The 111604-nt window shown below is 48.6% G+C and overlaps 1 protein-coding gene across 1 annotated transcript; it reads right to left on the bottom strand.

The window, feature by feature from the left end:
- Window positions 1–12638: 12638 nt before the first annotated feature.
- Window positions 12639–78680, bottom strand: LOC139280600 (serine/threonine-protein kinase 38-like). The gene is made up of 14 exons (XM_070900143.1): window positions 78370–78680; window positions 49591–49730; window positions 40656–40707; window positions 38314–38436; window positions 36891–36974; window positions 35829–35952; window positions 32161–32315; window positions 31178–31280; window positions 31012–31073; window positions 30119–30236; window positions 28177–28300; window positions 25898–25993; window positions 15537–15628; window positions 12639–13770 (listed from the first exon to the last, which is right to left on the bottom strand). The coding sequence occupies exons 2-14, from the start codon at window positions 49722–49724 to the stop codon at window positions 13643–13645; spliced, it is 1395 nt and encodes a 464-aa protein (XP_070756244.1). The 5' UTR covers window positions 49725–49730; window positions 78370–78680; the 3' UTR covers window positions 12639–13642.
- Window positions 78681–111604: the final 32924 nt, after the last annotated feature.

A 111604-nucleotide genomic window follows, 5' to 3' on the forward strand; every position in this document is an offset into this window, starting at 1 on the left:
TCTGCTCCAAGGAGAACAACCCCAGCTTCTCCAGTCTATCCCCGTAACTGAAGTCCCTCATCCCTGGAACCATTCTCGTAAATCTTTTCTGCACCCTCTCGAAGGCCTTCGCATCCTCCCGAAAGTGCGGTGCCCAGAATTGGACACAATACTCCAGTTGAAGCCAAACCAGTGTTTTATACAGTCTCATCATAACTTCCTTGTTTTGTACTCTATGCCTCTATTTATGAAGCCTTGCATCCTGTAAGCTTTTTTTAACCGCTTTCTCAACCTGCCCTGCCACCTTCAACGATTTGTGCACATATACCTCCAGGTCTCTCCGTTCATGCACCCCCTTTAGAATTATACCCTTTAGTTTATTTTGCCTCTCCTCATTCTTCCTACCAAAATGTATCACTTCGCACTTTTCTGCGTCAAATTTCACCTGTCACGTGTCCGCCCATTTCACCAGCCTGTCTATGTCTTCTTGAAGTCTATCACTCTCCTCCTCACTGTTCACTATACTTCCAAGTTTTGTGTCATCTGCAAATTTTGAAATTGTGTCGTATACACCCACATGTTTCTATTTTTCTACATCCAAGTCATTAATATACATCAGGAAAAGCAGTAGTCCTAGTACCAACCCTTGGGGATCTCCACTGTATAACTGATTAGTTAATCTCTTGTTTGTGGTGGTGTTTGAGGAATGAATGTTGGCCTGCACATGAGGAGAAATCACCTGCGCTTCCTCAAATAACTGCCGTGTACAGGGCCTCAGTTTAATGTCTCATCCAAAAGACAGCACTTCCGACAGTGCTGCATTCGCTCAGTACTGCACTGGAGTGTCGACAAAGGTTATGTACTCAAGTTCTAGAGTGGGACTTGAACCCACAACCACAACCACTTGCATTTATATAGCACCTTCAACACAGTAAAACATCCTTCGGTGCTTCACAGAAGCGATGATCAAACAAAATTTGACACCGAGCCACATAAGGAGATAGTTGGACAGGTGATCAAAAGTTTGGCCAAAGAGGCAGGTTTGAAGGAGCGTCTTAAAAGGAGACGAGAGAGAGATAGAGAGGCAGAGAGGTTCAGGGAGGGAATTCCAGAGCTTGGGGCCCAGGCAGCTGAAGGAACGGCCGCCAATGGTGGAGCGATGGAAATCTGAAGTCTGTTGGGGAGGAGGATCCCTGACTCAGAGACAAGCCTTCACCAACCCCGACTGACTTCCAAGATGGTGAACATTTATCCAATCAAAGGGGAAAAAAAAGAAAAGTTGATCTTAAAAAGGGAGGCAGCCCATTGGTGGAGAAGACTCAGACAGCAAGGACTAGACAAAACCTACAGAATTCAATAAGGTGCCACATAAAAGGTTACTGCACAAGATAAAAGTTCACGGGATTGAGGGTACTATATTAGCATGGATAGAGAATTGGCTAACTAACAGAAAACAGAGAGTTGGGATAAATGGGTCATTTTCCGGTTGGCAAACAATAACTAGTGGGATGCCGTAGGGATCAGTGCTGGGACCCCAACTATTTACAATCTATATTAGTGACTTGGATGAAGGGACCGAGTGTAATGTAGCCAAGTTTGCTGATGATTCAAAGTTGGGTGGGAAAGCAAATTGTGTGAGGAGGACACAAAAAAATCTGCAAAGGGATATAGACAGACTAAGTGAGTGGGCAAAAATTTGGCAGATGGAGAATAATGTGGGAAAATGTGAGGTTATCCACTTTGGCAGAAAAAAATAGAAAAGAACATTATAATTTAAATGGAGAAAAATTGCAAAGTGCTGCAGTACAGAGGGACCTGGGGGTCCTTGTGCATGAAACACAAAAAGTTAGTATGCAGGTACAGCAAGTGATCAGGAAGGCAAATGGAATGTTGGCCTTTATTGCAAGGGGGATAGAGTATAAAAGCAGAGAAGTCCTGCTCCAACTGTACAGGGTATTGGTGAGGCCACACCTGGAGTACTGCGTACAGTTTTGGTCTCCATATTTAAGGAAGGATATACTTGCATTAGAGGCTGTCCAGAGAAGGTTCACTAGGTTGATTCCGGAGATGAGAAGGTTTATGAAGATAGGTTGAGCCTATACACATTGGAGTTCAGAAGAATGAGAGGTGATCTTATCGAAACATAAGATAATGAGGGGGCTCAACAAGGTGGATGCAGAGAGGATATTTCCACTCATAGGGGAAACTAAAACTAGGGGGCAGTCTTAGAATAAGGGGTTACTCATTTAAAATGGAGATGAGGAGAAATTTCTTCTCTCAGAGGGTTGTAAATCTATGGAATTCGCTGCCTCAGAGAGCTATAGCTGGGTCATTGAATAAATTTAAAGCGGAGATAGATAGATTTTTGAGCGATAAGAGAATAAAGGGTTATGGGGAGCGGGCAGGGAAGTGGAGCTAAGTCCATGATCAGATCAGCCATTGAATGGCGGAGCAGGCTCGAGGGGTCGTATGGCCTACTCCTGCTCCTATTTCTTATGTTCTAATAGCAACAGAACAGAATATTGACAGAAGATTAGGCCCCAGCTGGAGTAGTGTGTCCAATTCTGGGCACCGCACTTTAGGAAGGATGCCAAGGCCTTGGAGAGGGTGCAGAGGAGGTTTACCAGAATGGTTCCAGGGGTGAGGGATTTCAGTAAGTTGGAGAGACTGGAGAAGCTGGAGAAGGTAAGGGGAGATTCAAAATTATGAAGGATATTTATAAAGTTGATAGAGAGAGAAACTGTTTCCAGCGGCAGGAGGGATGGTAACCAGAGGACACGGATTTAAGATAATTGACATAAAAGCCAGAGGGGGAGAGGAGGAAAATGTTTTCACGCAGCGAGTTGTTGTGATCTGGAACGTGCTGCCTGAAAGGGCAGTGGTAGAAGATTCAATAGTAACTTTCAAAAGGAAATTGGATAACTACTTGAATAGGAAATAGTTCCAGGACTGTGGGGAAAGAGCCAGGGAGTGGGACTAATTGGATCGCTCTTTCACAGAGCCGGCACAGGCACGATGGGCCGAATGGCCTCCTTCTGTGCTGTGAGTTTCTACAATTTTAAGGTAGCTGAGAGAGTTTGGGCGATAGAGTGGGTTAGCACTTGGTGTCACGTCTGGGCTGAAAGTTTGAACTCAGCCCAGAGCAATCAGATGAAAGTCCCTAACATCTGCATAAATATCTGATAGTCACCAATAAATCCAATCGGTAATTCACAAGAATATTGTTTACCCAGAGCGCGGTGAGAATGTGGAGCTCACTACCACCAGGAGTGGTTGAGGTGAATAGTATCGATGCATTTAACGGGAAGAACGCAAGGACATGAGGGAGAAAGGAATAGAGGGATATTGTGATCAGGTGAGATAGAGAGAAAGCAGCAAAGGTGAAGAGAAGGAAAGATGGAGAGAAAGTAAGATGAAGAGAAAGAAAGAAAGATGGAGAGAGTAAGATGGAGAAAGATGAAGAGAAACACGGATAGATAGAGCCTTTCATGACCACCAGATGTCTCAACGCGCTTATTGTAATGTATGGGAGGAGGCATGTGCGGAGCATAAACACCAGCATGGACCTGTTGGGCTGAATGGTCTGTTTCTGTGCTGTAAATTCGATGCAAGTCTCAAGGTAGTTTCTTGTGAGAAGTAACCCTGGGGGTAGACATAGAAAGTGCTCTTTTAAACAATTCATTCTTGGGATGTGGGCATTGCTGACAAGGCTGGGCATTTATTAGCCATCCTGGAGAAGGTATGATGGGCATGTTTTAACCTCTAAGTAACATCTTTAAAGGTTTCCTTCCCTTGCTCACAATCATTAGAAGAAGAATTGAAGGACTTTATATACGATCATTGTGTCGAGTGATTTCCGTTGTTATGTAGGCGAGCACGACAGCCATTTCCCCCTCAGCAAGGTCCCACGACCAGCGCTGAAGTGAAAGACCGGGGATGGTTCTCTTGGTTGGTGTTGAATGAAGTGGAGTTGAATCTTGGCCGGGCTATCAGGAAATCACCAAGCCGCTTTGATTGGTGCCACATCAACCTACACACCAGTTGCAGGCTTGGTTTAACATCTCGAGCATGGAACGGTACTCCCCACAGGGTAGCACTTCCCTCAACGGTGCAATGAATTGTCACCCCAGGCATTATAAGAAATAGGAACAGGAGATGACCATACGGACCCTCAAGCCTGCTCCACCATTTAATAGGATCATGGCTGATCTGATCATGGACTCAGGTCCATTTCCCTGCCCGCTCCCCATAACTCCTTAATCCCTTATTGGTTAAGAAACTGTCTATCATTGCTTGCTGGCTGACCCGGGTAGGGGTTGAAACTCTCAAACTCCTGACTCAAGACCGAAGAGAGCTACCAACTGAGCCAGGCAAAGAAACACAGACACACGTGCATGAAGGAGCAGTAAATGAGCGTGTGAAAACAGCAGCCAGATGGTACAAGAGTGGCCGGAGAATAACGATCAGAGCCATTGGAAGGAGACAATTGCCAGTGGAATACAGCATCAACATATTTCATTTATATAATGCCTTAAAACGTCCCAAGGCGCTTAACGACAGCGGTATCAATAAAAACATTTTTCACACCGAGACACGGAAGGCTTGGTCAAAGAGGTAGGTTTTAAGGAGCGTCTTAAAGAAGGAAAGAGAGGTGGAGGGGCGGAGAGGTTTAGGGAGGGAGTTCCAGAGCTTGGGGCCTCGGCAGCTGAAGGCATGCTCAAAATCGAGGAAGCGCAAGAGGCCAGAATTGGAGGAGCGCAGAGATCTCGGAGGGCTGTGGCACTGGAGGAGATTACAGAGATAGGGAGGAGCGAGGTCATGGAGGGATTTGAATACAAGGATGAGGATTTTACAAATTGAGACGCTGCTGGACTGGGAGCCAGTGTAGGTCGGCGACCACAGGGGTGATGGGCGAGCGGGACTTGGTGCGAGTCAGGATACAGGCAGCCGAGTTTTGGATGAGCACAAGGTGGAAGATGGGAGGCCGGCCGGGAGGGCATTGGAATAGTCTAGTCTGGAGGTAGCAAAGACATCGATGAGGGGCGGGAGCCGGGCCATATTACAGGAGGTGGAAGTAGGCGATCTTGGTGATGGTGAGGATATGGGATCGGACTCTCGACACCCATCGATGCAGCAGAGAAAGGGTGTTAAAGCGAAGCAAAGAGAAGGGTTTGGGCTTTTGAAGGGGATGTCTGGAGGGAGAGGATGAAACAGGAAGGAGTTGTGCGGAAAAGGAAGTGGAGGAGCAGGAAGTAGCAATTAGCAATGGCATAGGTGCACAAGGAAATTTCTTTCAACTTTGACCTCGTTAATCTGCAACATGTGACCCTAAAATCAGGGCAACTTGCTGCACAACGGGCTTTCTGGCCATTTAACTTCAAAAATAACACGAAAGATGAAGTACTTGCCAATATTCATGATAGCAAAGAAGAGCTTGATAGTCCCTTAATTCATTGCTTGGTAATGATTTGCTAGTTAGATCGTGATGAATTTACTGACATTCAATCTCGTTTAGGAATTCAAATCGCAGGTCGATCGACAGCCTGAGAAACCAACTAGGGTGAGCATCAGGCTGGCCGTGCTTTAGTTACCTCAGGATTCAATGTCTCAAACATCTCCCTCAGCAACCTAGCGAGCTCCTCCCTACACAAACTCCATCTCATCCAAAAATCCGCTTGCCCCCATCCTATCCCCCATTTAGTCCCACTCACTTAAATGCGATAAAATTAAAATTTGACGGTACCTCCCAAACCCGCGACCTCTACCACCTAGAAGGACAAGAGCAGCAGGCGCATGGGAACACCACCACCTCCACGTTCCCCTCCGAGTCACACACCATCCCGACTTGGAAATATATCGGCCGTTCCTTCATCGTCGCTGGGTCACAATCCTGGAACTCCCTCCCTAACAGCACTGTGGGAGCACCTTCACCACACGGACTGCAGCGATTCAAGGCGGCTCACCACCACCTTCTCAAGGGGCAATTAGGGATAGGCAATAAATGCCGGCCTTGCCAGCGACGCCCACATTCCCAGAACGAGTTAAAAATGAATCCATCGCCGCTGATCTCCCAAAGCCCCGAATTGAAAATCATTGACTTTGCCCCACCTCTCTCCTGCCCTCCATCCCAACTTGTCCCCAGTCCCCGGACCCAGCTCGTGCACATCAGTTCCTCGCTTGCTGCCGTCGCTTTCATTCGCCTAGCTGCTCCCCTCATGATTTCCCAACCCACCACGGGAAGACTCGTAAAAACCTCTCCGATTGCTCTCGTCTTAACTCTCCCTCTCCAAACCCTCAGTCTGTTGTCTCCCGAGGGAAGCGCCTGGAGATTTTTTTTTTAATTAAGTTCTTGGTACCATGTAAATTGCAAGTTGCGATAACCTCAGAAGTGGTAAATGAAATCACGATCAGACGAGAGCACAACTTCAGGGGAATTAAGTTAAGTTCATAACAGCTAAAGTGCAGTACTGCGACTCTGGGGACACGCTTGTATTACACAAGAACTTAAGAATTAGGAGCAGGAGTCGGCCATTCGGCCCCTTGAGTTTGCTCCACCATTCAATAAGATCACGGCTTATCATCGACCCTAACTACACTTTTCCGTCCAATCCCCATATCCCTTGATTCTCCTCGACTCCAAAAATCTATCGGTCCCAGCCTTGAATACACTCAGAGACTCAGCAAGTATATCCTTGCTCAGATAAGGAGACCAAAACTGTGCACAATACTCCAGGTGTGGTCTCACCAAGGGCCTGTAGCCAAATGTCCTTGCCCTTATATTCCAACCCTTTTGCAATAAAGGGCAACATGCCATTTGCCTTCCTTATTGCTTTCTGTACCTGTTTGCTCACTTTGTGTTTCTTGCACAAGGACACCCAAATCTCTCTGAACATCAACATTTAAAAGTTTCTCACCATTTAAAAAAGTCTGTTTTTCTATTCTACCGACAAAGTGAATAACTTCACATTTCCCCACATTACACTCCATCTGCTGCCTTACCACTCACCCACCCACTTAGTCTATCTATATCCCTTTGAGTTTTAGGAGATTGAGGGGTGATCTAATCGAGGTGTTTTAACATGTAAACAGGATTCAATGAGATAGTTATGGGGAAACAATGCCCTCTGGTGGGGGGAGTCCAGAACAAGGGGGCAGAACCTTAAAATTAGAACCAGGTCGTTCAGAGGTGATGTCAGGAAGCACTTCTTCACAATGAGGGTAGTGGGAATGTGGAACTCTCTCCCCCAAAAGGCTGGGGTCAATTGGAGCTTTCAAGACTGAGATCGATAGATTTTTGTTGGGTAAGAGTATCAATAGATAGTGTTATATATGCAGACTATTCTCTGTGTAGTCACTGTATTGTCGCATAACTTGTTTACCTGATGTACTATCTATAAGGTTTACACTGTGTATATACTATGCTGGTACACACCAGGTCCTTCTGGGATCACGCTGGTTGGAATGACTCAGTAACGTTACAGTTTGAAGGAATGTTTTGCATTAGTTCTTTGTAGCAGCGTGATGTTTTTTTAAAAAGCAGGATTAGTGCTGGGACACCCTCTTGATAAGGTGTACAACACAGGAGACAGAGAAGGGGTCCTGATGGGGAGATCTGTTGCTTGAGCTGGTCCATACATACCTTCTCCGTGTGCAGCAAGGGATAGCTCAGGGATGGAAAACTCTTCAGTTTCTGAGGTATTCTCCAGATCCTTGCCAATCACAGCCAGGACAGCAGTTGTGGCATTACAGGAGGTCAGCCACATTCTTCAATTAGCAAGGAGTAAAATCTGCCAGGGTTCCTGCTCTGGATCGGGAAAGTGTGTGTGTGGGGTGAGAACGAGATTGGATTTGGCAGTGGTGCCTCTTATGATCAGTTAGGTGGCCGGTGGCCACGCTCCTACCCACCTGACAGACGGTCACTTGAGTGTCAGTGCCCGTGGGACTGTACCCCAAAGAGTTGACCCCCTTCATGAGTGAGCAGGAAGGAAAAAAAAGTGGCACACGTGTGTGTCTGTGTCCCCCTTCTCTGCTGCTTTGCACACCATGTCCTAGTAAAAGATCCTCTTGGAATGAGTGATCACAGTATGGTTGAATTTTTAATACAGATTGAGGGTGAGGAAGTAGTGTCTCAAACGAGCGTGCTATGCTTAAACAAAGGGGACTACAGTGGGATGAGGGCAGAGTTAGCTAAAGTAGACTGGGAACACAGACTAAACGGTGGCACAATTGAGGAACAGTGGAGGACTTTTAAGGAGCTCTTTCATAGTGCTCAACAAAAATATATTCCAGTGAAAAAGAAAGGTGGTAAGAGAAGGGATAACCAGCCGTGGATAACCAAGGAAATAAAGGAGAGTATCAAATTAAAAACCAATGAATACAAGGTGGCCAAGGTTAGTGGGAAACTAGAAGATTGGGAACATTTTAAACGACAGCAAAGAATGACGAAGAAAGCAAAGATAGATTACGAAAGTAAACTTGGGCAAAACATAAAAACAGATAGTAAAAGCTTTTACCGATATATAAAACAGAAAAGAGTGACTAAAGTAAATGTTGGTCCCTTAGAAGATGAGAAGGGGGATTTAATAATGAGAAATGTGGCAATGGCTGAGACCTTAAACAATTATTTTGCTCCGGTCTTCATAGTGGAAGACACAAAAACCATGCAAAAAATTGCTGGTCACGGGAATGTGGGAAGGGAGGACCTTGAGACAATCACTATCACTAGGGAGGTAGTGCTGGACAGGCTAATGGGACTCAAGGTAGACAAGTCCCCTGGTCCTGATGAAATGCATCCCAGGGTATTAAAAGAGATGGCAGAAGTTATAGCAGATGCATTCGTTATAATCTACCGAAATTCTCTGGACTCTGGGGAGGTACCAGCGGATTGGAAAGCAGCTAATGTAATGCCTCTGTTTAAAAAAAGGGGGCAGACAAAAGGCAGGTAACTATAGGCCGGTTAGTTTAACATCTGTAGTGGGGAAAATGCTTGAAGCTATCATTAAGGAAGAAATAGCGAGACATCTAGATAGGAATAGTGCAATCAAGCAGATGCAACATGGATTCATGAAGGGAAAATCATGTTTAACTAATTTACTGGAATTCTTTGAGGATATAACGAGCATGGTGGATAGAGGTGTACCAATGGATGTGATGTATTTAGATTTCCAAAAGGCATTCGATAAGGTGCCACACAAAAGGTTACTGCAGAAGATAAAAGGTACGCAGAGTCAGAGGAAATGTATTAGCATGGATCGAGAATTGGCTGGCTAACAGAAAGCAGAGAGTCAGGATAAATGGGTCCTTTTCGGGATGGAAATCGGTGGTTAGTGGTGTGCCACAGGGATCGGTGCTGGGACTACAACTGTTTACAATATACATAGATGACCTGGAAGAGGGGACAGAGTGTAGTGTAACAAAATTTGCAGATGACAAAGATTAGTGGGAAAGCGGGTTGTGTGGAGGACACAGAGAGGCTGCAAAGAGATGTAGATAGGTTAAGCGAATGGGCTAAGGTTTGGCAGATGGAATACAATGTCGGAAAGTGTGAGGTTATCCACCTTGGGGAAAAAAAAAAGTAAAAGGGAATATTATTTGAATGGGGAGAAATTACAACATGCTGCGGTGCAGAGGGACCTGGGGGTCCTTGTGCATGTATCCCAAAAAGTTAGTTTGCAGGTGCAGCAGGTAATCAGGAAGACGAATGGAATGTTGGCCTTCATTGCGAGAGGGATGGAGTACAAAAGCAGGGAGGTCCTGCTGCAACTGTACAGGGTATTGGTGAGGCCACACCTGGAGTACTGCATGCAGTTTTGTTCACCTTACTTAAGGAAGGATATACTAGCTTTGGAGGGGGTACAGAGACAATTCACTAGGCTGATTCCGGAGATGAGGGGGTTACTTTATGATGATAAATTGAGTAGACTGGGTCTTTACTCATTGGAGTTCAGAAGGATGAGGGATGATCTTGTAGAAACATTTAAAATAATGAAAGGGAGAGACAAAATAGAGGCAGAGAGGTTGTTTCCACTGGTCAGGGAGACTAGAACTAGGGGGCACAGTCTCAAAATATGGGGGAGCCAATTTAAAACCGAGTTGAGAAGGAATTTCTTCTCCCAGAGGGTTGTGAATCTGTGGAATTCTCTGCCCAAGGAAGCAGTTGAGGCTAGCTCATTGTATGTATTCAAATCACAGATAGATAGATTTTTAACCAATAAGGGAATTAAGGGTTATGGGGAGCGGGCGGGTAAGTGGAGCTGAGTCCACGGCCACATCAGCCATGATCTTGTTGAGTGGCGGAGCAGGCTTGAGGGGCTAGATGGCCTACTCCTGTTCCTAATTCCTATGTTTTTATGTCCAGTAATGAGGCTTGGCTGGTGCCTACCACTCACCTCTGCCAATGTGGCTGTATAACTGGGATTTGGCAGTATAAAAGGGCTATAAAAGAGCTAAAGTGGCAGGCCTAGGACATCGTGGCTCCCCGACCTGCGAGAGAACAGCTCCGCAGGTCGGGCTATAAAAGAGCTCAAGCGGCGTACCACTTCAACCTCCAACGCGAGCTGCTCCAAGTATGGGACGACTTTGAGATGGGCGACTGGGTGACGTCATCAAAACCCTGGTTGCTGTTTTTGGAGCGTGGGCAGGAACATCGGCAGGGCCCAGGTACAGCAGAGTGGGAAGGTCGGGGCGGAGGAGTGGCGAGTGTGTGTGGCGAGATGCGGTGAACGTTTACGGCGGGGGAACGGTGCGAAATCGTGGCCGAGGTGCGACAGATGAGGGTACGGGGCCCGCACTGCGATGTGTGCGCGCACTCGGTCTGTGCAGCAGAGCAGATCTCCAGTCGTCCTGGTTAACTTTTGCCACTGGATAAAGACCTAGCTCTGTCAAGCCCGTGCGGTGGCTGATGTGCAATGGTCACCACACATTTAAAAAAAAAAAATCCACGCCCAGGCATCTTCCACCCCATCAATTGGAGTTCAGGACTGGAACATCGGGTCCTTCATCGAAAAACCTGTGAACTCGTGGAAGCAAGTCATCCTCGTTCGATGACGACGACTATGCTGGCACCGCTAGAGGGTGCAACTGGTGGAGACCGGGGTTTCCTGTCCTGGTGGCAGGGGCTGTATAAAAGGGGAGCCACCATGAGACTGCCTCACTCTGGAGTTTGGAATAAAAGGACCAAGGTCACTACAGTTTGAGTACAACACATTGTAATGTACCCATGAATGACTCCACAAGGCAAACATAATAGATAGAAGACAGGAAAATGGAAGTAAATATCAGCCATGATCTAATTGAATGGTAGAGCAGGCCTGAGGGGCTGAATGGCCTCCTCCTGTTCCTAAATGAAATTAAATCAGTATAAAACATTGTCCATTAATGATAACTAAAAGGTGCATCAGGCAAGTCAAAGGCCTCCATAGATTGTTGCTCCCAAACCACGGGTAGGATCGGGGTTGTACAAGTGGTTCCGCAGGAGCACAGGATGTTGATGGGGGACTGCATCAGGCTGCGGGTCTCCACATTCACAACTGGGCCGGTCCCTCAGCTCATATTGTTGGCAGTCTTTGAGACTGTGGCTACATACGACACAGGGTGAAGAGCGACAGGTCATTGACACAACACAACACAGCTCGATCCAGCCAAGGCTCAGGTCCAAAGGAAGACAGGAAAATAAAATTAATTTGTAGTCTGTAAAAAAAACAGCAGCTTCTGCACAAGAGAAAAAGTGGGGGAAAAAAAAGGAGGGGGGGGAGAGAGAGGAGGAGGAGGAGGAGGAGGAGGAGAAGAAGAGGGAGCAAGAGGCAGAGGAGAGGGAGAGCAAGAGGGGGAGGGGAGAGGGAAGAGGGAAGAGCTTTCCACATCAATCCAAATTTTAAAAAAAACACCAAAAATGTAAGAAAACTGCTTTACTGTTGGTTTAAAAAAAAAATGTACAACTTTGTGTACAGAATGTTCCGGAGCTTGATCCGTCGGAGCCAGGGACAGAGTCACCCTTGGAAACCAAACTTCACGTCAAACATCAGGGTTTTTGGTTTTAAAAACAAAAATATGAAGGCAGTCTGTTGACTAGAACGGACACAATGTCATGCACAATAACAGCAGCTACTGAATCGAAAGGTCCTTTGGCAACCAGACTTCCACAGGCAGAAAACAGACAGCAGATCGATTGGCGAGGACCCCAGAAGGCTTCGATTTGTGCAGCTCACCCATACCGCTCGCTCCGTGAGGATGGTTTTTGCAGTTTGAGTTAGCTCCAGTGGCTCTATTACACCGGGAACCTGTGCTGGGAGGGTCCCGTCTGTTACCTGGAGGTACAGCTGCCCCAATGGGAACACAGAAACATGGCAGTTGCCAATTTTAGTGTTGAAATAACTGGAACATTTGGCTCACCATACAGAATGGGCTGAGGGAGCAACCTTGGCTATATTCAGTGTTACAGGGCTGGAGTGCGAGAGCAAGCGAGAGAGAGAACGTATTGTTATAGCACCTTTCATAGTCTTAGGGCATCCCAAAACATTTTACAGCCAATGAAGAACTTTTTGAAATGTGGTCATTAATGTAATGAAGGAAACGCAGCAGCCAATTTGTGCACAGCAAGGTCCCACAAACAGTAATGCAATAATGACCAGATAATCTGTTTTAGTGATGTTGATTGAGGGATAAATATTGGCCCCAGGACATCCCCCTGCTGCTCTTCAAAATATTGCCGTGGGATCTTTTATGTCCACCCGAGAGGGCAAATATGGCCCTCTGTTTAACGTCTCATCTAAAAGACGGCACCTCCAACAGTACCGCACTGGGAGCGTCAGCCTGGATTATGTGCTCTGGAGTGGGGCTTGAACCCACAACCTTCTGACTCGGAAATGACAGACACACACACACACACACACACACACACACAGAGAGAGAGAGAGAGACACACACACACACACACACACACACACACACACACAGAGAGAGACAGAGACAGAGACAGAGACAGGAGAGAGACAGACAGACAGACAGACAGACACAGACACAGAGAGAGACAGACACAGAGAGAGACAGACACAGAGAGAGACAGACACAGAGAGATCCCCAATGAGCCATGGCAGAGGGTGAATTTTAATTGCGTGGATTAGAGTGCTACAGCCCGCTCCTTACAGCTGATGAAAGGGTGAGCAGCTTAATGATGATCGTGGTCTTGTAACGCCTGGGGACGATGCCATGCCCATGCACCTCATGACTCTGCCGGCTTGGAGCTCAGAACTAACTCACTGCAAATAACCCATTCACATTCAGTCATACATGCGGCAGAAATAGAACTGGTCACAAACCCGAGCTCAGGCAACACCTCGCCCGCTGAACACCAATACACACCTTAAATTAGAACGTTTTCCCCGCCCCCCCCACCCCCACGACACAGACACATACAGACAGAGTGCCCGCTGGCTTTAACCCAAGTACCATCATTGAGGGAGAGAATCCAGGAAAGGCCGTGGAATTTTGTCTCTGCTGACCCAAGTTTAAATTATTATTTTTTTTTTTAAAAAGTAAATTTAGTTGTGGTCGCAGGAAATCCTAATCCAGTAGAATTCCGGTTGATTCTGGATGTGAAACTACAAGTTGTCGAACAAGGGAGACACGCAGGTCCAGTGTGGCTGCCCGGCAGTGTCCGTCGTCCTCACAACTTCCCCGCTTTCATGTAGAACGGGATGGTTCCCCGAGCGGTCAGGCCCTCGAACCTCTTGTACGTGTAGTTGATGAATACCCAGTCCTTCGATTTATAATCCGACTCCGTCACGTTTGGCACTGAAATTAGAAGGAACAAAAAAAAAACAAGTTACAGGTTTGACAGCAATAAAAGACTTCTCACCATGTGGCCCAAAAGTTATAATAAAAAAAAGCGTAAGAAATAGGAGCAGGAGTTGGCCACCTGGCCCCTCAGGCCTGCTCTGCCATTCAATAGTGTTATGTAAGTAAACGTGTAAATACCATGTCTAACCACCAGAGGGTTTATCCCTTGGGAGCACCTGTATATAAGAAGGCCTCACAGGCTGGAGAGGCACTCTGAGATCTGTAATAAAGGACTATGGTCACACCTTACTTTGAGCTTGCAGTATCTAGTCTGACTTTATTCAAGACATAACAAATAAGATCATGGCTGATCTGATCTTGGCCTCAACTCCATTTCCCCATGGCCCTCGACTGATCGTTCAGTTAAAAAAATGACAAGAGCAATGAACTGGCATTTATTTAGCAACTTTCACGTCCTCGGGACGTCCCACAAGGCTTCTCGACCAATGAAATGCAGGGGGTTTGGTTGACGGGTAGAGTGTTGGCCAAGGCACTGGGAGAGAACTCGACCGCTCTTCCTAGAATGTACCAGGGGGGAGCTTTTGCATTCACCGGAGCAGGCAGACGGGGCCTTGGATTAAAGCGGGTCTTGTTTACCGCTTTTATACTGGGCCAAGGATCGAGTCAGTGCTTCTGGATCACTGCAGGCAGCGAGAACACAATAGTAAAATGGTCCCAGAGCCAGACACAGTTAAATTGGGTCATTTAATTTGTCGTCTCTGCTGGACTGTGGTCAGATTCACGCAGCACCAATAGGACAATATAAAAAAGGGGCTTTTAATTGGGTAAACTTTTCCCCAAGTTGGCAGGGGGTCTCGTGTCAGCTGTGGCTCAGTGGTTGGCACTCTCGTTCGAAGGTCGTGGGTTCAGGGCCCACTCCAGAGACTTTTGAGCACAAAATCAAGGCTGATGCTCCCAGTGCAGTGCTGAAGGAGCACCGCACTGCCGGAGGGGCCGTCTTTCGGATGAGACGTTAAACCGAGGCCCCCCGTCTGCTCTCTCAGGTGGACGTAAAAGATCCCATGGCACTATGTTGAAGAGCAAGGGGAGTTCTCCCTGGTGTCCTGGTCAATATTTATCCCTCAACCAACATCACAAACACAGATTATTTGATTATCATGTTGCTGTTTGTGGGAGCTTGCTGTGCACAAATTGGCAGCCATGTTTCCTACATTACATAACATATTATACTCCATCTGCCAAATTTTTGCCCACTTAGTCGGTCTGTCCTTTTTCAGATTTTGTGTCCTCCTTTTCAGATTTTGTGACATTGCTTTTCCTCCCATCTTTGTGTCGTCGGCAAACTTGGCTACGTTACACTCGGTCCCTTCCTCCAAGTAGCTAATATAGATTGTAAATAGTTGGGGCCCCAGCACTGATCCCTGCGGCACCCCACTGGTTACTGATTGCCAACCCAAGAATGCACCATTTATCCCGACTGTGTTTTCTGTTAGTTAGCCAATCCTCTATCCATGCTAATATATTACCCCCAACCCCGTGAGCTTTTATCTTGTGCGGTAACCTTCAGTGACTACACTCCAAAAAAGTGCTTCTTTGGGATGTCCGGTGGGCATGAAAGGCACTATATAAATGTAAGCCTTTTACAATACAAGCCTCAGCTCATTAGCATATTTTAAACATTTTGCTATTGTGTCTTTCAAATGCTCGACTGAAGCACTAAAGGGGTTAATGAGCAGCGAGTTTAATCAATTCCACCATACCTGGCTGCAGGATGTCCGATTCTGGAAATTCATCGAAATTGGAAGTGTCATCGATACTTTTTATTTCGATGGGGATTGCTGCCGGCCTCTCCCTGTTGGAAGGAAGCAAAATGCACGGGTCTCATCAATCCTCAACTCCGCATTCAAACTTCCTCTAAAGACCTTGCAACAACAACTGGCATTTACACAGCACCTGTAACGCAGTAAAATGTCCCAGGGCGCTTCACGGGAGTGTTATCAGACAAAAATGTGACACTGGTGCACATAAGGAGATATTTGGGCAGGTGACCACAAGCTTGGTCAAAAAGGGAGGTTTTAAGGAGCATCTTAGCGAGAGAGAGGGGCAGAGAGCGAGATTTAGGGAGATGTTATGTATGTAACCATGTAATACTTGCCACCAGAGGGCGTGACTGTTGGAGTCCTAATGGTCACCTGCACACACATGTAGGGCCAATATAAAAAGGTTGGCTGCCATGTTGGTTAGGCAGTCTGCAGTTGTAATAAAGATGACGAAGGTCACACTAAGTTTAGCTCACAGTACTCAGCCTCGTGGAGTTCTTCTATACACAACAGGAGGGAATTGCAGAACTTGGGGCCCCAGGCAACAGAAGGCACGGCCACCAATGGTGGAGCAATTATAATCAGGGATGCTCAAGAGGTCAGAATTAGAGGAGCGCAGAGATCTCGGGGGGGGTTGTGGGGCTGGAGGGGATTACAGAGATAGGGAGGGGCAAGATCATGGAGGGATTTAAAAACAAGGATGAGAATTCTAAAATGTTGGCACAACTTGCATTTATATAGCGCCTTTAAACGCAATAAAACATCCCAATTTTAGTGTTGTAAGGACCTGCTTCCTGGAAACCCGTAGGGTCACTACGCAATTAGGCCATGATCGGCAGGGACTACAATCTCGCAGGTCATACGGACGGCTCAACTATTTCACCAACACAAAAGGCCCCAACAGAATACCCACTGGTCGGAATTAACCCAATTAAATCCAGGACAAAGCAGCCGCTTGATCGGCACCCCATTCACCACCTTCAACATCCACCACCGGCGCACCGTGGCTGCAGTGTGCACCATCTACAAGATGCACTGCAGCAACTCGCCAAGGCTTCTTCGGCAGCACCTCCCAAACCCACGACCTCTACCACCCAGAAGGACAAGGGCAGCAGGCATATGGGAACACCATCACCTCCACGTTCCCCTCCGAGTCACACACCATCCCGACTTGGAAATATATCGGCCGTTCCTTCATCGTCGCTGGGTCACAATCCCGGAACTCCCTCCCTAACAGCACTGTGGGAGCACCTTCACCACACGGACTGCAGCGGTTCAAGGCAGCGGCTCACCACCACCTTCTCAAGGGGCAATTAGGGATGGGCAATAAATGCCAGCGTTGCCCGTGACGCCCTCATCCTGGAACTAATGTTTAAAAAATAATTACGATTAACCTAAATCGTCGAACCATTTACCTTGTGTGTGCAACCCTCACTGTCTGGCGCTTAGAAATAAGATTGAGTGCGTGTATGTCGATTGGCTGCAACAACTGTCAGTCAGTGTGGTGTCGGTGAGCCGAGTTGGGCCCAGAGATGTTCTAGGTTGAGTTTAGGTGAATGATTTAATGTGCCTAAAAAAAGGAATGGGAAACTTTTGGGGGGGGGGGGGGGGGGGGGGGGGAAGTGGGTCAGAATTCTGCGCATGCGTCACCCAGCAGCCAGGAATGGTGCCGGACGAGGGGTGGTCTCGGATAAAGGAGTCCCATATAAGGGAGGTTCAACCTCTATTCAATTTTATATTTGTCCTTGGGAGGCAGCATTTATTGCCCGTCCCTAAATGCCCCGAGGGGGATTAGCAATCAACCGCAGAGTGTGGGACAGGAGTCACGTGGAGGCCCAGCCCAGGTAGAGTTGGCAGGTTCTCTGCCAGGAAGGACCTTAGTGACCGAGATGGCTTTCCACAATAGCTTTCATGGGCACTTGCTGCAGCCGGCTCACAGGTGACCAGTTTTACCCACTCCATTTCACCACTTGGTGAACTCACGCCTCTGCTAGCAGAGTACCATCGCCACCAGAATCATAGAACAATACAGCACAGAAGGAGGCCATTTGGCCCATCGAGTCTGCACCCGCTCTTTCTCCACATGCCTGCAATTTTTTCTCCTTCAAGTATTTATCCAATTCCCGTTTGAAGGCTACTGTTGAATCTGTATCCACCGCCCTCAGGCAGCATATCATTCATTGCGTTTAAAAAAAAAAACAGCTTTTCCTCACGTTGCCTCTGGTTCTTCTGCCAATCACCTTAAATCTGTGACCTCTCATTAATCAACCCTGAAGCCAGTTTATCTTTTACTCTATCTAAACCCCTCATGATTTTGAGCACCTCGATCAAATCTCCTCTTAGCCTTCTCTGCTCCAAGGAGAACAACCCCAGCTTCTCCAGTCTATCCACGCAACTTAAATCCCTCATCCCTGGAACCATTCTCGTCAAGCTCTTCTGCACCCTCTCCAAAGCCTTCACATCCTTCCTAAAGTGCGGGGCCCAGAATTGGACACAATACTCCAGCTGGGGCCGAACTCGTGTTTATAAAGGTTTAGCGTAACTTTTGCACTCTGGGCCTCTATGTATAAAGCCCAGGATCCCATATGCTTTGTTAACCGGTCATAAAAACATAAGGAATAGGAGCAGGAGTCAGCCATTTGGCCCCTCAAACCTGCTCCACCACTCCTCAATAAGATCATGGCTGATCTGATCTTGGGCTCAGCTCCACTTCCCTGCCCACTCCCCATCGCCCTTAACTCCTTATTGTTTTGAAAAAAAATCTGTCTATCTCCATCTTAAATATATTCAATGACCCAGCCTCCACAGCTCTCTTGGGAAGGGAAATTCCAGAGATTTACAACCCTCAAAGAAGAAAGTCTTCCTCATCAGTCTTAAATGGGCAGCTCCTTATTCTGAAACTAGTTCCAGATTCTCCCCCAAGGGGAAACATCCTCTTTGCATCGACCTTGTCCAGCCCCCTCAGTATCTTATAATGTTTCAATAAGATCACCTCTTATTCTTCTAAACTCCAATGGAGTATAGGCCCAACCTTTCTTCACAAGAACATAAATAGGAACAGGAGTAGGCCATACGGCCCCTCGAGCCTGCTCCGCCATTCAATAAGATCATGGCTGATCTGATCATGGACTCAGCTCCACTTCCCCGCCCGCTCCCCATCATCTCAGGAATCAACCTAGTGAACCTTCTCTGAACAGCCTCCAATGCAAGTATATCCCTCCTTAAATAAAGGAGGCCAAAACTGTACGCAGTACTCCAGGTGTGGCCTCACCAATACCCTGTACAGCTGTAGCAGGACTTCTCTGCTTTTATACTCTATCCCCCTTTTGCAATAAAGGCCAACATTCCATTCAAAAATCAGTCTATCGCCACTTTAAATACATTCAATATCTTCCTCACTGTTCACTACACTTTCAACTTTCGTGTCATCTGTAAATTTTGAAATTGTGCCCTGTACCCCCAAGTCCAAGTCATTAATATATAGCAAAAACAGCAATGGCCCTGGTACCGACCCTGGGGAACACCACTGCATATCTCCCTCCAGTCTGAAAAACAGCCACACACAACTATCCGTTTTCTACCTCTTACCAATTTTGTATCCATGCTGCCCCTACCCCTTTTATTCCATGGACTTAAATTTTTCTAACAAGCCCATTATGTGGCACTTTATCAATGCCTTTTGGAAATCCATGTACACCGCGTCAACCGCATGGCCCTCATCAACCCTCGCTGTTACCTCATCAATAAACTCGATCAAGTTAGTCAAACACGATTTGCCTTTAACAAATCTATGCTGGCTCTCCTTTATTAGTCCATGCTTTTCCAATTGGTTATTAATTTTCTCCCGGATTATTGTTTCTAAAAGCTTCCCCATCACAGAGGTTAAACTGACTGGCCTGTGGTTTCTGGGTTTATTCTTCTCCCCTTTGTGAACAAGGGTGTAACATTTGCAATCCTCCCGTCCTCTGGCACCAGCCCTGTATCTAAAGAGGATTGGAAGATTGTGGCCAGTACCTCTGCAATTTCTATCCTTACTTCCCTCAGCATCCTAGGGAGCATCCCACCCAGACTGGGTGACTTATCCACTTTATCAGCAGCCTGTCCAGTACCTCCTCTATCTATTTTTATCTCATCCAGAATTCCAGCAGTCTCCTGGTTTACCACAACTTTGACAAAGTCCCTTGCTTTGCTAAACACTGGTGCAAAGTGCACACTAGGCTTCCGTACTAGAATCTTACAGCACAGGAGGTGGCCCATTGTGCCTGTGCTGGCTCTCAAAGAGCAATCCAATTAGTCCCACTCCCCCCGACTCTTTCCATAGCCCTGAAAATGTTTCCCCTTATTGTGTATGCAAGCACTCTCTTAATGACTCCACAAGGTAGGGGTATGGCACTGAACTGTACAGACCGTAGTCCTTTATTGCAGCTCCTAGAGTGAGGACACCAAGAGGGGAGCTCCCTTTTATACTGGGTTACCTGCAGTGTACAAGTAACCCTTGGGTCTCCAGCAGCAGCACCCTCTGGTGTACAGGTATGGTATATACAGGGTGAAGGTACATTCAGGTCTAGTGTTACAGTACAACATTAACATGCATACATAACACTTATGATGCCCGTTAATACCAACAGTTTTGAAGACCGTCACCAACAACAAGGCCACTTTGTCGTCTGCACGGAACGAAGGCGGCTGGACAGAGCGAAGACAGAGATCAGCCAGGATGTCATTTATTGGTGGAACAGGCTCGAGGGGCTGAATGGCCGCCTCCTGCTCCTACTCCTATGGGAGTAGAGCCAAGATCAGGTGCTTAAGGAAAGGCGGACATTTAGGGATGTGGGTTTACAGGAAACTCAAAACTTTATTCAGGAGATTGAGCACGCAGTTTGGGTAGAGCAAGAAAATAAAGAAAAAAAAAGAAAGAGAGAATTGGATTCACAACAGAACCCTTGGGACAGATGAAGGAGAACACGAGCCTGTCACGTGAAGGGATTTGCATTGATGGTAATGGGCGTTGTCAGCTAACCCAGTATTATCTGGGAATATGCAAATATTAATAATATGCCTGAACTGGTAAATGAGTTTCTGATCGCGTGTCAACACCCAAAACAGTAAATTGGTCTTTTCTCTCTGGTGATCTTGACGGACCTGCTCTGTAATCACTGCATGCACTCTGTCCCTGTTTAACTGTGCTGCGTGCTGCTTCTTGCACAACGCGTCCTACACCTCCCCAGACTGGTTTGGTTTGTTCTCGGAACGACGGTCGGGCAGGGTTTATTGCCCCGAGAGCATCAAGAGCCAACCGCAGGGTGTGGGACAGGAGCCACGTGGAGGCCAGCGGCAACTTCCAATTTCACAACTTGCCGCAATGGGATCTGAACTCCCCACCTCTGGGTTGTTAAGTCTTCATATCTATGTATTCCTTTCTCCCTCCTCATTAGTTTATCCAGCTTCCCCCTTAAATGCATCGATACTATTTACCTCAACCCCTCCCCGTGGTAGCAAGTTCCATTCTCACCATTCTCTGGGTAAAGAGATTTCTCCTGAATTTCCTAGTGGATATTGTTAAGTATGGAAGAACTCCGCAAGACTGAGTACTGTGAGCTAAAACTGATGTGACCGTAGTCTCTTTAATACAACTCCAGAGTGCCAAAGCAGCATGGCAGACAACCTTTTATAGTCACTTGCATGAGGTGTGCAGGTGTTGGGCCTCCAACACTTGCGCCCTCTGGTGGCAAGTCTTACACAGTTACAATGTTTACATATAGCAGATTTATTAGTGACTATCTTTATATTGATGGCCCCTAGTTCTGGTCTCGCCCACAAAGAGAAACATATTCTCTTTGTCTACCCTTTCAGAATTTTAATGACCTCTATCAGGTCACCCCTCAGTTATCATTTTTCTAGAGTCCCAGCCTAATTAATCAAGAATCCATGGCAACATGGGGTAAAATGGATAAGAAATTGTACCAAAGAAGTAGAGTAATAGCAAGAGATGTGATTGGAAGTTGGGAAGTGCAGTAGGGATTCCATAAAAGCAGGGGGCTCTCCCCGGTGTCCTGAAGCCAATGTTTATCCCTCAACCAACAGCACTAAAAAACAGATTCCACGGTCATGATCACATTGCTGGTTGTGGGAGCTTGCTGTGCGCAAGTTGGCTGCTGTGTTCCCTAAATTGCAACAGTGACTACACTTCAAAAGGTTCTTTATTAGCTGTGAAGTGCTTTGGGATGCCCAGGAGGTGAAAGGCGCTATAGAAATGCAAATTTATTCCTTCTTTCGGACTGCCTTAACTGCACCGGTACAAGAGAGGGGATAACTGCAGACAGGAGCAGAGTCTCTGTGGTGCCTGGGGAGGTGGGGGGGGGGGGGGGGGGGGGAGGGAGAAGGGCTGTACAAACAGGGCGTAAATATTTTTAAAATCAATGCATCTTTGTCTGGCTTCAGAAGATATATTCCGCCTCTCTGAAGCATCTGTTCTTCTTGCACTTTTCGAACGAAATATTGGAAAGACCATGGTCTTCGGTCCCTGCCACAAACTGCATTCTCTAGCCACCGACTCCATCCCTCTTCCTGGCAAATGTCCAAGGCTGAACCACACGGTTTGCAACCTAGGTGTCATATTGGACCCCAAGCTGAGCTTCCGACCACATATCTGCACCATCACCAAGACCACCTATTTCCACCTCCGTAACATTGCCTGTCTCCACCCCTGCCTCAGCTCACCCGCTGCTAAAGCCCTCATTCATGCCTTTGTTACCTCTAGACTTGACTATTCCTCATCATAGGCCGTCCCTCGAAATGAGGCCGATTTGCTTCCATGCCAAAAAAAAGGACGAGTTCACAGGTGTTTCAATGAAGGAACCGAACTACATCCCGAAGAGTGGAAGATGCCTGTGCTGGGAGGATTTTTTTAACGTGTGGTGGCCGTTGCCCACCAGCCACCACACGGGCTCGACAGAGCTAGGTCTTGGTCCAGTGGCAAGGGTTAACCAAGACGACTGGAGACCAGCTCTGCTGCACGGACCCAGTGTGCACACGTCGCTGTGTGGGCTGGCCCATGCTACCCCTGGGCCCATGATCACACACGATGGCGCTCACCTACTTTACTACCATAACCTGCCTTTTACAGGAGGATGATGCCCACTATTCCAACGCACTCCTGGCTGGCCTCCCACATTCTATCCGACCTAAACTAGAGGTGATCCAAAACTTGGCAGGCCGTGTCCCAACTCGCATCGAGTCCTGCTCACCCATCACCCCTGTGCTCGCCGACCTACATTGGCTCCCGGTTAAGCAATGCCTCAATTAAAAAATTCTCATACTGGTTTTCAAATTCCTCCATGGCCTCTCCCCTCCCTATCTCTAATGTCCTACACATAACTCTCAGGAGATCTCTGCGCTCGTCCATTTCTGGCATCCGATTTTAAATCGCTCATCCATCGGTGGCCGTGCCTTCAGCTGCCAGGGCCCCCAAGCTCTGGAACTCCCTCCCTAAACCTCTATTTCCTCCTTTTGCTGCGTAAAACCGATTTCTTTGACCAGCTGTCCCAATATCTCCTTCTGTGACTCGGTGTCAAATTTTGTTCGATAACGCTCCGGTGAAGTGATTTGGGACATTTAACTACGTTAAAGGCGCTATATAAATGCAAGTTGTTATATTTGCTTACTGAAAATAAAGTTAGATCAGTAATTTCACCGAGAGTTTTATGGGTAGAGTGAACTAAAATGCAAGGTTAGTTGGTGATCAGCATAGCGACTCCTCCATTCCTCCCGTCCAACTCCGAGGGCAGTGATTGATGCAGGAACAGGAGTAACAGGACCAAGATGGAAAAATAATAGTGCAGCCAAAGATATTCGCTTCAGTATAACTGGAGCTTAGAACTAGTCATTTAACTTCTACCATTGTGGGAGTTGGGTCATTCTCTCATCACAGCGGTTCAATGAGAGGACGACCCACCATCACCTTCTCAAGGGCGATTTGGGATGGGCAATAAATGCCAGCCTTGCCCACACAAAACCACTCAGCGGCACTGGGTCCCATTCCTCCAGCGTGGTTAGCCTGCACTGCGTGCAATTCTGGTCTCCATACACCTTGGTTAGGCCACACTAGAGCACGGTGTACAGTTCTAGTCGCCATATTATAAAAAAGGATATAGAGGCACCGGAGAGGGTGCAGAGAGGATTTACAAGGATGATACCAGAAATGCGAGGGTGTACATATCAGGAAAGGATGAACAGGCTGAGTCTCTTATCTCTTGAAAAGAGAAGGCTGAGGGGTGACCTAATAGAGGTCTTTAAAATGATGAAAGGTTTTGATAGAGTGGATACAGAGAGAGTGTTTCCACTTGTGGGGAAGAGCATAACTAGAGGCCATCAATATAAGATAGTCACCAAGAAATCCAATCGGGAATTCAGGAGAAACTTCTTTACCCAGAGAGCGATGAGAATGTGGAACTCGCTGCCACAGGGAGTGGTTGAGGCGAATAGTATCGATGCATTTAAGGGGAGGCTGGACAAGCGTATGAGGGAGAAGGGAATAGAGGGTTATGCTGATAGATTTAGATGAGGAAAGACAGGAGGAGGCTCGAATGGGGCATAAATGGACTGGTTGGGCCGAATGGCCTGTTCCTGTGCCGTATATCTGTATGTAACCCCATGTCTCCCCCCCCTTCCCCCCGCAGGGCTGCTCACCAGCTACCACCGCAGGAAGATACTGCGCATGTGCAGCCACGCAGCAGCAAATTTAAAGGGACCACGCACACTTGGGCTGCAAATGAAGGGGAGCATTGCTCCCATTCAACGTTCCCCGAAGGGGCGCGTCGATCGGGAGGTCGCGCACAGGCCGCTCAAGCTGCCGCCGTTGGGAGATACCGTGCCGCAAAATGTAAAGGCAACCCCGCACACAAGAACATAAAAATTTAGAGGGAACATTGGCCCCACGATAAAACGGCTAAAAACAATGTTTATAGTGGAGCTAACTTCTTAAAGCACCATCGATGTTCATCGCCCGATAAAAGTGGAGTACTGTTGCAGTGTTTTGCCGTGCTGCATGAGGAGAGTTCTGTGTTTACAGACAGCCTGGAATAGGTTGTCGATGCTGGGAACCGGTTTGAAAAACAAAAGATGGATTGCAATGTTTTGGGGGCGTGCCAATAACTTTCGCAGCCTGAAAACCCAAGGCTCGGGGCAAAGGAGGAATCATTTATTTTATTACCTTCAATCGCTACCCATCATCCTGTGCTCGCTGACCTACATTGGCTCCCGATTGAGCAACACCTCAATTTCGAAATTCTCATCTTGGTTTACAAATCCCTCCATGGTCTCGCCCCTCCCTATCTCTAATCTCCTCCAGCCCCACAACCGCCCCAGACATGTCTGTGCTCCTCTAATTCTGCCCTCTTGAGCATCCCTGATTATAATCTCTCAACCATTGGCGGCCGTGCCTTCTGTTGCCTGAGCCCCAAGCTCCGGAAATCCCTCCCTAAACCTCTCTCTGCCTCTCTTTCCCCCTTCAAGTCGTTCCTTAAAATCTGTCACCTGCCCTAATTTCACCTAGTGTCAAATTTCTTTAATCTCATAACACTCCTGTGAAGCACCTTGGGATGTTTCACTACTTTGTAAAGGGCGTTATATAAATACAAGTTGTTGTTGTGGTTCGATGAAACGATAGACGGTGAAGCATTGCCCACTGAGGCTCCATTATACAGAGCGATCATTGCCACAGTGGTTGGGGTACGGTAGCAGAGTGGTTATGTTACTGGGCCAGTAATCCAGAGCCCTGGACTAATGATCCAGAGCCCAGAGTTCAAATCCCACCACGGCAGCTGGGGAATTTAAATTGTTCATTAAATAAATCTGGAATAAAAAGCTAGTATCAAGTAATAGTGACCATGAAACTAACGGATTGTCGTAAAACTATTGCACTTTGGGGAAGGAAATCTGTCGCCCTTATCCGGTCTGGCCGATGTGATTCCAGACCCACAGCACTGTGGTTGGCTCTTTACCGCCCTCTGAAATGGCCCAGCGAGCCAGTTGTACAAGGCGGCTCACCACCACCTTCGAGGGATGGGCAATAAATGCTGGCCTTGCCAGCGGCGCCCACATCCCGTGAATGAAAATTAAAAAACAATGTGGAGAGAGTGAAACTGGGCTTGGGCAGGAGAGCAGAACGGGCGATGGTCAATAGGCCACCCCCTTTCACTGAAATTAACGGAAATGCAAAATCGGGCGTGGTCAGCAATTGGCTATCGCCCGTCCTGCTCACACCACCCCCAAACCCGATTTTCCCACCCCGCTCAGTTTACCTGGTGTGTTCCCAGTCTACTCCTTCGAAGAACGGGTGGCTTTTAATTTCTTCCACGCCGCTCGCTCCAATCCGGTTATCTGCCATACAGCAAAATCTGAAAACACACAATTCACCAAGAACAGAATCGTCACAACAAAATACACTTCAACCCAAAAGGCGCGAGATATGATGGCTGTCTCTGGAGTGGGACATGGACCTTCAGACTCTGAGGCGAGGGTGCTGTCCACTGAGCCAGGAGAATGGGTTGTTCTTGGCACTGTTGCCTCCTGGTGGATCAACGCTAAACCAGAGTGCCAAGCTCTGTTAACACCAACAGTTTGAGAAATGAGGGAATTAACGGGAACAGGCTTTCACCTTGTATGTGGCTCACATGGTTCCATGGTAAGTACTTAAGTGGCCCAGAAAAACAAAAAGGATTGGACACTCCCAATGTGGTTGATCTACAGACGATAGAATTTGGAGGATACACCGATTAGAAGTTTCCCAACATAGAACGAGTACACAACAGAGGAATTAGGAGCAAGAGTCGGCCATTCGGCCCCTCGAGACTGCTCCGCCATTCGGTAAGATCATGGCTGATCTTTTACCTCAACTCCACTTTCCCCATATCCCTTAATATCCAAATCATAGTTCCTTCAAAATGCATATGGGCATAGCAGCCTAGTGCTAGCAACCTGGAAGTTGTGAATTCAAACCTCACCCTGGTAATTTCAAGTTGTTAAAACTGATTGATAAATCTAGTCATTGGTGGGGTGGTAAAAAGAAAAAAAGACTAGACTTGCATTTCTATAGCGCCTTTCGCATCTCAAAGCACTTTACAGCCAATGAAGTACTTTTGGAGTGGTCACTGCTGTAATGTGGGAAACGAAGCAGCCAATTTGTGCACAGCAAGCTCCCACAAACAGCAATGTGATAATGACCCAGATAATCTGTTTTACAGATGTTTCTTAAATTAAAATATCACATATAGAGCTATAAACAATTAGTTCATAAATTATGACAGCGGTTATGACCAGATAACTTGTTCTTTTTGTTATGTTGATTGAGGGATGAATATTAACCAGAACACCAGGTATAATTCCCCTGCTCTTCTTCGAAATAGTGCCATGGGATCTTTTATGTCTGCCTCGGTTTAATGTCACATCCGAAAGACGGCACCTCCGACAGTGCTCGAGTCCCTGGAGTGGGACATGAACCCACAACTTCTGACTCAGGAGTGTGTGCTATCCCACTGAGCCACAGCTGACACATACAAGTACCACAGGTACCAGCAAAAATAATCAAAAGAGTTTCTGGATTGTTGCAAAAACCCAACTGGTTCAGTAATGCTCTGTAGGCCCTGGCCCACACGTGACTCCAGTCCCACGTTAATGCCCTCAGGGTGACTAGGCATCGCCAGTGCTGACCACAGCCCAAGAACTAAACAAAAACACATCACTTGGAGATTTTAAATCACTGATTTTTTTTCCCTCCATTCTGTGGGGAACAGATTGTAAACTCCAAACCCCATAAACATATGGAATCCGCAAATCAATACACACATTTACCAAAAGGGCCAAAGAGAAAACGGATCAATGTAATTATGAAAAGAATGCTCCAGTGCACAAGGGAGTGGCGATTCAGTCCATCGCACCTTGAACTGATGCTAGCTCTTTAACCGTATTATCCTTTCATGCTCTTACTTTCCAAATATTTGTGGGCACTGGGTAGCACACTCGCCTTAGTCAGAAGGTTGTGGGTTCAAGTCCCACTCCAGAGACTTGTGCACAAAAGTCCAGACTTACACGCCCAGTGCAGTACTGAGGGAGTGCCGCACTGTCGGAGGGGCAGTGCTGACGGAGCGCCACACTGTCGGAGGGGCCATCTTTCAGAGGAGACGTTAAACCGAGGCCCCTCTCAAGTGGGCATAAAAGATCCCATGGCATTATTTCGAAGAAGAGCAGGGGAGTTATCCCTGGTGTCCTGGGGCCAATACTTATCCTTCAATCAACATAACAAAAACAATTGTCTGGGTCATTATCACATTGCTGTTTGTGGGAGCTTGCCGTTCGCAAATTGGCTGCCGCGTTTCCCACATGACAACAATAACTACACTATAAAATGCTTTGAGACATCCACTGGTTGTGAAAGGCGCAATATAAGTCTTTGCCTGAACTGTGGGAAATTCAGCTTGAATTCCAAGAACCCTGCGTTAAGTTGTTGGTCCCAACTTTTCCCCCCCTTTCCGTTCTCCTGACGAGGACCCCGACTGGTTATGCAACGGGTAAGCAGCAGTACCTGAGAATCAGACCCTTGGATCTCTCGGAGATCGGCACCTCCGGCGGGAACGTCAACGTTTCCTTCCAGTTCATCACCTTGCGGTACGTTTCCTGAGGGGTTTCCGAGCAAAAGGGAGGGTAGCCTGAAACATTCACCACACAACCAATCAGCTTAAGCGCTGGACGGACAAATGGCTTCAGTCATAGGTCAACGGTTTTAAGAGTAGATTTTAAAGACTTCCTCTTTGGAATAAGAATACATGCAGATTAGTTTTACACGCAGTGCATCCCACAACTATACATTGCAAGCAAAAGTTCCAATTCAACTTAGCCGAAACAGGCACAGGAGGAGGCCATTCAGCCCCTCGAGCCTGCTCCTCCATTCAATTAGATCCTGGCTGATGTGCATCCAAACCCCCCCATCCACCCGCCTTGGTTCCGTAAAGACCGCAGGAAAGCAAAATCAAAATAATCACATGGACAATTATTATTCTGCTTTCCTCTCCTCTCTTGCTACAACACTCGGCAATAAAACATCTTAGCTACAACACCAACATGAGAAAAAGACTTGCATTTTATATAGCGCCTATCGCGACCTCAGGATGTCCCAAAGTGTTTTACAGCCAATGAAGTACTTTCGGAGTGTAGTTACTGTTGTAATGTAGGAAACGCACCAGTCAAATTGCGCACAGCAAGCTCCCACATACAACAATGTGATAATGACCAGATAATCTGTTTTAGTGATGTTGGTTGAGGGATAAACATTAGACCTGGACACCCCCTGCTCTTCTTCAAAAAGCGTGCAATGGGATCTTTTATGTCCGCCTGAGGGGGCAGACGGGGCCTCGGTTTAACGTCTCATCTGAAAGACAGCACCTCAGACAGTGCAGCACTCCCTCAGCACTGCACGTCAGCTTAGATTTTGTGCTCTGCTGTGAGGCTTGAACCCACAATCTTCACCTCAATCAGGTCTCCCCTCAGCCTCCTCTGTTCCAAAGAAAACAACCCCAGCCGATCCAATCTTTCCTCATATCTAAAATTCTCCAGTCCTGGCAACATCCTCATAAATCTCCTCTGTACCCTTTCCAGTGCAATCACATCTTTCCTGTAGTGTGGTGACCAGAACTGCACGCAGTTCTCTAGCTGTAGCCTAACCAGTGTTTTGTATAGTTCAAGCATAACCTCCCTGCTCTTGAATTCTATGCCTCGGCTAATAAAGGAAGGTATTCCATATGACTTCTTAGCCACCTTATCTACCTGGCCTGCTACCTTGGTTACTGATGTTTGGTAAATAAATAAATAAATAAATACATACATACGTATGTATGTGAAGTACATTTACCCGAGGCGTTTTCTACTAAAATTAGCACGCGGCACTCAAAGATATTGCCGTAGCCACACCTGCGGCTTGTCAGCAGTTTCTGGGCACGGCACTTTAGGAAGGATGTAAAGGCCTGAGAGAGGGCGCTGAAAATATTTACGAGAATGGTTCCAGGGATGAGGGACTTCAGTTACGTGGATAGACTGGAGAAGCCGGGGTTGTTCTCCTTGGTGCAGAGAAGGTTGAGGAGATTTGATCGACGTGTTCAAAATCATGAGGGGTCTGGACAGAGTAGAGAGAGAGAAACTGTTCCCATTGGTGGAAGGGTCGAGAACCAGAGGGCACAGATATAATGTGATTGGCTGAAGAACCAAAAGGCGACACGAGGAAAAACCTTTTTTTACGCAGCGAGTGGTTAGGATCTGGAATGCACGGCCTGAAAGGGTGGTGGAGGCAGACTCAATCGCGGCTTTCAAAAAGGGAGTTGGATAAGTACCAGAGGGAAAAAATATTGCAGGGCTACGGGGAAAGGGCGGGGGGAGTGGGACTGGGACTGGCTGAGGTGCTCTGTGTTGTAACCATTCTGTGGGTCTACTGGACAAGAGTGATCTGCACCAAAGAGGTCGTGTGTTGGACATACCAATCAGCATCTCGTACATGATGACCCCCAATGACCACCAATCACAGAGCTTGTTATATCCAGTCTGCATGAATACCTCCGGGGCAATGTAATCAGGTGTGCCAACGGTGGAGTAAGCCTAAACAGCAGAATGAAAAATAGAATCCATTGAAACACCAGCCAGGATCGACAGAATTAAACCCCCAAAGTGACAACACAGGCACCCTGAACATTCGTTTTCTTTTCGTTCTTTGTTCTCAGGAAGCCGGGAAAGTGGGAGTCCTGTTTATCACCCGCGTCCAGGCACCCAGAGATCGAGGGGCAATCGTTTCTGCAACTGTCAAAGATCTTACATTTATATAGCGCCTTTTGCGTCCTCAGGGCATCCCAAAACACTTTACAGCCAATGAAGTACTTTTTGGAGTGTAGTCACTGTTGTAATGTGGGAAATGCAGCAGCCAATTAGCTCACAGCAAGCTCCCGCAAACAACAATGTGACAGACCTAATCTGTTTTAGTGATGTTGATGGAGGGATAAATATTGGCCCTAGGACTCTGGGGAGAACTCCCCTGCTCTTCTTCAAAATAGTACCACGAGATCTTTTATGTCCACCCGAGGGGGCAACGACGGGGCCTCGGTTTAACGTCTCATCCAAAAGCCGGACGCTCCAACAGTGCAGCGCTCCCTCGGCACTGCACTGGAGTGCCAGCCTGGATTTATGTGCTCAAGCCTCTGGAGTGGGACTTGAACCCACGACCTTTTTACTCACAGAGGCAACTGTGCTACCCACTGAGTCACGGCGGTCATTGAAGGAACAAGTATTGCACATAGCGATAATGGCGGAACAGAGGGCTAAATACCACCTCGCTGTCAAAGGTGATGAAAACAGAGTGAACAGGAGGAATGAATCTCACCAGCTGACGTCTGTTCCTCTTCCAAGTTTCCGCTTTTCGTTTCGAGTTCATGTTCTGAAAAGCTGGTGGGGAAAGTGAGGTCATTAACACATTAAGCACCTCTTTCATGGGGTGAGGAGCCCCCCCGATAGTATAATCTGTCCCTTCGCTCAGTGCATGAACTTACTGAAATTACTGGGGGGGCTGCGGGTCAGGTTGCGATAGAACTCGGTCCGGTGAGCCTTCTTCAGCCCCGTGCACAGCCCGAAGTCCGACAGCTTCACGTGTCCCTGTCAAAAAAATAGACATGGGCAATCTGACCGAATTCTCTGCTCAATCACAAACCCACCCTCTCCACACACTCACTCACTCAACTCTCCAGTGGCTGTGATTGGTCACATCGCTCGCCAATAGAAGCAATGCCCAGAACCTTCCAGTTCCACAGTATTGAGCAAAACCGAACTGATTAAAACGTATAGATGAGATAAAGAGGAACTTCCCGAGGAGAGCGCGAGAGCGTGAAAGAGAGCGTGCGAAAGAGCAACGCATACGGTGTACATTACAGTTGTCTCGGACAGTCAGTGCTGCTGTCACACAGAGCAGAGACGCCACATCACTCACTGGGCAACACTCCACAGGTCCTGAAGGTCCTGAGGAACAGGAACCAAGCCCAGAGCTGTCCAGGAACACAGCTGGGGTCAGAACAGGGGAAGGGGAGCTCGGAGATTGCGAGTCTGTGTTTGAGAGACTCCCCCCCCCCCCACCAGAGCATTGCAAGCGACATTAAAAATGCTTCTCACTTCTAAAAGGCTGAACACACGGGGGGAGGTGGGGGGGGGGGGGGGGGAAACAGAATGAGGCGGCGCAGACAAGGGCTGCAGCATTGACGGGGTGAGATGAAGGCGGGTGGGAGGTGCCATGTAGGGAGCACAAACACCCGGGCGGACCGGTTGGGCCCCAATGGCCTGCTTCAGAGCTGGAAATTCTCTGAACCAACAGAGCTCAGTACAGAACTGGACAGGTGCCAGAACCGAGTGGATGGGAGAATCTTACGGCACAGGAGGCCGCCATTCGGCCCATCGTGCCGGGGCTCAACAACAGCTTTATGAATCGGCGAGAGGTCGGAACATGGTCGACTGAACGCTTCACCCCGGGGAGGAGACTACTTACCCGGATGTCCAAAAGCAGATTGTCTGGTTTAATGTCCCTGTGAATGAAGCCCAACTGATGGATGCAGTCAATGGCCAACACGGTCTCTGCAATGTAGAACTGGGCCTCTTCCTCAGACAGGGTGTCCTTCTTCATAAGTAACGTCATCATATCACCTGGGCAAAGCACAGACAAATTCATGGTCACTGAGATCGAGGGCGGGCGTGTCCCGTACAAATGTGGTGGGGGATAAAAGGTTCTTGATTCACGGCACAGGCTCGATGGGCTGAATGGCCTCCTTCTGTGCGGTATCATTCCGTAACTCTTAAGACCCTGATCTGTCCAAACCTGATTATTTGAGATGGTGTTTCATAGAATAGAAAATCAGAGAAATTTACAGCACGGAAGGAGGCCATTCGGCCCATCGTGTCCGCGCCGGCTGACAAAGAGCTACCCAGCCTAATCCCACTCTCCGGCTCTTGGTCCGTAGCCCTGTAGGTTACGGCACTTCACGTGCACATCCAAGTACTTTTAAATGTGGTGAGGGTTTCTGCCTCTACCACCCTTTCAGGCAGTGAGTTCCAGACCCCCACCAATCAGCCCCACCCTTCCTTTTGACTATATCTATTAAAGGCTTTAGTGTTCCATTTTGTGTTATCGGATAATTTGATCTCACATTCTCGGTCCCTCTCATTTCCTTTCTCAGTTCTCTTCTGCACTTTCATTCAGGAAATGTAAAAACTGAAACTATTTCTCAAACTTCCTGCAGAAACAGGGAGTTGTACAGCAGCTAGACAATGTGGCATGGTGCTTGGGCCAATCTTGCTGCCTCTCCGAGCAAATTAGATCAACAGCAGCCACATACATTTTTTTTTTTAAAAAAGCCTCAAATTTTCACCAAATCTGGAGACATAGTACGAGGTCCATAAATGCAGGAAAATGTCCCAAGGCGCTGCACAGGAGCATTATCAGGAAAATTTGACACACAAGGAGATATTAGGACAGACGATAAAAGCTTGGTCAAAGAGGGAGGTTTTAAGGAGCATCTTAAAAACGAGGAACGAGAGGTAGAGAGGTGGAGAGGTTTAGGGAGGGAGTTCCAGAGCTTGGGGCCCAGGCAGCTGAAGGCACGGCCACCAATGGTGGAGCGATTAAAATCTGGGATGCTCAAGAGGGCAGAATTAGATGAGTGCAGACATCTAGGGGGGGGGGGGGGGGGGGGAAGGAGAGGGATCAGGAGGGGACAAGGCCATGGAGGGAATTTGAAATCAAGGATGAGAATTGTGAACAATCGAGGCATTGCCAGATCGGGAAGCAATGTAGGGCAGCAAGTGCAGGGGGTACAGGTTGGGAAAGTAATCAAATAGGCAAATGGAATGTCAGCCTTTATCTGAAGGGAGCTGAATGCAAAGAGGTTGGACATATGTTACCTTGCATCAAGCCTTTGGAGAAGTGAAGTTAACATTGCAGGTTGATGTTGGTAGGGGGATAAGCACTGGCCAGGAGACCAGGGTGAACCCCCTCTCCATCTTCGAAGGGTGGCCGTGGGATCTTTTTACAGCCACCTGAGGGGGCAGGTGGGGCCTCGGTTTAACATCTCACCCCAAGAAGAATGGCCACCTCCGACAGTTTAGCGCGCACGGTGCTGACAAAAGGGCCATTGAGCGGAAACATTAACTCGGTTTCTCTCTCTCCACAGACGCTGCCTGACCCGCTGAGCATTTCCTGTTTATATTTCAGATTTCCAATATCCGCAGTATCTACAAATCCCCAGGGAGGACAGACGCACCAACGTTAGCGTCCTCGACCAGGCCAACATCCCCAGCATCGAAGCACTGACCACACTCTGTCAGCTCCGCTGGGCAGGCCACGTATTTCGCATGCCAGACACGAGACTCCCAAAGCAAGCGCTCTACTCGGAACTCCTTCACGGCAAACAAGCCAAAGGTGGGCAAAGGAAACGTTACAGGGACACCCTCAAAGCCTCCCTGATAAAGTGCAACATCCTCACTGACACCTGGGAGTGTCCCTGGCCAAAGACTGCCCTAAGGGGAGGAAGTGCGTCCGGGAGGGCGCTGAGCACCTCGAGTCTCGTTGCCGAGAGCGTGCAGAAACCAACCGCAGGCAGCGGAAGGAGCGTGCGGCAAACCAGTCCCACCCACCCCTTCCCTCAACGACTGTCTGTCCCACCTGTGACAGAGACTGTGGTTCTCATATTGGACTGTTCAGCCACCTAAGGACTCATGTTAAGAGTGGAAGCAAGTCTTCCTCGATTCTGAGGGACTGCCTGTGATGATTTTGATTTTCTATAAAGCTCCAATCAGACCCAGTCCGGAGTAACTGTGTTCAGTTCTGGACCCCTCCCCTCGGGGAGGATATATCGGCCTCGGAGGGCGAGCAGCGCAGATTCACCAGAATGATACCCGGGGCTAAAAGGGTTAAATAATGGGGCAGGTTGCACAGACTGGGCTTGTATTCCCTCGAGTACAGAAGAAGATTAAGGGCTGAACTAATTAAGGTGTTTAAGAGGATTAAAAAGGAGTTGATGAGGTGGAGAGAGAGAGAGAAACTACTCCCTCTGGTGGAAGCAGTTCCAGAGGTTGGTGGGAATCTGGAACTTGGTAGCCAGTTTGCACACAGCAAGATCCCACAAACAGCAAGGTGATAATGCCCGTTTGTCGTGGTGCTGGTGGAGGGATAAATCTTCTCTCTCATAGGCAGTCCCTCAGGAGTTGAGGAAGACTTGCTTCCACTCCAAAAGTGAGTTTTCAGGTAACTGTACAGTCCAATGCGGGACCTACAGTCTCAGTCACAGGTGGGACAGACGGTGGTTGAAGGAAAGGGTGGGTAGGGCAGGTTTGCCGCACGCTCCTTCCACTGTCTACGCTTGGCTTCAGCTTGCTCCCAGCGATGAGACTCGAGGTGCTCAGCGCCCTCCTGGATGCTCTTCCTCCACTTTGGGCAGTCTCTGGCCAGGGATTCCCAGGAGTCGGTAGGGATGTTGCACTTTATCAGGGAGGCCCTGACAAGGGATAAATATCAGCCCCGGGATACCGGGGAGAACTTACCCCTGCTCTTCTTCAAAATTATGTTCACAATGACTCAAGACTGTGTTGCAAACTCAAACCATTGCAACCTTGATCTGTTTAATGTAACTCCAAAGTGAGGAAGCAGCATGGTGAATCACCTTTTATACCTGCTTGCCCAGGGTGCACAGGTGATCCTTAGGTCTCCCGCAGGTGTGCCCCCTAGTGGCAAGTCTTACACATTTGGTGAGGTTTGCATACATAAAAATAGTGGCCATGGGATCTTTTTATGCCCATCCGAGAGAGCAGACGGGGCCTCAGTTTAATGTCCCACCCGGCAACAGTATTGACTTTGACAGCAGACGTCATTTGGAGCCTCGACAAGATCAGCTGAGCCCGATTTAAATATTTGGGCAAGGCCTCCACCTGTTGCTGATTATAACGCTCACCACCCGAATCAAGTTCTGCTCAAAAATCGGATCCTGCGAATCTCCCTCGGTCAGTTGATGAGTTCCCCCCCCCCCCCCAGACCTGCCCCTCCCCCCGGGAGGGATCTGGGGAGCAGGGGGGGAAACTCACCGACTGACCGAGCGGTAGCGGGATGGAAATTAGTCTCTGCTGCCTTTAAAGCAAAGTTGTAAAACATCGACTGATCTCACTCACCGCCCGGCAGAAACTCCATAATTAAATACAGGTTTCTCTTGTCCTGAAAGCTGTAGAACATCTTCACTACCCAAGCGCCATCGGCCTCCACCAGGATGTCCCTCTCGGCCCGAATGTGAGCCACCTGGATTTTAAAAAGAAAAAAAAAAGTAATTAATTAAATGTGGAATTGCTGGTCAAGAAACAACCCCAGGGTCCATCGAGTCACCAGTCTACCATCCTGGGAGTCGGCAATACGATAACGGATGCCAATTGCAGCAGTGTCTATCCTAGATCCACTTTTTTAATGTAATATATTCATTCACGGGGTGTGGGCCTCGCTGGCAAGGCCGGCATTTATTGCCCATCCCTAATTTCCCTTGAGAAGGTGGTGGTGAGCCGCCTTCTTGAACCGCTGCAGTCCGTGTGGTGAAGGTGCTCCCACAGTGCTGTTAGGGAGGAAGTTCCAGGATTGTGACCCAGCGACGATGAAGGAACGGCCGATATATTTCCAAGTCGGGATGGTGTGTGACTCGGAGGGGAACGTGGAGGTGGTGGTGTTCCCATGCGCCTGCTGCCCTTGTCCTTCTAGGTGGTAGAGGTCGCGGGTTTGGGAGGTGCTGCTGAAGAAGCCTTGGCGAGTTGCTGCAGTGCATCTTGTAGATGGTACACACTGCAGCCACGGTGCGCCGGTGGTGGAGGGAGAGAGTGTTGAAGGTGGTGAATGGGGTGCCGATCAAGCGGGCTGCTTTGCCCTGGATGGTGTCGAGCTGCGAGTGTTCTTGGAGCTGCCGCCAGTTTTCATTGGCCCGCTCCGCACTGCGTGCGACTCGCGAGTCGGGGGTCAAAATCCAATCCCGTTGGGGTCCGAACGCTACCAAATATTTATGCGGCCTTAGCCCCCCCCGACACCAGTGAATCAATTCGGCAGTGGGCGGGGGTGCGGTGAGGCAAGCACTCTGCCCCTATCTTAACCCCATCGCACGCCCCATTCTCATCAGACACAGGGGGTGAAACTCGTGGCTATAGTATTGGCCAAGAACACGTGACAGGATTGTGCCGATTGATTAGCTGATTTCCTACCTGTTCTTTTTCCAACATATCCGCCTTGCGAAGGATCTTCATGGCGTAGATGTGCCCAGTGTCCTTCTTCTGTACAAGACGCACCTGAAAAAAACAAAGCAGGTTCCCCAAAGTATTACGAAAAATGCACCGTTCAAAGACAGCACATCACCCGGTTACGATAGCGCAGTGGGTATGGTACTGGGAAAGTGGCCCAGAGTTTAAATCCCACCGTGGCAAGTTGTGAAATGGATATCAATAGAATCTGGCAGCAGACAGATGCCCAATTGCCATCAAAGCCCAAACTGGTTCACGTGATGTCCTTCAGGGTAGAAAGCCTGCCGCCCCCTATCTAGTGTAGCCAACACGTGGCTCTAGTGGTTGTCTCTCAATGCCCTTCAAACTATTGTAAACTGGCCATTAAATGCACCCCACTTCCCAACGGGGCACTTTCATGACCCTGGTTGATAATACCCTCTCTATCTCAGTCGTGCAGTGGCACCTCACCTTACTGCCCTGGGACCAACTGGGAGTTAGTTCCCTGGTCAGTTTACTGAGGGGCAATCAGGGGAGTCACTAGTGGATTGAGGAAATAATAATCATGAAATTTAGGGCACAGAAGGAGGCCGTTCAGCCCACTGTGGCCACACCGGCTGACCAAGAGCTACCCGGCCTAATCCCACTTTCCAGCTCTTGGTCTGTAGCCCTGCAGGTTCCGGCACTTCAAGTGCACACTTTTAAAATGTGATGAGGGTTTCTGCCTCTACCACCCTTTCAGGCAGTGAGTTCCAGACCCCCACCAGCCTCTGGGTGAATAAAGTTCTCCTCTAATGCTTCCACCAATTACTTTAAACCTATGCCCTCGAAATCCAAAGCACACCTGAAGAGGTAGTTTAAAAAAAAAATGAATTCATTCTCAGGATGTGGGCGTCGCTGGCAAGGCCGGCATTTATTGCCCACGAGAGGTTGGTGGTGAGCCGCCTTCTTGAACCGCTGCAGTCCGTGTGGGTGAAGGTGCTCCCACAGTGCTGTAGGGGAGGGAGTTCCAGGATTGTAACCCAGCGACAATGAAGGAACAGCCGATATATTTCCAAGTCAGGATGGTGTGTGACTGGGAGGGGAACGTGGAGGTGGTGGTGTTCCCATGCGCCTGCTGCCCTTGTCCTTCTAGGCGGCAGAGGTCGCGGGTTTGGGAGGTGCTGTCTAGCAGCAATGTCAGCACGGACTCTATACTAGCGTGTTATTCTGGTGCCATGGAATCCATCCCAAAATATAACGAGGCTAATTCCACCTCACTGGGAACCTCAGGCTGTGTTTCTCCCTGAAGCAGATCACAACAAAAGCTGGCGATTTATTTGTGTACACTTACAGTGGCATCGCAAGCAACTTGTTTTGAACACCACCTCCAAGAGGCGTAGAAACCAAACACTGAAACTGGACCAACCTCTCCAAAGGCACCTCTTCCTATAACCTTCAGAGACTCAAAGTCGTCCAGACCCAACCTGGTTCTCTTGAGGCGAAGAAATTCCGTCTCCTTCTGGGCGTGTTGCGTCCGCCGCATTTGTTTCTGCCGCAAACAGAAGGCAATTAACTCGCTAATAAATGCAATCCCTGCTAATATGGACCTGCTGCAGTGCTGCGCGGTTACTGGTCGAGACCACACCCAAACATGGCTGGAAGCTTCAGCCATTGTCACCTTTAAGTAGATTTCAAAATTCTCACCCTGGTTTCAAATCCCTCCATGGCCTTGCCCCCTCCCTATTTCTAATCTCCTCCAGCCCCACAATCACCCCCCCCCCCCCTCCTCCCCTCCGAGCGATGTCTGCACTCCTCTAATTCTGCCCTCGAGCATTCCCGATTATAAATCACTCCACCATCGGTGGCCGTGCCTTCTGTGGCCCGAGCCCCAAGCTCTGGAACTCCCTGCCTAAACCTCTCTAATCCTTCAAGTCGCTGCTTAAAACCTACCTCTTTTCACCAAGCTTTTAGTCACCTGCACTAATTTCTCCTTATGCGGCTCGGTGTCAAATCTTTCCTCTCAATGCTCCTGTGAAGCACCCTGGGACGTTTCACCAAGTTAAAGGCGCTATATAAATACACGTTCTGTTTGACTCCCTCTCCTGGACTCCCATTTTTCTCTCCTCTCCCAACAGTTCTATGCTGGACACCGCAACAATCAGCAGCGAACGTCGTTCACTTCAGTCCAAAAGTGTTGGGACTTATTTTGACGTAAACGTTAGCCAAGCAGCTCCTAAAGATACCCACAGCTCTGTGCTGTCACAGGCAGTGCCCCAGTTCAAATATTATACAGAACTGTACTTAATCCGAGGGGCTTTAATTCTGCCCAAGGTTTGCTGCACGACATTCTTTAATTCATCTTCAAACAACCTCCATCGCTGATAGACATCGTTACAGCAACCCGCCACCCTCCTGTTATACAAGCTCAAACTACTCTCCGGACACAGCCCCATTTAGAAAAGAGGGAAAAGAAGCGGGATTGAAAATGCGCGCGCTCGCCCAGAAAATTCCCACCATGGCTCCAGCGCTGATATTGCACTGACGGCCTGGCAAACGAAACAAAAGAACTTGCATTTCTGTAGCGCCTTTCATAACCTCAGGGTGGCCCAAAGTGCCTTACAGCTAAATGAAGTACTTTTGAAGCGTGGTCACGGTTGTAATGTGGGAAACGCGGCAGCCAATTTGCGCACAGCAAGCTCCCACAAACAGTAATGTGATAATAACCAGATCATCCGTTTGTGTTATGGTGGTTGAGGGATAAATATTGGCCTCAGGACATCAGGGAGAACTCCCCTGCTCTTCTTTGAAATAATGCCATGGGATCTTTTACGTCCACCCGAGAGGGCAGACGGGGCCTGGGTTTAACGTCTCATTTCAAAAAAAAAAGACCTCATTGACTGTAAAGTACTTTGAGATGTCCCAAGGTTATGAAAGGCGCTATATAAATGCAAGTCTTTCTTATGTTGGCCAGTGAAGACTCAACAACTTGTAGCATCACAATTTAAAGGTTTTCCTCATCATCTTAAAAAGGGGGCTGATAACTGGCATCGAGCACTGTAGACAATTCTGGTCGCCATATTATAAAAAGGATACAGAGGCACTGGAGAGGGTGCAGAGAAGATTTACAAGAACGATACCAGAAGTGAGGGTATACATAACAGGCTGGGTTCCCTTTTCTTCAGAAAAGAAATTGAGGGGTGACTTAAGAGGTCGTTAAAATTATGAAAGAGTGGACAGAAAGAAAGAGAGTGTTTCCACTTGTGGGGAAGAGCATAACTAGAGGCCATCGATATAAGATAGTCACCAAGAAATCCAATGGGGAATTCAAAAGAAACTTTACCACCCAGAGCGTGGTGAGAATGTGGAACTCGCTGCCACAGGGAGTGGTTGAGGCGAATAGTATCGATGTATTTAAGGGGAGACTAGACAAGCGTATGAGTGACAAGGGAATAGAGGGTTACACTCTCTTTCTTTCTGTCCACTCTTTCATAATTTTAAAGACCTCTTAAGTCACCCCTCATTTTCTTTTCTGAAGAAAAGGGAACCCAGCCTGTTATGTATACCCTCACTTCTGGTATCGTCCTTGTAAATCTTGTCTGCACCCTCTCCAGTGCCTCGAGTGGAGCATAAACGCCGGCATGGACTGGTTGGGCCGAACGGCCTGTTTCTGTGCCGTATATCTGATGTAATTCAATGTATACAGTACCGTTACGACATCTAGTCTGTTTTGCCAATAAGTCAATCAGCTCACTGAGAAAGGACACTTACATCTTCATCAGCCAATCCTTCCTGCTCCATGGCTTTTTCTAGTTGCACTTGTCTGGAAAAGAAATTAAAAACAAAATTGGTCATAATTAATCGTGGAATAAATGAATTGATTGTTGGGCTGTGTGTGTGTGTGCGCACATGTGAAGGCGTGGGACAGGAAGGCTGTGGAATGCATGAGCAGATTTAATGACTGAAGCGGAGACCATGTCGACATTTGAGAATAGGTGTGTCAGGTGGTTAATGGAAAGGAGAACAAGGGATGTGGCAACAGGGCAGGTACGTGGGATTAGGACACTGCTCGTGTGGCGAACAAACACCAACACCGAATGATTGCAACAGTTTAACATCTCATCCAGAAGACGGCACCTCCGACAGTGCGGCGCTCCCTCAGCACTGCCCCCCCGACAGTGCGGCGCTCCCTCAGCACTGCCCCCCCGACAGTGCGGCGCTCCCTCAGCACTGCCCCTCCGACAGTGCGGCGCTCCCTCAGCACTGCCCCCCACCCCCCACCCCCCCCCCGACAGTGCGGCGCTCCCTCAGCACTGCCCCCCCGACAGTGCGGCGCTCCCTCAGCACTGCCCCCCCGACAGTGCGGCACTCCCTCAGCACTGCCCCTCCGACAGTGCGGCGCTCCCTCAGTACTGCCCCCCCGACAGTGCGGCGCTCCCTCAGCACTGCCCCTCCGACAGTGCGGCACTCCCTCAGCACTGCGTTGGAGCGTCATCCTAGATTGTGTGTTGAAGTGTTGTAATTGCTGAAAGGTGATTAGCCCGGAATATTTTCCCTAATCTCAGGTGCTTTACAGATGGCAATCTGAAGCAATTTCAGTTTAGTACCAAAGCTAAACACGGTATGTAAATTCAGAGTCGGGGTGGAGCGGGACTGTGGAGTGACAGCCAGCGAGCAGGAGAGCGCATCACACTGCGTTGCACAGCTTGTGAAACCCCCTGTCCAGCTGACTGAGCGACAAAGTATATTAATGTCCACTCAAACGATCCAATGTTGCTCGGGTCTGTCCGATGGAGGCAGGATTGATCCTGGTCAATGTGTAAACTTTTCCTGCAATACTTTGCTTGACCTATAGGAGGATGCTTGGTCTACAAAAGGCAAAACACTGCGAGACGGTGGAAAACACTAAATTGCTGGCAGCACTCAGCAGGTCCGGCTGCGCCTGCGGAGAGGGAGGGTGGGGTCGATGGTCTGACAAATGTTAACCCTCTCCTTCCTTCCTTGCAATCAGCTCCGTGCACACCTTGATACCCGCACCGCCCGTTACCCAGGTTTCAGGCAGATTGCATTCCTCGCGTGGGTCTTTGTTGCAAAGTGAAAACTCGTTTATTTTCTGCTGGGTTTCTGCCCACCTGTCGCACATTCTGCAGCCACTGTGCGCCGGCAACGGAGGGAGCGGAGATTGCGAGTGGCATGGATCAGATTCGTGTAAGATTATGGAGGGGGCTCGACAAGGTGGATGCAGAGAGGATGTTTCCACTGAGGGGGGAGACTAGAACTAGAGGGCATGATCTTAGAATAAGGGGCCGTCCATTTAAAACTGAGATGAGGAGGAATTTCTTCTCGGATGGTTGTAAATCTGTGGAATTCGCTGCCTCAGAGCTGTGGAAGCTGAGACATTTAAATATATTTAAGACGGATATCCGTTAAGAAACTGTAAGGGAATAAGGGGTTATGGGGAGCGAGCAGGGAAGTGGACCCGAGTCCATGATCAGATCAGCCATGATCGTATTAAATGGCGGAACAGGCTCGAGGGGCTGTATGGCCTACTTCTATTTCTCATGTTCTTATAAATTCACTGCTCGGTCAGGGGTAATGTGGAGCGTCGAGGGTTGTGGAGGCTGCAGCCATCCAGGCGATTATTCCACACTCCCGACTGGAGATGGTGGAGAGGCTTCAAGTGGTCAGGCTGTGGAGTCTAGAACCAAGGGGTCACAGTCTCAGGATAAGGGGTCAGCCATTTAGGATAGAGGATGCGGAGAAATTCCTTCACTCGGAGGGTGGTGAAGCTTTGGAATTCTCTGCCCCAAGAGCTGTGGATGCTGAGTCGTTGAGTATATTCAAGACGGAGATCAATAGATTTTTGGACTCGAGGGCTAAGGGGATCGGGTGGGAAAAGTGGAGTTGAGGTCGAAGATCAGCCATGATCGTATTGAATGGCGGAGCACACCCGAGGGGTCGAATGACCAACTCTTGCCCCCAATTGTTATGCTCTTATGTAGGACGTGGGCACCTTGTCACAGAGTCCCCAGCCTCCGACGTGCTCTTGGAGTCATGGTGTTGATTCGGCTGGTCCAGTTTCGCTTCTGGTCAATGGTGAACCCCAAGGTGTTGACAATGGGGGGGGCGGGAGGGGGGTTGGAGATTCAGCAATGGTGGTGTCTTTGAAGGGCAAAGAGAGAGGTTGGCTTTCTCCTGCTCAAGGTGGTCATTACACGTATATATAGTGTGAATGAAACCTGCCCATCGCCAGTCCAACCCCAGATGTTGTCCAGGTGTTGCCTTTTGGGCTGCCTCGTTAATCGCAAGGTTGGCGAATGGAGCTAAACATAAGCCACCGATCAGGCCTAGTCCTGGCCTCATGGTGGAGGGGTCATTGCTGAAGCAACCAAAGATAATTGGGCAAAGGGCACTGCCCTGAGGACCTCCTGCAGTGATGCCCTGGAACAGAGACGATCGGCCTCCACAATCACCTTTCTTTGTGTCAGGTGTGACTCCAGACACTGGCGGGCTTCCCCTTGGACGCCCGCTGACTGCTGCCATGCAATGCGTACGGACGGGGGCCGAGAATTCCAAAGATTCACAACCCTCCGAGTGAAGACATTTCTCCTCGGCTCAGCCCTAAATTGTCATGCCTTCCTTTTTTGTGAAACTGTCCCAGAATCTTCCGAGACTGTCGGAGCAAACGTGCCTCTTGGCTCAGACTCAGGTCCCACTCCAGGACTCTGGCAGGAACACTAGGCCGACACGCGGGCAGGACAGACACTGCTGCCTTTCCAGGGGCCCAGTCCTTTGTACGAGACGTTAAGCTGCCTGCCGATCCCAGTTGATGATCCAGGAGGACTGGTGAAGAGTGAGCGAGGAATCCTCCTGATGGCCTGGACAATTTCCCTCCCTCAGCCCTCACCACAAAAAGAAATAACCGGCCATTCATCGCACTGGTCTCGTGGGATCTTGCTGTGCATAAAACGGTTGTTGTATTTACCCGCACGACACTGGCCACTGCACAATACAATTCACTGTCGGCTTTGTGACATTTGACAGATGCAATAAGAAAGGCGCAACATAAATGCAAGTTCATTCTCTTTTTTAAAAAATTGTCCTTTGGTATTTTAAGGCGGTTCCATAAGAGTGCCGAGAATGAACGGGCTGTCTCACGTGACCAGTCGGGATTTACACTGAGCCTTGCCTTGCCGTGCATCTCCGCTATTGGGCTCTTCACATGGATAGGAAACTTCAATATGCTCCCTCACCGGACACCACAACAACAAAATGGTTAGCAAAATTAAATCCCATGGGATCAACGGGGCAATGGCAGTGTGGATAGAAAATTGGCCGAGGGACAAAAAGGTTGTTTTTCAGACCGGACGGAAGGATACAGTGCTGTTCCCCAGGGGTCGATATTGGGGCCGCTGCTCTGATAGATATTAGTGACCTGGACTTGGGTACACAGGGCACAATGTCAAAGTTTGCAGATGGCACAAAACACAGTAAACAGCGAGGAGGATAGGAACAGGCCGGTGAAATGGACATTTGAAAATGAACGCAGAGAAATGTGAAGTGATGCTTGAGAGGGCGCAGGATCAGAGAGACCAGAGGGGTGTATGTACACAAATCTTCAAAGGTGGCAGGGCAAGTTGAGAAGGCTGTTAAAAAAAGGCATATGGGATTTAGAAGAAGGAGAGGGCATCTCATTGAAACGTATAACATTCTGACTGGGTTGGACAGACAGGATACGGGGAGGATGTTTCCCCCGGGGCTGGGAAATCTAGAACAAGGGATCACAGTCTCAGGATACGGGGTAGGAAATTTAAGACCGAGATGGGGAGAAATTTTTTCACTCAGAGGGTGGTGAACCTGTGGAATTCTCTACCACAGAAGGCTGTGGGGGCCAAGTCACTGAATATATTTAAGAGGGAGATAGATAGATCGCTAGAAACAAAGGACATCAAGGGGTATGGGGAAAAAAAAACAAGAATATGGTATTGAGATAGAGGATCAGCCATGATCTTATTTGAATGGCGGTGCAGACTCGAAGGGCCGGATGGCCTACTACTGCTCCTATTTTCTATGTTTTTATGTGAGCTTTAATAGAGGCACAGAATACAAAAGCGAGGCAGTTATACTCAATATTTATAACTAACAGTTTCGGCTTCAACTGGAATATTGTGCCCAATTCTGGGCACTGCACTATGGGAAGGATGTCAAGGCCTTGGGAGAGGGTGCACAAAAGATTTACGAGAATGGTTCTAAGGATGAGGGACTTGAGTTACGTGGATAGACTGGAGAAGCTGGGGTTGTTCTCCTTACAGCAGAGAAGGTTAAGAGGAGATTTGAATGAGGTGTTCAAAATCATGAAGGGTTTTGATAGAATAAATAAGGAGAAGCTCTTTCCAGTGGCCAGGGGGGGGAAGGGGGTCAGTAACCAGAGAGACACAGATTGAAGGCGATTGGCAAAAGAACCAGAGAGGGAAGAGGAGGAGAAATGTTTTTACACAGCTGCTTGAACAGGCGGTGGAAGCAGATTCAATAGTAACTTTCAAAAGGAAATTGGATAAATACTTGAAAGAAAATATTTGCAGGGGGGAGTGGGACTAGTCCTACACCAAAGAGCCGACAAAGGCATGATGGGCCAAATGGCCTTGTTCTGTGTTGTATCATTGTGATTCTAACCTTATCTTTATAGCGTCTTTAATGCAGCAAAACGTCCCAAAGCGCTTCACAGGAGCATCAGACAAAATGTGACACCGAGCCACACAAGGAGATATTAGGATGGGTCAAAGAGGTAGGGTTTAAGGAGCGTCTTAACAGAGGAGAAAGAGGTAGAGAGGTAGAGATGTTTAGGGAGGGAGTTCCAGAGCTTGGGGCCCAGGCAGCTGAAGGCACGGCCACCAATGGTGGAGGGATGAAAATCAGGGATAGGCAAGAGGCCAGAATTTGGAGCACAGAGATCCGAGAGATTTACAAAAATAGACCATGGAGGGATTTGAATACAAGAATGAGAATTTTTTAAAATTCGAGGTGTTGCAGGGCAAGGAGCCAACAGAGGTCAGCGAACACAGGGAGTGATGGGCGAGAGGGGCTACAGCCTGAATTTCTGTGATTCAGACATACTGGAGGGCAGGGAAGTAGAGCTGTGCCCAGGATCAAATCAGCCATGATCTTAGAAAATGGCAGAGTAGGCTCAAGGGGCCAAATGGCCGACTCATGTTCTTATGTTCATACACTTGTCTCTCCTTCATTGTTGCAGTAAACAAGGAACTTTTCCAAGCCCTGCCCAGCCTGTTTAGCAATTACCATGGCTCTGGTCTCTGGAGTCGCGGGGTCCATCGGTGAACCTTATCCCCCATGGCTATATCCAGAAATTCAAGCGTGGAAATAATTCCACAAATCCCATTCAAAACAACCAGCACTCATTAATTGATCCCACAACGCCTTTCAAACCAGCCCAAACATGACATCATGTAAGCAAAGTAACATGATCACAGAGCCCTGCGACAAGGCGAGAGTTATCCACAACTCAGCCTGCATACATCACAGAAGTATAAAGACAGACCATGCCTGGATGAGTGCAGCTCCCACAACACTCGAGAAGCTCGACACCATCCAGGACAAAGCAGCCCGCTTGATCGGCACCCCATCCACCACCTTCAACATTCACTCCCTCCACCACCGGCGCACCGTGGCTGCAGTGTGCACCATCTACAAGATGCACTACAGCAACTCACCAAGGCTTCTTCGGCAGCACCTCCCAAACCAGCGACCTCTACCACCTAGAAGGACAAGGGCAGCAGGCGCATGGGAACACCATCACCTCCACGTTGCCCTCCCAGTCACACACCATCCTGACTTGGAAATATATCGGCCGTTCCTTCATCGTCACTGGGTCACAATCCTGGAACTCCCTCCCTGACAGCACTGTGGGAGCACCTTCACCACACGGACTGCAGCGGTTCAAGGCGGCGGCTCACCACCATCTTCTCAAGGGCGATTAAATTGAAAAGTATGAAGTGATACATTTTGATAGGAAGAATGAGGAGAGGCAATATAAACTAAAGGGTACAATCCTAAAGGGGGTGCATGAACAGAGAGATCTGGGGTATGTGCGCACAAATCGTTGAAGGTGGCAGGGCAGGTTGAGAAAGCGGTTAAAAGCGCTTACGGGATCCTGGGCTTCATAAATAAATAGAGGCAGAGTACAAAAGCAAGGAAGTTATGATGATCCTTTATAAAACACTGTTCGGCCTCAACTGGAGTATTGTGTCCAATTCTGGGCAGTGCACTTTAGGAAGGATGTGAAGGCCTTAGAGGGCGCAGAAAAGATTTACAAGAATGATTCCAGGGATGAGGAACTGCAGTTACGTGGATAGACTGGAGAAGCTGGGGTTGTTCTCTTTGGAGCAGGGAAGATTGAGAAGAGATTTGATCGAGGTGTTCAAAATCATGAGGGATCTGGACAGAGTAGATAGAGAAACTGTTCCCATTGGTGGAAGGGCCAAGAACCAGAGGACACAGATTTAAGGAGATTGGCAGAAGAACCAAAGGCGACACGAGGAAAAACTTTTTTTTTTTTTTAAAGCAGCGAGTGGTTGGATCTGGAATGCACGGCCTAAGAGGGTGGTGGAGGCAGACTCAATGGTGGCTTTCAAAAGGGAATTGGATAAGTATCCGAAGGAAAAATGTGTGCAGGGCTATGGGGAAAGGGCAGAGGAGTGGGACTAGATAAAAAGTGCTCTTGCAGAGGGCTGGTACGGGTTCAATGGGCCGAATGGCCTCCTTCTGTGCACTAACCATTCTATAGTTCTATTAGGGATGGGCAGCAAATATTGGCCTGGTCACAGATGCCCACATCCCAGGAACAAATTTTTTAAAAAGTCAGAGTTAATACCCCAGAAAGGATTTCAACAGAAGCAAAAACATGGCTGCAAGTTTCAACAAGCAAGACAGAATTCTGAGTGCACAGAGGCAGTATTTTGCCTTTTGTATTGTAGCCGAATGATCATTTGCAAAAGCTGCAAGCTCTTCTGATTTTTGTTTTGCCCTTGGAAGCTTTTTCTCAGGGTAACTTCCTTCTTGGCAAGTGCAGGGAAGGGCCCGCTGCCATGGTGACACGCTGGCTTGGTATAGGTCTGCACGGTTTGGGCCCCCAAAGCGCCTGGGACTAGATTTAAAAGGAGTCCCCTCTCTGCTTCGTGGGGCAATCTGTGCTCTCTCCCAGCCTTCCAAACCCCCAGTCCTGCCGCCAACATACTCCGAACCTCAACCAGTCATCCACCATCAGCCAAACCCTCGGCCTGGACTCCCCAACATCCCGTCCCACCAGTACATCAATACTTCCTGCTCATCAAAACAAGCAACACCACAGGCCATCTGCAGTAACGTTTGCACATCCCTCCATGCTAATTGATAGAGAATTCAAACAGGCTGCATTTAGACAGGCTGTGAAAATTCAGACAAGTCAGAGATGCTACGTGAGTGGTAGCATGTTGCATTAACTCAATCAACTTGACATTTTAGGACCTTGGGTAGCGAGCCAATTAAAAGGTTAAAAGACTAGTAATTGAGCCAATAAGGTCAAAGGCGGCGAGTTCTTTTCTGTAAATTGAACCCGGTATAAATACAGCCATTTTGACCATGTGGTCCCAGTAAGACAAAGGAACTGGCAATCAGCCAGCAGCTTGTTGCTCTCTGCCAAGATTAAAAAGTTAAAACTACCATCGGAGTTCGTATTTCATTGGAAATTAAGGAGATCTAACACTAATTAGCTGTTTGAAATCCACCCAGTTACAAAGGGCATGAGCATTAACATGAATATCCTACCACTATCAATCTGAATAAAACAGAGATAGAAAGCAGAAAGGAGAGCGGGCAAGCAAAAAAAAAAAAGTTGCATTTTTACAGGATATCCCAAAGCGCTTTACAGCCAATGAAGTGTCGTCACTGTTGTAATGTAAGAAACACAGCAGCCAATTTGCACACAGCAAGCTCCCACAAAAACAATCAGATAAATAACCAGATAATTGTTTTTAGTGATGTTGATTGAGGGATAAATATTGGCTAGGACACCGGGGAGAACTCACTCATTTCTTCAAGTAGGGCTGAGAGATATTCTGAACCCACTCGAGGGCAGACGGGGCCTTGCCTTAACATCTCATCTGAAAGACGGCACCTCCGACAGTGCAGCGCTCCCTCAGTACTGCCCCTCCGACAGTGCGGCGCTCCCTCAGTACTGCCCCTCCGACAGTGCGGCGCTCCCTCAGTACTGCCCCTCCGACAGTGCGGCGCTCCCTCAGTACTGCCCCTCCGACAGTGCAGCGCTCCCTCAGTACTGCACTGGGAGTGTCAGCTTGTGCTCAAATTTCTGGAGTGGGACTTGAACCCACGACCTTCTGACTCAGAGGCAAGAGTGCTGCCCACTGAGCCACAGCTGGCAGTGTCAGAAATGAAAGAAAAACTATGGTGGGAAAATCAAGAGCAAGGGAACAGAACCTTAAAATTAGCGCCAGACTATTCAGGAATAAAATCAGGAAGCACTTTTTCCCCCGCACAGAGGACAGCGGAAATCTGGAACACTCTTCCCCGCCAAAAACTGGGGCTGATTGGAGCATTCAACATGCTGGGTCAGGGTACCGAGGGATACGGAGCAAAGGCGGGTAAGGTGGGCTTCGGGTTGCGGATCCCCCGGGGGCGGGCAGACAGACGTTACCTCATCTCTCGCTCTTCATGCTGTGCAATCAGGTTGCTGTAGAAATTCTCCAGGGTGAGTTTGGCCACAGTTACCCTCTCCCGCGTGTGATTACTCATTGGAAAGGATGCAGCGGGTCCTCCGATCATCGCCATGGTAATCTGCGAGGGATAAAGAAAATCACCGTGTGAACACAGCTGGTTCGCTGCTCATTCCCGCTGGAAAGATGCATATACTTCCCCCCCACCCGCCCCCAAAAGAATCTCTGCGCTCCTCTAATTCTGCCCTCTTGAGCATCCCCGATTATAGTCTCTCCACCATTGGTGGCCGTGCCTTCTGTTGCCTGGGCCCGAGGCTCTGGAACTCCCTGCCTAAACCTCTGCCTCTCTTTCCTCCTTCAAGACGCTCCTTAAAACCTACCTCTCTGCTCAAGCTTTTGGTCACCTGCCCTAATTTTTCCTTGAGTGGCTCGGTGTCAAATTGTGTGTCGCATAACGCTCCTTGGGACGTTTCACTACGTTAAAAAGGGGCTATATAAATACAAGTTGTTGTTGTCTAGATGGATGGACCAGTTCATCGTTCCCTGTCCTTTTTTATATGTTCCTATGACCATGGTAACGCTGGCATTGTCCGATCAGCAATATAATATTGACACATGTAGAGCACATTTTCCTATCTGTCACACTTTGTGCCATATTCAAATTTGTCATCACAACAACCTTGACCAAGCTTTTGGTCATCTGCCGCAATTTCTGCTTATGCGGCTTGGTGTCAAATGTGTGTGTTTTGTCTGGTCAACATCATCATCATAGGCAGTCCCTCGGAATCGAGGAAGACTGGCTTCCATTCTTAAAATGAGTCCTTCGGTGGCTGAACAGTCCAATACTGGACTGTATTTATCCAGTAATACTCCTGTGAAGTGCCGTGGAATGTTTTACTATGTTAAAGGTGCTATATAAATACAAGTAGTTGTTATTATGCAAATACAGTGGACACGAATCACCCAATATGACGCAGTTGAGCATTAGCCAAACCAAGCCACTACCAAGCTGGCTAAACCACTCTCGCTGGAGAAATGAATCACACCAACATCTTCAGCTCTGTGGGAATATCCTCACTGCGGAGTCAGAAGGTGGAGTTCAAGCCCATAAATCTAGATCGCCACGTCAACGCGATTCCAGGGGAGTGCTGCACCGGCAGAGGTGCTGCCTTTTAGAAGAGACGTTAAACCCAGGCCCCGTCTGCCTGCTCAGATGGACACTATAGATCCCAGCAACATTCGCCAGGGGGAAGGGTAGCCAGGGGGGGGATTAACCGTGGGGCTGCACCAAATAAATGTAGGAAAAAAAAAATATATATATAAGGCCTCCCAAATAGGCTGAATAGAATCGACAATGAGAGCAGAAAAACAAGACCGAGGAAAATAGGTTCACTGGTTTATACCTATATATACTAATGTACCTATATACAGAACAGAATATGTACTAGCCTGTTTTATTTCACATGTCAGAGAGAAATTTGCATATATGTATAGGAATCTAGTATTGCAATGTTACCAGAACCCAGAATATATACCTACTTGATACAGAATATATGCTTTCATATACTGGCCTATGTTTTCATACACAGAATCAGAATCATATACGCAATGTAATGAACAAACATAACTATTGGCCCATTTGGATCAGTTTGTCCCAGGCCCATCAGGCCCTAATCCGGCCCCCACGCTAGCACTATTGAAGTTACAGGACCAGTAATCCAGAGGCCTGGACTAGTGATCCGGAGACACAAGTTCAAATCCCACCACGGCAGCTGGGGAATTTAAATTCAGTTAATTAATTTTAAAAAATAACACTGACCATGAAATGGATGTCCTTTAGTACCTTCACCACACAGACTGCAGCAGTTCAAAACTGCAGGGGATATTGTGTATTTGGATTTCCAAAAGGCATTTGATAAGGTGCCACATAAGAGAATACTGCACAAGATAAAAGCTCACGGGGTTGGGGGTAATATATTAGCAGAGAGTCGGGATAAATGGGTCATTTTCCAGTTGGCAAACTGTAACTAGTGGGGTGCTGCAGGGATCAGTGCTGGGTCCTCAACTATTTACAATCTATATTAATAACTTGGATGAAGGGACCGAGTGTAATGGAGCCAAGTTTGCTGATGATACAAAGATGGGTGGGAAAGCAAATTGTGAGGAGGATACAAAAAATCTGCAAAGGGATATAGACAGGCTAAGTAAGTGGGGAAACATTTGGCAGTTGGGGTATAATGTGGGAAAATGTGAGGTTATCCACTTTGGCAGAAATACTAGAAAAGCAAATTATAATGTAAAGAGAGAAAAATTGCAAGTGCTGCAGAACAGAGGGACCTGGGGGTCCTTGTGCATGAAACACAAAAAGTTAGTATGTAGATACAGCAAGTGATCAGGAAGGCAAATGGAATGTTGGCCTTTATTGCAAGGGGGATGGAGTATAAAAGCAGAGAAGTCCTGCTACAACTGTATTGGTGAGGCCACACCTGGAGTACTGCATACTGTTTTAGTCTCCATATTTAAAAGGAAGGATATACTTGCATTGGAGGCTGTTCAGAGAAGGTTCACTAGGTTGATTCCAGAGAGGAGGAAATTATGAGGATAAGTTGAGTAGATTGGGCCCATACTCATTGGAGTGCAGAAGAATGAGAGGTGATCTTATCGAAACATAAGATAATGAGGGAGGGTTCGACAAGGTGGATGCAGAGAGGATATTTCCACTCATAAGGGAAACTAAAACTAGGGGACAGTCTTAGAATAAGGGGCCGCCCATTTATACTGAGATGAGGAGAAATTTCTTCTCGGAGGGTTGTAAATCTGTGGAATTCTCTGCCCTAGAGAGCTGTAGCTGGGTCATTGAATATATTTAAAGCGGGGAGACACAGATTTTTGAGTGATGAGAGTGGGCAGGGAAGTGGAGCTGAGTCCATGATTAGATCAGCCATGATCTTATTGAATGGCGGAGCAGGCTCGAGGGGCTAAATGGCCGACTCCTGCTCCTATTTCTTATGTTCTTCCCTGGAACAATTTGTTTTAATTTTTCTTTTTTAAACTCTGCTGCCTGTGCCCTAACTTGCACCGAGTCCCTTTCACCCATTACCTCCCGTGCTTGCTGACCTGCACTGACTCCTATTCCATCAATGCCTCGATTTTAAAATTCCAAACCATGTGCTCAAGATCCCTCCAAGGCCTCGCTCCTCCCCATCTCTGTAACCTCCTCTTGCAACCTTCCGGAGCGCGCTGCGCTCCTCCAATTCTGGCCTCCCCGATTGCCATCGCTCCACCATTGGCAGCCGTGCCTTCAGCTGCCTGGGCCCCAAGCTCTGCAATTTTCTCTCTCTCCAAGACGCTCCTTAAAACCTCCCTCTTTGACCAAGCTTTTGGTCACCTGTCCTAATAACCGCTTATATGGCTCGGCATCAAATTTTGTTTGACAATCGCTCCCGTAAAGCGCTTTGGGATGTTTTACTACATTAAAAGACGTTGGTGTTGTGGACAGGGAGAGCGCTTAACCATTTACTCAAGAACTGTTGGAACAATCCAGAGCCTGTAACTCTACCAGTACAAGTGGAGAAACAAAATAGGACAGTATCTTTCTCCCATTTTGAAAATGTAATTAGCCTCTCAATCTTTACAGGCAAAGAGGTCTCGGTTAGCACTTCGCTGCAACAAGCTCAGAAACTTTCTTTGGGCTGGTTAAGATCATTAACAAAACACACTCCGGTGCTTTGATCATTTACCTCAAGCTCGGGATGAAAATGAAATCCCATTACTTACACAACACAACAGGGGTACAGTAGTGCAGTGTTTCTGTTACTGAACTAGAGCTCCACAGGCCTGGAATAATAATCCAGAGAACGCGAGTTCCCACCACAAGAATTTGAATTTAGTTTAAAAATGACAATCTGGAAATAAAATTCCGGTACAGGGTACCAGCAAAAGTGACCACGAGGCTGTCAGATTGTCATTGAAAACCCCCAACTGGTTCACCAACGTCCTTCAGGGAAGGGAACCTGCCACCCTTACCCGGTCTGGGCCTATAGGTGACTCCAGTCCCCACACCAACGCGGCTAACTCTTAAACCCCCCATATGAATCGCAGTTTAATTCCTGTTTCGATCTAGCACGGCATTTGAGAATTGTTCGCTCTGGTATGTTGGAAGCTTAACGGCTACAATGGCTGACCATTTGCTGTTAGATCTGGTAATCTAACAGCAAATGGTCAGCCATTGTAGCCGTTAAGCTTCCAACATACCAGAGCGAACAACTCTCACAAATGCCGTGCTAGATCGAAACACAATATGCTGACGGTCTCCAGGCAATTCAAAAACAGGAAACAGATGCCTTCTGATTAAAGTTTGCAGGTGATGAAAGATTGGTATTGGTACAATGCAGTGTGCAAGCCAGTATGTGGTTCCTCAATTTATAAGGAGAAAAGAACTTGCATTTATATAGCGCCTTTCACATCCTCAGGACTGCAATTATACAGGGCCCGAGTGAGACCGCACCTGGAGTCTCGTGTACGATCTTGGTCTCCTGACCCAAGGAAGGATACACTTGCCTTAAAGGGAGTGCAGCGAAGGTTCACCAGACTGATTCCTGGGATGGGGATATTGTCCTATGAGAGATTGAGTAGACTAGGCCTATATTATCTAGAGTTTAGAAGAATAATAAGAGGTGAGCTCATTGAAACATATAAAATTCTTACAGGGCTTGACAGGGTAGATGCAGGCAGGATGTTGCTTCCTGGCTGGGGAGTCTAGAACCAGGGGTCACAGTCTGAGAATAAGGGGTCGGCCATTTAGGACTGAGATGAGGAGAAATTTCTTCACTCAGAGGGTGGTGAATCTTTGGAATTCTCTGCCGCAGAGGGCTGTGGAGGCTCAGTTATTGAGTATATTCAAGACAGAGATCGATAGATTTTTGGGTAATAAGGGAATCAAGGGATATGGGGATAGTGGAGTTGAGGTCAAAGATCAGCCATGACCTCATTAAATGGCAGAGCAGGATCGAGGGGCTGAATGGCCGACTCCTGCTCCTAATTCTTGTCATGTCAGAGATCCCAAAGTGCTTCACAGCCAATGAAGTACTTTTTGAATGCGGTCGCTGTTGCGATATAAAGCTGTGGTTACACTCCGACTATAACGTCAGTGTATACTTGGTGCAGACGCTGCAGTTACACTGTAAAGGAAGCTCGAATCCTGTGTGGGAGCTCGACAATCGGCGTGGAGCCAGACTCCCTGGCGAATAGATCGTCTCGTTTTGTATCAGAGCCAGTTCAGACATTAACAACAACAGTAACTTGCATTTATATAGCACCTTCAACATGGCAAAATGTTCAAAATCAGGAGTGGTCTGGACAGAGAGAGAGAAACTGTTCCCATTGGCGGAAGGGTCGAGAACCAGAGGACACAGATTTAAGGCGATTGGCAGAAGAACCAAAGGCGACATGAGGGAAAATGTTTTTTTTTTTTACACAGCGAGTGGTTAGGATCTGGAAAGCACGGCCCGAGAGGGTGGTGTAGGCCGACTCAATCGTGGCTTTCAAAAGGGAGTTGGATAAATACCTGAAGGGAAAAAATGCGCAGGGCTACGGGGAAAGGGCGGGGGTGGGACTGGCTGAAGTGCTCTTGGAGAGCCGGTACAGGCTCGACAGGCCGAATGGCCTCCTCCTGTGCTGTAACCATTCTACGATTCTATGAAAATGTCCCAAGGCGTTATCGAACAAAATTTGACACCAAGCCACATAGGATATATTGGGTCAGGTGACCAAACGCTTGGTCAAAGAGGTAGGTTTTAAGGAGCGTCTTAAATGGAGAGAGAGGTAGCGAGGGAGTTCCAGAGCTTAGGGCCCATGCAGTTGAAGGCACGGCCGTTAATGGTGGGGCGATGGAAATGGTGGATGCTCTAGAGACCAGAATTGTAGGAGCTCAGATCCGAGAGGGTTGTGGGGCTGGTGGAGATTACAGAGATAAGGGCAATTGGTTTTCGGGTACAGACAACCTAGTTGACAAAAATAAAATCTCCTCTATTGTGATGAATAGGTGGAGATTTATAGCATCAACACCTCCATCATCGCTGGCTATGGTCAGGGTTCCTGTCACCCTGGCCTTGTGTTTGGGATGGTCCACAATCGCTCGCTCGTTGACCTGCTCTGGGTCTCTCCTGGCAGGTTACAGATCCCGTTGGCAAATCCCAGGATGAGCTGGTCCTCCATCGAGACTCCCATTCCCTTTCCACCAGGGGTTCTGCCGCCCAGAGCCGGGGGGCACTATCTGGAAATGGACAGATGAGTCACCAGCCCCCCGCGCTGACCAATCGCGGGTCGACCCGCGTACCGTCATTGCCAGAGGTTTGAACACCCGTCCTGACTAAGATACATAGTATAGTGATCTGAGAACCAAGTATAAAGAGACAACCTTTTCCCCTTTCCTCTAGTATCAGCTGTGGCTCAGTGGGCAGCACTCTCACCCGAGTCAGAAGGTTGTGGGTTCAAGTCCCACTCCAGAGGCTTGAGCACAAAAATCTAGGTTGACACTCCAGTGCAGTGCTGAGGGAGCGCCGCACTGTCGGAGGGGCAGCCATTCGGATGAGACGTTAAACTCAGGCCCCGTCTGCTTGCTCAGGTGGACATAAGATAAGAAAAGCAGAAGTGTTCTCCCTGGTGTCCTGGCCAATATTTATCTCTGAATCAACATCATTAAACACACACACTTCCTACATTATAACAGTAATTACACTTCAAAAGTACTTCAGCGATTTGGGTCGTCTTGAAAGAAAGACTTGCATTTATATAGTGCCTTTCATGACCACCGGACGTCCCAAAACACTTTGTACTTTTGAAGTGTAGTCACTGTTGTAATGTAAAAAACACAGCAGCCAATTTGCGCACAGCAAGCTCCCACAACCAGCAATCTGAAAATGACTAGATAATCTGTTTTTTTTAAAGTGATGTTAATTTGAGGGATAAATATTGGCCAGGTCACTGGGGAGAACTCCCCTGCTCTTCTTCCAAATAGTGCCATGTGATCTTTTACATACACCCGAGAGTAGACGGGGACACGGTTTAAAAGGTCAGCCAAAAGACGGCACCTCCAACACTGAAGCGCTCCCTCAGTACTGCCCCTCCGACAGCGCGGCACTCCCTCAGCACCGCCCCTCCGACAGCGCGGCACTCCCTCAACACCGCCCCTCCGACATGCGCGGCACTCCCTCAACACCGCCCCTCCGACAACACGGCACTCCCTCAACACCGCCCCTCCGACATGCGCGGCACTCCCTCAGCACCGCCCCTCCGACATGCGCGGCACTCCCTCAGCACTGCCCCTCCGACAGTGCGGCACTCCCTCAGTACTGCCCCTCCGACAGCGCGGCACTCCCTCAGTACTGCCCCTCCGACAGCGCGGCACTCCCTCAGCACCGCCCCTCCGACAGCGCGGCGCTCCCTCCGACAGCGCGGGGCTCCCTCAGCACCGCCCCTCCGACAGCGCGGCACTCCCTCAGCACCGCCCCTCCGACAGCGCGGCACTCCCTCAACACTACACTGGGAGTGACAGCCTGGAGTTTTGTGCTCAAGTCTCTGGTGTGGGACTTGAACCGACAACCTTCTGATTCAGAAGCAAGGGTGCTGCCCACTAAGCTACTGGTTGACAGAGGAGGTCCCAGGTCGACCAGAGGTCGTGAACGGCGCTATACAAATGCAAGTCTTTTGTTCGTTGTCACATCGCACAGATTGTGGACCAGTGCGGCGACCTTTCGACTCTCCTCCATCTATTCCAGCCCTGACTCCCTCTTGGATCAGCCTACAATTTCCCTACTTAAAACAAGCTAAAAATAGCGCAGACAGGAATTTGGTACACCCTCGCACCAGAGCAGTGCCGATCGGAAAATACACCCCCACAGAGAGATTGCATCATCTCAAAAACAGCAACAGAAGCAGTCCAGAAGCCAGGTTTAGTGGCCGTGGGACAAGATTAAACACCAACAAAAACAAAAAAAACTTGGCTGGTTATGTGAAGTGACTTCATTTTTTTTCCCTGAGAATCAGACGATAGTGTGACCACCGTTCTCTGCAGCACCACAACCTAGGAAGCTCCACCCAATACCAACACAATGAATCCTCATCGCTTCCAGCATCACACTGCAGCTCAGGACTACTTCAGTATCGAAAGAAAGACTTGCATTTATATAGCACCTTTCACGACCACTGGACGTCTCAAAGCCCTTTACAGCCAATGACATACTTTTGAAGTGTAGTCACTGTTGTAATGTAGGAAACGCAGCAGCCAATTTGCCCACAGCAAGCTCCCACATACAGCAATGTGATAATGACCAGATAATCTGTTTTTGTTATGTTGATTGAGGGGGAAATATTGGCCAGGACACCGGGGAGAACTCCCCCGCTCTCCTTTGTAAAAGATCCCACGGCCACTATTTCAGCCACCTGAGAGAGCAGACGGGGCCTCGGTTTAACATCTCATCCGAAAGACAGCACTTCAGACACTGCAGCACCCCCTCAGCACTGCACTGGGGAGTGTCAGCCTACAAAATCCATGCAGGAACCCCCTCCCCCCAATACAAGAATGTCGAGACAAACTTGGATTACATCAAAAACCAGCAATGCCAAGGCTTCTTCGGCAGCACCTCCCAAACCCGCGACCTCCACCACCTAGAAGGACAAGGGCAGCAGGCGCATGGGAACACCACCACCTCCACGTTCCCCTCCCAGTCACACACCATCCTGACCTGGAAATACATCGGCCGTTCCTTCACCGTCGCTGGGTCACAATCCTGGAACTCCCTCCCCAACAGCACTGTGGGAGCACCTTCACCACACGGACTGCAGCGGTTCAAGAAGGCGGCTCACCACCACCTTCTCAAGGGGCAATTAGGGACAGGCAATAAATGCCGGCCTTGCCAGCGATGCCCACATCCCAGAAACAAATTTTAAAAAAATTAAGTGCAGTGATCAAACTGGGGGATTGAGAAGTTTGAGATTTACAATCTCGCCTGGAAAAACACAGGTTAGTCCAATTTGGTAGGAAGAATAGGGAGGTCCTTATTACTTGGAGGGTGAGAGTGTGTGTGGTGTCCCGGAGTACAAATACACAAATTGTTAAAAGATGCGACACAGGTTAGCAAGGCCATAAAAAAAGCAAACCAAGCACTAGGGGTAATTTCTAGGAGGTATAGAATAGATTTTTCCTTGATAAAATGCAACATCCCCACCGACACCTGGGAGTCCCTGGCCAGAGACCGCCCTAAGTGGAGGAAGTGCATCCGGGAGGGCGCTGAGCACAGAGTCTCATCGCCGAGAGCGTGCAGAAATCAAGCGCAGGCAGCGGAAAGAGCGAGCGGCAAACCAGTCCCACCCTCCCCTTCCCTCAACGACTGTCTGTCCCACCTGTGACAGGGACTGTGACTCTCATATTGGACAGTTCAGCCACCTGAGAACTCATGCTAAGAGTGGAAGCAAGTCTTCCTCAATTCAGAGGGACTGCCTATGATGATGAGAATTGAACAGTAGTGAAGTTAGGCTAAACCTGTATCGAACCTTGGTTCGACCACACTTGGAACACTGCGTACAGTTCTAGTCGCCATATTAAAAGGATTAAAAAAAAAGATATGGAGGGTGCAGAGAAGATTTACAAGGATGAAACCAGAAATACATATATCAGGAAAGAATGAACAGGCTGGGTCTCTTCTCTTGAAAACAGGCTGAGGGGTGACCTAATAGAGGTCTTTAAAATGATGAAAGGCTTTGATAGAGTGGATACAGAGAGTGTTTCCACTTGTGGGGAAGAGCATAACTAGAGGCCATCGATATAAGATGGTCACCCAGAAATCCAATGGGGAATTCAGGAGAAACTTCTTTACCCAGAGAGTGGTGAGAATGTGGAACTCGCTGCCACAGGGAGTGGTTGAGGCGAATAGTATCGATGTACAGGCAACTTGCGATTATCCGCACATGGATCCAACAAGAAACCGTTGTAATGGGATTTAAATTTTTGGCCTGGGAAGGCATTGGATTTTAACTTTATAATATCAATTTTTCCAACAGAGAAATCGTTTACCCAGCATAGCCCAATCCCCAAGGGACCTGGATAATCGAGAGTTGCCTGTATTTAAGGGGAGGCTGGACAAGCATGAGGGAGAAGGGAATAGAGGGTTAGATGAGGAAAGACGGGAGGAGGCTCGAGTGGAGCATAAACACCAGCATGGACTGGTTCAGCCGAATGGCCTGTGTCTGTGCCATATAGGCGATGTAAACATTTCAAAAGATGGTCTGATACAAAACATGAGATTTCCAAAAGACTTGAACCTCCTAATTGAGAGACAGTGAACTCCCTTTATTAGTCTCATACTTGGAACCTTGACCGGGCACAGCTTACTTCTATTTTTATGCAATGACTGTAGAGTCAAGAATGTCATTTGGTCACAAAAGTGGGTTTTGTCACTCCACCCATCTTTTAAAAAAAAAAAAACACTTCAACCAAGCTTTCCATCACCCCTCCTTGCCCTGTCTCACCGCCCTCTCCTCTCCTGGCTCCGTCAAGAGAGGCTTTCTATATTCAAGGAGCAAGTGGTTCCTTTCGAAACTTGCGACTGTCCGGAACAGTTGAGCTAATTTTAGGCTTTGGGAATTAGACTTCTCATGTCCCACTACTGATGCCAAGTACATTAGGCGCACTGTCGTGACCGAGTCAGAAGGTTATGGGTTCAAGTCTGCGTGTCATTCACAACTGGCCAAGTGCACTGGGCTCAGCAAACACTGGGTCCTGACATCCCGGCTTTAGTACTGAAGACCCGTCCACCCAAACCAATCCCCCGACTACACAACAGTAGACTGCCCATTCCCACCTCTAACATCGCCCGTCTCCGCCCCTGCTTCAGCTCATCCATTGCTGAAACCCTCATCCCTGCCTTTTTGTTACCGCTAGACTTGACTATTCCAATGCACTCCTGGCTGGCCTCCCACATTCTACTCTACGCAAACTAGAGGTGGTCCAAAACTTGGCTGCTCGTGTCCTAACTCGCATCGAGTCCCACTCGCCCATCACCTCCTGTGCTCACTGCCCAGTGTCCTAACTCGCACCAAGTCCCACTCACCCATCATCCCCTGTGCTCACTGCCCCGTGTCCTAACTCGCACCGAGTCCCACTCACCCATCACCCCCTGTGCTCACTGCTCCGTGTCCTAACTCCCACCAAGTCCCACTCACCCATCATCCCCTGTGCTCACTGCCCCGTGTCCTAACTCGCACCGAGTCCGGCTCACCCATCACCCCCTGTGCTCACTGCCCAGTGACCTAACTCGCACCGAGTCCCACTCACCCATCACCCCCTGTGCTCACTGCCCAGTGACCTAACTCGCACCAAGTCCCACTCACCCATCATCCCCTGTGCTCACTGCCCCGTGTCCTAACTCGCACCGAGTCCCGCTCACCCATCACCCCCTGTGCTCACTGCCCAGTGACCTAACTCGCACCAAGTCCCACTCACCCATCACCCCCTGTGCTCACTGCCCCGTGTCCTAACTCGCACCGAGTCCGGCTCACCCATCACCCCCTGTGCTCACTGCCCAGTGACCTAACTCGCACCAAGTCCCACTCACCCATCATCCCCTGTGCTCACTGCCCCGTGTCCTAACTCGCACCGAGTCCGGCTCACCCATCACCCCCTGTGCTCACTGCCCCGTGTCCTAACTCGCACCGAGTCCCGCTCACCCATCACCCCCTGCCCTACACTGGCTTCCGGTTAAGCAACACCTCAATTTCAAAATTCTCATCCTCATTTTCAAGTCCCTCCATGGCCCTCGCCCCTCCCTATCTCTAATCTCCTCCAGCTCCAGCCCCCTGCCCCCCGCTTTCCTTCGCTCCACCATCGGCGGCCGAGCCTTCAGTTACCTGGGCCCCAAGCTCTAGAACTCACTCCCCAAACCTCTCTTTCCTTCTTTAAGACGCTCCTTAAAACCTACCTCTTTGACCAAGCCTTCGGTCACCTGTCCTGCTATCAGGTTCGTTCCTAATGCTAAATAATTTCATGATACAATCAGCTCCAAACAAAAGAGCCAGCACAGGCACGATGGGCTGAATGGCCTCCTTCGCTGCTGTAGAAGTCTATGATTCACACTGTGCTTAAATTTCAAATAGTTTCTGTATTGTAATAGTCTCCATGGTTTAAACCTGTCAAAAATAAATGTAATCTTAAATATGAAGTCACACTTCTAAAAGTTAAACACATGACCGAGTCTTTGCATAAAATGCTTGCATATTTAATTAATGAGAAGGGAAGACAGCTTAAAAGGTCAGGCTCATTATTATTCAATACAGATCCAAACCACTCCCATAGCAACAGGAGGCAGCCATTCAGCCCCTCCAGCCTGTTCCGCCATTCAATTAGATCACGGCTGATCTGTATTTTAACTCCATTTACCCGCCTTGGTTCTGTAACCCTTACCCAACAGAAATCCATCAACCTCAGTTTTGAAATTTTCAATTGACCCCCATTTCAACATTGGGGGGGGGGGTGGGGGGGAAGAGAGAGAGAGAGAGAGAGAGAGAGAGAGAGAGAGAGAGAGAGAGAGAGAGAGAGAGAGAGAGAGAGAGAGAGAGAGAGAGAGAGAGAGAGAGAGAGAGAGAGATCCAGATTCCCATTGCCCTTTGTGTGAAGAAGTGTTTCCTGACATCACCCTGAACAGCCTGGCTCTAATTTTAAAGGTGATGTCCCCTTGTTCTGGACTCCCCCCACCAGAGGGAATAGTTTCTCTCTCACTACCCTATCAAATCCTTTAATCATCTTAAACACCACAATTATATCACCCCTTAAATCACCTATACTCGAGGGAATATAAGCCGTGTCTATGCTGGAAAGATTTGCAGAGTCTGGTTCAGCTAAGCCTACGGGGGAACATGACTGGAACACACTGCCTCAAAAGGGCAGTGGGAGCAGAGTCAATAATAACTTTCAAAAGGGGATTGGATAAATATTGGGAAAGGAAAAATGTGTAGGGCTGTGGGGAACAAGCAGGGGGAGTACAACTGATTGAATCGCTCTTTCAAAGAGCCGGTACAGGCACGATGGCCCAAATGGCCTCTTCCTGTGCCACGTTTCCCAAGTTACAACAGTGACTACACTCCAAAAAGTACTCCATTTGCGGTAAAGCGCCAAGAGAGACGTCCGGTGGCAGTGAAGGACGCTATATAAAAAAAAAAATTAAATATTTCTTGTATCTTTCTACGATTCTAAGGAGCTGGGAACTTTCAACATGACCCCAAGAATAACAGTCACCCAGGGCAAGAAAGTCAACTATTTGGTCAATTTATTGCACTGTATGGTTCTGTCCCTGAAGAGGGAGGTTTGCAGCTCAGAGGCCTATCGGCCCATCGCATCTGTCCCAGCTCTTCAATGCAAAACGAATCCCACTTCCCTGCATATTCTCTCTCTCTCTCTATACATGTTCTCCTCTTCAAACACGTATCCAATCCTTTCCACAGACGATGCAATGCTCTCTGCCTCAGCCACTCCCTGTGACACAGCATTCCAGGCTTCGCCTGCCTGGATAGTTTTGCATTGAGGGATTACGGTGTGTGTATAATGCAAAAACAGTGTGTTAGATCATTAACATGAGCAAAACCACAGTGGGGCTTGCTAACTAATACAGCACATTCTAATCTGGTGATTACTGAGAGGACATTATTTCCTCTTCATTTCCCCCAACCCCCTCCACAAAAAGGGAAAGGCAACATTTAAAAGCAGACATTCAAACAAAATTACAAGGGTTTAAGAAGCCATTCAGCCCATCTGTGCCAACTCTTTGAAAGAGTGAGCCAATCAGTGCCACTCCCCCCGCTCATTCCCTACAGCCCAGCACATCTATTTTACTTTTCCAGTCTTTATCCAATTCTCTTTTGAAAGTTACTATTCAATCTGCTCCCACCGCCCTTTCAAGCAGCGCGTTCCAGATCACAACAACTCACTGTGTAAAATAATCTCCTCTCACCTCCTCCCTGGATCATATCCTGCCAGACTGCCAACTCTCCCCTCTCCCCCATTACTCTTAAACTTACCGATCAGAACAAGCAGACGGGACCTCGGTTTAACGTAACAAAACAGCCCAAGGTGCTTCACAGGAGCAATTATCAAACAAGGTTTGACCCAGAGTCACATAAGGAAACGTTTCAAAGACACCCTCAAAGCCTCCCTGATAAAATGCAACTTCCCCACCGACACCTGGGAGTCCCTGGCCAAAGACCGGCCGAAGTGGAGGAAGTGCATCCGGGAGGGCGCTGAGCACCATGAGTCTCATCGCCGAGAGCATGCAGAAATCAAGCGTAGACAACGGAAGGGGCGCGCGGCAAACCAGTCCCACCCACCCTTTCCCTCAACGACTACCTGTCCCACCTGTGGCTCTTGTAGTGGACTGCTCAGCCACCTAAGGATTCATTTTAAGAGTGGAAGCAAGTCTTCCTCGATTCTGAGGGACTGCCTATGATGATGGCGACAAAAGGAGATATTAGCACAGGCGACCAAAACCTTAGTCAAAAAGGTAGGTTTTAAAAAGGAACATCTTAAAAGGAGGCGAGGTTTAGGAGGGAGTTCCAGAGCTTGGGGCCCAGTCAACAGAAGGCACGGCCACCAATGGTGGGGCGATGGAAATTGGGGCACGCAAGAGGGCGGAATTAGAGGAGAGCAGAGATCTCAGGAGGTTAGCGAGACAGGGAGGGGGGGGGGGGAAAGAGACCATGGAGGGATTTAAAAATAAAAAGGATGGAGAGTTTTAAAAATCGAGGTGTTGCTGATCCAACCGCCCATCCAAATGGCGGAAGCGCTGGCAATGCGGCCCTGAGCGATACGCTCCAATCATGGCATTGGACCCGATGTCACAACCCTCTGACCCAGAGGGAAGAGCATTCGCAATGCAGTCTGCCAACCTCAAAGCACGAAATCTCAGGTCAGCGCGAGGTCACGGTGAGCTCATGCAGGATACGTGCTAGACAAACACTGAGTCAGTGTGTCAATCACAGTGTTGATAACACAAGTGGTTCGACTTGGCTCAACTCTGGAGCTGCACGCTTTATTACCCAAGCTTTACTACTTTAACTAAATTCATTCGGAGGGCGTGGACGTTGCTGGCAAGCGCGACATTTATTGCCCACCCACTACGGGCACAACTGCCAGGCCACTTCACCAGTCAGTTCAACCTGGAGTCACCTATAGGCCTGACTGGAAGACGGCAAGCTTCCTTCCTTGAAGGACATTCGTTTTTAAACGACAATCCGATGACACCAGCTTTTTATTTCCAGATTTTAAAAAACAAAATAAATATATATAAAACTGAATTCAAATTCCCAAGGTGCTGTGGTGGGATCTGATCTCACGTTCTCTGGATCCTCTGACGTTCATAGTGTCAGCCGTGGCTCAGTGGGCAGCACTCTCGCCTCTGAGTCAGAAGGTTGCGGGTTCAAGTCCCACTCCAGGGACTTGAGCACAAAAAGCTAAACTGACACTCCCAGTGCAGTGCTGAGGGAGTGCTGCACTGTCAGAGGTGCCATCTTTCGGATGAAACGTTAAGCCAAGTCCTGTCTGCTCTCTCAGGTGGATGTAAAAGATCCCATGGCACTATTTCAAAGAAGAGCAGGGGAGTTGTCCTGGAAGCCAATATTTATACCTCAAATCAACATCACTAAAATATTTATCTGCTCATTATCACATTGCTGTTTGTGGGAGCTTGCTGTGCGCAAGTTGGCTGCCGCGTTTCCTACATTACAGCAGTGACTACACTCCAAAAAGTACTTCATTTGACTGTAAAGTGCTTTGAGACGTCCAGTGGTCGTGAAAGGTGCTATATAAATGCAAGTCTTTCTTTTTACTAGCCCAGCGATATCACCACCACATTACTACACCAGTAGCAGGCAGACATCGGTTCTCGGTTTAAACTATGAAAACCACTTAACTCCCTAGTTTTAAATCTTGTACAGTCTTAAAATACTGCAAGTGATCCGAAGAGGATGTGAAATTTGAGGCGCCCGTGGTTTATGTGTACTTGTGTTTCTAGTGACAGGAAGCAAGATGAGTATTAAAATAACCACCAAGTTCAAGACCCCATATAACCAGAAAGAACGTGCAGGAAGACATCAATGAACTGGTCAGGTGGGCCAGTGGCAAATGGAATTCAATCCGGAAAAGTGTGAGGCAACGGATTTGGGGAGGGCTAACAAAGTCCCTTTGTTCCTCTACACATTAAATGGGAGGACATCGAGAAGTGTAGAGGAACAAAGGGACCTTAGAGTGCAGGTCCACAGATCCCTGAAGGTAGCCGGCCAGGTAGATAAGGTGATTAAGAAGGTATATGGAATACTTGCCTTTATTAGTCGAGGCACAGAATACAAGAGCAGGACCGTATAAAACACCACAGCTGGAGTACTGTGTGCAGTTCTGGTCACCACATTACAGGAAAGATGTGATTGCACTGGAAAGGGTGCAGAGGAGATTTACGAAGATGTTGTCAGGACTGGAGAATTTTCGCTATGAGAAAAGATTGGATAGGCTGGGGTTGTTTTTTTTGGAACAGAGGAGGCTGAGGGGAGACCTGATTGAGATGTATAAAATTATGAAGGGTCAACAACCAGGGAAGTTAGATTTAAAGTAATTGGTAGAAGGTTTAGAGGGGATTTAAGCAGCAATGTCTTCATTCAGAGGGTGATGATGGTCTGGAACTCACTGCCTGAAAGGGTGGTAGAGGCAGAAACCCTCACCACATTTAAAAAGTACTTGAATGTGCACTTGAATGTGCCGTAACCTACAGGGCTACAGATCGAGAGCGGGATTAGGTTGGATGGCTCTTGGTCGGCCGGTGCGGACCAAGAGCACCTTTCATGGCCTTGGGCCTTCGTAAACACTTCACAGCCAATGAAATACTTTTGGAAGTGTAGTCACTGTTGCAATGCAAGAAACACAACAGCCAATTTGTGCACAGCAAGCTCCCACAACCAATGATCCGCAGCCTATTCCCCAACCCAGGAAAGGTGTGCAAAACGGAGACTGGGAAAATAGTCAGAGAGATAAATACAACAAAGAATGCACATTATTAGCATTCTCGAGGAACTGAACCGTCTTACAATGGCTGATTAAGTCAAATTCTGTTTTCATTACCTGGGAGAGGGTGGGGGGAAAAAGGAAGAAAAAGAAAAAAGAAGAAAAAAAAAAAATCGCAAAGAATGATTACAATCGTGTCCTAACTCGCACCAAGTCCCGCTCACCCATCACCCCTGTGCTCGCTGACCTACATTGGCTCCCGGTATACCAAAGCTTCAATTTATAATTCTCATCTGAGCGTTACCATGGCCTCGCCCCTCCCCATCTCTGTAACCTCCACCAGCCCTACAACCCCCACCCAGAGATCTCTGCACTCCTCCAATTCTGGCCTCTTGCACATCCTAGATCCCCTTCGCTCCACCATTGGCGGCCGTGGGCTGCCTGGGCCCCAAGCTCTGGAATTCCCTCCTCCTTTAAGACGCAGTGTAATACCTACCTCCGATAACGTGCCTTAGAATGCTTTATGCATTAAAAAGGTGCTGTATAAATGCAAGATCCGTTGCATGCACCAAGAAAAGAGAGACTGGACAATAACTGCATCACATATGAGAGCAGTTTGCACAGCTCCAATGTGATTTGTAACGGGCAAAATCTTTTCCAGAAATCTACCCAAACGCAACACTTTTATGAAAAAAAAAGTTTCTCAGACTCCACGTTAGGCACTGCCCAAGTGTCCAGGAATTGCTGGCTTTTAAGGAAGTATTCTCGGGTAGCCTGTTTCACAAGAGAGTCTTTATAACATCCAATGTGCGCAACATCCAGGCATGCAGACACAGACTTACACACGGCCTTGTATGGTATGCAGACCTTGACATCATTTCCAATGAATGCATCGTCTCAAGTCCTTCCGCGTCGTGACTTGCTGAAGCCAACATCAACAAAAATGAGAGGCAATTTATCCCGACAAACCGTGGGTCAACATTAACTTCTTTGGGAAAAATACTAAAGGGAGACCGTTGCAGCTATTTACAACCACAGGAGGTTTACAGCACACTGCAGGCAGCCACACACTACACCGTCTCTGCTCTGGCTCTTTGCTAAACCGATCCAAAACTAATCCCATCGCCCTGCCCTGCCTTGCAACTTTCTCTGCTTCAAATATTTATCTACTCTCCCGTTAAACGATGCGATGGTCTCCGTCACAAGCCCTCCCTGTGGCAAAACATTCCATGTCCAACAATTCACTGTGTAAAATATCCTCAAGTTCTCCTCTCGCTCGGTTACAATTTTGGATTGATCGAGCCACCGATTCCATTCCCAGTCCTCGCAACCGCCACATCCCATTCGACCAAGGGCTGAGCTTCCGACCCCGTTTCATTTCCATCACCAAGAACGCCTACTTTCACTTCCCGAATATCACCCGTCTCTGCTCCTCGGCTGCTGAAACCCCTCACCTGGCCAGCCGCCCATCTTCCATAAACTAAAAGTTCATTCAAAGCTCTTCTGCCCGTGTCCTAACTCACACCGAGTCCCATTCACCCATCACCCCCTGCGCTCACTGACCTACATTGGCTCCCAGTCCGGCAACGCCTCGATTTTAAAAATTCTTCTCCTGCTGTTTAAAACCCCTCCGTGGCCTCACCCCTCCCCATCTCTAATCTCCTCCAGCCCCATAACCCTCCGAAATCTCTGCGCTCCTCCAATTCTGGTCTCTTCCATAAGAACATAAGAACATAAGAATTAGGAACAGGAGTAGGCCATCTAGCCCCTCGAGCCTGCTCCGCCATTCAAAAAGATCATGGCTGATCTGGCCGTGGACTCAGCTCCACTTACCCGCCCGCTCCCCATAACCCTTAATTCCCTTATTGGTTAAAAATCTATCTATCTGTGATTGGAATACATTCAATGAGCTAGCCTCAACTGCTTCCCTGGGCAGAGAATTCCACAGATTCACAACCCTCTGGGAGAAGAAATTCCTTCTCAACTCGGTTTTAAATTGGCTCCCCCGTATTTTGAGGCTGTGCCCCCTAGTTCTAGTCTCCCCGACTAGTGGAAACAACCTCTCTGCCTCTATCTTGTCTATCCCCTTCATTATTTTAAGTGTTTCTATAAGATCACCCCTCATCCTTCTGAACTCCAACGAGTAAAGACCCAGTCTACTCAATCTACCATCATAAGGTAACCCCCTCTTCTCCGGAATCAGCCTAGTGAATCGTCTCTGTACCCCCTCCAAAGCTAGTACATCTATCCTTAAGTAAGGTGACCAAAACTGCACGCAGTACTCCAGGTGCGGCCTCATCACTACCCTGTACAGTTGCAGCAGGACCTCCTTGCTTTTGTACTCCATCCCTCTCACAATGAAGGCCAACATTCCATTCGCCTTCCTGATTACCTGCTGCACTTGCAAACTAACTTGTTGGGATTCATGCACAAGGACCCCCAGGTCCCTCTGCACCGCAGCATGTTGTAATTTCTCCCCATTCAAATAATATTCCCTTTTACTGTTTCCCCCCCCCCCCAAGGTGGATGACCTCACATTTTCCAACATTGTATTCCATCTGCCAAACCTTAGCCCATTCGCTTAACCTATCTAAATCTCTTTGCAGCCTCTCGGTGTCCTCTACACAACCCACTTCCCCACTAATCTTTGTGTCATCTGCAAATTTTGTTACACTACACTCTGTCCCCTCCTCCAAGTCATTTATGTATATTGTAAACAGTTGTGGTCCCAGCACCGATCCCTGTGGCACACCACTAACCACCGATTTCCAACCTGAAAAGGACCCATTTATCCCAACTCTCTGCTTTCTGTTAGCCAGCCAATTCTCGATCCATGCCAATACATTTCTGCTGACCCCGCGTACCTTTATCTTCTGCAGTAACCTTTTGTGTGGCACCTTATCGAATGCCTTTTGGAAATCTAAATACACCACATCCATTGGTACACCTCTATCCATCATGCTCGTTATATCTTCAAAGAATTCCAGTAAATTAGTTAAACATGATTTCCCCTTCATGAATCCATGTTGCGTCTGCTTGATTGCACTATTCCTATCTAGATGTCCCGCTATTTCTTCCTTAATGATAGCTTCAAGCATTTTCCCCACGACAGATGTTAAACTAACCGGCCTATAGTTACCTGCCTTTTGTCTGCCCCCTTTTTTTTTAAAAAAGAGGCGTTACATTAGCTGCTTTCCAATCCACTGGTACCTCCCCAGAGTCCAGAGAATTTTGGTAGATTATAACCAATGCATCTGCTATAACTTCTGCCATCTCTTTTAATACCCTGGGATGCATTTCATCAGGACCAGGAGACTTGTCTACCTTGAGTCCCATTAGCCTGTCCAGCACTACCTCCCTAGTGATAGTGATTGTCTCAAGGTTCTCCCTTCCCACAACCAGCAATTTTTGGCATGGTTTTTGTGTCTTCCACTGTGAAGACCGAAGCAAAATAATTGTTTAAGGTCTCAGCCATTTCCACATTTCCCATTACTAAATCCCCCTTCTCATCTTCTAAAAGGACCAACATTTACTTTAGTTCCACTTCCCCAACTTCCTTTGGCCTACCATTGGTGGCAGTGCCTTCAGCTGCCTGGGCCCCAAGCTCTGGAATTCCCTCCCTAAACCTCTCCGCTTCTCTCTCCTCCTTTAAAGATGCTCCTTAAAACCTGCCTCTTTTGTCCTGATATCTACTTATATGGCTCATTATCAAATTTTGTTTGATAGTTGTTCCTGTGAAGCACCTTGGGACATTTTTCTACGTTAAATAGGCGCAATATAAACACAAGTTGATGGGGATGACGACTCTGGATTTGACTCCACAACCGGCAGAAACAGTCTTTCTCTATTCACCCCATCAAAGCCCTTCATCATGTAAAAGAAGAATCTATCAAGCCTCCTCTCGGTCATCTCTGCTCCAACAGAAATAGTCCAACTATCTCATGCCTCTCTTCACCAATACAATTTCTCTCAATGTTTCATTCGACAAACAACTTTGGGACAAATATTGAATCCCAGTAACCTATTGGGACTTCACATCCAGTTTACAGAAAAGCTCTTTACACACAAAGCAGACTCTATTTTATCACTAGGCTTTCATACAAAGAACACAAATCTCGGGTAAATTTTCTGAAACCTGCTGCACTCACACTACAATTATATATAGAGAGTCACTGTGAAATGGTTTCCCTTCACATCAACACAAGAAAAGAATTAGGAGCAGGCCATCCAGCCTCTCGAGCCTGCTCCGCCATTCAATGAGATCATGGCTGATTTACCTCAACTCCACTTTCCTGCACTGTCCCTATATCCCTTGATTCCCTTAGAGTACAAAAATCTATCGATCTCAGTCTTGAATATACTCAACAACTGAGCCTCCACAGCTCTATCCAGACCACTCCTGATTTTGAACATTTTGCCATGTTGAAGGTGCTATATAAATGCAAGTTACTGTTGTTATTAATGTCTGAACTGGCTCTGAAACAAAACAAGACGATCTATTCTCCAGGGAGTCGAGCTCCCACACAGGATTCGAGCTTCCTTTACAGTGTAACTGCAGCGTCTGCACCAAGTATACACTGATGTTATAGTCGGAGTGTAACCACAGCTTTATATCGCAACAGCGACCGCATTCAAAAAGTACTTCATTGGCTGTGAAGCACTTTGGGATGTCTGACATGACACAAGAATTAGGAGCAGGAGTCGGCCATTCGGCCCCTCGATCCTGCTCTGCCATTCAAGGAGATAGTGGCTGATCTTTGACCTCAATTTCACTGTCCCCAAATCCCTTAATATCCAAAAATCTATCGTTCTCCGTCTTGAATATACTCAAAGTCTGAGCCTCCTCAGCCCTCTGGGGCAGAGAATTCCAAAGATTCACCACCCTCTGAGTGAAGAAATTTCTCCTCATCTCAGTCCTAAATGGCCAGCTCCTTATTCTGAGACTGTGACCCCTGGTTCTAGACTTCCCAGCCCAGGGGGAAACACCTTCCCTGCATCTATTCTAAGAATTTTGTATGTTTTGATGGGATCACCCCTCATTCTTCTAAACTCTAGAGAATATAGGCCTAGTCTGCTCAACTTCTCCTTATTAGGACAATCCCCCCCATCCCAGGAATCAGTCTGGTGAACCTTCGTTGTACTAGTTATAGCCTGAACCTGGAGTGAAGACCCGCCTCAACACAGGGAGCGAAACACGAGCTGGAGTCACCTTGGGCCTCAACTCCAGATTTACACCACACAAGTGTAGCATAAACAGCTTTTACACTGATGCTAAAATGGAGCTGTTCATTTGACCTCTGAACTTCAATTGCCCATAGAAACAAATAAAATATTGAATCTGCTCCCACCGCCCTTTCTGGCAGCATGTTCCAGATCACAACTCGCTGTGTAAAAAAAAAAAACAATATCTCCCCCTGTGGTTCTTTTGCCAAATCACCTTAAATCTCCCACCACTAGAAACAGTTTCTGCTTATTTACTCATCCAAAACCCTTCATGGTTTTGAACACCTATTAAATCTCATCTTAACCTTCGCTGCTCCAAGGAGAACAACCCCAGCTTCACCACATACCTGAAGTCACTCATCCCTGGTCAGAAACATACAAATATCCCCAACGCTAGCAGCTCAGAATGACTCCGATTTAAGCGCCACGCTACATCCATCTCCCCAAAATAATTCCCTGGATTAAATACACTTGGGCACAATACCAGACTGCACAGAGCACAGATCCTGTCCTTTACTTTTATTTGTTGCGGGATGTGGGCATCGCTGGCAAGGCCGGCATTTATTGCCCATCCCTAATTGCCCCTTGAGAAGGTGGTGGTGAGCCGCCTTGAATCGCTGCAGTCCGTGCGGTGAAGGTGCTCCCACAGTGCTGTTAGGGAGGGAGTTCCAGGATTGTGACCCAGCGACGATGAAGGAACGGCCGATATATTTCCAAGTCGGGATGGTGTGCGTGATTTATCCGTGATGCCTGAGCTGGTGTGGCACTGAGACCAGGCTGGGGATTCACGTCCACGATCACCGCTCAGCAAATCCTGCGGGACTGGCCCGCACGGAGGCCAAGCAAGGGCAGGACTTGGCTCGGCAGTGAGCCGATAATCACTGTTCATGCGGGTGATCAAGGAGCTGGATCGGAGCAGCTTTGGGAATGGGGAGCACGCGGAGGTGATCCAACACTCGGCTGCCCAGTGTCCTAACTCGCACCAAGTCCCGCTCACCCATCAACCCCTGTGCTCGCTGACCTACATTGGCTTCTGAGGTTAAGCAACACTCGCTTTCAAAATTCTCATTCTTGTCTTCAAATCCCTCCATGGCCTCACCCCTCCCTACCTCTAATCTCCTCCAGCCCCACAACCCAGAGATGTCTGCGCTCCTCAAATCCTGCCCTCGAGCATCCCGGGTTATAAATCGCTCGACCATCGGTGGCCGTGCCTTCAGCTGCCTGGGCCCCAAGCTCTGGAACTCCCTCCCTAAACCTATCTGCCTCCCTTTCCTCCTTTAAGACGCTCCTAAAAAACTACCTCTTTGACCAAGCTTCGGTATTAATTTCGACTTACACGGCTTGGTGTCAAGTTTTTATCTCAAAGCACTCCTGTGAAGCTCCTTGGGATGTTTCACCACGTTAAAGGCACTATATAAATACATGTTGTCATGTTTCAAATTATGAGCTGGATAATAAGACGCAATTTTCTATGCAAAATGGTCTCCAATGTATCACTATATTGTTTTCTGTTACCTTTCTGCAAAAAAAAAAATGCTGCTCTTACTACACTAAGAAAGGAAAGAAAGAACTTGCATTTATATAGCACCTTTCACAACCTCAGGACCTCAGGACCTCCAAAAAGGACAGCCAAAAAAGTACTTTTGAAGTTCAGTCACTGTTGTAATGTAGGAAACCTGGGAACACCACCACCTCCACGTTCCCCTCCAAATCACACACCATCCTGACTTGGAAATATATCGGCCGTTCCTTCATCGTCGCTGGGTCACGATCCTGGAACTCCCTCCCCAACAGCACTGTGGGAGCACCTTCACCCACACGGACTGCAGCAGTTCAAGGAGGCAGCTCACCACCACCTTCTCAAGGGGCAATTAGGGATGGACAATAAATGCCGGCCTTGTCAGCGACGCCCACATCCCGTCAACAAATAATTAAGTGCAGTGATCAAACTGGGGGAATTGAGAAGTTTGAGATTTATAATCTCGCCTGGAAAAACACAGGTTAGTCCAATTTGGTAGAAAGAATAGGGAGGTCGTTACTTGGAGGGTGCAAGTCTGGGTGAGGTCGTGGAACAAAGGGATCGCGGAGTACAGATACACCAATCACTAAAACTTGCGACACAGGTTAGCAAGGCCATAAAAAAGCAAACCAAGCACTAGGGTTTATTTCTAGGAGGTATAAAATTGAAAAGTAGTGAAGTTATGCAATTAGGGATGGGCAATAAATGCCGGCCTTGCCAGCGATGCCCACATGCCATGAATGAATAAAACAAAATTCACACAGCAACCTCCCACAAACAGCAACGTGATAATGACCAGATAATCTGTTTTAATGATGTTGGTTGATGGATGAATATTGGCCAGGACACTGGCGATAACTCTTGTACTTCAAAATAGTGCCTTTATGTCCACCCGAGAGAGCAGACAGGGCCTCGGTTTAACGTCTCATCTGAAAGACGGTACCTCCGATAGTGCAGCGCTCCCTCAGTACTACACTGGAGTGTTAACCTGGATTTTTTGCTCGAGTCTCTGGAGGGGGACTTGAACCCACAACCTGCTGACTCAGGGACCAGAATGTTACCCACTGAATCACGGCAGACACCAACCTTATTAACTGGTCTGCCAGCTGTGGCTCAGTGATTGGCATTCTCGCCTCCGAGTCAGAAGGCATGGGTTTAAGTCCCACTCCAGGCCTATACTCCCACTGCACTACTGAGGGAGTGTTGCACTGTCGGAGGTACCATCTTTTGGATGAGGTGTTAAACCAAGGCCCCGTCTGCCCTCTCAGATGGGCAGAAAGATCCCATGGCACTATTTCAAAAGAGAGCAGGGGAGTTCTCCCCAGTGTCCTGGCCAATATTTATCCCTCAACCAATATCACTAAAAACAGATTATCTGGTCTTGATCACATTGCTGTTTGTGGGAGCTTGCTGTGCGCAAGTTGGCTGCCGTGTTTCCCACATTACAACAGCAACTACACTTCAAAAAGTACTTCATTGACTGTAAAGCGCTTTGGGACATCCTGAGGTGGTGAAAGGCGCCACAGAAATGCAAATTCTCTCTGCGCTAGTACTGCTGCCTTAGTCACAAGGTGCACTGTCGGAGGTGCCGTCTTTTGGATGAGATGTTGAACCAAGGCCCCCATCTGCTCTCTCAGGTGGGCATAAAGTTACCGAGGTACAAGGGAATGATTTGAGATGTGAAGGAGGTACGGAGGAGGGAGCCGTGAGGCCGATCCCCTCAGGCACAGGTCTGGGCTACGAGGGGAGACCTTCGACCTCAGTACAAAGCTGTGGAGTTAGCACAAACCTGGGACGTCAGGAAATACTTGGGGTTTAGACCCTTGAGCAAGAATCTAAATCGAGGTATTTAAAATGATTTAATATTTTATATTTCTTCCCTCCCCCCTGCCGCCAAACACAATGTTATGGCCCCTTTACCACCATCTAACTCAGCACAGATCGGTGGGGAGTTAACCTACACAACAACTTGTATTTATATAGCGCCTTTAATGTATTAAGATGTCCCAAGGTGCTTCACAGGAGCACTAATCAAATATGACAGAGCCACATAAGGAGATGTTAGGGCTTGGTCAAGAGGTAGGTTTTAAGGGTTTAAAAGGGAATTGGATAAGTACCTGAAAGAAAATAATTCACAGGGCTACGGGGAAGGTGTAGGGTGGGGGGAGTGGGACTAGCCGAGAGCTAGCATGGGCTCGACGGGCTGAATGGCCTCCTTCCGTGCTGCAACCATTCTATGATTCAACTGTTAAATAGGGTAGATTCAGGAAAACTATTGCCTCTGATGGGGGGGGGGAAATCCAGAACAATAAAATTAGAGCGATACCATTCAGGGGTGAAATTAGGAAGCCCTTTTTCAAACAAATCTGGAACTCTCCTCAAAAAGGCTGTGCAACTGACATTTTCAAAACAGAGATTGATAAGATTTTTGTTGGCTAAGGGTATCAAGGGATTATGGAGCAAAGACAGGTAAATGGGGTCGAGGTACAGATCAGCCACGATCTAGTGGAATGCAGAACAGGCTCGAGGGGCTGAATGGATAAAAGGAAAGTGAAACAGACGGCAGAAATTTGAATATAAGAGAAAGATGCTGAAATCACACAGGTCAGTTAGTAAAGGGGCAAAATAAGCTCATGTGTCTCCGTTCTGCAACCACAACACTGACCTATTTTTTCCCTTGCCAGTTATTATTGTACAACAACCACTTGCATAGGAAACCATCCCAAGGCGCTGCACAGGAGCGCAAGTAAAATCAGACAAAAAGTCACACCGAGCCAAAGGACAAGAAATTAGGACAGGTGACCAAAAGCCTTTTTGACCAAAGAGGTAGATTTTAAACTTAGTCCCAAACTGTTGTCGAGCTGGATTGTATTTGGACTACATCCAGCCCAGTACTTCTGGTCACTACATCACAGGAAAGATGTGACTGCACGAGAGAGGGGGTACAGAGGAGATTTACGGGGATGATAAAAACATAAACTTACAGCGCAGAAGGAGGCCATTCCGGGCCATCGTGTCCGCGCCAGCCGACAAAGATTACATATAAACCTATGAACAATGACGGAAAGGCAAAGAGCACCCAGCCCAACTCACACAAGTGAGACACCCCTTATACTGAAACATTCTACACTCCACCCCAACCGGAGCCATGTGATCTCCTGGGAGAGGCAAAAACCAGATTAAAAACCCAGGCCAATTTAGGAAGAAAAAAATCTGGGAAAATTCCTCTCCGACCCATCCAAGCGATCGAAACTAGTCCAGGAGATCACCCTGGCTGTATTCGATTCCCTGCAGTACTTACCATGTTGCCAGGAACAGAGAATTTTAGGAGGTAAGATTGAACACGCTGAGATTGTTTTCTTTGAAACACAGGGAGGCCGAGGGGAGACCTGATTGGAGGTGTATAAAATTATGAGGGGCCTAGAGTGGATAGGAAGGTCCTATTTCAGTGAGCAGAGAGGTCAATAACCAGGGGGCATAGATTTAAAATAATTGGTAGATGGATTAGAGGGGATTTGAGGAGAACTTTTTTTCATCCAGAGGGTGGTGGGGGTCTGGAACTCACTGCCTGAAAGGGTGGTAGAGGCAGAAACACTCACTGGGATATTGAGGTGAATGATCTTATTGAATGGTGATGCAGGCTCAAAGGGCCAAATGGCCTACTCCTGCACCTATTTTCTATCGCATTTAAAAAAGTACTTGGATGTGCACTTGAAGTACCGTAACCTCCAGGGCTACGGACCGAGAGCTGGAAAGTGAGATTAGGTTGGGTAGCTCTTTGTCGGCCGGTGCAGACACTATGGGCCAAATGGCCTCCTTCTGTACTGTAATTTTCTATGCTATGAAAACATAAGTGTACACTTCAAACTTTTGATAAAAACTGTGACTTTGAGGTGTGTGGGGGAGGAGGGAGACGACATAAATCTGCCATGGTGTCAGTTCCAGTCTGCTGCTGTATTTTGTGAATTGTACTGGATTAATAAACTCAGTCACACAGCTAACTTTTAGTTTAACCCATGAAAAATATAGCTTAATGATAACATCTCACCTCCAATGGTTACAGTTCTTATCCTAATTAGATTAAATGCAAACATTTCGCTTCCTGTACTTCAGTCTTAGCAAGTTTAAAGATTAGGTGAACACAAAATAAAAGATTCGAGCAAGGAGGCAGACGCGAGATGTTTATCGGCACGGAGATAAGCAACTGCTTTGCATGAATACTTTAACCAAAAAAAAGAGGTGGGTGGTCACGTCAGAGGTGGCACACGTTGAGAGAGATCGCGGTGAAAGGGTTTTAAATTACAGGGCAGTCTGCACATGTTACGTTCTGCCGAGACACGAAAAAAGTGGATAAGAAGCACAACTACTACACATACTGGGAACAAACACAGACAGTGCTGGTTAACTCAACATCTGCAAGAGAAAGAGAGAGAGATAGAGAGAGAGGGCGCCAGACCACAAGGTTGGGGCTGTGCACCCTCCCACAGGTGCATGTTTTCTGTCTCAGAGCCAAGCAGTGAGCTTGTCCAGGTGTGCGATCTACCTTGCAATAAGACAGCTGCAAAAACGGTCTACATCTGGGAAACAAGCACAGCCCGCATTTACCTGCAGTGCACTCAACTATTGGGATGTCCGGGTCAATGGTGAGGATAGAGAGGTCCCAGAGCCAGGGGGAGAGGGAAGAGGTCCCAGAGCCGGGGGGTGCAATAGATCCCAGCGGCGGGGGGGAGGGAGAGGTCCCAGAGCCAGGGGGAGGGGGAAGAGGTCCCAGAGCCGGGGGGTGCAATAGATCCCAGCGGCGGGGGGGGGGGAGGGAGAGGTCCCAGAGCCAGGGGGAGGGGGAAGAGGTCCCAGAGCCGGGGGGTGCAATAGATCCCAGCGACGGGGGGGGAGGGAGAGGTCCCAGAGCCAGGGGGAGGGGGGGGGGGGAGAAAGAGGTCGACCTCCCAGTTGACCACAGGGTTGACACACACACACACTCACCTGCTTTGCTCTTTGGGTGCTTGCTGCTTCTTGGCTTCTTTGTCGCTTGGAAGATCCTCCTTGCTGCAAAGCTCAGACCCAGAAGATGCCCATTCGATACCTTCAGTGACTGGCACCCAAGCCCCCAAGCCCAAGTGGACCTGGAAGTTGCTGTTGCTCTCTCTCTCTCTCTCTCTCTGCAAAGGCAGCACTTGAGAGTCTGGTCTCCTGCACCAAGCCTCTCGCCCTTTGCCAGTTCACATCAAGACAAACTTTGACTCAATTCTTCTTCCGGGCCCAACCTTAAAAAGCCCCAACTCCCGACAACAAAAGAAGCAGCCAAACCAGGGAGTTGGCCAATCAGCGCCCGGCCCTGCCCACTTGGCAACAGCTCAGCCAATTGGAAGAAAGGCAACCAAGAAACAAAAAAAAGGGGTGGTGCTTCCTCTCATTGGCTAACGTAGCCTGAACGCTGAGTCACCCTGGCCAATGAGATGCCTTGGATGGACAGGGGGGGCAGGACCTTGGCTTTCACCTTTTCAGTCCTGATTTGAGTTTTTCCAAGAAGCAAAGTTAGAAAGAGTTAGGATTTATGGTGCACTTGCAGCAACACTGATATCAACAGAAGTTGTCACTTTTATTTAACCACTGGATCTGAAATAGTTTGCATTTGTTTGACAAATAAAACACACACATTGATTTTGCAAGAGTTACACCATTTTTCTCTCCAGTAAATTTTAGTTTCCCTTTCATGTGCTTTACTCACACACAATGTAAAGCCACAATTCAGTGTTTCAAGCACTTTTTATTAACCCTTTAAACAAAAAAAGACTTGCATTTATAAAGCAACCTATATTCACAACCTCAAGACGTTCTAAAGCACTTTACAGCCAATGAAGTACTATTGAAGTGTGGTCACAGTTGTAATATAGGAAACGCGGCAGCCAATTAGCACACAGCAAGCTCCCACACACATCACTGTGATGATGACCAGTTCATCTGTTTTTTTTTTAGTGATGCTGATTGATGGATAAATATTGGCCCCAGGACACCGGGAAGAACTCCACTGCTCTTCTTCGAAATAGTGCCATGGGATCTTTTATATCTACCTGAGAACAGATGGGGCCTCGGTTTATCGTCTCATCCAAAAGATAGTGAATCTCAAGTCACACCCTTGGCACATCGGCAGCACAAGGATTGGAGGTATACCTGGAGGCAACACCATGTGACATTCTGACTTCATGGTGTGGTGACCATATCACGTCTCATCACATGATGGCAGCGCAGTTATCGTCGGGTCCCTGTAGCTGGGTATTTTTGCTCGTGGCTTTGCATCAGCGACTGTTGTGCGAGAAGTTGCGAAAATCAGGAGGCCACCGAGGGTGGGGGGAGAGGGGAAACTGAGGGAGAGGGGGGAGAGCAAGAGTGGGGGAGAGCAAGGGCGGAGAGAGGGGAGAGCGAGGGCGGGGAAGAGAGGATGGCAGGGGAGAGGGAAGAGCGAGGGTGGGGAGAGGGAGAGCGAGGGCGAGGAGAGGGGAGAGCGGGGGGAGAGCGAGGGCGGGAAAGAGAGGATGGCAGGGGAGAGGGAAGAGCAAGGGTGGGGAGAGGGAAGAGCGAGGGTGGGGAGAGGGAGGGAGGGGAGAGCGGGGGAGAGCGAGGGCGGGGGAGAGGAGAGGATAGGAGAGAGGGAAGAGAGAGGGTGGGGGAGAGCGAGGACGGGGGAGAGGGGGAGAGGGGAGGATAGGAGAGAGGGAAGAGCGAGGGTGGGGAAGAGCGAGGACGGGGGAGAGGGGAGAGCGAGAGAGGGGAGAGGGAGAGTGCGAGGGCGGGGGAGAGGGGAGAGCGAGGGCGGGGGAGAGCAAAGGGACGGGGGAGGGGGGAGAGGGGAGAGTGAGGGCGGGGGAGAGTGAGGGCGGGGGAGAGGGGAGAGCGAGGGTGGGGGAGAGCAAGGGGGAGAGGGGAGAGTGAGGGCGGGAGAGAGCGAGGGTGGGGGAGAGCGAGGGCGGGGGAGAGCGAGGGCGGGGGAGAGCAAGGGTGGGGGAGAGCGGGGGAGAGTGAGGGCGGGGGAGAGGGGAGAGCGAGGGTGGAGGGAGGGGAGAATGAGGAAACAAAGGGAGAGGGAAAACTGAGGGAGGGGAGGAGCGAGGGTGGTGAAACTGAGGGCGGGGTAATCTTTTATGTTCACCTGAGGGAGCAGACGGGTCCTTAGTTTAACATCACATCCTAAAGATGGCCCCTCCGACAGTGCAGTGCTCCCTCAGTACTGCCCCTCCGACAGTGCAGCGCTCCCTCAGTACTGCCCCTCCGACAGTGCAGCGCTCCCTCAGTACTGCCCCTCCGACAGTGCAGCACTCCCTCAGTACTGCCCCTCCGACAGTGCAGCACTGCCTCAGTACTGCCCCTCCGACAGTGCAGCACTCCCTCAGTACTGCCCCTCCGACAGTGCAGCGCTCCCTCAGTACTGCCCCTCCGACAGTGCGGCGCTCTCTCAGTACTGCCCCTCCGACAGTGCAGCACTCCCTCAGTACTGCCCCTCCGACAGTGCAGCACTGCCTCAGTACTGCCCCTCCGACAGTGCAGCACTCCCTCAGTACTGCCCCTCCGACAGTGCAGCGCTCCCTCAGTACTGCCCCTCCGACAGTGCAGAGCTACCTCAGTTCTGCCCCTCCGACAGTGCAGCACTCCCTCAGTACTGCCCCTCCAACAGTGCAGCACTCCCTCAGTACTGCCCTGGAGTGTCAGCCTAGATTTGGTGCTCGAGTCTCAGGAGTGGGACTTGAACCCACTACATTCTGACTCGGGCGCGAGTGCTGCCTCCTGCTTCCTCCCACCCCCCACGACCACAGAGACATTTCAAGTTTAGGGGGGGGATCTTCTTGAAGCCTGTTGCATCTTTAACATTTTTCAGTTCTGATGAAGGGTCACTGACGTGAAACATTAACTGTTTCTGTCTCCTCAGACACTGCTCGACTTACTGAGTATTTCCAGCATCTTCTGCTTTTATTTCAGATTCCAAGCATCCGCAGTATTTTGCCTTTGTCCTCGTAATTTAACCCTTTTAGCCCTGGCTAAAGTGGTCGTTGCTTCAATGTGTTTCATTTATACTACAAAAATTGTTCAACACGAGTCTGCACAGACATGAAAATGGCCCAATCATAATATAAGGACCAATGTTCATAGAATCATAGAAATTTACAGCACAGGAGGCCATTCGGCCCATCGTGTCCGCACTGGCTGACAAAGAGCTATCCAGCCTAACCGCTTGGTCCGTAGCCCTGTAGGTTACGGCACTTCAAGTGCACATCCAAGTGCTTTTAAAATGTGATGAGGGTTTCTGCCTCTACCACCCTTTCAGGCAGTGAGTTCCAGACCCCCACCACCCTCTGGGTGAGAAAGGTCCTCTTCAAATCCCCTTGCAACCTCCTCCCAATTACTTTAAATCTATGCCCCCGGTTATTGGATGAGCATAAATTTTCTCCAATTGAATACTGGGAAGAGCGAAGCCATTGTTTTTGGACACGGCCACAAACTCCGTTCACTAGCCATTGACTCCGTCCCTCGCCCCAACTTGTCTGAGTTCGCAACCTTGCTGTCATATTTGACCCTGAAATGAGCTTCCGACCACATATCCGCAGAATAACTAAGACCGCCTATTTGCAGCTCCGTAACATCGCCCGTCTCCGCCCTTGCCTCAGCTCATCTGCTGCTGAAGCCCTCATCAATGTCTTTAGACTTGACTATTCTGACACAATCCTGGCTGGCTTCCCACATTCTACCCGACGTAAACTAGAGGTGATCCAAAACTCAGCAGCCCGTGTCCTAACTCGCACCAAGTCCCGCTCATCCACCACCCCTGTGCTCTTTGACCTACATTGGCTTCCGATTAAGCAACGCCTCGATTTCAAAATTTTCATCCTTGTTTTCAAATCCCTCCGTGGCCTCACCCCTCCCTATCTCTGTAATCCCCTCCAGCCCCACAACCCCCCTGCGCTCCTCTAATTCTGCCCTCTTGAGCATCTCTGATTATAATTGCTCAACCATCGGTGGCCGTGCCTTCTGTTGCCTGGGCCCCAAGCTCTGGAATTCTCTCCCTAAACCTCGCCGCCTCTCTACCTCTTTTTCCTCCTTCAAGACGCTTCCTAAAACATATGTCTTTGACCAAGCTTTTTTCAGCTGCACTAATTTCTACTTATGTGGTTTGGTGCCAAATTTTTTATCTCATAATACTCCTGTGAAGCTCCTTGGGACGTTTCACTGCGTTAAAGGCGCTATAGAAATACAAGTTGTTGTTGTTATTATTGACCCCTCTGCTAAGGGAAATAGGTATTGTGTTCCTAACACAGATGAGGCTGCACACAGGGAGGTTAAAGTAACAGTGACCTCTTAATCTTTATTAAGACACTCCAGAGTGAGGAACAGGCCTTAGGGGCCGGCTTATATACAGTGCTCCCAAGGGATGCTGGGATCGCTTGGGACTTCAGGGGATGAGCTCCCTAGTGGCGGAACATGGGAGTGCATGCTTTACAGATACACAACATCACTCCCCACCAAAGTCAAAGTGAAAACTATTTACAAGGTGAGGCGGTCGGGAGCCTTTCTTTCCCTGGTGGACCGCCTCGGTACAAATATCTGTTCTGATGTGTTGGCTGTGCCCTCGCTGGGCTGGCGTGTTGTTGGCCCTGCAGGGCTGCTGGGTGAGCCTGGCCTTTCTGGACAGTTGGGCGCGATGGGTTCAATTTCCTGGTCGTTGATCCTTTGGGTGTGTGTTGTGGGCTCGAAAAAGGTGGTGTCTGCTGTGGGTTGTTCAGGGCAGTCTGTGAACCGCAGCCTCGTTTGGTCCAGGTGCTTTCTGCAAATTTGTCCATTGTCTAGTTTGACTACAAACACCCTACTCCTTTCTTTAGCTATCACCGTGCCCGCGATCCACTTGGGACCATGTCCATAGTTTAGCATATACACAGGGTCATTCAGATCAATTTCCCGTGACACAGTGGCGCGACCATCGTTTACATTTTGTTGCTGCCGCCTGCTCTCTACCTGATCATGCAGGTTGGGGTGAACCAGCGAGTTTTAAGTGTCCTTTTCATGAGTAGCTCAGCCGGGGGCACCCTTGTGAGCGAGTGGGGTCTCATGCGGTAGCTGAGCAGTACTCGGGACAGGCGGGTTTGTAGTGAGCCTTCTGTGACTCGTTTAAGGCTCTGTTTAATTGTTTGTACTGCTCGCTCTGCCTGCCCATTGGAGGCTGGTTTAAACGGGGCCGAGGTGACATGTTTGATCCATTGCGGGTCATGAATTCTTTAAATTCGGCACTGGTGAAACCTGGTCCGTTGTCACTGACCAGTATGTCAGGCAGGCCGTGGGTGGCAAACATGGCCCTCAGGCATTCAATGGTGACGGTGGCGGTGTTTCCCAACATTATTTCACATTCAATCCATTTTGAAAAAGCATCCACCACTACCAGGAACATTTTACTGAGAAACGGGCCCGCAAAGTCGACAATAATCCTCGACCATGGTCTGGAGGGCCAGGACCACAAACTTAGTGGTGCCTCTCTGGGCGCGTTGCTCAACTGAGCACACACGCTGCATTGCCGTACACAGGACTCTAAGTCAGAGTCGATACCAGGCCACCACACGTGGGATCTGGCTATCGCTTTCGTCATTATTATACCCGGGTGTGTGCTGTGAAGATCCGAGATGAATGTCTCCCTGCCCTTTTTTGGTAGCACTACGCGGTTACCCCACAACAGGCAGTCTGCCTGAATGGACAGCTCATCCTTTCGCCACTGGAACAGCTTGATTGGCTCTTGCATTTCAACGGGGATGCTGGCCCAGCTCCCATGCAGTACAGTTTTTTACTAGGGACAGCAGAGGATCTTGGCTGGTCCAAGTCCTAATCTGGCGGGCCGTGACAGGTGATTTATCATTTTCAAATGCTTCCATGACCATCAACAAGTCTGCGGGCTGCGCCACCATCAACAAGTTTGTAGGCTGCGCCATTTCCACCCCCGTGGTGGGCAATGGTAGCCGACTCAGAGCATCCGCACAGTTCTCGGTGCCTGGCCTGTGGCGGATGGTATAGTTATACGCTGATAGCGTGAGTGCCCACCTTTGTATGCGGGCTGAGGCATTAGTATTTATCCCCTTGTTTTCAGTGAACAGGGATGTGAGGGGCTTGTGATCGGTTTCCAGCTCAAATTTGAGGCCAAACAGGTACTGATGCATTTTCTTTACCCCGAACACACACGCTAATGCCTCTTTCTCAGTCATGCTGTAGGCCCTCTCAGCCTTAGACAAGCTCCTGGAAGCATAGGCGACAGGTTGCAACTTCCCCATAACGTTAGCTTGTTGTAATACACACCTGACTCCGTACGACGCATCACATGCTAGCACAAGTCTTTTACACGGGTTATACAACACAAGCAGCTTGTTGGAGCATAAAATGTTTCTGGCTTTCTCAAAAGCAATTACTTGGTTTTTTTCCCCATACCCAGTTCTCACCTTTAAGCAATAACACATGTCAGGCTCTAAGAGGGTGCTTAACCCTGGTAGGAAGTTACCAAAATAGTTGAGGAGTCCCAGGAACGACCGCAGCTCCATGACGTTCTGTGGCCTGGGCGCGTTCCTGATAACCTCTGTCTTGGCGTCTGTGGGCGGAATGCCGCCCGCCACGATCTTTCTCCCCAAAAACTCCACTTCTGTTGCCATGAAGACGCATTTCGACCTCTTCAGCCGCAGCCCTATGCGATCCAGTCGCTGGAGGACTCCTCCAGGTTTTGTAGGTGCTCGACGGTGTCCCAACACGTGACCAATATGTCGTCCTGAAAAACCACCGTGCTTGAGTAAGTTCTCCATGTTTCTCTGGAAGATCGCTGCAGCCGACCGAATTCCAAACGGGCATCTGTTGTAGATGAACAGTCCCTTGTGTGTGTTGATGCAGGTGAGGCCCTTCAAAGACTCCTCCAGCTCCTACGTCATGTAGGCCGAAGTCAGGTCGAGCTTGGTGAACGTCTTGCCTCCTGCCAGCATCGCAAATAGGTCGTCTGCCTTAGGTAGTGGGTATTGGTCCTGTAGCGAGAAACGATTAATAGTTACTTTATAATTGCCGCAAATCCTGACCGTGCCATCACTTTTGAATACTGGAACAATCGGGCTGGCCCACTCGCTGAATTCCACTGGGGAGATGATGCCCTCGCGTTGCAGCCTGTCCAGCTCGATTTCCACTCTCTCCCTCATCATGTGAGGTACCGCTCGTGCTTTGTGGTGAATGGGTCGTGCCTCTGGGACCAAGTGGATCCGCACCTTCACCCCAGAAAAGTTTCCAATGCCTGGCTCAAAAAGGGAAGGAAAATTGTTAAGAACCTGGGTACATGAGGCCTCATCGACATGTGATAGCGCTCGGATGTCATCCCACTTCCAGCGGATTTTGCCCAGCCAGCTCCTTCCAAGCAGTGTGGGGCCATCGCCCGGGACAATCCAGAGTGGCAGTTCGTGCACCGTGCCCTCGTAGGTGACCTTGACCATGGCGCTGCCCAGGAGTGATAAGCTCTTTGATGTACGTTCTCAGTTTTGTGTGCATGAGGCTCAGGGCTGGTCTGAGTGCCTTGTTGCACTAGTCTCTCAAACATCTTTTTACTCATGATGGATTGGCTAGCGCCAGTGTCCAGTTCCATGGCTACGGGTAAGCCATTCAATTTTACAGTTAGCATTATAGGTGGACATTTCGTCAAAAATGTGTGCACCCCGTGTTCTACAGCATCTGCCTTCTCTCTCTGAGGCTCAAAATTGCTTTGATCCACCATGGACCGATCTTCCTCTGCCACGTGGTGGTTAGCAGGTTTTGCAGAGCTTGCAGCTCGTCTGCAAGCTCGTTGGAGGTGCCCCATTGTTCCACAGCTCTTGCAAACATACCCTTTGAAGCAGCATGAATAGGCTAAATAGAAGCCTCCACAATGCTAACAAGGTGTGGATTGCCTTGCATTCATCCTTTGTTGCGGTCTCTGAGTCATCTGGGTCACCTGAGGCCTGCTGGCAGTTGCAGACTCGTGGTTTCTGCCCTGTACATTTCTGCTCGCAAACATAGTTCCAGTTAATTTATGAACATTGCTGGCACTTGTATGCTGAGAGATTTGTTTGGTGTTATCACTGGTGGACATAAACGCCTGTGCTATCGCAATGGCCTTACTGAGGGTCGGTATCTCTACAGTCAAAAGTTTTCGTAGGATGATCTCGTGGCCAATGCCCAGTACAAAAAAGTCTCTGAGCATCTGCTCCAGGTAGCCATCAAACTCACATTGTCCTGCAAGTTGCCTTAGCTCGGCGACGTAGCTCACCACTTCCTGACCTTCAAATCGCTGGCACGTGTAGAGCTGATACCTCGCCATCAGCACGCTCTCCCTCGGGTTAAGATGCTCCCGAACCAGTGTACACAGCTCCTCATATGACTTATCTGTGGGTTTAGCGGAGCCAGAAGATTCTTCATGAGGCTGTAGGTCGGTGCCCCGCAGACCGTGAGGAGGACCGCTCTCCTTTTTGCAGCACTTCCTTCTCCGTCCAGCTCGTTGGCTACAAAGTACTGGTTTAGCCGTTCGACATAGGCTTCTCAGTCCTCACCCTCCGAGAATTTCTCCAGGATGCCCACAGTTTGCTGCATCTTTGCGTTGGATTCGTATACTGGGTGCCAGTTATTGTGTTCCTAACACAGATGAGACTGCACACAGGGAGGTTAAAGTAACAATGACCTCAGTCTTTATTAAGACACTCCAGGGTGAGGAACGGGCCTTAGGGGCCGGCTTATATACAGTGCTCCCAAGGGATGCTGGGATCCCTTGGGACTTCAGGGGATGCACTCCCTAGTGGCGGAACATGGGAATGCATGCTTTACAGATACACAACAATAGGTCCTTCCGATCCACTCTCGTGGGGGAATCTAGAACGAGGGGGCATAGTTTCAAAAGGAGGGGATCACCCATTTAAAACGGAAATGAGGAGGAATTTCTTCTCTCAGAGGGTCGTGAATCTTTGGAATTCTCTGCCCCAGAGAGCTGTGGAGGCTGGGTCATTGAATATATTTAAGGTGGAGAAAGGACAGATTTTTGAACGATAAGGGAGTCAAGGGTTATGGGGAGTGGGCAGGGAAGTGGAGTTGAGGCCAAGATCAGATCAGCCATGACCTTATTGAATGGGGGAGCAGGCTCGAGGGGCCAAATGGCCGACTCCTGCTCCTAGTTCTTATGTTCTATCCAGGCCCCACATAATTTTATACACCTCAATTAGGTCTCCCCTCAACCTCCTGTGTTCTCTCGCACAGCTGTCTGTCAGTCCCACCCTGTCCGGGTCTGCCTTTGCCAAGGTGAAATTTCACACATGCGCAAAACTTCGAATGGGCCGCGCAGCCGGTTAAAGGGACGTGCACCCAAATTTAAAATTAGGGGAACGTTGGTTAGGAGCAGATCGATACATACTCAAAGGGCAAGGAGATCTGCAGGCTCATCTATACCCTCAGTGCCCATTAGATGGTGGTACCTTATTCTGAGGGAATGAAGGGATATGGGGATAGTGCAGGAGGGTGGAGTTGAGGTAGATCAGCCATGATCTCATTGAATGGTGGAGCAGGCTCGAGGGGCCGAATGGCCTACTCCTGCTCCTATTTCTTATGTTCTCATGCCCAACCTATTCCGATCACTAGTAACAATCCCTTCTGGCTGATTGTCCCACCTCTGTGAAAATTGATTGCCGTGTTAGCCTCCAATAAGAACTGAGTGCACTTCCAGAAGCAATGCGATGTAAAGTGCTTTGAAACATGCCGAGGACAAGATATGATGATGTATAAACGCAATGACATTTCTTTCCTGTCAAGTCTAGCCATTTCTTAATAAAGAGAAAGAAAGACGTGTATTTATACCTCAGCTTTCAGAATATCAAGACATCCCAAAGCGCTTTACAGCCAATGAAGTACTTTTGAAGTGTAGTCAATGTAGGAAACGCGGCAGCCAATTTGCGCACAGCAAACTCCCACAAACAGCAATGTAATAAATGACCAGATAAACTGTTTTAGTGATGTTGGTTGAGGGATAAGTATTGGCCAGAACATCAGGGAGAACTCCTCTGGTCTTCTTCAAAATAGTGCCATGGGCTCTTTTAGGTCCACCTGAGAGGGCAGACAGGGCCTCGGTTTAACATCTCATCGAAAAGGAAGAGAGAGAGGGCAGGGAAGAAAGGAAGGAGCAGAGATTAAATGAAGGAGAAGTTCCATGACCTAATGCACATGTGAGAACTGGTGATGGATCGATAAATAGCGAACCACCCATGCAAACACAGAGAATTTATTTGAGGTAATTGTGCAACAAGAATACTTGCTGCCAGAAACCTCCCACAGGTTCGGAACGTCGAGCAAATTCACGGAGAAAATAAATTCCAGGGTTGAGCAGGCTGAGGTCTCCATCTGAGGTCTGAGTAAGCCGAATAGCTCGTGGATTTGTCTCTCCTTCAGACTCGGGTGCGGCCCCAGGGAGAGCTACGGTATCAGTGGGTGGCACTCTGGCCTCTGAGTTAGGTCGTGGGTTTAATCCCCAAGCACATGAGCACATAATCCAGGCTGAAACTCCAGAGCAGTACTGAGGGAACGCTGCACTGTCGGAGGGGCAGTATTGAGGGAGTGCTGCACTGTCGGAGGGGCAGTACTGAGGGAACGCTGCACTGTCGGAGGGGCAGTATTGAGGGAGCACCGCACTGTAAGAGGGGCAGTATTGAGGGAGTGCTGCACTGTAGGAGGGGCAGTATTGAGGGAGCACTGCACTGTCAGAGGGGCAGTATTGAGGGAGTGCTGCACTGTAGGAGGGGCAGTATTGAGGGAGTGCTGCACTGTCAGAAGGGCAGTACTGAGGGAGCGCTGCACTGTTGGAGGGGCAGTACTGAGGGAGCGCTGCACTGTTGGAGGGGCAGTACTGAAGTCATTCAGCCCCTTGAGCCTGTTCCGCCATTCAATGAGATCATTACTGATCTGTATCTGAACACCATCCATCCACCTTGGTTCCATAAACCTTAATACCCTTACTAAACAAAAATCTATAAATCTCAGTTTTGAACATTTCAATTGACTCTCAGCCTCAGTAGTTTTTTGGGGAATGAAGTTCCAGATTTCCAAAACCCTCTGTATGAAGAAGTGCTTATATTGTATTCTGAAGTGTGCAAATCCCTCCGTGGCCTTGCCCCCTCACTATCTCTGTAACCTCCTCCAGCCCTACAACCCCCCCACCCTCCTCCCCCCCCCACAGAAATCTCTGCATTGCTCCAATTCTGGACTCTTGCACATTCCCAATTTCCACTGCCTCACCGCTGGTGGCTATGCCTGCGTAGACTCTAAGCTCTGGAATTCCCTCCCTAAACCTCTCCGCCTTTCTCTCCTCCTTTAACACTCCTTAAAACCAACTTCTTTGGTCAAGCTCTTTGTGTGCTTTGGTGTCAAATGCTGTTTGATAATGCTCTTGTGAAGCGCCTTGGGGCGTTTTACGACATTAAAGGCGTTATATAAATGCAAGTTGTTGCTGTGACAAAAATATGAATATGGCACTAAGTGTGACAGATAGGAAAATGTGCTCTATATGTGTCAATATTATTTTGCTGATAGGACAATGCCAGCGTTACCACGGTCATAGGAACATATAAAAAAGGACAGGGAACGATGAACTGGTCCATCCATCTTGCCCCATCCAGACAACAACAACTTGTATTTATATAGCACCTTTAACGTAGCGAAATGTCCCAAGGCGCTTCACAGGAGTCTTATGAGATAAAAAATTTTAACACCGAGCCACATAAGTAGAATTTAGTTCAGGTGACCAAAGAGGTAGGTTTTAAGGAGTGTCTTGAAGGAGGAAGGAGAGGTAGAGAGGTGGAGAGGTTCAGGGAGGGAATTCCAGAGCTTGGGGCCCAGGCAACAGAAGGCATGGCCACTAATAGTTGAGCGACCATAATCAGGGATGCTCATGAGGGCAGAATTAAAGGATCGCAGATATCTCGGGGTGGGGGGGCGGGGGTTGTGGGACTGGAGGAGGGTTGAGACCATGGAGGGATTTGAACACAAGGATCCGACATGGTGCAACCTTCACACATCATCAACCTCCCCATCCCACCCCCACCAGGGGCGGATTAACCGGGGGGCGGATTAACCGTGGGGCGGATTAACCGTGGGGCGGATTAACCGTGGGGCGGATTAACCGTGGGGCGGATTAATCGTGGGGCGGATTAACCGGGGGGCGGATTAACCGTGGGGCGGATTAACCGTGGGGCGGATTAACCGGGGGGCGGATTAACCGGGGGGCGGATTAACCGTGGGGCGGATTAATCGTGGGGTGGATTAACCGCGGGGCGGATTATTCGTGGGGCGGATTAACCGTGGGGCGGATTAATCGTGGGGCGGATTAATCGTGGGGCGGATTAACCGTGGGGCGGATTAATCGTGGGGCGGATTAATCGCGGGGCGGATTAACCGCGGGGCGGATTAATCGTGGGGCGGATTAACCGTGGGGTGGATTAACCGTGGGGCGGATTAATCGTGGGGCGGATTAACCGTGGGGCGGATTAACCGTGGGGCGGATTAATCGTGGGGTGGATTAACCGCGGGGCGGATTAACCGCGGGGTGGATTAACTGGGGGGGCGGATTAACCACGGGGCGGATTAACCATGGGGTTGATTAACTGGGGGGGGGGCGGATTAACCACGGAGCGGATTAGCTGGGGGGGGGGGCGGATTAACCACGGAGCGGATTAACTGGGGGGGCGGATTAACCACGGGACGGATTAACCACGGAGCGGATTAACTGGGGGGGGCGCGGATTAATCACGGGGCGGATTAACCACGGGGCGGATTAACTGGGGGGGGGGCGGATTAACCACGGGGCGGATTAACCATGGGGTGGATTAACTATGGGGTGGATGGGGCTGCTGCCCCAGGCCCACCAAATAAATGTAGGAAAAAAATATAAGGCCTCAGAAATAGGCTGAATAGAATCGACAATACAGAGGAAAAACAAGACCGAGGAAAATACTGTTTATTGGCCTAATGTGTAAATATCTATTTTTACAGAGACAAAGCGCTCAATTCTCCCAAGTGATTTACCCGTTCTTTTTGGCACCGCCGCTTTTTTTGTCCTAAATTAAAAAATCCAAGTTTCCCCCAAAGATTGTGCGCCAGCGTATCTCAGTTAGTTACGATTTTTTTAGGTTAGTTTATTTTTGCGTCGTAGGGGGCTTAACCTGATGTCTGCACCAGTTTTTCACGTTTGTGCAAGTTTGGCCAACTTACATTTTTCCTAGGACGGAGTGTGTGACCGCTCCCGAAAAACCTTCTGGGCATTTAAGAAAAACCAGCGCACATCAAAAAATCGGCGCAGAAAGACGCCATTGTTTTTCGGCAAAGTTTTGGAGGGAGTCAAGAACACATTAAATATGCATCGTGAAGCTTCATTTTTTTCAAACTTAAAACGCAGAAAATGGAAGTTGAATGCAATTCTTTACTTTTGGATTTTTTTCAAAGTGCCCGCCACCACTGAACGCCTCCAAACCAGGCTCGAGGGTCGGAGCGTCGGCCGGCAGAATCAGACTCTTGCCCGGACACAGGGGCTCGGCTTCAAAAGCCCGGGGGTTTGGGCGGTAGCTGAACTGAACGGATGAGAACCCTTACACTATGCAGCAGCATCAAATGAAGTCCGGGGGGGGGTGGTTCCCGATCTAAGCAAGCCTATTGCGCACGCCCAGACCTGGGTGTGGTCCATACTACGGCGTCAACCTTGGGGAGAGAGAGAACAAAGAAGCTCGTCCTACTGTTTTGAGCTTCTTAAAAGTACAATTTAATCATGGGGGCAATACTGACAATGCCATACCTTGTGCAAGCCTTCTGCATGATGGTTCTGCGGAGGAGACAATTGATTCCACGTCATCGCATGAGGAACCTCAGAGCACGTAGGATGATGGGCAGGAGGCCTTACCCTTGTCGGGTATATCGAGACAGACGTCCATACCTGCACCTGAGCGCAGACTGCGCGAGAAGGCTGCATTTCCGCAAATAAGTTGTAACCGAGATCTGTGAGTTAGTAAAAGCAGACCTGCAACCTAGAAGCGTCAGGAGGACTGCTTTGTAAGTTGAAGTGAAGGTTACAGCTGCACTTTCATTCCATGCATCGGGATCATTCCAGGCTACAGCTGGGGATGTGTGCGCCATTTCTCAATATGCAACACATATCTGCATTCGGCAGGTGACTGCTGCACTATATGCCCGGAGGAATGACTACATAAAGTTCCTCATGACCGCCCAGACAATGCGTGAAAGGGCTGTGGGCTTCTCCAGGATTGCTGGCTTCCCAAAGGTACAGGGCTTGCGAGCACTTTTGGAGGATTCTGAGATGTACAGGAACAGAAAAGACTTCCACTCCATTAATGTGCAGCTTGTGTGTGACGACATGCACCGCATCATGTCAGTTGATGCAAGATACCCTGGCAGCACCCATGATGCATTCATCCTACGTGAGAGTGTTATATCTGCCATGTTTCAGCAGCAGCCAGAAGGGCAGAGCTGACTACTGGAAGACAAAGGGTACGGCCTCGCCACCTGGCTCATGACGCCCCTATGCGTAACCCGGAATTGCGATGCGCAGCATAATAGAGAGGACCATTGGCATCTTGAAACAGCATTTCCAATGCCCGGGCCATTCTGGAGGCTACATGCAATACTCCCCTGAGTTTGTCGGTCAGTTCGCTGTTGTGTGCTGCATGCTGCATAACTTAGCCATCATGAGGCAGCAGCAGGGAAGGGGCTGGCACCTCAATGGGCGGCATCTGCACCTCCTCCAGAGTGAGTACAACAGTGAGAACTTCATCCATCACCTCCCCCTCCCCCTCACCCCCATGCTCTTGGTCTGGAAGGTGGGATTGGAAGATGTTCTCCTCTTCAGGCTCGCCTGCGTCTGAATCTTCTTCTCCATCGGCTTCAGCCTGGTCAGGGTTGGCCTCAAGTTGTGCAAAATATAACAGAACAGACAAATGGTTAGCAGCAGAGGAGGGGGTAGGGTGGGTGGTATGAGTAGGCTCACACATCACAGGCAGCAGACTCATTTGAAGGACCACGATGAATGATAGCACATTGCATCAACTGAAGCGTAGCAGACGGAGACATCCCCATGAACCGAAACACGGCTAGCCCGCGCAGTACTTAACATTTGGCAAAGCCAGACTGTGGAAGTTGCAGGACTTACCCTCTCCCTCGAGTGTGGGCCCAGCTTGTGCAATGGTGGTTGCTTTTCTCCAGGCAGGACCCATCAAAGCAGCGTCCCTCTCTTCCAAGTGGGTGCAGATTTGCCGGGCCTCCTCCTGTTCGAGTTCTCTCTCTTTTGTTGTGTGCCACCTTCCTCTGCAAAGATAAAAATATAACTTTTTAGAGAGGGTGCCTTTCTAGAGCTGGGTGGGACATATACAGAGGGTCACAGTTACTATTGCGATTCCATTGAATAAATGAAAATATTACTGACACTAACTACTTGACCAAGGTCCTGCCACTTCTTTTTGCACTGGCCTCCAGACCTCGGGGTGGTCATCATTGCACAGTACTCTTCTGCCAGTTGGTTCCAGCGTTTCTTCAATTCTTTTGGTGAAAATTTTCTGTGACTCTGCTGGTGTTCAGCTCGTGCCATCTGGCCTCAATCATAGTAACCAGTGCCTCCACTTCATCCTGTGAGAAACTCTTGGTCCTTGAGCCGCGTTGCATCTTGTACTGCAGCTCCGATTTTTCCACTGAGAATGAAAGTTCTCACACACAACTGGCCCTTTAAAAATGGGCCGAATGCAGACCGGGAGCTGTACTGGGCATGCACACCCATAGCAGTCACGTCAAAAACTTCCTTTACTTTTTCCCGCATGCGCAGAAGGGCGGGGGGGGGGGGGGGTGGTGGGGGGAGGCATCGTTTTTTCGGCGCAGACATTAGGCTCCACCCCCCCGAAGCTAAAGGACAGGCTGCGCAGCGCCAATTTCAAAAAATAGAATGGGGAAACTTGCTAGTTAGTTTTTTGGAGTCGTTGGGGCCAAAAAACGGGTGTAACTCTGGCAATACGCTAAAAAACAGCATTGGGGAAAATTGAGCCCAAGATCTTTACTATTTATCTGTGTTATTATTTAACTGTATTATTATATAATATATTTAATATTATACCTTATACTGAAACATTCTACACTCCACCCCAACCGGAGCCATGTGATCTCCTGGGAGAGGCATAAACCAGATAAAAACCCAGGCCAATTGGTGGGGGGGGAAATCTGGGAAAATTCCTCTCCGACCCATCCAGGCGATCAAAAGTAGTCCAGGAGATCACCCTGGCCCTATTCGATTCCCTGCAGTACTTACCATCGTATCTGCGCCAGCCAACAAGAGGTTATCCAGTCTAATCCCAATTACCAGACTAGTGGCCCATTTGGATCAGTTTGCCCCAGGCCCATCAGGCCCTGACTCCCACCTTTAACGGAACTCCCTCGGAGAGGGAAAAGAACCATTCCCATCCTTAAAGAGACTGGAAACATCAAGGGACACAACCTTCTTCACCCTGTGCTCCATGAACAATTATTGATGGACAGCTGATGTAGGAGCATTGTTGAATGATGATCTCTGTTCACACTGTTGTAACATTGCAGCTATTGAAAGGATACAGAGAGTAACCAGAATGACTGAGGGGACGGAGGGATTAGATTATGGTGAGTGATTATGGAAATTGAGCATGTTCTCACTGGAAGAGAGAAGGTTGAGTGGTGTTTTTAGGATCGTAAAGGGCCTAGGTAATCCAGACCATGACCAGCTGCCTCGCCGTGTCCAGAACAGTAGAACCAGAGAACACGGCCTGCGCTTGAATGGAGGGAAATCCAAAAGGAATCTGCGGAAACAATATCTCCATGAGTGAGTGGTCAATCTACGGGACAGGAATCCTAGGGAGATGGTGGAAGCACTTAATGTTGGCTCATTCCAATGCAGATAAGATTGATTTCTTTCAGAAAACAACATTTTGGGACACAGTAGCTATGTAATTGGAGCCATGCCGTGTGGCGAGTGTATCGAGCTTGGGGGGAACGGGGGACGTTGGACCTGTGGTTCCCAAAGCTCTCCCCCACTGGGGGTTTTCCTCACCTCATGTCTGGGTCTGTGGTAGACTCATTGATAGAGATTGATCACTGTGATTGGTCAACAACTCCATTATCGTTGTATCATGGGATTACCAGGGTGGGAGAAGGTTAACTAGATGGACCTGGGTCTTTTATTTTCTGTCCGAAAGAAGGTTCCATAGACTGATTCCTGGGATGAGAGGATTGTCCTATGAGGAGAGATTGTGTAGATTGGGCCTATACTCTCTGGAGTTTAGAAGAATGAGCGGTGATCTCATTGAAACACGTAAGATTTTTGAGAGGGACTGACAGGGTAGATGCTGAGAGGCTGTTTCCCCCTGGCTGGAGTGTCTAGAACCGGGGGTCTCAGTCTCAGGACATGGAGTCGGCCTGAGATGAGGAGGAATTTCTTCACTCAGAGGATTGTGGACCTTTGGAATTCTCTGCCCCAGAGGGCTGTGATGCTCAGTCGTTGAGTATATTCAAGGCTGCGATCAATAGATTTTTGGACTCTCGGGGAAGCGAGGGATATGGGGATAGTGCGGGGAAGCGGAGTTGAGGTCGAAGATCAGCCATGATCTTATTGATTGGTGGAGCAGGCTCGAGGGGCCGAATGGCCGACTCCTGCTCCTAATTCTTATGTTCTTGTGTCTAGCAATTCCTATATTCCAATATAAGTGTGTTTCTAAGAGTTGCTTATTGAATAATGATTTACTGCTGGGAGTAGCTGGAAATGAGATGAATCTGGACCAACCCAGTAACACATTGCAGCCGGAACATTTCACACAGTTCATTGTTATTCTGCCAACATTTTCCATGCGTCACCACGTTGATGCTTTTCAAAATAGGAAAAATGCTCATTCAAAGAGCCTTGCACCTCGTGAGAATCTGACCCCATCATTTGAATCATTTGATTCAGCAGATAAACAGCTGAACACAGGAACCGGGAGCAGTATTGCTCAGCCATTCGATAAGATCATTCAATAAGTTGCTCAGCAATCTAACTGTTAATGAACCAAACACAACTCGTGCCTTTGCTTCTGTATGTTCGGAGGTGTTCCGAGCGGCTCATTAGCTCAGCCGATTCAATGTGAACGCTCCAGCTCTGACTGTACGACACAATCTCCATTGGGATTGAGGGGTAAAACCTTTGAGAAATAGGTACTTTCTTTCTTCGAGGAACATTGTCGCTCCATTTTAACTTAATAATTATTCTATATATTATTTAATTTTGTTTAAATAGAATTATTCTTGATTATACTGATTCTAATATTGTAGAATCCTTATTTTATTTTAGTGTTTACCATGGAAATTAAATTTATTTTTTGCTTAGTTTTTCGCATGTGTCTATTTGCAGCGCATGTTGCCTGCTGCTTCAAACCCAAGCCATTGGTTTCTTGTTACATTTCTTTCTCCCGTTTTTTGTCTCTTTCCCTCCCTGATCAGTATCTTGTGACTCAATGTGAAATTTATCTGTTTTGTCTTGTAACACTGCTGTGAAGGGCCTTGGGACGATTTACTAAATTAAAAGTGCTATATAAATAAAATATATTATTATTATTATTATTTCTTCTCTTCTCGGGGTAAAAGAACAGACAGAGCCCTGTCCTTTTGTATATGTTCCTATGATCATGGTAATGCTGGCATTGTCCGATCAGCAATATAATGGCACATACAGAGCACATTTTCCCATCTGTCACACTTAGTGCCATATTCAAACTTTTGTCACAACAACTTATATTTATATTGTTACGTATTAATGCTTGGGGTCACCGCAGAGAGTTGTTGATGCCAGTTCGTTGGATATATTCAAGAGGGAGTTAGATATGGCCCTTACAGCTAAAGGGATCAAGGGGTATGGAGAGAAAGCAGGAAAGGGGTACTGAGGTGAATGATCAGCCATGATCTTATTGAATGGTGGTGCAGGCTCAAAAGGCCGAATGGCCTACTCCTGCACCTATTTTCTATGTTTCTACCAGACACCAGAGGGCGCCGCAGTCGGAGGTCGGGCTGCAAGCATGTGGCATGTGTGCTTGGTCACCTGTATGTCAGCTGGGTGCCTTTGTCACGCTGGCACTCTTGGGATGGAATCAAGATGGATCAGGTTACACCTGAGTGAGTTTACAGTAACCAGATTCTTGAGTCATTACAATTGGTGACGAGGCAATTTAAGAACCTTTGCATGCACAATGGGCACTGTTGGAATCCTGGAGAGATTCGTGGAGCGCGAAGATTGGGCGGATTTTGTCGATCGCCTGGTCAGTATTTTGATGCCAACGGCATGGAGGCAGAGGCCTACGCTGTTAGGCGCAGGGCAGTTCTCCTCGCCGTTTGTGGTCCGAAAATTTACGGCCTCATGAAGAATCTTCTCTCGCCTGTACGTCCGGCGGAAAAAGGGTATGAGGAATTGTGTACGTTGGTGTGTAACCATCCGAAGCCAAAAGAGGGGATCATCATATCACGCTACCGCTTCTACACGCATGTTCGTGCTGAGGGCCAGGACGTGTCAGGATTTGTCGCTGACCTGCGACGTCTTGCTGAGCCGTGTAAGTTCGAGAACATGCTGGAAGACATGCTGCGTGATGTCTTCTTGATAGGCATCAGCCCCGATGCGATCCTCAGAAAGCTGTTGGCTGCAGAGACGCTGGATTTGAAAAAGGCCATCGCGACTGCCCAGGCATGCATGACATCGATGAGTCGGAGTTCCACGGCACGTACTGTAAACAAGATGGCGTCGTCTTCGGGCAGAGCTGCTTACGCAAAACCTGCCACTGCTCAGAGCCCGCCAACTGGTTCGATCCAGATTTCATCCTATTGTCATTGTGGGAGCAATCATCGGCCTCATCCGTGTCGGTTTAGACAATACTCATGCAATGAATGTTCGAAAGTAGGGCATCTTCACAGGATGTGTCCACAACGGAGCAAGCGTGGTGCGGCTCACCACGTGGTTGATGAGGACCAGTTCAGTGATGGTCCGGATACGCAACGCGAGGAGGAAGTGAATGGACTGTATTCGTTCCTGAGCAAGAGCCAACCGATAGTCGTTAATATGAAGCTGAATGGCGTGCCTGTATCAATGGAGCTGGACACGGGTGTGAGGCAGTCGATAATGAGCCAAAGGACATTCGACAAGCTGTGGGAACTGAGGCTGTGAAACCGAAGCTGAGTCCAGTCAATGCCAGGTTGCGTACTTACATTAAGGAACTCATACTGGTGCTCGGCAGTGCAGCAATCGAGGTATCATATGACAGTGTGGTTCACGAGCTACCCAGGATCATCCCAGGTAATGGTCCAATGCTGTTCGAAAGGAATTGCCTTGAGAAAATCAAGCTGAACTGAAATGATGTCAAGATGTTGTCCTCAGTGGATGATACTTCGTGTGCTCAAGTACTGAAAACGTTTCCTTCTTTGTTTGAACCGGGCATTGGAAATTTTACAGGAGCCAAGGTGCAGATTCACCTGGACTCCAATGCAAGGCCTGTCTATCACAAAAGCTCGGTCTGTTCCGTATATGATGAGGGAGAAGGTTGAAATTGAGCTTGACAGACTCCAGCGTGAAGAGATCATATCACCGGTCGAGTTTAACGAGTGGGCTAGTCCCATTGTTCCCTTGTTGAAGAGTGACGGCATTGTGGAGACTACAAGGTTACGATTAACTGATTTTCGAAACAGGATCAGTATCCATTACCGAGGGCTGATGACCAGTTTGCCATGCTAGCTGATGGAAAGTCGTTCATGAAACTGGATCTGACATCGGCCTATATGACCCAGGAGCTTGTCGACACTTCGAAGAAACTCACCTGCATCAACACCCATAAAGGACTGTTCGTCTACAGATGTCCTTTTGGGATTCGTTCGGCTGCAGCCATATTTCAGAGGAATATGGAGAGTTTACTGAAGTCCATTCCTAGAACCGTCGTGTTTCAAGCTGACAGTCTGGTCACAGGTCGCGACACTACTGAACATCTGAACAATCTTGAAGAAGTTCTACAGCGTCTGGACAAAGTGGGACTCAGGCTGAAACGCTCGAAGTGTGTATTTATGGCACCTGAAGTCGAATTCCTCAGGAGGAAAATTGCTGCTAATGGCATCAGGCCCACTGATTCGAAAACCGAGGCCATCAAAAATGCACCCTGGCCTCAGAATGTGACAGAGCTACGTCCGTTCCTTGGGCTACTCAACTAGTTTGGTAATTTCTTACCCAGATTGAGTACTTTACTAGAGCCACTGCATGTGTTACTAAGAAAAGGCGACAACTGGATCTGGGGTGCATCTCAAGATAGAGCCTTTGAGAAAGCCAAGAATCTGCTATGTTCAAACAAGTTGCTTGTTCATTATGATCCGCGTAAGCATCTTGTATTGGCCTGTGATGCTTCATCATATGGGGTTGGCTGCGTACTCCAACAAGCAAATGAATCGGGCAAGCTACAACCTGTTGCGTATGCTTCGAGAAGTCTGTCTAAAATGGAAAGAGCTTACAGTATGGTAGAGAAAGAAGCTTTGGCCTGTGTGTATAGGGTAAAAAAAAATGCACTAGTACCTGTTTGGTCTTCGTTTTGAACTAGAAATGGATCATAAGCCACTCATTTCATTGTTTGCAGAAAACAAAGGTATTAATACCAATGCATCGTCCCACATTCAAAGGTGGGCGCTGACATTGTCTGCCTATGATTACGTCATCCGTCATAGACCTGGCACTGAGAATTGTGCCGATGCACTGAGTCGTCTGCCCTTACCCACAACTGAGATGGAGACGCCGTAACGTGCAGATCTACTGTTAGTAATGGATGCTTTTGAGAGTGAAGGAACCCCTGTCACTGCTCAACAAGTTAGGATCTGGACCAGCCATGACCCTATTTTATCGGTTGTGAAACGGTGTGTACTCAGTGGCGATTGGTCTGCCATACCTATGGAGATGCGTGAGGAGACCAAACCTTACAACCGTCGCAAAGATGAGCTGTCCATTCAGTCAGATTGTTTACTGTGGGGTAATCGTGTAATCATGCCTAAGAAAGATAGAGAAAAATTTGTACGTGAACTTCATAGCACTCATCCTGGTATTGTCATGATGAAGTCCATTGCTAGGTCTCATGTATGGTGGCCTGGAATTGACTCTGATCTGGAATCATACGTGCATCAGTGCAATACTTGCATGCAGCTAAGCAAAGTACCAGCGGGATCTCCGCTGAGTCTTTGGTCGTGGTCATCCAAACCATGGTCGAGGATCCACATTGATTTTGTGGGCCCGTTCCTAGGAAAGATGTTTTTTGTCATAGTAGATGCATATTCTAAATGGATAGAGTGTGTTATTATGTCATCCAGCACGTCTACAGCTACCATTGAGAGCCTTTGTATCATGTTTGCTACTAATGGTTTGCCTGACATTGTTGTAAGCGACAACGGATCTTGCTTCACAAGTCTTGAGTTCCAGGAGTTCATGAAACTCAATGGCATCAGACATGTGAGATCAGCTCCATTCAAGCCTGCTTCTAATGGTCAAGCAGATCAAGCAAAGTATGATTTGTGTAACTCAGGGCTCACTGCAGAGACAGTTGTCATGTATATTGCTCAGTTACAGGTCAAGACCTCATACACTTACTGGGGTTCCTCCTGCTGAACTACTGATGAAGAGAAATCTCAAGACCAGGTTTTCTCTTGTTCATCCTGATTTGAATGGTCGTGTTGAAAACAGACGTCAAAGTCAGCAATGGTGTCATGATCGTGTTGCCATGTCACGTGACATCTCGGTCAACGATCCGGTTTATGTACTGAACTATGGTCAAGGTCCAAAGTGGATCGCCGGCACTGTTACAGCCAAGGAGGGTAACAGAGTGTTTATTGTCATGCTCAAGAATGGGCAAACATATAGGAAACACCTTGACCAGGTTAAACTGTGGCACATGGATGAACTGGAACCGAGTGAGGAAGGTGCAGTCAGTGACCAACCGACCATTGTTCACTCATCAGAGGACTCTGCTGACATTACTGAATCTGAACCTTCAGTCTCTGATGTGGTCATGACCACTCCCATCCGATCGGCTACTCAGCCCTCAGTCTCAACGGACTCAGAACGCTCGTCCAGAGCCAAAGTTGAACTGAGACGATCAACGCGTGAGAGGAAAGCCCCAGACCGTCTTAATTTGTAAAAAGACTGTTGTTAAGATTTTAAAAGGGGGATGTTGTTACGTATTAATGCTTGGGGGTCACCAGACACCAGAGGGTGCCGTGGTTGGAGGTTATTGGGTTGTACGCATGTGGCATGTGTGCTTGGTCACCTGTATATAATCTGGGTGTCTTTGGCAAGCTGGCACTCTCGGGCTGGAATAAAGATGGATCAGGTTGCACCTGAGTGAGTTTACAGTAACCAGACTTTAGAGTCATTACATATATAACATCTTTTAACGTAGTAAAACACCCCACAGTGCTTCACAAGAGCGTAATCAAACAACATTTGACACAGAATATAACGTGCATTGTGTGAGGAACAGAAAAAATATATAATGTAGCTCCTGCTATTGCATAAGTTGCCCATCCAAACATATAATAATTCTATCAGGATTTGTCCTTCGGATGAGAGGTTGAACCGAGGCCCCGTCTGCTCTCTCAGGTGGACTTTAAAGATCCCATGGCCACTATTTCGAAGAAGAGCAGGGGAGTTCTCCCCAGTGTCTTTGCCGATATTTATTCCTCAATCAACATCATTATCTGCTCATTATCTCATCGTTGTTTGGGGGGAGCTTGTTGTGTGCAAATTGGCTGCCGCGTTTCCTGCATTACAGCAGTGACTATACTGCAAAAGTGCTTCATTGACTGTAAAGCGCTTTGCTGAGGTTGTGAAAGGCGATATAGAAATGCAAATTCTTTCTTTTCTTTCCAGTAGTGTTTGTTCTTCCCCAACTACATAATAAGTGCAATTAAAGTTGCAACAGCTTTATTTACATCGGCGTTGGGTGTTACAGTGTCACGTGACTGAATACCTACAGTGAGACAAACAAATTTCAGGCTGAACACACCCTTTCGGGATTGGGTGAGGAGCAATTCGGGCCTTTTCATCTTTCATCAGCCGCGGTGAAATCCTAGAAACTGATAGCTCACCATCCTGGCAATCTCCCTCTGCATGCAACATAAGAGGAGGAGGCCATTCAGCCCTCTCGAGCCTGCACCGCCATTCTATCCAATGATCAGACATGCCAATTCTTGACAATCTCTCACAAGACGTGATTTCCGAGCGAAATGAAGCCTCACTCATAATCCTGAGATAGGACACCGAAATCTCGTGCTTTTTTTTGTGACCCCGCCACAAACTGTACCCTAGCCACTGATTCCATCCCTCTCCCCAACTCCTGTCTGAGGCTGAACCAGCCGGTTCGCAACTTTGGTGTCATATTTGACCCTGAAATTAGCTTTCGACCACATATCCACAGCATAACTAAGACGCCCTATTTCCACCTCCGTAACATCGCCCGTCTCTGCCCTCTTGCCTCAGCTTATCCGCTGCTGAAGCCCTCATCCATGCCTTTGTTACCGCTAGACTTGACTATTCCAACGCACTCCTGGCTGGCCTACCACATGCTACCCTACGTAAATTAGAGGTGATCCAAAACTTAGCTGTCCCGTGTCCTAACTCGCACCAAGTCCCGCTCACCCATCACCCCCTGTGCTTGCTAACCTACACTGGCCGGTTAAACAATGCCTCGATTTCAAAATTCTCATCCTTATTTTCAAATCCCTCCATGACCTCGCCCCTCCCTATCTCTGTAATCTCCTCCAGCCCCACAACCCCCACGGGATGTCTGCGCTCCTCTAATTCTGCCCTCTTGAGCATCCCTGATTATAAATCGCTCCACCATCGGAGGCCGTGCCTTCCGCTGCCTGGGCCCCAAGCTCTGGAACTCCCTGCCTAAACCTCTTTGCCTCTCTTTCCTCCTTCAAGACGCTCCTTAAAACCTACCTCTTTGACCAAGCTTTTGGTCACCTGCGCTAACTTCTACTTATGCGACCAGTGTTAAATGTTTTCTCACATAACGTTCCTGTGAAGCGCAGGATTACGTTAAAGGCGCTATATAAATACAACTTGTTGTAAACTCTCACACACGCGGTGATGCGCCTGTGAAAGGGGCTCCAGCAGTTGTGGAGAGGACCACTCGCGCTGGGATCGGTTGTGGCCAGCGGGGACTGACTCAGACTGAAACATGGTGACAGAAGAACATAAGAAATAGGATCATGGCTGATCCGATCATGGAAGGTCCACTTCCCTGCCCGCTCCCCATAACCCTTTATTCCCTTATTGCTCAATCTCTGACTTAAATATATTCAATGACCCAGCCCCCACAGCTCTCTGAGGCAACGAATTCCACAGATTTACAACCCTCTGAGAGAAGAAATTTCTCCTCATCTCAGTATTAAATGGGCAGCCCCTTATTCGAAGACTATACCCTCTAGGTCTAGCCTCCCCCATCAGTGGAAACATCCTCCCTGCATCCACCTTGTCAAGCCCCCTCATAATCTTATACGTTTCGATAAGATCACCCCTCATTCTTCTGAATTCCAATGAGTAGAGGCCCAACCTACTCAACCTTTCGTCGTAAGTCGACCCCCTCATCCCCGGAATCAACCAAGTGAACCTTCTTTGAACTGCCTATAGAAGGAAACTTCTACCTCGAGAAGAACCAAACTTCCTCCTTTTGAAGGAGATTTGTACGCGGCATCCGTGCCCTGGACCCGTCTCAGGCAAGGTACGGGGACAAAGAAACACAGATCACCAGGTCAAGGTGAAGCCAAGGGCGGGAGCGGAATGGCTGAAGAGGGCAAGGCGTAGCGAGACAACTCATGTCAGAAGAGGGACAACCCAACCAAGTGGTTCCAGTACAGCTGCAGATACAATGCTAACTGGAGCACTTCCCACCCAGTAACAAACACCAGCATTTTGTCTTGTTTGTTCCAAGGACATCAGCATTGGGAATTCTGGAATAAACCGCCTCAAAAACCCCCTGGAAACCCACAATCCCGTACGTCGGGCTGAAGTCTCAAAAACGCAACGGTGGGGAGCAGGTTTCTTTAGCCCAGCTTGGATTGGCAGGCTTCAGGTCAGAAGGTTACAAATGCTGCAGTATTCCTTTTGCCAAGCCATTGCAGAACACGGATTACCGTTGCATTTTGCAGATTGTTTCGCAAAACCCGTACGGCTGATAGTTTCCGGATTCAAACATTGCAAAGGAATGTTCCTGTGGGAGGACAAAGGCTCCTGCAATACTGAAATACTCCTGCCAACCACTGTAACACCTGCTGAAACTGGCCCGCTCACTGTAATGCTGGATGGGTGAACTGAACTTTTGCAGAGACAAGGAGGTTTGCATTAGCATTAGGTACTTGAACATACTCTTCAGGTTGGAAGAACAGACCTCCTTTCACGCACTGTCGGAGGGGCAGTACTGAGGGAGTGCTGCACTGTCGGAGGGGCAGTACTGAGGGAGTGCTGCACTGTCGGAGGGGCCGTGCTGAGGGAGCGCCACACTGTCGGAGGGGCAGTACTGAGGGAGCGCCGCACTGTCGGAGGGGCAGTACTGAGGGAGCGCCGCACTGTCGGAGGGGCAGTACTGAGGGAGCGCTGCACTGTCGGCGGGGCAGTACTGAGGGAGCGCTGCACTGTCGGAGGGGCAGTACTGAGGGAGTGCTGCACTGTCGGAGGGGCAGTACTGAGGGAGCGCTGCACTGTCGGAGGGGCAGTACTGAGGGAGCGCTGCACTGTCGGAGGGGCAGTACTGAGGGAGCGCTGCACTGTTGGAGGGGCTGTACTGAGGGAGTGCTGCACTGTCGGAGCGGCAGTAGTGAGGGAGTGCTGCACTGCCGGAGGGGCAGTACTGAGGGAGCACTGCAAGGTCGAAGATGCGACGTTACACCAAGGCCCTGTCTGCCCTCTTCGGAGGCCATAAAATATCCCATAGCAGTATTTCGAAGAAGAGCAGGGGAGTTATCTTGGTGTCCTGTCCAATATTTATCTCTCAATCAACATCACTAAAACAAGTTATTTGGTCATTATCACATTGCTGTTTGTGGGAGCTTGCTGTGCGCAAATTGGCTGGTGTGTTTCCTACATTCCCACAGTGACTACACTTCAAAAAGTACTTAATTGACTGTGAAGCGCTTCGGGACATCCTGAGGTCGTGAAAGGCGCTATATAAATGCAAGTTATTGCCCCTCCGACAGTGCAGGGCTCCCTCAGTACTGCCCCTCCAACTATGCGGCACTCCCTCAGTACTGCCCCTCCGACAGTGTGGCACTCCCTCAGTACTGTCCCTCCGACAGTGTGGCACTCCCTCAGTATTGCCCTTCCCACAGTGCAGCGCTCCCTCAGTACTGCCCCTCCGACAGTGCGACACTCCCTCAGTACTGCCCTTCCCACAGTGCAACACTCCCTCAGTTCTGCCCCTCCGACAGTGCGACACTCCCTCAGTACTGCCCTTCCCACAGTGCAACACTCCCTCAGTACTGTCCCTCCGACAGTGCAGCGCTCCCTCAGTACTGCCCCTCCGACAGTACAGCGCTCCCTCAGTACTGCCCCTCCGACAGTGCTACACTCCCTCAGTACTGCCCTTCCCACAGTGCAACACTCCCTCAGTATTGCCCCTCCGACAGTGCTACACTCCCTCAGTACTGCCCTTCCCACAGTGCAACACTCCCTCAGTACTGCCCCTCCGACAGTGCTACACTCCCTCAGTACTGCCCTTCCCACAGTGCAACACTCCCTCAGTACTGCCCCTCCGACAGTGCGGCACTCCCTCAGTACTGCCCTTCCCACAGTGCGACACTCCCTCAGTACTGCCCTTCCCACAGTGCAACACTCCCTCAGTACTGTCCCTCCGACAGTACAGCGCTCCCTCAGTACTGCCCCTCTGACAGTGCTACACTCCCTCAGTACTGCCCCTCTGACAGTGCTACACTCCCTCAGTACTGCCCTTCCCACAGTGCAACACTCCCTCAGTACTGCCCCTCCGACAGTGCGGCGCTCCCTCAGTACTGCCCCTCCGACAGTGCGGCGCTCCCTCAGTACTGCCCTTCCCACAGTGCAACACTCCCTCAGTACTGTCCCTCCGACAGTGCAGCGCTCCCTCAGTACTGCCCCTCCGACAGTGCGGCGCTCCCTCAGTACTGCCCTTCCCACAGTGCAACACTCCCTCAGTACTGCCCCTCCGACAGTGCGGCGCTCCCTCAGTACTGCCCTTCCCACAGTGCAACACTCCCTCAGTACTGCCCCTCCGACAGTGCGGCGCTCCCTCAGTGCTGCCCCTCCGACAGTGCGGCACTCCCTCAGTGCTGCCCCTCCGACAGTGCGGCACTCCCTCAGTGCTGCCCCTCCGACAGTGCGGCACTCCCTCAGTACTGCCCCTCCGACAGTGCGGCGCTCCCTCAGTACTGCCCCTCCGACAGTGCGGCGCTCCCTCAGTACTGCCCCTCCGACAGTGCGGCACTCCCTCAAGGAACGTGGTGGCTCAGTCTCCGCCCAGCCACAGCAAGATTTAAGTCCTGGTGGGAGCCCCTTAAAGCCTGTTATGGAACCAATAATGAAACAGAATGGCTTGGCTAGAGTTCAGCGAATGTACACCTAAAGACAAGACGAGGAAATGCACCTTTATATTCTTTTTTTGAAACATGGGCCACATGAGTTACTAGCCTACAATGTGTGTTCTCAAGCTAAGGATTGAAAAGTTGCCTACCTCTGGGAAGAAAGCATTAAACTGCTAAAAACGCTGTTCGATTGATTTGTGGAGCGTATGTGTTAAACAGTGCCCAGATTGTAACCACGGGGGATTTCCAAGATTTAGCAAATGAGAAACAACAGGTACTGTAGCACGGTGGTTATGTTACTGGACGAGTAAGCCAGAGGGACCCGGACTAATGATCCAGAGACATGAGTTGAAATCTCACACCGGCAGCTCGGGAATTTAAATTCAGTTACTAAAATAAGTCTGGAATAAAAAAGCTGGTGTCAGTGATGGTGACCTTGAAACTATCGGATTGTCATAAAAACCTATCAGGTTCACTAATGTCCTTTACGGAAGGAAATCTGCCGTCCTTTACCCGGTCTGGGCCTATATGTGACTCCAGACCCACAGCAATGGGGTTGACTCTTCACTGCCTCTTGAAAAAGCCTAGCAAGCCACAAGTTGTACCAAACCACCACAAAGTATACTCACCACACGGACTGCAGCGGTTCAAGGCGGCGGCTCACCACCATCTTCTCGAGGGCAGTTAGGGATGGCCAATAAATGCCGGCCTTGCCAGTGATGCCCATATCCCACGTACAAATAAGATGACAAGAAGCCGTGTGTTGGCGATAAAGTTAAACTGTTCATTGCTGCTAATGGAGGTTAAGACAATGCTACACTTCAGAGATTCTATGCTGGGGGTCAGAAAGCTTTATGTGAAATTGTCCAGAAACTACTGAAAAAAATGACCATGAACGGACAACATGCTTCAGGGGCTGGGACTGCTACATCCGCATTAACAAAAATGGATTACAATGAAGATACAATTATTAGTTTGACACGATTTCCAGCTGTAACAATGAGAAACAAACAAATGTGAATGAGTGCAACGAGTATCAAGTAGATTCTCCACTGCCCGAATTCCAGTCAGGGGGCAAGTGCTCGATGTCAACAAAATGGGGACACAAGAAAAGTGGTATCCAGCTCTTTGGCAATTGGTTGCTACGCTTCCGATTCTCCCCTATGTCTCTGCTAAATCCTGCAAATCCCCTGGGAGGGCAGACGCACCAACGTTAGCGTCCTCGACCAGGCCAACATCCCCAGCATCGAAGCACTGACCACACTCGACCAGCTCCGCTGGGCAGGCCACATTGTCCGCACGCCCGACACGGGACTCCCAAAGCAAGCGCTCCGCTCGGAACTCCTTCACGGCAAATGAGCCCAAAGTGGGCAGAAGAAACGTTACAAGGACACCCTCAAAGCCTCCCTGATAAAATGCAACATCCCCCACCGACACCTGGGAGTCCCTGGCCAAAGACCGCCCTAAGTGGAGGAAGTGCATCCGGGAGGGCGCTGAGCACCTCGAGTCTCGTCGCCGAGAGCGTGCAGAAATCAAGCGCAGGCAGCGGAAGGAGTGTGTGACAAACCAGTCCCACCCACCCCTTCCCTCAACCACTGTCTGTCCCACCTGTGACAGAGACTGTAATTCCCGTATCGGACTGTTCAGTCACCTAAGAACACACTTTTAGAGTGGGAGCAAGTCTTCCTCGATTCTGAGGGATTGCCGATGATGATGATGATTAGGGTGGCGTGGAGCGTGTTTTCTCCCCAGTGCAGGGAAAACAAAACCATTTTCCGATCCAGAATGCAAAGTTTTATCCGCTGTGGACGGTCTGACCTGCTATGATCTGAAACCTTCCCAACAACTACTGGAAATTGCTCAACGTGCAAAACACCCCAGCCGATGTCACCCCAATCAGTCATTGCAACCTTAAACTGAGATCCATAGCACCATGCTGATAACAGGAAGGATTTAAAAAAAAAGTTTTTTGTAAAGCAACTTCAGATGCACTAATATAGTTTTTGTAAAGAGCTGTGTCCTGTTAGAGATTAAATAAGACACTAATGAGGTTTGTAAACCAAGTGTCAATCCATATTGGTTAATGTTTGAAAAAAAAAGCAATGTTTTCCACCAAATCTCTTGATTTTTAGGAGTTTGTCTCTTGACTTATGAGACGGTGGGGTTGGCATGTCTGGATCCTGGTTGATCTGACCCTCAACCCCATTTACCCGTCTTTGCTCCGTAACCCTAACCCCTAACCCTTTGCTCCGTATCCCTCGATACCCCCAACAATAAGTTATCGATCTCAGTCTTGAAAGCTCCAATTGACCCCCAGCAACCACAGCCTTTTGGGGGTGCAGGCTCAGGGTTCCAGATTCCATGACCCTTTGTGTGAAAAAAAACTGCTTCCTGGTTTCACTCCTGAAGGGCCTGGCTCTAATTTTACGATGATAGAATTGTACAGCACAAAAGGAGGCCATTCTTTGCCAGGAATTTATATTCAGTAAATTACATAAATCTGGAATAAAAAGCTAGTACCTGTATCAGTAATGGTGACCATGACATTACCAGATTGTTAGCCATCTGGTTCACTAATGTCCTTGAGGGAAGGAAATCTGCTGTCCTTACCTGGTCTGGGCCTATATGTGACTCCAGACCCACAGCAATCTGGATGACCCTTAACTGCCCTCTGAAATGGCCTAGCAAGACACTCAGTCGTACCAAACCACTACAAAGAACTATACTCACCACACGGACTGCAGCGGTTCAAGAAGGCGGCTCACCACCACATTCTATGAGTAATTAGGGACGGGCAATAAATGCTGGCCTAAAGGAGGTGTCTGTGCCAGCTCTTATGAAAGGGCTATCCAATCAAGTTCACTCCTTCGCTGTCTAAAATAACTTCTCCTCCTCTCCCCTCTGTGTCAGCTGTGGCGTCGTGGGTAGCACACTCGCCTCGGAGGCAGGAGGTTGTGGGGTTCAAGTCCCACTCCAGTGCTGAGGGAGCACTGCACTGTCGGAGGGGCAGTCTTTCAGATGAGATGTTAAACCGAGGCCCCGTCTGCTCTCTCAGGTGGATGTAAAAGATTCCATGGCACTATTTGAAGAAGAGCAGGGGAGTTATCCCCAGTGTTCTGGCCAATATTTAGCCCTTAACTAACACAGATGATTGGGCCATTATTACATTGCTGTTTGTGGGAGCTTGCTATGCACAAATTGGCTGCCACGTTTCCCACATTAAAACAGTGGCTCGAAAATTGGCTGTAAAGTGCTTTGGGATGTCCTGAGGTTGTGAACGGTGCTACTGACAGACACAGTTGACGTGCTGATGGGAATTAAAACACAGACACCGCTGAATTCTTCTCCTGCAGGAGTGCAGTGGATTAACAAACATCTCCCATTGCACAGCAGGGTTGATCACCTCCGCCAACACAAGCCACCGCAGGAATTTAAAAAAATGATATTCCTGAGGTGTGGGCGTCGTGGGCAAGGCCAGCATTTATTGCCCCTCCCTAATTACTCGAGAAGGTGGTGGTGAACCGCTGCAGTCCGTGTGGTGAGTATAGTTCTTTGTAGTAGTTTGGTACGACTGAGTATCTTGCTAGGCCATTGCAGAAGGCAGTTAAGGGTCATCCAGATTGCTGTGTGTCTGGAGTCACATATAGGCCCAGACCAGGTAAGGACGGCAAATTTCCTTCCCTAAAGGACATTAGTGAACCAGATGGCTAACAATCTGGTAATTTCATGGTCACCATTACTGATACAGGTACTAGCTTTTTATTCCAGATTTATGTAATTTACGGAATATAAATTGTCCAGCTGCCATGGTGGGATTTGAACTTGCATCTCTGGATCATTAATCCAGCTCTCTGGACTACTAGTCCAGTAACATGGACTAACATGGAATCCCACCACGGCAGCTGGGGAATTTAAAGAAAACCCTTGAGGACAGAAATGTCTGAGTGAATGCAATTGCTCGCAGCTAATTAAGTGCCTTTAATCAGCCCGTACCAACAAAGGGCACCGCCCAGCAATGCAGCTGGCTGAAGTCATCATTAAAATCAGATTTACCCCATCCAACATCGCCTATCATGTACAGAGATCTCGGTTTATTGCACGGGGAAACTTCTTTCGAGAGCTACGAGGCTGTGGAATTCACTTCCAGGGTTAGAACACAAGAAATACAGCTATACAAGATATTGGTGAGGCCACACCTGGAATACTGCGTGCAGTTTTGGTTTCCATATTTACGAAAGGATATACTTGCTTTGGAGGCAGTTCAGAGAAGGTTCACTCGGTTGATTCCGGGGATGAGGGGGTTGACTTACAAGGGAAGGTTGAGGAGGTTGGGCCTCTACTCATTGGAATTCAGAAGGATGAGAGGTGATCTTATCGAAAAGTATAAGATTATGAGGGGGCTTGATAAGGTGGATGCAGAGAGGATGTTTCCACTGATGGGAGAGACTAGAACTAGAGGGCATGATGTTAGAACAAGGGGCCGTCAATTTAAAACAAAGATGAGGAGAAATTTCTTCTCTCAGAGGGTTGTTAATCTGTGGAATTCGCTGCC

Source organism: Pristiophorus japonicus, chromosome 15 (genome assembly GCF_044704955.1).
Source record: "Pristiophorus japonicus isolate sPriJap1 chromosome 15, sPriJap1.hap1, whole genome shotgun sequence".
NCBI lineage: Eukaryota > Metazoa > Chordata > Chondrichthyes > Pristiophoridae > Pristiophorus > Pristiophorus japonicus.

What these genes read in the sequence shown, in the direction of transcription:
- LOC139280600 (XM_070900143.1), bottom strand. Translation starts at nt 49,724, where the DNA reads ATGGCGATGATCGGAGGACCCGCTGCATCCTTTCCAATGAGTAATCAC. An exon ending in CAGCCCCCCCAGTAATTTCA is followed by an intron (nt 31,074 to 31,177) that starts GTAAGTTCATGC and finishes TTTCCCCACCAG; the next exon opens with CTTTTCAGAACATGAACTCG. An exon ending in GTAGACTGGGAACACACCAG is followed by an intron (nt 15,629 to 25,897) that starts GTAAACTGAGCG and finishes TCCTTCCAACAG; the next exon opens with GGAGAGGCCGGCAGCAATCC.